Here is a 144,179-nt window from a genome sequence, read left to right as displayed (position 1 = left end):
CTGTATTGTATTGTACTCTACTGTGCTCTTCTCACTGTACTATACTCAGTAGTGGTATTCAAACTTGGTTTGACAACTAGACAACAGAAAGACAAAGAAAACAGTTATGAGCTGAACATAACAGTATGTCAGGGGAAGGGAGGACAGTAGAAGGTGACCCAACTGTGGTTTATGACTATTTGTAATTGTGGTTTCCCATTGTAGCTAACTCAGTTGCAGTAATCCCATTATTGATTTTTTTGGTACCAATTTGGTATCGGAATTATGAGTTTTAATCACATAATATATATATTTTTAAATTATATCAGTAAAATCGCTATAACTAGGACCAAAAGGCAACTCAACAGCTTCTACCCCCAAGCCATAAGACTGCTGAACAATTCATAAAATCGCCACCGGACAATTTACATTGACCCCCCCCTCCCTTTTGTACTGTACACTGCTGCTATTCACTGTTTGTTTGTTACCTATGCATAGTCACGTCGCCCCCACCTACATGTACAGATCACCTCAACTAGCCTGTACCCCCGCGCACTGACTCGGTACCGATGCCCCCTGTATATAGCCTCGTTATTGGTTTTCTTATTGTGTTACTTTTTATTATTACTTTTTATTTTAGTCTACTTGGTAAATATTTTCTTCTTCTTGAACTGCACTGTTGGTTAAGGGCTTATAATGAAGCATTTCACGGTAAAGTCTACACTTGTTGTGTTCGGCGCATGTGACAAATAAAGTTTGATTTGAACTAATTGGTAGGTCTACCAACAATTAGAAAATATCTTAAAGATATGTGGGTTTTTGGTAACGGAATGACAAGGCACAAGGCAATATTTCTTAAACTTACAGAAGGTTAACAATTTCTCCAAAACTAAATATAAGTGTTGATATTAGTTGGCAGGGGTCTTCATGGCAACGTTATTGTATTTTTATGTATTTCTGATTCCTTTTCAGAATTTTTCTGGTATATGTTTTTTAAAGACCCCTTTTCCATCTGTTTATCCAGAAATCAAAGTGTTTCCTTATGCCACATTTTTTTAATGGAAAATGGTTGAAAAATGTATCTATGCCTTAATATCCCCCAAAATATAAACTCTTAGGTTTCATTTGACACACAATTTGATATGCTCCTAAGAACTTCACATGTTGGTGCTCATGGGTTGTTTTCTATGGAAATGCCCATAAGCCAATTTGAGTGATAAACCACCATATGCATGTATTTGCTCTGCAATCTATTATGACAAACACATTTACTCACAACAAACCTACCTTTGCATGTGGTAAACACAATTCATACATGGGTTTGATTAACTAGCCAGCAGTATACCACCCTGCATCGCACTGCTGGCTTTCCTCTGAAGCTAAGCGGAGTTGGTTTTGGATGGGAGTCCAAATGCTGCTGGAAGTGGTGCTGGAGGGCCAGTTGGAGGCACTCTTTCCTCTGTTCTAAAAATAAATATCCCAATCCCCTAGGACAGTGATTGGGGACAGTGCCCTGTGTAGGGTGCCCTCTTTTGGATAGGACATTAAACATGTGTCCTGACACTCTGTGGTCATGAAAGATCCCATGGCACTTATCATAAGAGTAGATAGGGGTGTTAACCCCAGTGTCCTGGCTAAATCCCTATTCTGGCCACCTAATCATCCCCAGCTTCCAATTGGCTCATTCATCCTTCCATTTCTAAATCAACTAATATGCCAGCTTTATCATTTTAAAAAAGTTTTACCATTATGATAAATCAAATCAAATTTATTTATATAGCCCTTCGTATATCAGCTGAAATCTCAAAGTGCTGTACAGAAACCCAGCCTAAAACCCCAAACAGCAAGCAAAGCATGTGAAACATGCCACCAGAAATGTGCCACCAGTTAGGAGTACACCAATGATGGTAACACCAATGAGAACATTTTAGGTTTTTGAGGATTTTCTTAAATGGCCACATATGTTCAGATCTAAGGTCATTAACCCTTTAATATGATTAAGAATTTTTCTCACAATGTTATTTCCCATTCATTTAAATTGAGTAACAATGAGTGACACTTTGGATTAAGCGATACCACATTATCAATAGAATCCTCTGATTAACTAATAATTTTCTTTAATATAGACAGTGGCCCGCCCCCGATAACAGATTGCCACTGCAAGGTGTCACGTATACTTCCTCTCCAGCCTCTAGGTCATCAGGCTGCTGATTATCCCGCACACCTGTCACCATCGTCTCGCGCACCTGCACCTCAGTACACTCACCTGGACTCCATCACCTCCTTGATTATCTTCCCTATATCTGTCACTCCCCTTGGTTCTTTCCTCAGTTGTTATTGACTCTGTTTCATGTCTGTGCATTGTTTGTGTTTTGTGTTTATTGTTTTGTTTATTTATTAAAACACTCACTCCCTGTACTTGCTACCTGACTCAGTGCACTCGTTACAGAATAACACCTCACCTAAGGGAAGCATCAGGGAGTTTTTTTTGTGTCAGTGTAAATGATGTCGGGTCCGGGAGCCGCTACAGGCTCTCATGCCTCAGCCAGATCGCCAGGCTCCCCTGCCTCGGCCGGCTCATCCGGCTCCCCTGCCTCAGCCGGCTCGTCCGGCATTCATGCCTCCATCGGATCGCCAGGCTCCCGCGCCCCAGCCGGGCCGGCTGGGGGTGCGGGAACCTGTCAGACCACCCGGGGGAGCGGGAAGCTGTTGGACCGGCTGGGGCGCGGGAGCCTGGCCTGATCAGGAGCCTGACAGGTTCCCGCGCCCCCAGCCGGCTCGACAGGAATGCTACAAGGTCCTTGTATATCATTGTAATGAGTGATTTTCAAGGTGGTAACACCAGTGACATAAAATGGAGAGAAAAACATACTAGTAATAAAAATTTGTATTTTAATAGCCTTTATCTATACAATATATTAAGTACTTTTGTTCACTTTCTAGCATTCAAAATTATAGATGTCTCTAAATCCACAAAACATGTCACTACAACTCTACACATCCCTACTGGGACCGGCAAATTTGCTTAACCCAAGTACTTTACACCAGGGATTCCCAGGCTGCATTCCCAGCACGTAAAATACACACCCTCTCCCGTCAGCGCTCAAATTAAGTGGACACTTCTCATGACGTATGATAAGTTGACACTTGCAGGGCAAGGGGTGAGGGAAGAATTAATACATTTGAAATGGGCCGCACTTGCCCAGGAAATTCGTCACTCGTTCGTCCCAAAGGTTGTGTTTTCAGTCATCATGAAACCACCGGTAGCTGTTGTGTGTGTGTGCTTTATATGCACTGCAGTCAATTATGATTGCATTTCATATCTTGGCTAGAAGACAACGCATCCACGTGTGCGCCAGCTAATGTTTGAAAAGCTAACCAAACAAAAACATCTTTACTTTTACGATATGTGTTTGTGCCGTCATGTGCATTAGAAGCACAATTTCAAACTTATTTACATTAGTTTTTACTTACATGTTGACTTCTCCATATTGATGTTGTTTATACGTTTTGGCTGACTTTTCTTAGCGGATGTACAATCATCGCAAATGGAATTATGGGTTGTTTTAGGCACCGGAGTGAGCAGTATTACCCACTCGCACACTCGATTACAAACGAGAGCTGAGGGGCTTACGTTGCCAACTTCCCAAAAGGCATAAGGCGAGGGTAAGTGGAGGACGGTGTGTCTTTTACTTGTTTGAAACGAAGACCCAACTCGGTGATGCACCCCCGCTTTAAACAATGCATAAACATAACGTTTTGCAGTATAAAGGACATGTATTATGTTTTGTCATTGATAAACAGTTCAATATAAAAAAAACATGTTTGATGTGTAACTATTTGTAATTTTAAAGTGTTTTTCATGGTTGGAAAGGGACATAAATGCCACTGCAATTCAACAACGACCCTAATTCTATTTCAACACATTTCTGAACAGTTACTTATCAAGGTCAGCAGTTCATTACAGATTGTTGATAGACTTCTGCAAACTGTTTCTGTAACAATCAATACACAATCCCCAATTACTGCTGTGTCACAATCTACGGCTTAACCTTGTCACTCTGTATTGTGTCAACTGATCTTGTAAGTTGAGGTATTTGAAAAGAGAATGCCATCTTCCTAATTAACTAGACAAGGAATTCTGGTTTCCGCCGTCTCTGTTTGATGCTCCATGTTTTCTCAGAAGCAGGTAGCGCCAAATATGGTGGCTGTGAACTTATACCAACTAATTAGATACACAAGGAGCTTGTTAACGTGAGGCCGTTATACCTGACACTGAGTGTCCTCTGTCCTGGGAGATTTCACCCAGACAGATACAGTAGACTGAGTGACATTCTATTATACATTCCATTTTATTGGCTGCAACAGCGAAAAACTGCCGAAAAGCTGTTGTAACTTGCCAAAAAACTCATTACGGAAACTGTCAAATATCCGAGTTCCAGTGACATCAGTCGAACAACAATGCATGGTGTAATAAACTTGTCTGAAAAGGGAGATAGGACATGAGTTCTATTATGGTGAGCTTGTGTCCCACCTAATGCTGGGGCAATGAGGAAGATTGTGTACACACAGACACAGAGTTGTACTGTCTGAGCCTGGGTGTCTGAGCCTGGGTGTGGACTGTGGCAAAGCTGTGTGGCTGAGGAAGATGGAGGTATCTATTATGATTGGTATCAAATAATGTATCTTTCTTATGTGAAAAGAGGGAAAAAATCTATGTGGACAGAATGGGAGATGTCGATAAGCCTAGAGAATTACAATTGCACATCGATATTACATGTGGCAAGTCATAAAGACAATCAGTCATAAAGATAAATAAATATGTATCGCAGTGTCAGCTGTGAATATTTCTCAAACAAGTCAGGCTTACAACACGTTATAATATTCAGACAAAAACTCCTAATTGGACTGATTCACTCCCTAATTGAAAATATGCAATTATCAGAGCTGTGTGAAAAGTGAGTTCACATACATGACTCTAGTTAATAGGCATCTTTCAATTACTAAGGTCCTGCACATTCAGTTTTCACCATTAGGCAATCCGTTCACAAGTTTATACAGTACATGAGCAGTTGCAAAAAATAAAAAGAGATTGGCAAAACAAATATCAGATATTTTAGATATCAATGGTGTCTAGCCATTGGACCTCCCTTTAAGCTTTGACTCCCATGTGTGAGCCTCATGGAGTTTACTCTCAAAGATCATGTGGTTTCATTTGGAGGGTTGATAAAGGCTTGACCACGTAGCAGACCACGTGTAACAACACGTGAACAGGATTGGTACATCCGAACATCACACCTGCGAGACAGGTACAGAATGGCAACAACTGCCCGAGTTACACCAGGAATGCACAATCCCTCCATCAGACTGCCCGCAATAGGCTGAGAGAGGCTGGACTGAGGGCTTGTAGGCCTGTTGTAAGGCAGGTCCTCACCAGACATCACCGGCAACAACGCCGCCTATGGGCACAAACCCACCATCGCTGGACCAGACAGGACTGGCAAAAAGTGCTCTTCACTGACGAGTCGCGGTTTTGTCTCACCAGGGGTGATGGTCGGATTCGTGTTACACCGAGGCCTGTACCCTGGAGTGGGATCGATTTGGAGGCGGTGGGTCCGTCGTGGTCTGGGGCGGTGTGTCACAACATCATTAGACTGAGCTTGTTGTCATTGCAGGCAATCTCAATGCTGTGTGTTACAGGGAAGACATCCTCCTCCCTCAAGTGGTACCCTTCCTGCAGGCTCATCCTGACATGACCCTCCAGCATGACAATGCCACCAGCCATACTGCTCGTTCTGTGCGTGATTTCCTGCAAGACAGGAATGTCAGTGTTCTGCCATGGCCAGCGAAGAGCCCGGATCTCAATCCCTTTGAGCACGCCTGGGACTTGTTGGATCAGAGGGTGAGGGCTAGGGCCATTCCCCCCAGAAATGTCCGGGAACTTGCAGGTGCCTTGGTGGAAGAGTGGGGTAACATCTCACAGCAAGAACTGGCAAATCCAGTGCAGTCCATGAGGAGGAGATGCACTGCAGTACTTAATGTAGCTGGTGGCCCATATTTGCATTTACATTTACGTCATTTAGCAGAAGCTCTTATCCAGAGCGACTTACAAATTGGTGCATTCACCTTATGATATCCAGTGGAACAACCACTTTACAATAGTACATCTATATCTTTTTGGGGGGGAGTGAGAGGGGGAGGGTTTGAAGGATTACTTAATCCTATCCCAGGTATTCCTTAAAGAGGTGGGGTTTCAGGTGTCTCCGGACGGTGGTGATTGACTCCGCTGTCCTGGCGTCATGAGGGAGCTTGTTCCACCATTGGGGTGCCAGAGCAGCGAACAGTTTTGACTGGGCTGAGCAGGAACTGTGCTTCCGCAGAGGTAGGGAGGCGAGCAGGCCAGAGGTGGATGAACGCAGTGCCCTTCTTTGGGTGTAGGGACTGATCAGAGCCTGAAGGTACGGAGGTGCCGTTCCCCTCACAGCTCCGTAGGCAAGCACCATGGTCTTGTAGCAGATGCGAGCTTCAACTGGAAGCCAGTGGAGTGTGCAGAGGAGCGGGGTGACGTGAGAGAACTTGGGAAGGTTGAACACCAGACGGGCTGCGGCGTTCTGGATGAGTTGTAGGGGTTTAATGGCACAGGCAGGGAGCCCTGCCAACAGCGAGTTGTAGTAATCCAGACGGGAAATGACAAGTGCCTGGATTAGGACCTGCGCCGCTTCCTGTGTGAGGCAGGGTCGTACTCTGCGAATGTTGTAGAGCATGTACCTACAGGATCAGGTCACCGCCTTGATGTTAGCGGAGAATGACAGGGTGTTGTCCAGGGTCACGCCAAGGCTCTTAGCACTCTCCACATATAAAGTGTTACCGTTGCTTCTTATTTGGTGCATTAGTGACATCCACCAAACACTTTGCTGTACGGTATGTGATAGCCAAAACCTACACAACTCCCCCATACCCAATTACAGTCAATGATAATATAAGCAAATGTCATATGGTCTCAGAAGTAAATGCCTCATTGACATGTAGAGTTATGAAATAGCAGGTTGAATGCTTTTTGTCTAATTGGTAATTCCATCAAAAGCCTTGCAAATGAATTGCTGTTTTGCATATCTGGAGGGGTGATATTTTATAAAATTCAAAGCCAAGGTTTAATAAACACTAAACGGAGGCCATCAAGACTGCGGAAACAACGAGCTTCCTTAAAAATAACCTATGTTTAACCATGTGTTATGAGAATTATGTTCAGATTTATTTAGCCTGAATGTGTCACTGAACGCTCAATTAAGTATTTATGGTCAATTAAGTTCAATTATCAATGCATATCTCACATTAATTACAGAAAATTTTATGAATTATTGAAGTATCTGATAACCAATAAAAAGTATTTAAATGTATTCCATCTGAAATTCCAGTTATCACTGCTAAGACTCAAATATTTCTAATAAAAGTTTGCTCTATGTCCGGTTTGGATTTCTGGCAACTTTATAGTAAGGTGATATAAAATAAATTACATTTAGATTTGAAATTAGGAATGCAATTACAGCACATAGAATTTTGAAGCACACAAAAAGTTGACAATACATGCCCTTACCATGGTTAGGATTCAACTAATCCTGTAAGAGAGTATTGTGGTTTCTAAGAAAATGGAAGATGTGCAATAAGTAAAAATGTCATTATGGCCTCATTTATATAATTGCATAGAAAAATAAAGGAGGACCATTAAATGAGCTAAATAAGGCCCCATTCCTCAAAATACTATTCATTCATCCAACAATGATCTGGTACATTTGGGGAAACGAGGTGAGGTCATTGTTTCAAATGACCATGGTCACATTTGCGTCACATCAAATATAAATCATGGAGATATGGAGCAAAAGGCATAATAAATACAGACTAATCCCATATTGTATTGCGGGTTTCTGACTTTCTGAGTGTGTACCACAAACTTCCCATATAGATCAGTAAAAACACGTGCCCTGAAAAGTTATCTATTTGTGCATATATTTCACTTTTCCCAGCACTCCATCACACCTCTCTCATACTCATGGCGACATGTGTCAGGAGGAAATTGAAGGCATGGTTGTTATATGGCACTTGTAAGAGTCCCTACACCACACTTCCTGATTTATTTAGCTTTACCTCCCTGGGCTCTTCTCCCTTACCTCTCTTCCTCTCCCACTTCCTCTCTCTCTCTCTCTCTCTCTCTCTCTCTCCCTTTACAATTATCTCTTACAGCATGTGAGGTGATTAATGGCTTTCATTTGATGTCCTCTCCTACCCTCCACCGAGCACCAACAAATAAAACTAGAGCCAACACACAAATTGTCCCTCAGAAGAGCAGTAAAAGGGGAAATTACAGGGGCTGTGAGGGACAATGATGCAGAGAAATCTGGACTTTGGAAAGAAAAACATTTGCCTAGGTATCGAGCCTGGAAGGCTTTCTCCGTGTAGCCCCTCTCCCATGAGAAATCCCCCTATTGCTAATCTACAGTTATTGCTACCGCCGACGGCAGTCTGCAAATTAAAGGAGGGGCAGGAGATAACACTTAAATCTTAACGTTCCTCCTATTCCCATCTCTACTTTGACAGAACTCATTGCTACAAACAATTTACTCTTCATAAAAACAAAGTTGTTCTCTTGGATACGATGCAGGGTCGTCGGTTTTTAATAATATGGAAAGACAATGTGGTGTGGTTGGTCTGACAATTGGGAATGGGCCCAACAATGTAAAGTCGGATTTTGGAACAGCAAGTTATGGAATGATGTGCCTAATCGAAATTACAACAAAAGCTCATCAAAAGCATGACTTCAAGGATGCAAGAACCTGGATAATAATAAGTCCTGGTTGGTCAAGAATAAGGGGCTGGAGGATATCACAAAAAATCTAATCGCCACGTCATCACTAGACGTATAACTCCCGTGGAGACAGCTTGGACTCTTTGATAAGACATGACTCATATTGAAAATTTGACAGGGAATTACCTCCCCACCATATTCAGTAGGGCCTACATTACATAATGAGGAAAATGTACTACTGTACACCAATTCACAGAAAGATTTGATGACTTTCAAAGACGATAAGCATAACATAAACATATGTACAGTGCCTTCAGAAAGTATTCACACACTTCTACTTTTTCCACATTTTGTTGTTTTACAGCCTGAATTGGAAATGTATTAAAACTATATATTTTTTCAATAGCCTTCACACCCCATAATGTCAAGTTGGAAATATGTTGCATGGACAAGTCACAATAACAGTGTTTAAAGGCATACCTCTGGATTTTGACAATGCGTCCCTTCATCTACTTCCCAAGAGTCACATGAACACGTGGATACCATTTTTATGTCTTTGCGTGCAGTTTGAAGGAAGTTGCTACAGTAACTAGCTCTAGCACAATTGTCTACGGGTATATATTAGCATGCTAGCAAATACTTATAGACTTCCAGTCATTGCACTAATACCAGTTAGCATTGGCTTGTGAAACTACCTCTAATTTCCTTCATACTGGACACAGAGACATAATAATGGTATCCACGAGTTCATCTGACTCCGGGGAAGAAGATGATTTTGGCCTCATTGCCAAAAGTATCCCTTTAACATGATTATTGAATGACTACCTCATCTCTGTACACCACACATAAAATTATCTGTAAGGTAGCCTTCACACCCCATAATGTCAAGGTGGAAATATGTTTTCTGACATTTTTCGAAAGCTGAAATGTCTTGAGTCAATAAGTATTCAACCGCTATGGCAAGCCTAAATACTTTCAGGAGTAAAATGTGCTTCACAAGTCATATAATAAGTTGCATGGACAAGTCGCAATAACAGTGTTTAAAGGCATACCTTTGGATTTTGACAATGCGTCCCTTTATCTACTTCCCCAGATTCAGATGAACATGTGAATACCATTTGTATGTATTTGCGTGTAGTTTGAAGGAAGTTGCTACAGTAACTAGCTCTAGCACACAGGTTCAACCACAAAGACCAGGGAGGTATTCTAATGCCTCGCAAAGAAGGGCAACTCTTGGTAGATGGGTAAAAAGCATCTATCACATACCGTACAGCAAAAGTGTTTGGTGTATGTCACTAACGCACTAAATAAGAAGCAACGGTAACACTTTATATGATGTTGCTCTTACATGTAAACTCAGCAAAAAAAGTAACGTCCCTTTTTCAGGACCCTGTCTTTCAAAGATAAATCGTAAAAATCCAAATAGCTTCACAGATCATCATTGTAAGGGTTTAAACACTGTTTCCCATGCCTGTTCAATGAACCATAAACAATTAATGAACATGCACCTGTGGAACGGTCGTTAAGACACTAACAGCTTACAGACGGTAGGCAATTAAGGTCACAGTTATGAAAACTTAGGACACTAAAGAGGCCTTTCTACTGATTCTGAAAAACACCAAAAGAAAGATGCCCATCTGCTCATCTGCATGAATGCGCCTTAGGCATGCTGCAAGGAGGCATGATGACTGCAGATGTGGCCAGGGCAATAAATTACTATGTCGGTACTGTGAGACGGCTAAGACGGTGCTACAGGGAGACAGGATGGACAGCTGATCGTCCCCTACGGAGCTGTGAGGGGAACGGCACCTCCGTACCTTCAGGCTCTGATCAGTCCCTACACCCAAAGAAGGGCACTGCGTTCATCCACCTCTGGCCTGCTGGCCCCCCTACCTCTGCGGAAGCACAGTTCCCGCTCAGCCCAGTCAAAACTGTTCGCTGCTCTGGCACCCCAATGGTGGAACAAGCTCCCTCATGACGCCAGGACAGCGGAGTCAATCACCACCTTCCGGAGACACCTGAAACCCCACCTCTTTAAGGAATACCTGGGATAGGATTATGTAATCCTTCTAACCCCCCCCCCCAAAAAAAGATATAGATGTACTATTGTAAAGTGGTTGTTCCGCTGGATATCATAGGTGAATGCACCAATTTGTAAGTCGCTCTGGATAAGAGCGTCTGCTAAATGACGTAAATGTAATGTAAATGTAACAACACCTGCACAGGATCGGTACATTCGAACATCACACCTGTGGGACAGGTACAGAATGGCAACAACAACTGCCCGAGTTACACCAGTAATGCACAACCCCTCCATCAGTGCTCAGACTGTCCGCAATAGGCTGAGAGAGGCTAGACAGAGGGCTTGTATGCCTGTTGTAAGGCAGGTCCTCATCAGACATCACCGGCAACAACATCGCCTATGGGCACGATCCCACTGTCGCTGGACCAGACAGGATTGGCAAAAAGTGCTCTTCACTGACGAGTTGCGGTTTTGTCTCACCAGGGGTGATGGTCGGATTCGCATTTATCGTCAAAGGAATGAGCGTTACACCGAGGCCTGTACTCTGGAGAGGGATCGATTTGGAGGTGGAGGGTGGTCTGGGGCGTTGTGTCACAGCATCATCGGACTGAGCTTGTTGTCATTGCAGGCAATCTCAACGCTGTGCGTTACAGGGATGACATCTTCCTCCTTCATGTGGTACCCTTCCTGCAGGCTCATCCTGACATGACCCTCCAGCATGACAATGCCACCAGCCATACTGCTCGTTCTGTGCCTGATTTCCTGCAAGACAGGAATGTCAGTGTTCTGCCATGGCCAGCGAAGAGCCCGGATCTCAATCCCATTGAGCACATCTGGGAACTTGTAGGTCCCTTGGTGGAAGAGTGGGGTAACATCTCACAGCAAGAACTGGCAAATGTGGTGCCGTCCATGAGGAGGAGATGCACTGCAGTACTTAATGCATCTGGTGGCCACACCAGATACTGACTGTTACTTTTGATTTTGACCCCCCCTTTGTTCAGGGACACATTATTCCATTTGTGTTAGTCACATGTCTGGGGAACTTGTTCAGTTTGTCTCAGTTGTTGAATCTTATCTTCAAACGAATATTTACACATGTTAAGTTTGCTGAAAATAAACGCAGTTGACAGTGAGAGGACGTTCCTTTTTTTTGCTGAGTTTATAACACTGTCAATACTCAAGAAACATAATTCTAGAAATGTCATTGTAATCACATAGTAGTGCAGGTAAAAAAAAAACCCATTGAATATCCATTTGAGCATGGTGAAATTATTAATTACACTTTGGATGGTGTATCAATACACCAGTCACTATAAAGATGCAGGTGTCCTTCCTAACTCAGTTGCTGGAAATGAAGGAAACCGCTCTGGGATTTCACCATGAGGCCAATGTTGACCTCTTAGATGTAAAGTCGCCGGTTTATGTGACCTGTGTGGTTCTGGTACCGGTTCCGACTGACATTTTCGCTTATAAATCAGTCTGTGGCCACTGTATATCGAAATGGCCATAGCCCTGGTTCTCTCTACCATTTACTTTGCTCTTCTGACTGTCCATCAACTCCTGGCTGAACCCTACATCACAGCCACTGACAAAACACATGCCTGCAATCGTTACATCGTAGCGCAGCAGGAGAGAGTGGTTTCATCATGGTAGCACATTCAGATATTGATTCATTGCCATTCATCTTTCAGAAGGAAAATAACCTAAAATACAAGGTCATATCTACACTGGAGTTGCTTACCAAGTTGAGAACAAGTTCTCATTTACAACTGCGACCTGGCCAATATAAAGCAAAGCAGTGCGACAAAAACAACAACACAGAGTTACACATGGGATAAACAAACATATAGTCAATAACACAATAGAAAAATCTGTATACAGTGTGTGCAAATGAAGTAAGGAGATAAGGCAATAAATAGGCCAATAGTGGCAAAGTAATTACAATTTAGCAATTTACACTAGAGTGATAGATGTGCAGATGAGGATGTGCAAGTAGAAATACTGGTGTGCAAAAGAGCAAAAAACAAAAACAAATATGGGGATGAGGTAGGTAGTTGCTTGGATGGGCTATTTACAGATGGGCTGTGTACAGCTGGAGCGATTGGTAAGCTACTCTGACAGCTGACACTTAAAGTTAGTGAGGGAGAAATAAGTCTCCAACTTCAGTGATTTTTGCAATTCGTTCCAGTCATTGGCAGCAGAGAACTGGAAGGAAAGGTGGCCAAAGGATATGTTGGCTTTGGGGATGACCAGTGAAATATACCTGCAGGAGCGCGTGCTATGGGTGGGTGTTGCTATGGTGACCAGTGAGCTGAGATAAGGCGGAGCTTTACCTAGCAAAGACTTATAGATGACCTGGAGCCAGTGGGTTTGGCGACGAATATGTAGCGAGGACCAGCCAACGAGAGCCTACAGGTCGCAGTGGTGGGTAGTATATGGGGCTTTGGTGACAAAACGGATGGCACTGTGATAGACTGCATCCAATTTGCTGAGTAGAGTGTTGGAGGCTATTTTGTAAATGACATCGCCGAAGTCAAGGATCGGTAGGATAGTCAGTTTTACGAGGGTATGATTGGCAGCATGAGTGAAGGAGGCTTTGTTGCGAAATAGGAAGCCGATTATAGATTTAACTTTGGATTGGAGATGCTTAATGTGAGTCTGGAAGGAAAGTTTACAGTCTAACCAGACACCTAGGTATTAATAGTTGTCCACATATTCTAAGTCAGAACCGTCCAGAGTGATGCTAGTCGGGCAGGCAGGTGCGGGCAGCGATCGGTTGAAGAGTATGCATTTCGTTTTCCTAGCATTTAAGAGCCGTTGGAGGCCACAGAAGGAGTGTTGTATGGCGTTGAAGGTGTTGTCTGTGTAGAGGTGGATCAAAGAATCACCCGCAGCAAGAGCGACATCATTGATATATACAGAGAAAAGAGTCAGCCCGAGAATTGCACCCTGTGGCACCCCCATAGAGACTGCCAGAGGTCCGGACAACAGGCCCTCCAATTTGACACACTGAACTCTATCTGAGAAGTAGTTAGTGAACCAGGCGAGGCAGTCATTAGACAAACTAAGGTTGTTGAGTCTGCCGATAAGAATGTGGTGATTGACAGAGTCGAAAGCCTTGGCCAGGTCGATGAAGAAGGCTGCACAGTAGTGTCTTTTATCGATGGCGGTTATGATATCGTTTAGGACCTTGAGCGTGGCTGAGGTGCACCCGTGACCAGCTCGGAAACCAGATTGCATAGAGGAGAAGGTACGGTGGGATTCAAATGGTCGGTGATCTGTTTGTTCACTTGGCTTGTTCCGAGTTCAGTGAATGTTCCGAGTTCAATTTTGACTTAAATCTACAAGAAAATCTATGGCAAGACTTGAAAATGGTTGTCTAGCAATGATCAACAACCAATTTGACAGAGTTTGGAGAATTTTGAAAATAATAATGGGAAAATGTTGCACAATCCAGGTGTGTAAAGCTCTCACAGCTGTAATTGCTGCCAAAGGTGCTTCTACAAAGTGTTGATCCAGGGGTGTGAATACTTACATAAATGAGATATTTCTGTTTTTCATTTTCAACACAGTTGTTAAAAACATGCTTCACTTTGTCATTATGAGGTATTGTGTTTAGATGGGTGAGACAAAGTCAGACTGTAACACAGCAAAATGTGGGGTAAGAAGAAATGTTAAAATAATACAAAACTAGGAGCAGATTAACAAGGTTTGTATCTGACATTTTTCTTAGATGTTGATGTTTTAGTTAACTACATGGGAAAACTACATGTGGATATTTAAGGGGACCTCTAAGCAATTCAATCATATCTTTTTTAAGTCATTCATTAAGAAAGCCTTTTAGTCAAGGGGTATGAATACTTTCTTGAGTCAACTATTTGGGCCAGATGTGAAATGAGAACTGTTTATTTTCAGACATATTGGAAAATATTGTCTTTGTTCGGAACAAGAGAGATGCAAATACCACTAATGTCTGATGTAACCTATAAGAATCTACAGCAATTGCTCTTTGAAAACCTGATCACAATCTGACCTGCTTTTCTCTTGGCTTTCGAGAGATCCGCTTTCCCAGGCCATTTCTCAGCTGTCTTTCCCTGAGACCTGAAGAAAATGCCAGCGAATGACATTCAGCTCAGTTGAGGGTACATCAGTCCATCTGCTTAATGTAGCAGCTGTCTGACAACTTACCAAACCCTGTCTGAGCATCACTACCACATGCTCACTGCCCTTCCAAAAAGTGTACTCTATGTGAAACAAATACAAACAACCCCCCTAGGTCATTCAGATGTGGGGCTATAGGATGTGAGAAGAAGGAGACAGCTAATGCTGCCTGTAAGCCATGGTTGTCATGACATGCGAGATAAATATAATTTCATAATAATGAGAGTCAAACTATTAAAATGCTCATATCAAAGTGTTTTTAAACCACAAAATACAATTTCACCATCCTGCAAAAGCACCGCAGCCAAGTCACAGTACTTCTCAAGTTCGAGGAGATACTTGGTTTGTAATTAGCAAATGTTAAACTACAAAGGACACTCTTCCACAATATCCCAATGAAGCAAGGTATTTTGCAGAAGTGGATCCACAATCAGCAAAGTGACGGAACACACCGCCACATTTGACTTTAACAAGGAAACTAAACCAATGTATAAGGAGGGGATAAATCATTCAAATCACCTGTCCTAGAGGGAAAGTATCGCAGAGAGGGAAACAGCGGGTCTAAGAGAACTTTACAAGGCTCTCAATAAACATATGACATAATATTGAGAGAGTGTCATTAAGGCTGGCCTGCAATCTGATCCCAAATCGATGCATCGAGAATGAATGAAATGCAGTGGAGAGGGAGCGGAGGACCACAAGGGAACTAACTGTGGTGGGATTAGAAGGTGATTAGAACAATATCTCTGTGAATTACTACGCTGCCTGAGAAAGTGCTGCATTAGGGGAAACAAGGGAGTAGTAAAAGCCAAAGAAGGAGCCTATCTACTGTCCCGAATTTGTCGACGAGGCAAGTTTATGGTCTATCGTCAGCAAATCACAAGGAAATAAGAGTTTCAGTGTATACTGTGTGAAATAACACTAAATGGGCAATTCCACGTTGCTGTGCTATACTGTACTCTACTGAGCTCTTGTGAAGCATCGACGTCTATGATTGGTTCAGATTTGGTCCGATTTAGACCAACCAAATTTGGTATTTTTGTTACTGTACTGAACTCCACTCTACAGTACTGTATTGTACTGTACTGAACTACTCTACTCTACTTTTCTTTACTGTACTGTACTCTACCATACTGAACTATACTTTTCTTTATTGTACTCTACTGTGCTGTGCGGTACTGTACTCTGCTGTCCAAACTTGTGAACCCAACTATTGTTTGTGACTACTGTGATTTTTCATTATAGCCAATTCAATTGCAGAAATTCCATTAAATCCGCTTAGGATTCACCCCTTTTTTTCAATTTTCGCCTAAAATGACATACCCAAATGTAACTGCCTGTAGCTCAGGACCTGAAGCAAGGATATGCATATTCTTGATACCATTTGAAAGGAAACACTTTGAAGTTTGTGTAAATGTGAAATTAATGTAGGAGAATATAACACATTAAATCTGGTAAAAGTGTTGTATCAAGTCTGCACAAATGTGCCTAACTGTTTTATAGATACATTTTCAAGTTCAAAACTGTGCAGTCTCCTTAAACAATAGCATGGTATTATTTCACTGTAATATATACTGTAAATTGGACAGTGCAGTTAGATTAACAATAATTTTTGCTTTCTGCCCATATCAGATATGTCTATGTCCTGGGAAATGCTGCGCACGTCAGCTCAACCGTCCCGTAGGGGGTCACTGATCCCGTAGAGGTTAAAGATTTTTCTGAAATTCCGTTACAGATTTGGTAACGGGATTTTGAATTTTAATCACTTGATAATTCATAAACAAGATGTATATCAGTAAAAACACTATAACAAATTGATAGGTCTACCTTTACTTGTTACTTCTGTGAACTTTCATTATCCTCCCTCCTCATGAGGGAGAAAAATTAGAAAGTATCTTAAAGATATGTGGGTTTTTGGTAACGGAATTTCAAGGCACAAGGCAATGTTTCTTAAACTTACAAGAAGGCATAAAAATGTCTCCAAAATGAAATATAAGTGTTGATATTAGTTAGAAAGTGTCTTCAACATTATTGTGTTTTGATGTATTTCTAATACCTTTTAAGGCACCTTTAAGACCCCTTTTCCATCAAATCGAAGCCTTTGCTTATTCCTAATTTTTAGGATGGAAAATGACTGAAAAATACCATAACAGTCTATGCTCTTGCTTAAACTGACAGATTGTTATGGGGATTTTTATATTATTCTAAGTAGATTTATGCGAGGGTGCGGACATCGACTCTAGAGGGTTAATTTCTAAAAACGATCAACTCTTAGCTTTAATTTGACACCCAATTTGCTATGTTCCTTTGAACTTCACAGGTTGGTTCCTTTTAAATGGAAATTACCATACAGACAATGGGCCTCATTTCATTCACACCTAGAGATGTGCAAACTGCACAAAACAAACAAGCAAGGATATTTATCAAGTATCTCTGAAGAACCAGTGGACACAAAGTCCTCATAACGTCCTAGTCGTCTACAGCCAATTAGGAAAGGGACGTCAATGGGTATGGCAGTCGCCATACCCTAGATCAACAACAAAAATGTAAAATAGGCTAATAAAATCATTCCAATGTCAATTAAAAGGCAAATGCATGAAGACAACCAGGACGGCAGGCAGGACGGCAGGCTGTTTAGCGGTAGTAGAGAGCATGTTTTAGGACATGAAAACCTGGACCCCTCGGAGATGGCTAGGACGCTAGGTAACTGCTGTTTGACTTGACATGAAACTAAACTAGAGTTTTAATCCCTGTGCTGAGCTAGAGCATAGCAGCTAATTGCTGTTTGATGTGAATGAAGCTATAGCAGCTAAGGTAATAATGGATGGAGTCAATTCACCTTGTTTTTGCTGTTCTCCAAATAGCATTTTAGAATTTTTAAATTGTGTAGAATGCAGTTAATGAACTTCAACTTCAACATTCTCGCGACGACATTCCAGCGACATTTCTGATTAATACCAACTTGGAGCATTTCTGTTCTCTCAGCTCAGCTCCATTCTCTTTCTGCTGGACACTTCTGGGCTAGTCGATTTGCGGTTGGGTGCTCCCAGTGCTTGGGGTTTGTCACTGAAACTGAATTAGTGCAAATTTACGGTATTACTCCATGGGCTGTGCCACTGGGATGGTTTAAATCACTCCGGCGCCAAGCAATAAAAAATCTCAATGAGCAAATTTAAGACACTCCGGATATGAACTTTTCTTTTCTCTTCTCAAGCTTCACAAGGTTGACATTTAGAAATAACGAAGCCCCTTCAAGGAATGCTCGTAATCATCTTTGCTTTGTATTTTGGGCCATACTTCGCATTTGTCTGTTCCAGTTAAAGGATAGCATATATTATGAGGTATTCATAGTTTTAAAATGATTTCATGTGCTATTCAAAGGACTTTACGAATGTATTGTATAATTTACACCACAGCTACTACAACACACACTTCTTTTTTCACTGTCTCTTGGGTACATGTGCAATATTGACATAATGGGGATTGTAAGTGCCTTTGAGGTTGGTGTTACTTCGCATGTGAGGTTGGTGTTACTCTTTCGCTCCCTCTTTAGCCAAATATGCACCCCCCCTCCATTCCGCCTCCTATGCACCCAGTGAGGGGATGCCACTGTAGTAAAATGAGGGTCATAAACTCAACCAGATTCTTCACAGGCTAAAACCAGATTAGAGTTTAATCCAATGTACAACGGGCTACAGCTCCCATCACTCGCAGCAGCATCACTACAACATTACCCTAATAAAACAATAGAAGTACACCATCTTGGCCACCGTCTCTTCAATTCATATGTTTATGTTAATGACTGCATACCCAAGTCCTCATTTGTGGAACATCTTACATACAGAAGCCAACATCTTTAAACATCTATTTTATACATAAATAATATATTTTTCTATAGGGGCTACCGATTTCGCCACAGTAGCCTAACCTATAACTAATTATAATATTTTTCCTCCTTAAGGTGCTAACTTCTATAGTTGTCTTTGGATGGTCCCCATCCTGTCCACTCCTGCCGTCTTCCTCTGTAAATATCTCATGGTGCTTAATCCCCTACATACCCAACCATGTGTGATATTGGCCACCCTAGCTTGCTGGTTACCCTGTCCACCCACTGCACTCCAGCTATATTTTGTTCCTCGGCTAGTAGTAGTGGAATTATGGTTATTCTGACATTTCATTGCTCCAATTTCCCAGTGAGAGAAGCAGAATGTCCAGGTGACAGGCAGGCAGACATCTTTCTGCTAGAACTGGATGGAAATAAACAGACTCTAGCTATGGATGAGTATCGGGGAGAAATGTTGAGGAGACCAAGGGGGATCCTGGTGGAAAGAGACGTGTCTACTCTCTGAATTTAGGAGCAGGTTCATACAGGTTCCACAGTTTATAGTGTATACTATACAATTACATATACACTATAAAAATCATATATGAAATTGAGAGAAAAAAACAGTTCAAGCCTTGGTCAGGGTTGTACTCAAGTTCCTGTTATAGTTTAAATAGGCTGCAACAATGTACATTATTCCCAGACATTCACATAATGCCAGGCTATTTAATGGTATCCATAAAATAACTGCACTGCTCATATGTGGAATGGATTTGTGAACAAGTAGTGGGAATAAATACTACAGAGGAACTCCAGGGGCTTTTTCATTGTCTGTATACTGCTGTTGCCATTAGTTACAAAGCGATTGTATGTATTCCATTTCATGTGTGTGCGAGTGTGAGGAGGAACAAAAATGTGATTCTGCTGCATCTGTCTATCGATGTATGACCAAGTAAAATAGTTTACGCCATTCATAGACTTTGTTCAATTTCATCGAATAACCTATTTGGTACAATGTCTTCCTCAGCACAGTTTCTATTTTAAGTTGTGGCCTATGTATGCCTTTTTCCTCGAACGTTGCCCTTGTTTCCATAGCAATGACTTTTTCTGTGCTCCCACGCTTACTCTCCTCCTAGGTAGGCACTCACAGGCTGACTTCATAAACTGGTGGATCTCTGAGCATTAGACTAGAGTTTATGGTGAGACATTTCCATATACATAAGTGGTATACCCTTGAGGGGGTCCAAGGCGCTATTAGTAGACGTTCTTTGAAATGTTTTAATAACAGAATGTTTACTCCTGGCCTTGTCATATTAAGTGCAGAGTGCAGAAAACATTTAGAAATGTGTTAGTAAGAACTCTTGTGTGAGCATGTGCATAAGATTCTCAGACAATAGATAGAACAAACATTTATTTGCTTTGACCAAGGGTCAGAATTCTATGTTATAAGTCTAAAAATTACAGAATAGTGATGTAGCATACTAAGGGTACACATCTTCTGAAGTAACGTTTTCAAAAATGGAAATTCAATAGATTTTTCAAGGTTGGTTCCCTCACACCTCACACAAGCTGCATCCTGCTTTGACCAGTTCTGCTGATGTTGCGCAAACGTTAAGTGAATTATCTTGCCACCTTTGTGAGATTCCCCAAAAATACAAGATTAACTTGTGGGGGAGAGGGGTAGGGGAATATTGCGATGTTAGCACATGTTGTCATCTAGTTATAGTAACAGTAAAAAGTCACTTAAACAAGACGTCTTCGTTTTAACAACAGACAGTACACGATGGATGTTATAACATCACTTCATCTCAATTTTCAGGGCTTCTTCTGTCTTATTTTGTTCAGTTTTCAGGGCTTCTTCTGTGGTATTTCGTTCTGAGTTTTTGTTGCTTGTTCCTGAGAAGTGAAGCCAATTCTGGTTGTGTTTTCGGAAAGAATAGGAGTCTTCCCTCATTAGGCATTGATTCCCTCTGATGCCATGATTCATAAAGCTTAGCCTACTAATTCTTAGCCTGCAAGATGACGCCAACAGACATGGCAGCTCTGCTTCTAGCTCCTAAGCAACTTTACAGTATTTCGTTTTTTTGTGTGTTATTTCTTACACTATTAGCCCAGAATTTTGGGGGGGTCATTACATACAGCCGGAAATAACTTTTGGATATCAGAGCGGCAGTAACGCACCAGCACTGCGACGAGGAAAACGACTTTCCTGAATTGGATCCTTTGTTCGCACCCCCCAGGGCAATTGAACTTATCCCAGAAGCTGCACCAAGACACCGCTGGCGGAGAAGAGGTATTCGGAGTGGACTTCTAGTCTGACTCAGGAGGCATGCACACCATCCACCGCTTCCGAGTATATTACTCGCTAATGTTCAGTTTCTGGACAATAAAGTAGACAAGCTCAGGGCGAGGATCTCCTTCCACAGAGACATCAGGGACTGTAACATACTCTGTTTCACGGAATCATGGCTCTCTCCGGATATACTGTCCACGTCCATACAGCCAGCTGGGTTCTCAGTACATTGCACAAACAAGAATAAAGAACTCTCCAGGAAGAAGAAGGGCGGTGGTGTATGCTTCATGATTAACGTTTCATGGTGTGATTGTGAAAACGTACAGAAACTCAAGTCCTTTTGTTCATCTGACCTAGAATACCTCACAATCAAATGCAGACCGTATTACCTCCCAATAGAATTCTCTTCGGTTATAGTCACATCCATGTATATTTCCCCTCAAGCCGATACCACGACGGCCCACAAAGAACTACACTGGACTTTATGCAAAATGGAAACCACATATCTTGAGGCCGCATTTATTGTAGCTGGGGATTTTAACAAAGCAAATTTGAGGAAAATGCTACTGAGGATCTATAAACACATTGACTGTAGTACGCGTGCTGGGAAAACACTTGACACTGCTATTCTCTCTTCCAGGATGCCTACAAGGCCCTCCCCCGCCCTCCCTTTGGCAAATCAGATCACGACTCCATTTTGCTCCTCCCTTGCTATAGGCAGAAACTGAAAGAGGAAGAAACCGTGCTAAGATCTATTCAACACTGTTCTGACCAATCGGAGTCGATTCTTAAAGATTGTTTTGATCATGCCAACTGGGATATTTTCCAGTTAGCCTCGGATAATAACATTGATGTACAGTGTATAGGAGATATTGTTCCCACTTTGACTATTAAAACCTACCCAATGTCACGTCTACTCCCGTTCCTCCCCTCCGGCATTTGATGTCGCCGGTATACTAACCACCGGACCTGGGATCAATCATTACCCACACACCTGTATGTCATCATGAGGCACACCTGTACTCAAGAAAGCAAAGGTAACTGAACTAAATGACAATCGCACCGTAGCACTCACTTCTGTCATCATGAAGTGCTTTGAGAGGCTAGCTAAGGATCATATTATCACAACCTTACCTGACACCCTAGACCCACTTCAATTTGCTTACCGCCTCAATAGATCCACAAACGATGGAATCGGCATTGTACTGCACACTGCCCTATCCCACCTGGACAAGAGGTATACCTATGTAAGAATGCTGTTCATTGACTATAGCTCAGCATTCAACACCATAGTACCCTCCAAGCTCATAAACAAGTTTGGGACCCTGTGTCTGAACCCCGCCCTGTGCATCTGGGTCCTGGACTTCCTGACAACACCTCCACTTCATTGTTCCTCAACACAGGGGCCTCAAAAGGGTGCTTACTCAGCCCCCTCCTGTACTCCCTCCACACACGTCTCCAGCTCAGTAATCAAGTTTGCAGACGACACAACAATAGTAGGCCTGATTACCAACAGCCTACAGGGAGGAGGTGAGGGAGCTGGTGGAGTGGTGCTAGGAAAATACCTCTCCTTCAGCGTCAACAAAACGAAGGAGCTGATCATGGACCTCAGGAAAAAGCAGAGGGAGCACGCCCCTATCCACATCGACGTGACCGCAGTGGAGCAGGTGAAAAGCTTCAAGTTCCTCGCCATACACATCACTGACGACCTGAAATGGTCCACCCACACAGACAGTATGGTGAAGAAGGTGCAACAGCCTTCGGCAACTGCACCACCCGCAACCGCAGGGCTCTCCAGAGGGTGTTGCAGTCTGCCCAGCGCATCACCGGGGGCACACTGCCTAACCTCTAGGACAACTACAGCACCCGATGTCACAGGAAGGCCAAAAAGATGTTCATCCCGTTATCATCCAGAAGACGAGGTCAGTACAGGTGCATCAAAGCTGGGTCAGAGAGACTGAAAAACAGTCATCAGACTGTTAAATTGCCATCACTAGCCGGCTACCATCCGGTTACTCAACCCTGCACCTTAGAGGCTGCTGCCCTATATATCAAATCAAATGTATTTATATAGCCCTTCTTACATCAGCTGATATCTCAAAGTGCTGTACAGAAACGCATCCTAAAACCCCAAACATCAAGCAATGCAGGTGTAGAAGCACGGTGGCTAGGAAAAACTCCCTAGAAAGGCCAAAACCTAGGAAGAAACCTAGAGAGGAAACAGGCTATGAGGGGTGGCCAGTCCTCTTCTGGCTGTGCCAGGTGGAGATTATAACAGCACATGGCCAAGATGTTCAAATGTTCATAAATGACCAGCATGGTCAAATAATAATAATCATAGTAGTTGTCGAGGGTGCAACAAGTCAGTAACAAGTGTCAGTTGGCTTTTTCATAGCCGATCTTTGAGAGTATCTCTACCGCTCCTGCTATCTCTAGAGAGTTGAAAACAGCAGGTCTGGGACAGGTAGCACGTCCGGTGAACAGGTCAGGGTTCCAGCAGGTCTGGGACAGCAGGTCTGGGACAGGTAGCACGTCCGGTGAACAGGTCAGGGTTCCATAGCCGCAGGCAGAACAGTTGGAACTGGAGCAGCAGCACGGCCAGGTGGACTGGGGACCGCAAGGAGTCATCAAGCCAGGTAGTCCTGAGGCATGGTCCTAGGGCTCAGGTCCTCCGAGAGAGAGAAAGAAAGAGAGAATTAGAGAGCATATTTAAATTCACACAGGACACCGGAAAAGACAAGAGAAATACTCCAGATGTGACAGACTGACACTAGCCCCCCGACACATAAACTACTGCAGCATAAATACTGGAGGCTGAGACAGGAGGGGTCAGGAGAAACTGTGGCCCCATCTGATGAAACCCCCGGACAGGGCCAAACAGGTAGGATATAACACCAACTCACTTTGCCAAAGCACAGCCCCCACACCACTGGAGGGATATCTCCAACCACCAACTTACCATCCCTATATACATACTGTAGATATGGAATCACTGGTCACTTTAATAATGTTTGCATTAGAGGTTGACCAATTCTTATTTTTCAACGCAATACCGATTATTGGAAGAGCAAAAAAAGCCGATGCCTATTAATCGGCCGATTTTTATATATTTATTTGTAATAATGACAATTACAACAATACTGAATGAACAATGAACACTTTTATTTAACTTAATATAATACATCAATAAAATCTATTTAGTCTCAAATAAATAATGAAACATGTTCAATTTGGTTTAAATAATGCAAAAACAAAGTGTTGGAGAAGGAAGTAAAAGTGCAATATCTGCCATGTAAAAAAGCTAACCTTTAAGTTCCTTGCTCAGAACATATGAAAGCTGGTGGTTCCTTTCAACATCAGTCTTCAATATTCCATTTACATTTTACATTTTACATTCCCAGGTAAGAAGTTTTAGGTTGTAGTTATTATAGGACTATTTCTCTCTATACCATTTGTATTTCATATACCTTTGACTATTGGATGTTCTAATAGGTACTTTAGTATTGCCAGCCTAATCTCGGGAGTTGATAGTCTTGAAGTCATAAACAGCGCAATGCTTGAAGCATTGCGAAGAGCTGCTGGCAAACGCAGGAAAGTGCTGTTTGAATGAATGCTTACGAGCCTGCTGCTGTCTACCACCGCTCTGTCAGACTGCTCTATCAAATCATAGACTTAATTATAATATAATAAGACACATAAATATGAGCCTTAGGTCATTAATATGGTCAAATCCAGAAACTATCATTTCGAAAACAAAACGTTTATTCTTTCAGTGAAATACGGAACCGTTACGTATTTTATCTAACGGGTGGCATCCATAAGTTTAAATATTCCTGTTACATTGCACAACCTTCAATGTTATGTCATAATTACGTAAAATTCTGGCAAATTAGTTCGCAACGAGCCAGGCGGCCCAAACTGTTGCATATACCCTGACTCTGCGTGCAATGAACGCAAGAGAAGTGACACAATTTCCCTAGTTTAATTTTGCCTGCTAACAAGAATTTCTTTTAACTAAATATGCAGGTTTAAAAAAATATACTTCTGTGTATTGATTTTGAAAAAGGCATTGATGTTTATGGTTGGGTAAACATTGGTGCAACGACAGTGTTTTTTTCACGAATGCACTTGTTATTAAATAGCTAGCACCTTAGCTTGGCTCCTTGCTGTACTCGCATAACAGGTAGGCAGCCTACCACGCAGTCTCCTCATGGAGTGCAATGTAATCGGCCATGATCGGTGTCCAAAAATGCAGATTACCGATTGTTATGAAAACTTGAAATCGGCCATTCTGGTTTACATACTGCTTTCCTAATTTCATATGTATATACTATATTCTCTTCTACTGTATTTTAGTCAATGCCACTCCGACATTGCTCATCCTAATATTGATATATTTCTTAATTCTATTATTTTACTTTTAGATTTGTGTGTATTGTTGTGAATTGTTAGATAGGATGAGAACTGAGGATCCTGGTCGGAGACCATGTCCACGGCCAGTCCATGGATCTGGAAGATGTGCTGCACCATTAGCTGGGCCGTCTCCTTGGCAGAGGGTAGTTTGGGGAGAGGAATAAAGTGGGCGGCTTTGGAGAACCGATCCACCACTTTCAGGATGGCTGTGTTGCCATCAGACGGGGAAGACCCGTGACAAAGTTCAGGGAGATGTGGGACCAGGGACGATGGGGGACAGGCAGAGGATGGAGGAGACCAGCCGGAGCTTGCCGAGGAGTCTTGTTCTGTGCACAAACTGTGCAAGCTGCGACAAATGCGGATATGTCTGGGACCATGGTATGCCACCAAAAGCCGAAGCATCGGCCTCCACAACGAACTGACGAGATGGGTCCGGATGAACCAGGATGGGAGCTTTGGTGAAGCTATGTTTGAGAACGCCCGGTCAGCAGCTGGGGACCATGTGAACGGAACCTTGGGCGAGGTGAGTGCTGACAGGGGGGAAGCCAGTGCTGTAACCCTGGATAAAGTGGAGACAGAAATTGGTGAAACCCAGGAAACGTTGCAGCTGCACCCTGGACGTAGGCTGAGGCCAATCCATCACAGCTCTCACATTCCCGGTATCCATCTGGAAACTCCCAGCAGAGTTGATGTAACCCAGAAAGGGGATGGTGGAGCAATGGAACTCACACTTCTCCGCCTTCACAAACAGCTGATTCTCCAGAAGGCGTTGAAAGACCTGTCGGACGTGAAGCACGTGTTCTTGAGGGGAGCGGGAGAAGACGAGGATGTCATCAATGTGGACGAAGATGAACCGGTTCAACATGTCGCAGAGAACATCATTCACCAGAGCCTGGAACACAGCAGGGGCATTGGTGAGGCCAAAGGGCATAACCAGATACTCGTAGTGGACACTGGTGTTGTTGAAGGTGGTCTTCCACTCATCCCCCTCTCGTATCCGTACCAGGTGGTAGGCGTTCCGTAGATCCAGCTTGGAAAACACAGTGGCCCCCTGGAGCAGCTCGAAGGCCGAGGAGATGAGTGGTAGCGGGTATTAGTTCTTAACTGTAATGTCGTTAGTCATTGGTAGTCAATGCACAGATGCAGGGTCTTGTCCTTTTTCTCCACGAAGAAGAAGCCTGCGCTGGTGGAAGAGGGATGGATAAATTCAGCAGCTAGGGAGTCCCCAATGTAGGTATCCATAGCATTGGTCTCCGGTCCCGACAGAGAGTACAGACATCCCCGGGGCTGCGTGGTGCTGGGGAGAAGGTCAATCCCGCAGTCATAGGATTGGTGCTGCGGAAGCAACATGACCCAGGACTGCTCAACACCTCCCGGAGGTCCTGGTACTCCGCGGGAATAGCAGAGAGGTCCGGGGCACCGTCCGAGCCCCCAGGAAGACGTCCCTGGACAGGTTGTGCTGACTTCAGGCAATGGGCGTGGCAGAACGGGCTCCAGCCCATGATGGCACCAGTAGACCAGTTAATGAGGGGATTGTGTAGTTGGAGCCAGGAGAATCCCAATAACACGGGAATCAGAGGGGCAGGCAAGAGAAAGGTCACGGCAGGTAGGGGTCAATAATCCAGAGAAGGGGCAAGAATACCGGTCGGCAGGCAGGCTCAGGGGCAGGCAGAGTGGTCAGGCAGGCGGGTACAGAGATGGGACAGCCAAGGGTCAAAACCAGGAGGGCGAGAAAAAGAGAGGCTGGAAAAAACAGGAGCTGACAGGACGAACGCTGGTAAGCTTGACAAACAAGACAAACTGGCAACAGACAAACAGAGAACACAGGTATAAGTACACAGGGGATAATAGGGAAGATGGGCGGAGACAATCACAAAGACAGGTGAAACAGATCAGGGCGTGACAAAATTTCTTGCCTTAATGTAAACAAACTTAACAGTCACATTCGTTTCTGCCCTCGAGACAGAGTTGCCCTCAGACAAGATCCATTAAGGAAAACTCCAATGTGTCCCTCTAACTCTAACCAGCCAAGAATTTTGAGCATGTTTATACGACCATCAAGGTCAAACAATAGTACCAATCCAAGGCAAAATACATTCTAAGTCAACTCTTTCACCTGGAGCGATACTAAAGCTTTTATGGCAATCACTTCCTCTCTTTCTGGCATAACCTTGATAGTTTGTTAAGACATAACATATCCTGTAGTCTGCACCAGCTGCAGGCGCAGCACAATAACAATGACATTCTGTTTTCCCTCTAGGCCAAATATTTATTTTCAAGTTGAAGTTTTATTGGAAAAAGTATAGTGTTTGTCTCTGTATTGACAATATAAGACATTTAACTGAAAATATACTGAATGAAAATATAACCGCAACATGTAAAGTGTTTGTCCCACGTTTCATGAGCTGAAAAAAAAAGATCCCCGAAATGTTTCATACTGTATGCACAAAAAGCGTATTTTTTGCACAAATTTGTTTACATCCCTGTTAGTGAGCATTTCTCCTTTGCCAAGATAATCCATCCACCTTACAGATGTGGCATATTACAAAGCTTATTAACCAGCATGATCATTACACAGGTGCACCTTGCCGTCCTGACTGCAGGAATGTCCACCAGAGCTGTTGCCAGATAATTGAATGTTCATTTCTCTACCATAAGCTGCCTCCAACATTGTTTTAGAGAATATCGCAGTACGTTCAACCACAGTGTAACCACGCCAGCCCAGGACCTCCACATCCAGCTTCTTCACCAGTGGGATCGTTTGAGACCAGACACCCGGACAGCTGATGAATCTGAGGAGGAGTATTTCTGTCTGTAATAAAGCCCTTCATTCATTCTGATTGGCTGGGCCTTGCTTCCCAGTGGGTTGGCCAGTCTCCCAAGTGGGTGAGCCTATGCCCTCTCAGGCCCACCCTTAGCTGTGCCCCTGCCCCGAAATGTGAAATCCATAGATTAGGGCCTAATGCATTTCTTTTCAATTGACAGATTTCCTTAGTATATGAACTATAACTCAGTAAAATCGTTGAAATTGTTGCATGTTGTGTTTCTATTTTTGTTCAGTATAGTTGAGCCCCAGTGGGTGCAGGTCCAGTATGTGCTGACAGGTTGGCTCTCTCGCTGTGGTTGTGTGTGTGTGTTTGGTTTTACTATCCTTGTAGGGACATTTCACCGGTCCTCACAAGGAAAAAGGCTATGTTAGGTTTAGGGGTTGGGTTTAGGGTTAGGGGTTAGGGTTAAGGTTAGGGGTTAGGGAAAATAGGATTTTGAATGTGAATCAATTGTTTGGTCCCCACAAGGATAGTGTGTGTGTGAGTGCGGGTGTGAGAGAGGGTGGGAGTTCAAGAATATACCTCTCATGGGAAAGAGAGAGAGAAAGAGAGTTGGTACAGTAGATGTAGCTATTTGCCAGGCCCTCAGTGGGGAGTGTCTAGTATCACAGAGATGTACAGATTAGGATGGCAGGAGATCAATGGGGGCGGTTCATCCTCACAATCTTTAAAAGACCCCCTGCCCAGGCACACACACACATGCTGGAGAAGTAGCATTTTATATAGTGCCTTTATACAGCCACTGTTACTGACTAGCAGCTGTGTGATGGCTCAGCTGGCTCAGTAGTGTCAATGTGAGCCGAGATGATTAGTCATAGGATAATAATAATAATACATGGGAATTATATAGCGCTTTTCAAGGACCCAAAGTCGCTTTACAATTATAGAAATAAAAAAAATGAAAAACAATACATCAGACTAAACAAAACATGAATAAAGAGAGGGGTGGGCTCAAAGAAGGGAAAGAGTGATGTATCAGTGTATGGGGAGGGGAGGGTTGGACACAAACCCGGTTTAGGGTAAGGGGCGGGGATTGGGATTTGGATACACACACGGTACAGATCTGAATCCCATCGAAAACATATGGTGAGATCTGAACAGCAGTTGGTGGAAGGCACCCCCTCAAACACTGAAGAATTTGAGCAGTTTGCAGCTGAAGAGTGGGCCAAATGGCCAGTAGAAAGGTGAAGCAAGCTCATTGATGGCAGGCAGTTATCTTGGCCAAAATCTGCAAAAATAAGTAATAGATATGAGGTGCCAATAAGTTTGTCAATGCCATTTGTAATTTTGATATCATGGATGGTCAGTCCTTGCATTCATAGCTCTGTCTATGAATTTGAGAGTGATTTTGTTTCTCCAGCCCCATCCCTCAGCTTTTTACCGAAACAATGGAGGGCTACACACAGATACAGTGCCATCAGAAAGTATTCAGAACCCTTGACCTTTTCCAAATGGCCTACACACAGTACCCCATAATGTCAAAGTGGAATTATGTTTTTCGAAATGCTTACCAATTAATAAAACATTTAAAGCTGAAATGTCTTGAGTCAATAAGTATTCATCCCATTTGTTATGGCAAGCCTTAATAAGTCCAAGAGTAAAAATGTGCTTAACAAGTCACATAATAGTGTTTAACATGATTTTAGAATGACTACCTAATTTCTGTACCCCACACATACTGTACAATTATCTGTAAGGTCCTTCAGTCGAGCAGTGAATTTTAAACACAGATTCATCCACAAAGACCAGGGAGGTTTTACAACACCTCGCAAAGAAGGGCACCTATTGGTAAATGGGTAAAAAAAAGCAGACATTGAATATCCCTTTGAGCATGGTGAAGTTATTAATTACACTTTGGATGGTGTATCGTTACACCTAGTCACTTCCTAACTCAGTTGCCGGAGAGGCAGGAAACCGCTCAGGGATTTCACCATGAGGCCAATGGTGACTTTACAACAGTTACAGAGTTTAATGGCTGTGATAGGAGAAAATTGAGGATGGATCAACAACATTGTAGTTACTCCACAATACTAACCTAATTGACAGAGTGAAAAGACGTAAGCCTGTACAGAATAAAAAAATATTCCAAAACATGCATCCTGCAAAAAGGCACCAAAGCAATACTGCAAAAAATGTAGCACAACAATTCAATTTTTGTCCTGAGGACCAAGTGGGTCCCACTTTAAATGATGTGCAGCATATAAAGGCTTCATAAAGCCTCCAGAAACACTACATACATGAATTACAAATCATCTATAGCTGTATTTCATGCTTTATAAAGAGTTCATAAATGTGGCATAACTGTGAGACGTAACCACCCATGTTAAATGTGATATAACCCACTATGTCAAATATGAGATAAATCTGTGCTTTATAAAGGGTGGCATAAGCACCGCTTAATAAAGTCTTTATAAATCATATTAAATTGAGGCTTCACAAAGCATTTATAACCCTGTTTATGCATCTTCGTAGAGCATTGAAATGCCAGGATAGTGGGTTCGATTCCCGGGACCACCCATACATAAAAATGTATTCACGCATGAATGTAAGTCGCTTTGGACAAAAACATCTGCAAAATTGTATATATTATATTATTTTACTCTAAAACATTTTTAGAATGGCCCAACTTTTTTCCCTCTTGGGTGCATAGTCGATATTGGACCTGACCTCAATTTTCCCAAAAATGCTGTGCTGCAGGACGACACACCCTAAAGTGCACTTATGCACAGCAAAAAAACGTTGTCAGGGCCTTGTAAAATCAGTTTGAAAAAAAACAAAATGAGGCAAAAATTACAAAGTCAATTATTATTATTTTTTTTCCAGGTTATGAATGTCCCCCATTTTTTGGCGTTTCCCCCCATTTCTTTTACACTTTTTTTATAGAAAAGCAACAAAATTGGATTTTCGCTGTTCACAACAGTACTTAAACCACATTACGGGATGACTTTTCAGGTCTGGGAAAAATCAAAGAAACTAGTGGCCCTTTAATTCAGTGCACATGCCCTGCACTGTTGTTTGGTTAGCTGTGTTTCTGTTGTGCAATAAACGCACATTTGACGGGTTTGCAAATCAAATGCCCATTTGTGGTGCCACTTGACAGCAAAAAAGATCAAGTTAACCTTTATTTATTGTAATCTAAATTAGTTTGTAGTAGTTAAGTGTTGAGTTAGATTACATACAGTAGCTACCTCAATCATTATTTCAAATAATTTTGGTAACTTCACAGCAATTGAGATTCAGCTAGCTAATGTAGTAGGCTCAAGCTTAATAAAAATCCCCCTAGATACAGCCACGTCTCATAGTCACGTCATGAGATTTGTATATGAAAGAGGAATATAATAATACGAATTGAATGGAGTTTCCCATCTCCCCATTTAGAGTATTTCTGGCACAGGACAGAAATGCTCTTATCCAGTTGGTGAGATAAAGGCATTTCCTAACAGACGTGCTAACTTTATTTGTTGTTACTTTTACGGTTGGAACCAACATGCCGTACCTCCAGCAGGCAGAAAGGCAAGAACCATTCATCCGCTAGCTCAGAAACAAGCTACACTGTTCACAGCCCTGTGTAATGTTCAATTTAATTGCATTGCTGGACTTTTTTAAACTGTATTTGTCTTGTTTTAAAATGTACAAATAAAAGGAAATGTATGGTTTAAACATGTCTTTAATGTTAATTTGTTTTAGCTGTTAGTGATAATTCCCTAAGTGTTAATACATTTGTGTTTACATAATTAAGACTTTATGTATGTGTTATGAATGACCAAAGGTGTCTGACTTTATTGTAAGCATAGCATCATATGATATAAGGCATTTACAGTATGTGTTATAAATGACCAAAGGGGTCTAACTTTAAAGTAAGTTCAGCATGATGCGAAACAGAATCTTTATGGATGTGTCATGAGTGACCGAAGGTGCTTCACTTCAAACTAAGTATTACTGACGATTTATGAAGGTTCTCCCATGATCCACAAGTTACTGTAGGGTGTGAGAGGTATTTAAATAGTTTCAGGAACCTGCAAAGCTTGCATTTGTGTGTGTGTCAGAGCCAAGATTATTTGGAATAGTCCAACATGACACTACTGCTGGAGACCAGGGCTTAAATAGAACCTGTTACAATGGTGGCAACATTTTGTGGCTGATCTTTCAGCGAGGGAGTGGATGAATGTGTCAAAGACCTGACTGGGCCCAGCACCGCACGATATTGCTTGTTATATTGTTGTGTGCGTGTTTGTGTACTGAGGAACATGTAACTTGGTTCCAGAAGAAAGCCACTTTCAATTTTCTTATGTTGGAGGCTTTCATCAAGGGAAGTGCTTCTTGGTGTAAAGTCGTGCCCAGGCTATTGCACACATAGCACAAATAATCCTGGGATATCAACCATTCAAAGTTGGCCTTAGTGGGAGTGACCATAGAATTCTAAGGGAGAGTCCTTCCTGAGTAGAGTATTTATCATCAGGCTATGTCCTTTGCTAGCAAAAACATTCCCCCTGGTTGTCAACTAGTTAACACATCCACAAAGTGATAATTATGGCTAAATCCTGCTGATTTTCATAATTTCTCTTAACTCTAACTAACTCTAACTAATGAAGGCCAAGTTTGATGCGTTGGTCCACCAGACATTCCGTGCATTTGGGTGGAAATGTCTGGGAACGAGATTAGGTGTAATGTGACTAACATGACATCACTTTAGAGCATATCCTATCCTTCAGCACAACATGTCACCCTTTTTAAAGCACATGTTTATATAATATTCGACATAGTGGGTTATGCCACATTTGACAATGTTGATTATGTCACACAGTTATGAATACTTTATAAAGCATGACATACGGTTATAGATACTTTGTAAGACATCATTTAAAGTGGGACCATAGAGGGTCATGTTTGGGACAAATCCAATACAACACAATGAGATATTTCTGTATATATTTTTCAATTAATGTGCAAATATTTCTAACACGTTTTCAATTTGTCATTATGGATTGTTGTGTGTAGATGGCTGAGAAAACACATATATTTAATCTATTTTAAATTCAGGCTGTAACACAACAAAATGTCAAATAGGCAGGGTTGCACATTTTGGGGAATATTCAGAGGTGGAAACTTTCCGTGGGAATTAACAAGACATAATTGCAAATGATTAAATCCTTCTAATAGAAAAAAAACAAAAAAACAACTTAGTTATGAATTGAACTTTAATTAAATGAGTTGACTCTTCACATGGGATTTTTCAACTCTTGTATTGGTCAGCCTGTTGCGTGCTTTGGTGTGTAGGTTCCCAAACAAGGACCAGTTGCGCTCTGAGGCAGCTGATGTTGGTGGGATTTGGAGGATGATGGAGGCAACAAGGGACAGAGCCTTAGATCCACAAAGTGTCTTCCACCAGGTGGCGGCTGATATGTTTGCACGACTGCCATATTGCATCTCCATCCCAAAGCCCTTGCTTGGAAGTGTACTTCTCCAGACTGCCAAGAACCTTGCCCTCATCCAGGCCAAGGTGGCGAGACACGATAGTGATGACACAATATGCCTTGTTGATCTCTGCACCAAACAGGATGCTCTTGCCAGCATACTTGGGGTCCAACATGTACGCTGTGGCTATAAGGGGTGCGTACTGGCGACAGAGAAGTCAGGCGCAGGAGAGCAAAACTGATTTACAACGGCGCAGTTTAATAAATAAAACCACCGTTAACAGTACAATAAATCAATGGGTAAAACCTGCCACACACCAGCATAACGTGCACAAGCACTACAATAAACAATTCCGGACAAAGACATGGGGGGAACAGAGGTTTAAATACACAACATGTAATGATGGAATTGAAACCAGGTGTGTGGGAAGTCAAGACAAAACGAATGGAAAATTAAAGGTGGATCGGCGATGGCTAGAAGACCGGTGACGTCGACCGCCGAACGAACAAGGAGAGGGACCAACTTTGGCGGGCATCTTCCCTGTGGCTGAGCGTCTTCCCTGTGGCTCAGTTGGTAGAGCATGGTGTTTGCAACGCCAGCATGGTGTGTGCAACGCCAAGGTTGTGGGTTCGATTCCCACGGGGGGCCAGTACAAAAAAAAATGCATGAAATGAAATGTATGCATTCACTACTGTAAGTCGCTCTGGATAAGAGCGTCTGCTAAATGACTAAAATGTAAAAAATGTGACCAAAAGCCCTGTCTGCCTCAGCCAACCACTGCAAACGTACTGGGCCCCCGTTCAGCAGTGAGGAAATGGGAGCCGCTACCTGACCAAAACCCCGGATAAACCTCCGGTAGTAGTTGGCAAACCCTAAGAACCGCTGCACCTCCTTTACCGTGGTGGGAGTCGGCCAATTACACATGGCTGAAATATGGTCACTCTCCATCTCCACCCCTGATGTGGAAATGCGGTACCCAAGGAAGGAGATGGACTGTTGGAAGAACAGGCACTTCTCAGCCTTGACGTACAGGTCATACTCCAACAGGCGACCAAGCACCCTGCGCACCAGGGACACATGCTCGGCGCGTGTAGCGGAGTATATCAGAATGTCATCAATATACACCACTACACCCTGCCTGTGCAGGTCCCTGAAAATCCAAGCCTACAAAGGCTTGGAAGACTGATGGCACATTCATCAACCCGTACGGCATGACTAGGTACTCATAGTACCCTGAGGTGGTACTGAAAGCCGTCTCCACTCGTCTCCCTCTCGGATACGCACCAGGTTGTAAGCGCTCCTAAGATCTAGTTTAGTGAAGAAGCGCGCCCCGTGCATTGACTCAATCGCTGTGGCTATGAGCGGTAGCGGGTAACTATACCTCACAGTGATCTGTTTCAGACCTCGATAGTCAATACATTGGCGCAGACCTCCCTCTTTCTTCACAAAAAACAAACTCGAGGAGGGGGGTGAAGTGGGGGACCGAATGTACCCCTGACGCAGGGATTCAGAGACATATGTTTCCATAGCCTCCGTCTCTGCCTGTGAGAGGGGATACACGTGACTCCTGGGAAGTGCAGCGTCTACCAGGAAATGTATTGCACAATCTCCCCATCGATGAAAGCCAAATCGGCATATTCAGGGGAAATGGTCTGGACCTGGTCTGGACTTTCCACCATAGTAGCACCAACGGAAACCCCTAAACACCTCCCCGAGCACTCTCGCGACCACCCTGTGAGAGCCCTCTGTTGCCAAGAAACAGTGGGGTCATGCCAAGCTAACCAGGGTAGGCCTAACACCACGGGAAATGCAGGAGAGTCAATAAGGAAGTCAATAAGGAAGAGACTATTTCTCTCCTTGTGACCCTGCATCACCATGCCCAGAGGAGCGGTGGCCTCCCTAATCAACCCTGACCCTAACGGTCAACTATCTAAGGCGTGAACGGGGAAGGGCACAGCCACGGGAACAAAGGGGATCCCTAAACTATGGGCGAACAATCTATAAAATTCCCAGCCGCGCCTGAATCGACGAGCGCCTTATGCTGGGAATGCGGGGAAAACTCAGGAAAAGTGACATACAAAAACATATGTGCAACAGAAGGCTCTGGGTGAGAATGGTGCCGGCTCACCTGGGATGATGCCAGAGCGTCCTGCCTGCTGCCTCGATACCCAGAGGAACCAACCCGGCACCGACCGGCAGTGTGACCTATGCGGCCACAGAGCTGGAACCGTCCGTCGGGAGCTGGAACCCCGTCCGGTCTCCCTGTGCACCGCCCCTCCCAGCTCCATGGGTATCAGAGAGGGGGTGCGGGGGGATGGAACCAACAGACCCCGATCTGAATGTCCGCGGGTAGCCAGCAGGTTATCCAGCCAGATGGACAGGTCCACCAGATAATGGTCAATCAGGGCCCTGTCGTTCCATCCCGCGCCAGCAGCCAGGGTCCGAAACTCCAGGGCTACCTCCTGGGCGCTCCTTGTTCCCTGCCTCAGATGGAAGAGGCATTCACCTGCCGCTCTACCCTCGGACGGGTGGTCAAAGACTGCCCGGAAGTGGCGGGTGAACTCCTCAAACTGGTCCAACGCCGCATCTCCCTCTCTCCACACGGCGTTAACCCACTCCAGGGCTTTCCCAGTGAGGCACGAGATGAGGGCGGACACCCTCTCACGGCCTGAAGAAGCCGGGTGGACGGTTGCCAGGTATAAGTCTAGCTGCAACAGGAATCCCTGGCAGTTTGCAGCTGTCCCATCGTAATCCTGGGGAAGGGAGAGACGAATCCCACTGGGACCAGGAGAAGGAGGGGCGCGTAGTGGAGACCCCGGTTGTGCTGGTGGAGGCGCTGGTAGAACTCCCTGTCTCTCCCAGCGGTCCATTGTCTGGACAACGCGGTCCATGGCGTTGCCAAGATGGCGGAGCATTGCTGCGTGCTCCCGGACGCGCTCCTCCACCCCTATACCCGGGGTACCTGCTCCTGCTGACTCCATAAGTTTGGTCCGGAATTCTGTAAGGGGTGCGTACTGGCGGCAGAGAAGTCAGGAGCAGGAGAGCAAAAACTGATTTACAATGGCGCAGTTTAATAAATAAAACCACCGTTAACAGTACAATAAATCAATGGGTAAAACCCGTCACACACCAGCACAACATGCACATGCACAAGCACTACAATAAACAATTCCGGACAAGGACATGGGGGGAACAGAGGGTTAAATACACAACATGTAATGATGGAATTGAAACCAGGTGTGTGGGAAGACAAGACAAATGGAAAATGAAAGGTGGATCGGCGATAGCTAGAAGACCGGTGACGTCGATCGCCAAACGCCGCCCGAACAAGGAGAGGGGCCGACTTCGGCGGAAGTCGTGACAGTGGCGTGTATGGGCTTCAGGCAGAAGTCTCAACGCTTTTTTATGTATTTCAGAACTGCAGTTTCCTCTGCTTGGAGCAACAGGGAAGTGGGAAGGGCAGTACAGATTTCTTCTCTTACATCTGCAAGCAGAGTCTGAACATCAGACAGGATGGCATTGTCTCCCTCAATCCATGCAATGGCTACTGCTATAGGTTTCAGGAGTTTCAGGCTGCTTACCACTCTCTGCCAAAATACATCGTCCAGGAGGAACCTCTTGAAGGGACTGTCCATATCGGCAGACTGATATGGCCATATGTTGGAGAAACTCCTTCCCCTCCAGGAGACTGTCAAACATGACGATAACACCACCCCGACGGGTGTTGATGGGCAGCTTCAATGTGGTGCTCTTATTCTTCTCACTTTGCTTGGTGAGGTAGATTGCTGCTATAACTTGATGACCCTTCACATACTGAACCCTTTCCTTGGCTCTCTTGTAGAGTGTATCCCTTGTTTTCAGTGCCATGATGTCCTTGAGGAACAGATTCAATGCATGAGCAGCACAGCCAATGGGTGAAATGTGAGGGTAGGACTCCTCCACTTTAGACCAAGCAGCCTTCATGTTTGCAGCATTGTCACCAGTGCAAATACCTTCTGTGGTCCATATGGGAAGTTGATGACTGCCTTCAGCTCATCTGCAATGTAGAGACCGGTGTGTCTGTTGTCCCTTGTGTCTGTGCCCTTGTAGAATATTGGTTGAGGGGTGGAGATGATGTAGTTAATTATTCCTTGCCCACGAACATTCAACCACCCATCAGAGATGATTGCAATACAGTATGCTTTCTCTATGATTTGCTTGACCTTCACTTGAGCTCTGTTGAACTTCGCATCCAGCAAATTAGTAGTTAACCTCTCTGGGGTATGTGGGACGGTAGCGTCCCACTCGCCAACAGCCAGTGAAATAGCAGAGCGCCAAATTCAAAACAACAAGAATCTCATAATTCAGATTTCTCACACATACAAGTATTATACACCATTTTAAAGATAAACTTCTCGTTAATCCAACCACAGTGTCCGATTTAAAAAAGGCTTTACGGCGAAAGCATGCCATTAGATTATGTAAGGCAACAAAATCGGAAAAATTCCAAGGGGGTGAATACTTCCGCTAGCCACTGTAGGTCAAGGTGTATTTATACTTTCTGAAGGTACTGTAGACACAAATCCCTCACAGATATTACAGGTCCATAGGGGTTTTCTGTATCCAATCATTTCACTGTTGAAATACTGTAAATCATGTGAATTTTTGTTGCCAAGTATAAAGAAAAAAATATTATTCAGTTCCACTGAAAGTGAGCTTGACTGAAGTTGGGAGTTCTGATGTATGAAATGTGTTAATAATTCAACATTGCCAATTGAAAGATTTGCTGATGTTAATCATTGGGGTATATCATTATTTTTATCCTAAACTTTCTTCAATCAACATAGATTACCTTTGGGTTGAATGTACAGTCCATGTTGGTCATGTGTGGTCAATAATTAAAAAGGAAAATAACTTGTTGCCAAGTGAGAGTTTCAAAATTGTATTTAAAAAAAAATACATATAATAATCTACATGTCCCATTCACTCATTAGCATAGTTAAATGGTAACTATTTCTAGTCCTGAATGTAAGAAATAAATACTAAAAAATATGCAATAGTTGCAGAGAAATACCCGTTCTTAACTGTCAATTTTGTTACATATAGTTATGACTACCTCAAGTCTGCAATAACCTGATATGAAACTGGCAATACTATAGCATACCTTTTTTTACAATGAACACACAATCTTAGCTGAACATCGTTTGTTGCTATAAGCACAAACTTGGCAAGTTGTGCTAAGAGAATGAATGGAGATGCATTGTATTCCACATTCCCAGCAATTATCACACATAAAACATACAAGGTATCTGATGTCATTATTTGCTGTTGTGCAAAGTGGATTTCCCCACAGTATAAACAAGTGCAATTTAAACCATTCATCATAGCAGGGTAAAGTTGCTGCTTCTCTCTGTCCTTGTCACGACTTCCGCCGAAGTTGGTCCCTCTCCTTGTTCAGGCGGCGTTCGGCGGTCGAAGTCGCCGACCTTCTAGCCATCGCTGATCCTCTTTTCATTTTCCTTTGGTTTTGTCTTGTCTTCCATCACACCTGGTTCCAATCCCATCAATTACATGTTGTGTATTTAACCCTCTGTTCCCCCTCATGTCCTTGTCGGTGATTGTTTGTTGTAAGTGCTTGTGCATGTCTGTCCTGGTGTGCGTCGGGTTATGTACCCATTATTTGATTGTTCTGTTTTCCGGTGTTTTTTTTTGTTATTTAACTGCACCGTTTGGAAACACAGTTTTTGCTCTCCTGCGTCTGACTTCTCTGCCGCCAGTACGCACCCCTTACAGTCCTCCCCTTCTAATGAGAAAGCTGTGAAATATAACACCAATGCATACGTGGTCATTATTCAGGAAAATGTCCCATATTAAAGAAAAGAAAAAAGCATATATGAGTAGATACATCAAAAAGGTCATCATTGTGACTCTGAGGAAAAAAACTCCCTCTGAATAACTCCTTAGATTTACTCAATTTTAAAGGAATTTACTCTGAGTTTTAGATTTACATCGCAGCATACAGTAAGGAAATCCATTTTCATCCACACTGGTCCTGTTTGAGAAAGCTCTAATATGGTTATTACTTGCAACAGATGCCCCAGAGAAGTTATGGAACATTTAACACAATGCATAAAGCTTTACAACTAAATCCCCTAGCTCCAAAGGCAATGATGGAATATCATATTGCTCAGGTGTTGCAATTCAGAGTCGATATTCTGTATTTCATGAAATACCATTCTCTTCCAGGGACATGGCCAATGATAGCAAATTTTATTAAGCACAAACGGAACACAGAAATTCCATTCTGAGGCACTGAAGAGCTACGCAGACAGGCTGCACTGCCCAAATCCCACTCCCTTTAATTCTAGTCCTCATTGCGGGGCGTTAATGACTTACACAACAGCTGTTTCACCAGGAGCGTTTGGGTTTATGATTCTTCCATGTGAACCATAACCACCCACAGTCTGACTGATGCACAGCAACCAGTGACTATCTCTGAGGTAAAACAACAGCGTTCTCCTCACGAACGCTCTCTCTCTATCTCCCACTCTCTCTCTGTCAGACACTTTCTCTTTCTGACATACTCAAACACACACACACAAACAGACACACACATAATGCAAACACACTGTGTGTGTGTAATACATGTATGTGTTAGGGTGGACTAGAGAGAAAGAGAGGGGGAGAGAGAAATCAAAATAAATGAAATCACAGAGATAAAGAGAGAGAAATAAAGGCAGAAATGTGATGGCCCAGTCAATCATAGGATTAGAGTTACGAGTTAGGACTCAGAGCTCCAATTTTTAGAGTAGCATTTTTAGAGGAGAGAGAGAGAGAGAGAGAGAGAGAGAGAGAGAGAGAGAGAGAGAGAAATATGACAACCATCTGCTAGGGAGCCACTGGCGTTTACTCAGACAAATCCACTCGTTCAGTGGATCTGTACCCGCTAACGTAATAATAAGGGTATTGTACCAAGTCTATTTTATACAATTAAAGGTGATGCTGGTGTCCTCATCTTGCAACTTTTCAATTACATCTGCAATACATTTGATGCACTGTTGATTAGAGAGAGGTTTGGTTTTCTGCCAACTATGATAGTCCATAGAGAGAGAGAGAGCAACTTCTCATGCACTAAACCTGGCTTTCTAGACAGCCATTGGTATTCGCAGTGCTCTCTCACTCTTGAAAATCTTCATGCATTTATATTCATGCCTGCAAATGTTCAGACTCATGATACAAATATGACTCATAGCTCACCTTCAAACAATACAAATTGTTTGCTGTGTCCAAATCACATACATGTAGGCTATAGCAGGTGTGATTTCAACAGCTGACTGCACCTGTTTGACACATTCACCCCAAGGTGCAAAATAAGCGCACCACACTCATTCTCTCTGTGTCGCGCAAGAGCTGAGCTTGTCATATGTAATGTTTTCACTTATATGTCTGTGGTCATAATACTCAGTATGTTGAGTCTAGTGTGATGGGAGGTTGCCTACCTCCAACATCTTGCAATACAGGTGTGCAGATAGCCGAGGGCCAGACCAGAGCAGCGGGTTGTTTGTAGTGTGGTCTCCAATATCACATATTTTACTTTAAAATGACGTCAGAGGGGTGTCAGCCGAAGCAGGACTGGCAGATTGTTAGTCTGTGAAAGGCACGGAGAGGCAGGGAGATATAGCACCGGGTGATAACACTGCACTCTCTCTTCAAATGACAAGTGCTAATTTTCCCCTATACCGCTCACCGCGCGCAGCATCTCGCGCTCATAGACTTACTCTTCCAAAAGAACTCGTCTTCTCACTTGGTCTCCTGCTTCTTTTTTCTTTTTTAACCTATTACTTACATTAATTTGTTCAAACATGTACGAAATGTGGAATTTTGGCCAAAGGTGACCTGTCTGCATGTCGAAATTCTTCGGTGCATCTTTTCGGGGTTGATTGTTATAGCCTACCCAGTTTGAACTGTTATCTTTCCCGATGTTTTGCGATGCTCTGCCTCTCAGCAATTTAGAAAAGTGCGTGGTCATTTTCAGCGCCGAATCCACAGATGCCGCCGACGAATCACCTTGCCTTTCCGGTGTTCTTTTTCACAGCCTTTTGACTGTCCAGTGGAGTAAATTCGATGATTTATATAAAGACAAAGTTTGACCGACACAAGTGGTCAGCGGGCACCTTTTGGTAATCGGACAGTGGACGGACCACCTGTCCACGGGCTCGGTGCGTCCTTATCAACCTTATCAAATTGAAGGAAAGATAATTGCCAAGTAAGAATAAACAAGCGAAGTCCAATATATTTGCATCATCTCGCCTTTGGTGGTGTAATAGCAGGATTTACATCATATCTGGAGTAATTTTATGTGCGCAATATTGAAGGATATAGCCTTAGAATGTTTGCATTAATGACATTTGGAGTAAGGTTCATCACTTGAGTGTATTAGACACTATAGACTTTTGTGGAAACCATCTAAATGTGAGGAAACCTGGAAAACGGACTTGTTGTTGAGAAAATGTGGATAAAACGGTCTATTGCACGCAGGTAAGAATAATTTAGTCTCTACCTTATGTAATTAGCTTTATATAAGTTTCAAGGGTGTTATTTAATCTACAAAATATTATTATTTCAAATTTGCATACGCCCGTATCGAACGCTCTCTCTTCATAATCTATGCCATGGCAAGAGTTATGAGCGTCTGCTGGAATTGAATATTAGCCTACTGTATCGATTGTAGGGTTCACGGGAAATATAAATATTGTGTCTATAGTTCTATGGTGTGTTTATTGGCACAATGGTTTTGACATTGTGCATTCAATATGTTTAATGTGTGAGTTGATTTTGTGAGCTTCAACAGAAGACTGTTTCCAGCGTTATGACGAGAAATTGAGCAAAACTTTCACTTACCGTACGCTGGGGGTCGCCAAAGGTACATGCTGCTGCGCTACATGACTGCAAGCCCATGTTGGCAAATAGGTTGACACACCAGGGGCGTAATCACAGGTGGGCCCAGGGCGGCGTAAGCACGGGTGGGCCCAAGCACACCCACTGGGGAGCCAGGACTATCCAATCAAATTGAGAAAAAAATAAGCTCTTTACATGTCGTTGTTCCAAAAGGGGAATTATTTGTCTTTTTACCTAAACATGCAAACAGATAGAATTCATAGCAAGCAGTGCACTGGGTCAGTCAGATTTGATTGAATATAACAGAACAGATGAACTGGAATGCCCAAAATAACTAACTGAAAGCCACACCCGTAATAAGACACAAATATGACCGCATTGAGGCATATGTCACTGTGCTTCTATGGCTATATGCACCAAAATGAGAGCTTGGGACTATAAGGTTCTATCTGCAAAAATATGATTCTGAGGTAGTTGGCTTTACATTCATGAACCTTTATTGGTTTGAATGGTGTCAGGAATTTTTAACTTGCATTCTTTTGAATTTAACAACATGAATTGGGGTATTTAGAGGACTATATAGTACTATATCCCCCTATTTTCTTTTACACAAATGCAGATAGAACCTTATAGTCCCAAGCTCTTGCCATGCCACTGCCTATTTAATTTGTTAATTTAGCAAACTAAACACATCTGTATTATAGCTTTAAAAATGCTATATTTTTTCTCAGCCTCATGGCAAAATGTGTGGAATAGCATGAGATGAGCTATAAAGCTGCATATTTTCCTCTCTGCCCCATGGCAAAATGTGTAGAATTGCAGGAAATTTACCTTAAAACAGCAACATTTTCTCTCAGCTTCATGGCAAAATGTGTAGAATAGCATGAGATTAGCTATACAATTGCTAAATGTTATTTTTGCCCCAATGGCAAAATGTGAACATTTCAGAAACTCATCAGCTTTTTTTGGCCCACCCAAATTTCTGCAGGCCTACCCACCAACGAATGTCTGGCTACGCCACTGACACACTCACACCCACACACTTTCTCATTGCCTAACACAAGTCAAATATGTATGAATTACAAGCCATTAGTTGTACCAGAACTGTCAACCCTGTTTCAAAGAGACTATGCTATAGTAACCCTTGCAATGGGTGATTTTACTTGTATATGACCATTATGTGGCCATAGGCCTACAGTACATGCTTGGTCTTATTCATTGCATGAATGAATTGGCTAATATGTCTATGAGATAGCACCATTCATCACCACTAGATTCTTTGAAGTTTGTTCCTGTGGCTGCCCACATTAGAGCAGAGCTAATGTAAGCACATCCCTCTTGCCAAGTATGTTAATGTATACTGTTAATGTTTACGACAGCGGATACAAGAGCAGCGGAAAGTATCAAAAGCCAAGTGACATCCACCGTGGCACAGTGCCCCACCTTGTTACTCAGAGCACACAGCTGGTTAAATGCCTCTAACGAACTAGCTACTCCCTCTCACAAACTCAACTGAACATCAACTAACATCACTTCATTAAAGCCTCACAGCCAGTGATTCATACTGAATTCTGCAGTGTTCAGATAGAATGAGGCTGGTTGTTTAGTTGAGACAGGTCCCCCTCTGTGAGAGGCAGAAGAGGTGCGTTTTATTCCGAATAATCTTTAATTAGAAAAATAATAGTATGGGAGTGAACAAGCCTTTCAGGTGATTCAATGAACACAGAGTGGGAGGGATCCTACTAATTAGAATACAATTTCATGCTGAATTGTGTTTCTAATCACTAAACAGTTATTTATTTCCCACTGAAACAATGTTAATTAGGCATTAAGGATAATGTTGAGGGTTGACTTCCCAGTTGAACGATAATACGTTTGAACAGAGCATTGCTTTTGAAGATGCAGAAATTAGAAGCCTTTAGAATGATTGATCAGGTCAATGATATCACAGCTACTGTAGAGAGCTAGAGATCTCTGCCCCGCTTTAAAATGCCATTCATTATCTTTATATAAAAACTGGTTTAATCAGGCTGAAATATCATGGAAACAATTCGGAGAATTTTGAGATGCAGCGTTACATAGAGATTCAATTATCGTGTTATTACTATTCAGTGTTTTCAATCTGGTTATGTTTTGAAACATGATACTAGAGGATAGCCACAACAATTTAGCCTCCCTAATTCTAACATTGGATTGTATCACTATGCGTGTTACAGTGTGTGTATGTGTGTCTGTGTTTAGGAGAGTATATTGTGCATGAGGTGCAGTTCATTTGAACATCTGAAGGTGTAATAATACCACCATGTGTTGCTGTATGATAAATGCAACAGGAAACATACATAGTGTAGTAGCTACAGTAATCTGCTCATCTATGTTTGTAGATTGCAAATGAGCCATTTTGGACCTTGTTCAAACGTCAGCTGATAGTTTTCTTTTAGTTTTACACAGTGACATTTTGATTTTTATTGATTAAATTAATAAAGAGGCACAGGATTTTATTGAAGAGGACTTTCTGTGTTTACAAATGTAACAGCGAATTCCTACACCTTCTGCTGCAGAAATTCCTCCATTGGGCTGGAAATATGGCTGGCTAGAAACGCCTGAGCGCTAAACACAGTATTGACCAACCAAGCACGAAAGCATTGCTCATTATGCTAATCTAATATGTTGCCTACAGGGAGATGTGCCTACATGTTGTCTATACTGCAAGAATGTGGTAGGAAAGCATGTCACCTATTTGTGCCTTTTTATATGACCAAAGTTACTACTACTAAAGATGAATGAAAATGATTTATCTACGGAATAGGCTATTGACTCTTCGTGAACAGTTTCAAATTCTATAAACTCAAAGTAGACATTGTTCCCTTGAATCCCATCACCCCCAGGGTTCTCTCCTGGGATCTAAAAGCATAGTATGTGGGAGTGCCCCAAGATATTGATAGTTTTAAAAGTGAAAAATAAAAAGGAAAATGCTGCACACTGCTCTTCATGCTTCCAGGTGATTTTATAGTCTTAAAAGTGGCCTCAAATGGTTTGTTCTATTTAAAGATACTCCTCCTTATATTTCTCCTCACTGTGATGGTATAGGATAATAGAGTAAGTATGTGTGCTTGGCTCGTCTTAACCAATAGGGATTCCTCCCACTCTCTTCCTTCTTGGCATCAATGGGCCCTAGCTTGAGCTCTTTCCATGGACGTCACACATAGGGCTGCAAAAGGAGGGTATATGACTGGAAACTTTTGAAGTTTACCAGTAAACTACCAGAATTTTGGTATCTTTCAAGGATTTTATGTAATCTATCACAAGACATATTGGCCCTTTTGGGTACTTCAGATTATCAAATGTGTGTGTAATAATTATTATCACATGTAAGAAATATGAAATTATTGAATAAGGTGATTTTAAAATAAAAATTAGAATGACAAAGCTGTAAAAATGTATCCTAAATATGAACCTTCAGCTTAGTGAATACCATTGGTGTTTAATATAAGGGCTTCAACATGAAATAATCTTAATATATACACTACATGACAAAGGTATGTGGACACCTGCTCATCGAACATCTCAATCCAAAATCATGGGCATTAATATGGAGTTGGTCACCCCTTTGCTGCTATAATAGCCTCCACTCTTCTGGGAAGGCTTTCCACTAGATGTTTGAACATTACTGTGGGGACTTTCTCCCATTCAGCCACAAGAGCATTAGTGAGGTCGGGCACTGATGTTGGGCGATTAGGCCTGGCTCGCAGTCGGCGTTCCAATTCATCCCAAAGGTGGTTGATGAGGTTGAGGTCAGGGCTCTGTGCAGGCCAGTCAAGTTCTTCCACTCCGATCTCGAAAAACCATTTCTGTATGTACCTCGCTTTGTGCATGGGGGCATTGTCATGCTGAAACAGAAAATATAATTCCCCAAACTGTTTCCACAAAGTTGAAAGCACAGAATTATCTAGAATGTCATTGTGTGCTGTAGCGTTAAGCTTTTTCTTCACTGGAACTAAGGGGCTTAGCCCGAACCATGAGACCATTATTCCTCCCACACCAAACTTTACAGTTGGCACTATGTAGCGTTCTCCAGGCATCCTCCAAACCCAGATTCGTCCGTCGGACTCCCAGATGGTGAAGCGTGATTCATCACTCCAAAGAACGCGTTTCCCCTGCTCCAGATTCCAATGGCGGCGGGCTTTACATCACTCCAGCCAACACTTAACATTGCACATTGTGATCTTAGGCTTAAATATTAGTTCTTAGTTTGGAACTCAGTAGTGAGTGTTGCAACCGAGGACAGACAATTTTTACACGCTATGTGCTTCAGCACTCGGCAGTCCTGTTCTGTGAGCTTGTGTAGCCTACCACTTCATGGCTGAGCCGTTGTTGCTCCAAGACGTTTCCACTTCACAATAACAGCACTTACAGTTGACCGGGGCACTTCTAGCAGGGCAGACATTTGACGAACTGACTTGTTGGAAAGGTGGCATCCTATGACGGTGCCAAGTTGAAAGTCAATGAGCTCTTCAGTAAGGCCATTCTACTGCCAATGGTTGTCTATGGAGATTGCATGGCGGTGTGCTTGATTTTATACACCTGTCAGCAACGGGTGTGGCTGAAATAGCCAAATCCACTAATTTGAAGGAGTGTCCACATACTTTTGTCTTTATAGTGTATATTTTTTTACAAACTTGTATTTATGTTACCATGTCAATATGTATTTGTTGTCAATGTTTTGCCATCCAACTTGTGAAAAGAGTTATGAAAATAATCAATAGTTGGAAGAGTTGCAGAGTCAATAAAAAATAATGCCATTGTTGATAAGATGCTTTTTTCATTAATTTGGCTATTTTCTCTTGAACCATATGGTCTATCTACTAGAAATACATGGACAATATGAACACAGATATAATACATTTATACTAGATATGAAGGTATTCAACTATAAATAACCTAAGTTACGATAGATTGCCGTAGATTTTTTGTTAATTATCAAAATGACTGAAGATTCCGGAAACTTTAGTAAATTAACGGAATCTTTGCAAACCTAGTCACACATGTGACACTCCCTACGGTGAGCCCTGGCAATGGTCAGGTAGATCAGACAGCTACTGATGCTGGAGGGGAGGACTTGGCAGGGCTGCCCAGATCCTTTGGGAGGGGGTGAAGGGTTGGTTGGTTTTTTAGTGCGTCTTCAATGGATCCTACACATTGTAAATATATGGCTATGATTTTGACAACTTTCTATGAGCCAAGGGATGTAACTGGTTGTTTGATAGATGCCTTGCGTAGAAGGATGGTTTCTATGGACCTGAATTTAAATATTTTTTCCTAACCATTTCCTGACAACTCTTATTTTTGAGTGTGCAAAATAGCCCAGTGCACATAGTTTCACATATATAATGGCTTATGCAATATATCAATATATGGTTCATAAGCAATCTTACTTTTCAATATGCCCCCAATGAAAATGATGAAACAACATATTATTAGGGTTAGGCCTCGTGATACACTGCAAAGAATGTAAATGTTATTGTATTGAGATAATTAAGTTAAACTGACTTGTGAGTTGATCCCGCTCACCAAGAAAATGCATTTACTTGTTTTGATTTATTTAGCTTACCCAGAAATGCATCAAGATAATTTGTATTGTTTTAAGATATTCTGACTTGTTTCAAGCCTTTTTTTAGGTTAAAGTAAGAACAATTATCTGCCAGTGCACTAAGATAATTTGTCTTATTAAGATATAAGATCATTTATCTTACCCCGCTTGTATCAAGCTTTTTTGGAGGTTAAAATAAGCAAAATTATCTGGCAGTGCACTAAGAAAATGTACCTTGGTAAGACATCAAGTCAATGCATTCTAATGGTAGGAGATATATAGGTAAGATTTAAAAGAAACTGCAGTCTAGACTAGCGTCATGTCCAGAGGGTGGACATCAAGCTGCCTTACGCTACAGAAACAGATGGGCTTCAGGCCTATGGGGCATTCTAGCTCAGACAAGGCTATTTACTTACTATGTGTGATTTTACCAAGTAGCCTACCTCCCTTTACTTATGTATCAACTGCTGTAGTGCATTATGAAGTAAACCTCAATCTGATATTCAGATTCTTAATAGCCTTTATGGGGGTTATTAACTGGAGCCTCTGGAGCGTGATTATCCTCATTTGCTGTAAAAAAGGCTGTGTTGCATCTCTGAGCTTCCCTTCTGTGGAGGATTATGTGTGTGTGTGGTGTGTGTGTGTGTGTGTGTGTGTGTGTGTGTGTGTGTGTGTGTGTGTGTGATTACTAACACCCTGCACTCAGCAGTCTGATAAACCCACGAGGAGGGGGGAGCAGAACTGGTCCATGTGACACACAGCAGTGACAGTAAATAAAATCAAATCAAATGTTATTTGTCACATGCTTTGTAAACAACAGTGAAATGCTTACGTTTCATCACACACTGCCTGGCACCAACAGCTCGGACCACGCTATTAACACCTGATGTAACAGTATACATCTCAGTTTGACAAAAGGTGTGATGGGTCTGCACTCAAAAATATGTTTCAAAAAGCTTACTTCATTTTTTATTTAAATAAAAAAAAAAAAAATTCACTGCATCAGGGATAGCGTGCACAGACATTTAGGTTTTGCAGTCTTCTTCAGTGTGTAGGTACAAATCTTTTTAATTAAAAACAGCATTTGTGGGAAACGCAGGTGAGCACGAAGGGCAATTGAGGGAATCAGGCGTGAACCATTCATGAATCAGTTGCCTTACAGTAGGTGTCTGCTCACCTGGATACATTATATCAATTCATGAGATAGCTTACCACAAAGGACATTAGGCTCAGACGTTCATAAATATGTGGGGCTAACTCATAAATGATATGCAACATGTTATATGGACAGTGTTCTCGTCTAACAGTCTAAACTTATCCAAAAGGAATGAGCTGAAATCTAGTTCTTTGTTTAATCCGTGTGGGGATACAGAATTACATTTATACACAGTTCCTTCAGAAATTAGTCAGACCCCTTGACTTTTTCCACATTTTGTTATGTTACAGCATTAAACTGATTAAATATACTTTTTTTCTCAACAATCTGCACACAATACCCCATAATGTCAAAGTGAAAACAGGTTTTTAGAAGTGTTTGCAAATGTATTACAAATAAAAAAACGAAATACCTTCTTTACATAACTATTCAGACCCTTTGCTATGAGAATTGAAATTGAGCTCAGGTGCATCCTATTTCCATTGATCTTCCTTAAGATGTTTCTACAACTTGATTGGAGTCTACCTGTGGTAAATTCAATTGATTGGACATGATTTGGAAAGGCACACACCTGTCTAAATAAGGTCCCACAGTTGACAGCGCATGTCAGAGCAAAAACCAAGCCATGAGGTAGAAGTAATTGTCCGTAGAGCTCCAAGACAGGATTGTGTCGAGGCACAGAGGTTTTCTAATGATCAATTAGCCTTTTAAAATGATAAACTTGGATTAGCTAAAACAACGTGCCATTGGACACAGGAGTGATGGATGCTGATAATGGGCCTCTGTACGCCTACCATATGTAGATATTCCATAAAAAAATCTGCCGTTTCCAGCTACAATAGTCATTTACAACATTAACAATGTCTACACTGTATTTCTGATCAATTTGATGTTATTTTAATGGACAAAAATTTGCTTTTCTTTCAAAAACAAGGACATTTCTAAGTGACCCCAAACTTTTGAATGGTAGTGTAAATTAGCCAAAAAAATCTAAAAACCTGTTTTTGCTTTATGTGGTATTGTGTGTAGATTGACGAGGAAACATTTTAGAATAAGGCTGTAACATAACAAAATGTGGAAAAAGTCAAGGTGTCTGAATACTTTCTGAAGGCACTGTATCCTTGGGCGGCAGGTAGCCAGCCTAGTGGTTAGAGCGATGGGCCAGTAGCCAAAAGGTTGCTGGATAAAATCACCAAGGTAAAAATCTATCGTTCTGCCCCTGAACAAGGCAGTTAACCCACTGTTCCTAGGCCGTCATTGCAAATAAGAATTTGTTCTTAATTGCGTGGTGGATGAACTTTTTCAATCCTGACGCAACGCAATTCATTAACAAACTTCCGGTTTGGAGCGAGGAGTCGCACTACGCTTCACTCCACAGGTAATATTACACTTCACTACATGACCTTCACTACATGACCTACATGACCTCATCTTTACTAGATGCTGTTCTTCCACTAATCTCATTGCAACTCCTCTCCAAGTCTCCGACCACTACCTTGTATCCTTTTCCCTCTCGCTCTCATCAAAAACTTCTCACTCTGCCCCTACTCGGATGGTATTGCGCCGTCCCAACCTTCGCTCTCTCTCTCCTGCTACTCTCTCCTCTTCCATCCTATCATCTCTTCCCTCTGCTCAAACCTTCTCCAACCTATCTCCTGATTTTGCCTCCTCAACCCTCCTCTCCTCCCTCTCTGCATCCTTTGATTTTCTCTGTCCCCTATCCTCCAGGCCGGCTCGGTCCTCCCCTCCTGCTCCGTGGCTCGACGACTCACTGCGAGCTCACAGAACAGGGCTCCGGGCAGCCGAGCGGAAATGGAGGAAAACTCGCCTCCCTGCGGACCTCGCATCCTTTCACTCCCTCCTCTCTACATTTTCCTCTTCTGTCTCTGCTGCTAAAGCCACTTTCTACCACTCTAAATTCCAAGCATCTGCCTCTAACCCTAGGAAGCTTTTTGCTACCTTCTCCTCCCTCCTGAATCCTCCTCCCCCTCCCCCCCCTCCTCCCTCACTGCGGATGACTTCGTCAACCATTTTGAAAAGAAGGTTGACGACATCCGATCCTCGTTTGCTAAGTCAAGCGACACCGCTGGTCCTGCTCACACTGCCCTACCCTGTGCTTTGACCTCTTTCTCCCCTCTCTCTCCAGATGAAATCTCGCGTCTTGTGACGGCCGGCCGCCCAACAACCTGCCCACTTGACCCTATCCCCTCCTCTCTTCTCCAGACCATTTCCGGAGACCTTCTCCCCTACCTCACCTCGCTCATCAACTCATCCTTGACCGCTGGCTACGTCCCTTCCGTCTTCAAGAGAGCGAGAGTTGCACCCCTTCTGAAAAAACCTACACTCGATCCCTCCGATGTCAACAACTACAGACCAGTATCCCTTCTTTCTTTTCTCTCCAAAACTCTTGAACGTGCCGTCCTTGGCCAGCTCTCCTGCTATCTCTCAGAACGACCTTCTTGATCCTAATCAGTCAGGTTTCAAGACTGGGCATTCAACTGAGACTGCTCTTCTCTGTGTCACGGAGGCTCTCCGCACTGCTAAAGCTAACTCTCTCTCCTCTGCTCTCATCCTTCTAGACCTATCTGCTGCCTTTGATACTGTGAACCATCAGATCCTCCTCTCCACCCTCTCCGAGCTGGGCATCTCCGGCGCGGCCCACGCTTGGATTGCGTCCTACCTGACAGGTCGCTCCTACCAGGTGGCGTGGCGAGAATCTGTCTCCGCACCACGTGCTCTCACCACTGGTGTCCCCCAGGGCTCTGTTCTAGGCCCTCTCCTATTCTCGCTATACACCAAGTCACTTGGCTCTGTCATATCCTCACACGGTCTCTCCTATCATTGCTATGCAGACGACACACAATTAATCTTCTCCTTTCCCCCTTCTGACAACCAGGTGGCGAATCGCATCTCTGCATGTCTGGCAGACATATCAGTGTGGATGACGGATCACCACCTCAAGCTGAACCTCGGCAAGACGGAGCTGCTCTTCCTCCCGGGGAAGGACTGCCCGTTCCATGATCTCGCCATCACGGTTGACAACTCCCTTGTGTCCTCCTCCCAGAGTGCTAAGAACCTTGGCGTGATCCTGGACAACACCCTGTCGTTCTCCACTAACATCAAGGCGGTGACCCGATCCTGTAGGTTCATGCTCTACAACATTCGCAGAGTACGACCCTGCCTCACACAGGAAGCGGCGCAGGTCCTAATCCAGGCACTTGTCATCTCCCGTCTGGATTACTGCAACTCGCTGTTGGCTGGGCTCCCTGCCTGTGCCATCAAACCCCTACAACTCATCCAGAACGCCGCAGCCCGTCTGGTGTTCAACCTTCCCAAGTTCTCTCACGTCACCCCGCTCCTCCGCTCTCTCCACTGGCTTCCAGTTGAAGCTCGCATCCGCTACAAGACCATGGTGCTTGCCTACGGAGCTGTGAGGGGAACGGCACCTCCGTACCTTCAGGCTCTGATCAGGCCCCACACCCAAACAAGGGCACTGCGTTCATCCACCTCTGGCCTGCTCACCTCCCTACCTCTGAGGAAGCACAGTTCCCGCTCAGCCCAGTCAAAACTGTTCGCCGCTCTGGCACCCCAATGGTGGAACAAGCTCCCTCACGATGCCAGGACAGCGGAGTCAATCACCACCTTCCGGAGACACCTGAAACCCCACCTCTTTAAGGAATACCTGGGATAGGATAAAGTAATCCTTCTAACCCCCCCCCCCTTTAAAAGATTTAGATGCACTATTGTAAAGTGGTTGTTCTACTGGATATTATAGGTGAATGCACCAATTTGTAAGTCGCTCTGGATAAGAGCGTCTGCTAAATGACTTAAATGTAAATGTAATATAATTATTTTGTTCTCTAAAGTGTCTCGCAGCTGGCGAGGTGATATCTTAATGTCGGAAAGTGGATTTATGTTCTCAAAGGCACATTCAAGCCGCAGGATGTTTTTCCAAATAAATCTTATTGCAAGAACACCAACATAGAATTAAGTTATTTTGTAGAGCAAGTTATACATTACTTTATCACATAGGTTCTAGAAGTCTGAGGGCATACAAAGTTATAACATTTCCTTATTTTGCTACATGAGGTATATGATCTACATCCTTTTATGAATGCATATTTTCTCTCTCTGACCACATCAGATTTAACCAATATGTTTGATAGATTTCTTGATCATTTATAGGTGAATAAAGGTGGATTCTGGAAGGCAGAATTTATAGAGGAGTCAGATGATAGTACACTGCTCCAAAAAATAAAGGGAACACTAAAATAACACATCCTAGATCTGAATGAATGAAATAATCTTATTAAATACTTTTTTGTTTACATAGTTTAATGTGCTGACAACAAAATCACACCAAAATAATCAATGGAAATCCAATTTATCAATCCATGGAGGTCTGGATTTGGAGTCACACTCAAAATTAAGTGGAAAACCACACTACAGGCTGATCCAACTTTGATGTAATGTCCTTAAAACAAGTCAAAATGAGGCTCAGTAGTGTGTGTGGCCTCCACGTACCTGTATGACCTCCCTAAAATGCCTGGGCATGCTCCTGATGAGGTGGCGGATGGTTTCCTGAGGGATCTCCTCCCAGACCTGGACTAAAGCATCCGCCAACTCCTGGACAGTCTGTGGTGCAACGTGGCGTTGGTGGATGGAGCGAGACATGATGTCCCAGATGTGCTCAATTGGATTCAGGTCTGGGGAACGGGCGGGCCAGTCCATAGCATCAATGCCTTCCTCTTGTAGGAACTGCTGACACACTCCAGCCACATGAGGTCTAGCATTGTCTTGCATTAGGAGGAACCCAGGGCCAACCGCACCAGCATATGGTCTTGCAAGGGGTCTGAGGATCTCATCTCAGTACCTAATGGCAGTCAGGCTACCTCTGGCGAGCACATGGAGGGCTGTGCGGCCCCCCAAAGAAATGCCATGACTGACCCACCGCCATGACTGACCCACCACCAAACCGGTCATGCTGGAGGATGTTGCAGGCAGCAGAACGTTCTCCACGGCGTCTCCAGACTCTGTCACGTCTGTCACGTGCTCAGTGTGAACCTGCTTTCATCTGTGAAGAGCACAGGGCGCCAGTGGCGAATTTGCCAATCTTGGTGTTCTCTGGCAAATGCTAAACGTCCTGCACGGTGTTGGGCTGTAAGCACAACCCCCACCTGTGGACGTCGGGCCCTCATACCACCCTCATGGAGTCTGTTTCTGACCGTTTGAGCAGACACATGCACATTTGTGGCCTGCTGGAGGTCATTTTGCAGGGCTCTGGCAGTGCTCTTCCTGCTCCTCCTTGCACAAAGGCGGAGGTAGCGGTCCTGCTGCTGGGTTGTTGCCCTCCTACGGCCTCCTCCACGTCTCCTGATGTACTGGCCTGTCTCCTGGTAGCGCCTCCATGCTCTGGACACTACGCTGACAGACACAGCAAACCTTCTTGCCACAGCTCGCATTGATGTGCCATCCTGGATGAGCTGCACTACCTGAGCCACTTGTGTGGGTTGTAGAGTCCGTCTCATGCTACCACTAGAGTGAAAGCACCGCCAGCATTCAAAAGTGACCAAAGCATCAGCCAGGAAGCATAGGAACTGAGAAGTGGTCTGTGGTCACCACCTGCAGAACCACTCCTTTATTGGGGGTCTTGCTAATTGCCTATAATTTCCACCTGTTGTCTATTCCATTTGCACAACAACATGTGAAATTTATTGTCAATCAGTGTTGCTTCCTAAGTGGACAGTTGACTTGGAGTTACATTGTGTTGTTTAAGTGTTCCCTTTATTTTTTTGAGCAGTGTATATGCCAGTGTTTATTGGCAATAGACTTGATGCCATTACAGCTTGCTCATCAGTTACTCACCTGTGTTCCCTACAAATGCTGTTTTGAATTCAAAATATTTGTACCTACACACTGAAGAAGGCTGCAAAGCCGAAACGTCTATATACGCTATCCCTGATGCAATGAAAATAATAAAAAACACAAAATTAAGAAATCTTTATGAAATATATTTTTGAGTACGGACCCATCACACCTTTGGTTTGTCTGAATCACGGGTTTTACACACCAGCCAAGCTTCTGGGAGAGCGCAATGGTCCCCTTTTAAATACATCTGTTTGTCCAAGCTGCACAGCCTGATCTTATACATTTGATTAGCGAGTTATAGACTGGCCACAGTATGTGTTGGAGTTGATCAGACCTCGTACTGTAGCACAGCACTGTCAATGTCAGTCAGAATCAGTGGCGGTCAGTGCTGTTAATTTCTATTGATTTTATTTATATTACAGCATATTGGATGACTGCTATTCATATGCCAATCACCCAGTTCAATGTAACAGCGATATGTTTAGGTTACTACATGATACTCAAATTTTCCCTATACCCATCATGAGGTTGCTACAACCTAGCCTGTGAATGAAAGTTTACAACGTTGGTGCACACTGGTCGAGAGAAAAATTTGAGGTGGCAGTGACACATAGACAGACAGTGATTAATTCAATACCGCCTTGCATACTCCTGCCTGTGTAATTATTAGTCCAACAGTTGAAAAAAAGGGAGTTTCGATTGGACAAATTCTGGTATTTATTACCGTTTTGTTCCGTTTGCTTCCGTTTAAGAAATGTTTTTTCAAAGAATCGGGAGAATGAATACAACCCTGATCACGCGTAAACACAATTAACTTTCATAGCAGCCACAGTGTATTCCTTCTCGCATCTATGCATCTCCTCCTCTCACCTTTTCCCTTCACTTATGGACTTCAATGCACAACACAACAGCTGTATGTGACCAGGGAAAAAAAATGTACACGCCAAACCATATCATAACCGCTACACACAGCCTACATCGTTGTCACCATATTAGCTAAAGTAACGTCATAGTCCGCATAGATAATAGAACTAACGAGTTAGTAAACCTACTACAATCATGCCGTAATATTACAGTGTGCAGTCAGTAAGCAGTTTAACACTTAGTGTCCGGCCCCGGTGGCAATACATTTGTAAAGAGAAAGCTTACCTTGGAAGAGTTCCAGTGTTGTATTGAATAGTCATAGCCAGCTAGCTAACATAGCATCTCTCTGTTTAAGCAGGGTGTTTGAGTAGGCTAAACTAGTTAGCTGCATTTGCTAGCCAAGTAAGTGAAACTGAAAGTGGAAAAAATGTAAACATCTCTCTCTTGCATCTGCTTCATTTAGGAAGAAATTCATTTGTTCAAAACTGTTCAACTATTGTCTTTCTCTCTCTTTGAGTCAACTACTCACCACATTGTATGCACTGTAGTGCTAGCTAGCTGTAGCTTATGCTTTCAGTACTAGATTCATTCTCTGATCCTTTCATTGGGTGAACAACAATCAGTTCATGCTGCAAGAGCTCTGATTGGTTGGAGGAAGTCCTCCAGAAGTTGTCATAATTTTTGTGTAAGTAAGTAAGTCTATGGAAGGAGGTGAGAACCATGAGTCTCCTAGGTTTTGTATTGAAGTCAATGTTCCCAGAGGAGGACGGAAGCTGTCCACCGGCTACACCATGGTGCTACCATACAGATTGCTGTTGAGGCTACTGTAGACCTTCATTGCAAAATAGTGTTTTAATCAATTATTTGGTGACATGATTATATTTAGTTTTATCTAAAACGGATAACTTTAATGTTTTACAATTTAAATTTTAATTAAATTCACTGAGAGGATGGTCCTCTCTCTCCTCTGAAGAGCCTCCACTGGTCAGAATTGTGATTCACTGAACGGTGTTAAAGGTAGACTCAGCATTATTACATCAGCATACACAGCGAGGTGACTTCCTGCTTACAGAAACAGCAACAGCAGGATTCAAGACTGATACTAATTTGCGACCTCCCTTGAGGCATGCCCACGTTGGGAAGAGCCAATAGTGGCAGTATTGGCAGATTTTAATTTTGTTGTTGATGATATTTCTAAGCAGGAATTTGCCTCGCTGTGTATGAATTGAGGTACCAAATACAGTGCCTTCAGAAGGTATTCACACCTCTCAACTTTTTCAACATTTTGTTGTCTAACATCCTGAATGTAAAATTGATTAAATTTAGTTTTTGTGTCACTGGCTTACACACAATACCCCATAATGTCAAAGTGGAATTTATATAATTAAAAATGAAAAGCTGAAATCTTGAGTCTAAGTATTCAACCTCTTTGTTATGGCAAGCCTAAATAAGTTCAAGAGTAAAAATGTGACCCGATTCAGGAAACTAGGCGCATGTGGCAAGTCACGACTTCACAGGAGAGTCGTTTGAACGCAAAAAATGTGTTTTATCAAAATGCGTTTTGTTTTGAAGAAATGCCTTCTCAAATATGTGAACTTTCATGTGCCTTAATAACAAACTTGTATGCCATCTGTAAATACGAATAAAATTGTTTAATTACGAGCCTTGTTGGTTAAGCCACAGAAAAAGGCATCAACCTTCCCACTAGTCATGAGTGGGCTGGAAATGCTGAGAGATGAGTTCGGAGGCTTCTATTTATTTGAGCTTGTCAGTCTGTGTTGGTAATCCTGTCGAACGCGGCTTTACATTTTTTTTTATTGTGTAGTGGAGATGCATAAGTGTTGCTCTCCACTTTCTGGAAGATCAAGTTTTGAAATCAGTGGAATTAGAGCAGCTATTCCCAAACTGGGGTATGTGCAATGTCGTCGGGGGTACGCCAAATAAAAATGTAATTCACATTTTCAAACAGTCCATTTTGATTTTTTAACAGGGCTATACATTTGGGTGATTTTTTTTCTCGCCTCAGTAGCCTCGTTTCACTGCCAAAAATAAAATGAAGCCATCTAGTGTTCAGTGTCAAATACAGGTAGCCTAGTCAAATACAGGTAGCCTAGTCAAATAATTAACATCCAATCGCGGGAAACGTTCACTCTTGCGCAGACATTTAGAAACTAAACATGACAATTTGAAAAATAAGCCACGGGAGTTTTTTTGGGGCGAGAATTAAGACGACTTTTGAGTAGTAAGACATGTATAAAAGCAATAGATACCATTAATAAGAAGGGTCTAGAAGCGTCTTATATGGTGAGCTACCGAGTGGCTAGGACAGTCAAGTCCCATACTATTGTGGAGGACTTAATTCTTCCTGCTGCCATGGATAATGCTGTGACAATGCTGGGGGAAAAGGCCAGAAAAACTACACAGAAAATGCCTTCATCAAACAGCACTGTTTCCGACGCATCATTGACATGGCAGGAGATATTTTGAAACAATTACTGCTTTGCATACAAGCCAGTGAATTCTATGCGTTACAGCTGGATGAGTCAACATACGTGGCGGGCCTGGCACAGCTCCTAGTATGTTTGTTATGTTTATACTGAGTCAATTAAGGAAGACATCCTCTTCTGCGAACCACTGAAAGCCAGGAAACAGGAGAGGATATTTTTAAAGTACTGGACATCTTTGTGACATCAAATGGACTTTGGTAGTCAAGATGTGTTGGTATCTGTACTGATGACACAAAGTGGTAATGCCCGTGCAAGCAGTTGCTCCCGACGCCACTTAGGTACACTGCAGCATCCACCGAGAGGCTCTTGCTGCCAAGGGAATGCCTGACAGGTTGAAGACGTTTTGGACACTACAGTGAAAATGGTTAACTTTGTTAAAGTAAGGCCCCTGAACTCTCGTGTATTTTCTGCATTATGCAATGATATGGGCAGCGACCATGAAACGATGTTACAACATTCAGAAGTTGGCTGGTTGTCAAGGCAAAGTATTGACATTTTTTTTTTGAATTGAGAGACGAGCTTAAAGTTTTCTTTAATGACCATAATTTTCACTTGTCTGACCACTAGCGTGATGATGAGTTTCTCACACGACTGGCCTATCTGGGTGATGTTTTTTCTTGCCTGAATTATCTGAATCTAGGATTACAAGGACTCTCCTCAACTATATTCAATGTGCTGGACAGAATTGAGGCTATGATTAAGAAGTTGGATCTCTTCTCTGTCTGCATTAACATGGACAGCACACAGATCTTTCCATCATTGTATGATTTTTTGTGTGCAAATGAACTCAAGCTTACAGACAATGTCAAATGTGATATAGCGAGCACCTGAGTGAGCTGGGTGCGCAATTACGCAGGTATTTTCCTGAAACGGATGACACAAACAACTGGATTCATTATCCCTCCAGTCCAGTTGTCACGACTACTGCCGAAGTCGATGCCTCTCCTTGTCCGGGCAGTGTTTCGGCGGTCGACGTCGCCGGTCTTCTGGCCATCGCTGATCCAATTTTCATTTTCCATTTGTTTTGTCTTGTTTTCTAACACACCTGGTTCTCATTTCCCTCATTATGTGTTGTGTATTTAACCCTCTGTTCCCCCCATGTCTTTGTGTGGTATTGTTTATTGTAAGTGCATGTGCACATATGTTTGACTGGTGCGCATCGGGTTATTGTACCCATATTTTGTATTTTCTTATGCCGTTGGTTTTACTATTAAACTGCTCCGGCTATTTACCAAGTTCTGCTCACCTGCGTCTGACTTCCCTGCCACCAGTTATGCACCCTTTACACCAGTTACCAATATCTGAACCAGAGAGCCTCATCGAAATTGCAACAAGCGGTTCTGTGAAAATGTAATTTAATTAGAAGCCACTGCCAAATCGGATAGGGCTGCGCTCAGAGTATACTGCCTTGCCAAGTCGTGCTGTTAAGACATTGATGCCCTTTGCAACCACATACCTATTTGAGAGTGGATTCTCAGCCCTCACCAGCATGAAAACTAAATACAGGGGCAGACTGTGTGTGGAAAATTATTTAAGACTGAGATTCTCTCCAATACAACCCAACATAAGCACACCCTTCTCATTAACCTGTGGTGAGTTATTCACAATTTTTGATGAACAAAATATGTAATATATTAATATATATTTATATTATTATTTGTGCCCTGGTCCTATAAGAGATTTTTGTCACTTCCCACGAGCCAGGTTGTGACAAACTCACTCATTCTTATGTTCAATAAATGTTTTGTATAGTGTGTGTGTGGCAGGCTTACAATGATTGCAAAAAACAACATTTGAGGGTGCGCTGACCCTGGTGCTAGAGGGGGTACGCAGCTGGAATGTTTGAAGAGGTACGGGACTGTAAAAAAGTTTGGGAACCACTGAATTAGAGAATGATAGCTGAAAAGATGGAGAAAACGCCTGTCTCCGTATTACATCTTCAAACTAAGGACAATCGTGGTATGGCATTCCTGACAGGGAGACACGTCCATCATGCATGATGATGTATACAGGTAAGATAGCCTAGCGTTAGCTAGCTACATTTTCAGATATTACAAGTTTCTAATTTGACAGTGGTTTCATTTCAAGCTAAAGTATACTGTTAGCTAGGTAGTTAACATTATCTGGCTAGCTCCCTAGATGACATTATTATTTGTATCCCAGAGCTGTATTCATGGAGGGTAGCAACAACATGATTTGGTGTTGTGTTCATTGTTGTTTAACTAGCTAACATTACCTGGCTGGCTCGTTAGCTAACGTTACATGACGTGTGTGATCTTAAACATTTTTTACCTAGCTAGGTTCATTGTTTACCTAGCTAGCTAGCTACCTGTCTTAAGCTAAAGTGTACTAATAGCTAGCTAATGTTAGCTGGTTGGCTCCCTAGCTGACATTATTATTCGTAACCCAGAGCCGTTTGCTTTTCTAGTTAGAGCCTAATATTAGCTAGCTAACATTGAACCTGGTTGGTTAGCTCTCAGCACTGTGGCATTGTTGGCACTGTGTTCATTGTTGTTTAACTAGCTAATATTAGCTGGCTGGCTCATTAGCTAACGTGACGTGTGTACAACACCCGTTGAATATGGCCGGTGTCAGTAAACGTCTGCAAAAAAGCGTAATGAAATTGTTGCCAGCAGAGCTGGATAGGCTGTTTCCATGTTATCCATAGGTAAACAAATCCTCGACCAGAGCATCAAGTATGTGCTCCGAGAGCGAAACGAGATGGGTGGGGCTAATGAGGGTGTGAACAATGGTGAATGGGTGTAGACAAAGAGGAGCTCTTCACTAGATACCAAAACATTCAAAGGCCATTTTCTCAAAGTTGATCAACTTTCAAAGTAGAATTACTTTCCCATTGTTCCTCAAATGCAGTGTATGATATACCATTTTGTAGCTCTGTCTCTACTTATATCGAAAATAAAAAACACAATTTCAAATTTTGCTACATAAGACCGAATCCAGGTGGTAAGTCACAAATGTGCTTACCAAGTTACATAAGAAGTTGCATGGACTCACTCTGTGTGCAATAACAGTGTTTAACATGATTGTTGAATGACTGAGTGAAAAGAAGGAAGCCTGTACAGAGTAAAAATATTCCAAAACATGCAGCCTGTTTGCAATAAGGCACTAAAGTAAAATTGCAAGAAATGTGGCAAAGAAATTAACTTTATGTCCTGAATACAAAGTGTTATGTTTAGGGAAAATCCACCACAACACATCACTGAGTACCACTCTTCATATTTCCTAGCATGGTGGTGGTTGCATCATGTTATGGGTATGCTTCTAATCGGCAAGGACTATAACATTTTTTGGGGATAAAAATAAACGGAATAGGCAAAATCCTAGAAGAAAACCTGGTTCAGTCTGCTTTCCAACAGACACTGGGAGACAAATTCACCTTTCAGCAGGACAGTAACCTAAAACACAAGGCCAAATATACAATGGAGTTTCTTACCAAGACGACCATTAAATGTTCCCGAGTGGCCTAGTCTTGACTTGAAAAAGACTTGAAAATGGCTGTCTAACCAATTTGACAGAGCTTGAAATCTTTTTTAATAAAAATGTGCAAATAATGTACAATACAGGTGTGCAAAGCTCTTAGAGACTTACACAGAAAGACTCACAGTTGTAATCGCTGCCAAAGGTGCTTCTAACATGTATTAACTCAGGGGTTTGAATACTTATGCAAATTACATTTTTCTGTATTTCATTTTCACTTATGGGGTATTGTGTGTAGATGGGTAAACTTTTTTTTTTATTTCATCCATTTTGAATTCAGGCTGTGGAATAAGTCAAGGGGTATGAATACTTTCTGAAGACACTGTACAGTATGTGCGGACCCATCACAACAGAACAAGCCTTGAGAATATTCAGATTATGTTGTACAGGACTAACATTCTTGTGTTATGGTCAAATATGCCTAATATCTGCAGAAATTATACTTGTTATGTACATGACAAAGTTCTACTAAAAAGGGTTTGAATCAAAATTAATCTTTCAGACTCAACACCATACATGCATTTGGGATGTCAACTTCAAATATTCTCAATCTTGTCCAAAATATAGCACCATTCCACACCATCCATGCAATTGAAACATTCTATTCCAACTGCAGAGAACAGCTTGATTGAGTGGTGTGCTGGAGCCGAGCCTTGCCACAGTTGCCAGTGTGTGAGCACGTGATGGAGGATGTGCTACTATTTCACTGAAGCACATCCATCGCACTGAGTCGAGCCTGGGAGAGGGAGCGGCTGACCTCATACTTGATTCATGTAGTGAGCTTTTGTTGGATCAATACGGCCTCTACAAAGGATCAGATTTATCCGTCACGGCCCCTCCACTAACTAGCCTACTCCAGGCATGGAGGTCACCTCTCAGTGGCCCGCTATTCCGAAAACACTTCATAAATGAACAACAGGGATTTTCTGGGAATGGTTTCCCTTTTTCCCATTCCATCCACTTAGACAGTTATAGAGATGGCTGGATGGGAGTCGAAAACCTTGACTATGAGGGCTGAGTTGAATCGAACATTGTCCCGTTAGTCCTATCAGGAAGCTTGCAGCCTCTTTTTCAGCATGTGGGCCATGTACACAGTAGTGGAAGGCGTTGTGCTGAGGGATTAATTAGTTGAACGCTAAAGCGCTCATGGCTGTTGCATCTTGGATCTTCCACACTTTTGGTTTTGCCAGGCGTAGATTCCCTCAGCTAGTGGTGACACAACATTGCTTCATCCGCCCATAGTAGCAGCTGCTGCCTGCTCGGCCTTACAGGCATTGTGTGTGATATGGTTGACTTTTTACAGCTTTTCATGTGAGCACCTTAAGCACGTTATTGAAACACTTGAAAGATTAAGTACAATATTTACCACCCAGAGGCCTGTACTGAGGCAATCCATAAAGCTGCAGAACCTTAGCTAGAGCTGGCTGTGGTAATTTACTCTGAAATAGTGGATTTCTGCTGAGAAACCATGAGGCTGTGCTAGTTCCCTCAGTAACTGCTACATCTGTCTGCTTTTCAAAGCCATTCAACCATGCACTGACCAGAAACTGGAAACTGCACACTCCAAGTAATGTTCCAGTCTGTACAAATATCCAAAATAACACTGTTTGATTAATTATTTGAAAATGTCTGGAGATATGATTTTCTTGTGAAACACTAGGAGATACATGGAGGTACTTCATATTGTGGTGCCCCTCCTTGTCCCTAAGGTAAAAGGTTGAAGGTGATATATAATCATTATTAGGATCCCCATTAGCTGTTGCGAAAGTAGCAGCTACTCTTCCTGGGGTCCACACAAAACATGAAACATGACCCAGTACAGAAAATTAATAGACAAGAACAGCTCAAGGACAGAATTACATAACATTTTTAAAGGCACACGTAGCCTACATATCAATACATACACACAAACTGTCTAGGTCAAATAGAGGAGAGGCGTTGTGACGTGAGGTGTTGCTTTATCTGTTTTTTGAAACCAGGTTTGCTGTTTATTTGAGCAACATGAGATGGAACGGAGTTCTATGCAATAATGGCTCTACATAATATTGTAGACTTTCTTGAATTTGTTCTAGATTTGGGGACTGTGAAAAGACCTCTGGTGGCATGTCTGGTAGGGTAATTGTGTGTGTCAGAGCTGGGTGTAAGTTGACTATGCAAACAATTTGGGATTTTCAACGCGTTAATGTTTCTTAGAAAAATAAGAAGTGATGCAGTCAGTCTCTCCTCAACTCTTAGCCAAGAGAGAATGGCATGCATAGTATTTATATCAGCCCTCTGATTACAATGAAGAGCAAGACGTTCCGCTCTGTTATGGGCCAGCTGCAGCTTAACTAGGTCTTTCCTTGCAGCACTCGACATCACGACTGGACAATAATCAAGATAAGACAAAACTATAGCCTGCAGAACGTTTTGGAGTGTGGTGTCAAAAACGTTGAGCATTTACCAAGAGAGAAACTTGAAGTTAATGCTTATATTACTGTCCTCTTAAACATTTCCTACTTTCATCATTCCTGCCTCTGGAAAAGCTAGAAAAGCTAGAAAATACTGTATGGATACTTGGATGAGATAGTCCTTGTAAACCAGGAGTGTAGTATGTGTATCCTCTGTGCCTCCTATCTCCTGGCAGGTGGCGTTTCCACAGAGCTACAGTATGTGTGAGGACATGCTGGGCTGTGTTTGTCCTATCGCTTAATCTAAGAGCTTAAGCACACAGGCCTCTCCCACCCCAACAAAGGCAACCTCACAAATTCAACAGGCTCCAAATGGAGGCTCAATGGGCTCTCAGCCTTTTAAACTTTCCTAAGACGAGTGGCTTTAAACTGACTTACCAAAACCACACAGACAGCTAACAATATTCACAAAATGGGATCTCTTGAGCAAGCACAAGCCACCAGACCTTACAGTTGTATGAAAGCATTACTACCTTTTGCAGACTTAAATTGACAATATCACCAGCATGCTCAATATAGTCTCCATAAATATAGGGTTTAGGTTTTGCATATAAACTCTTAAATGTTAAAACAGAAGCTTAGATAATATAATCAATTATCAAATTAAATCAGTTCTATCCACACTTCCAAAATTCATGTCATCAATTAGCCTATGTGGGCTGATTTTCCAAACATTTAGCCACTGTTATCCAAAGCCTGCCAGAGGATGATGCTTTTCTCTTCTCCAGACCGTCCCTAGTCACCCACCTTTCCCCCTGTATGCCCCCTCCACGACACTGATACTCTTTAGGAGGCCAAGGCTTAGCCCTTTCTATCTTCAATTAACTTAATGAAACGACAGAGCATATTAAGACCGTTATTGGAAAAAGGGAAAAAACATGGGCAATAAAGGATTAAAATAACTAGACAAAATTGCTAATGGCCCTAGTTTGAAGCACTGCCACAATGTGACATTTACTCACGGGATTATGTGAGATAAGTAATGCATTGATGTCTCAAAAGAACACTTAATATTTTCCAGGCTTTGATAATAAGGCTGCAGATTCAGTGCCAACGGTAGTTTTGGATAGAATGCAAGCTACAGTAATATGGAATGAGGCACTTTATATCTTGTATTTCCTAATTCTGTATCCCGAGACTACCGGCACCACATTTACTTATTGTCTGTGACTGTGCATGTCTTAAAGTGAGATAGAATAGGCCTAGCTTTTTTTCCATGATGACTTGACTGTATGAAAGAATAACGAGCTTGAAAATAGATGGCACTTTTTCTCTTCTACTCATGTCAGAATATAGCACATTCAATGACAGAAGATATTTGGTTCTTCCCAAAGTCTGAAGGACTGCCGGGCTGGAGCTGGATACGTAAAATGTAAATTAAAATGTAATAATGGAAGCAGCCATGTATCCTCATCATTCATACATTTCTAATGTGGCTGCATTCATCAGTCCCTCCGAATCCCTCTCAGTATTTGGTATACATTCTGACATTCAATTTACCTTATCGTTAGTAATTCATTGAGTTTATTGGACTGGAAAGCAGGGCTGCCATATTTTTCATTTGAATAACACAATTTTCGGTGAAGTCCGGCCATTGTAAATGTCTATATACCTCCAGCAAATGGTAGCTGGTGTTTTTCCGAAATCACGGATTGATTAGCTCAATTGTACGCGGTTCATGCTAAGTAACGTTAGAGATGAACATCATTTCAGACATTAGCTCTTTTGAGGCACTTGCATTACAGTGCATTAAGCTTAATTCAGAGAAAGAGGATGCCATTGTCAATGAACGTTCTCCCCTTTCTCTCCAGTGGACTAAGTGTTAGTCTCACTCAAACTATCTGTAGAATAACAATTGGTCAGTGATTCATCCATCATCTGCAGAATCAGAATTTCCCTTGATAGCTATGTTAACCATTCCTGACCAGGGTGATTGAGAATAAGATCATTAAGAGAGATCGGTGCTGTAGATCTTCATAAGTACATCTCTAATAATTCCAGCCCAACCATTTACAAGTGCCAGTCTAAAGCACTGTAATATATCTCTCCTTTTCCTAATGATATCTGTATTGTAATGTGAGGCTGGTGATGGAGGTATTGGGAAAGAATTCTGTGGAGATTGTGTCTCCTCTGTTGACGTGAGTGCTTCACCTAATTGGCAAGGAAGGACCACATCATCTGCCCCCCATTCCAACCCTCAAACCTACCTAGCCATAAAAGTGCTTTTTGAGCAAGCAAACCCACCAGCCCTTCAAAAAAAACCAAAACAGTATGAAACTACAGGCTTCTTGAGGCCTTATTTGTTTTAATGTCTTGGCTGTTTCAAGGTTCTGATGTAGAGAGAAATCAGCCTTGGAGACACAGCTCATTTAACACAGCTCATTCACTTCACTACATTGAAGCGGGGGTTCATGTCTGTGCAATGTGAAAAGTTGTCATGGGGGACAGAAATTGGGCTTTTTGAATCCTCGTTTAAAAAAATAATATTGATAGGGGCCAGTTCAGTCGTTTAGTTCAGTCGTTTGGAGCAAGGCTGCTTAGCTATCCAGGCTTTAAAGTCCATTTCCACTGACCTCGACTTGAAAACAGTGATTATTCTGGGTCAGTCTCCCTTAAAGCTGCAACGTTCGTATTAATGGAAGTGGGAAGGGCAGTGAAAGACTGTTCTTATACCCTTCAATAGAGGTACAAAGAAACTGCATGACCCGCTTTCTTCCTTATCTACTTCTTCCTTATCTACTTAGGGTCAAGCTAATCTCCCAGTGATGTCTAAAGCAATATAGAAAGCAAAATACTAATATGTAAAAAAAATATATATATATATGTAAAAATATATATGTAAAAATATATATATATAAAAATAAAATATATATATATATATCAAAATAAAATATATATATATATATATATATATATATATATATATATATATATATATATATATATGCTGCATATGAATCATCGAGACACAACCACTTACAATTTTGGTAATTTACACTTCTAATGTAATTAATTATGGGGTAATGGCCATCCTATGGTGCTTGTGTGTGTTTTGTGTGCCAATCTAGACTTCGGGGTATTTACTTTCCCTCTCCTTCTGATGTTAATCATGATGCTATGAAATGCTCAACGTAGTCTTCCAATATGAAAAACATGTTTTCCAATTCCCATCAAGGTGAACTTCATTGTTCTGAAACAACAATGAATTGTTGCATGGAAGCATGTTCATTAGTTTCTGTCGATGAAACCTTTTATGACGTAGCTATAGCAGCATTCATTGGAACAAGACCAGCATGCTTTTTCCCATCCAGAATCACTGTTGAGGTTCACTGACACATTGTTGTTTGGGTTATGCACCAACATGATGTCAGCCTGTAATACCACATTCTGCTGCTGCACCAAAAACAATAGCAGAGCCCCGGTCCCCTCATCCTTCTCCATGCATGCTTGAAGCTATTCATAAAACCATGGGCCTCGGCTCTTCTCCGCTTTCCTCTTAACTGCATTCATGGGACCATTGTTGTAGTTTAATGAAGCAGTCAAATTTGCCCTGCTGACAGTGGGCTCCCAATCTCTGATTCTGTCTGCACTGCCCCTGTGAGTCAAATGAAAGGGATGGGTCCTTGTTCCAATGCCTGTATACGATCACATAGTTTCCCCCCAGAGGGGCAGGACTACCACACCACTGTGCAACTGTTCAAGAGCTCCTCTCAAGGTAATGCAACCCCCCCCACTCTTAAATTTGAAGTATCATAACCCCTATGGGGAAGGTGCTCTGGGCTGCCAGTTTCAGGAGAGGGGAGGTAGAATGACATTGTATGAGCTCCTGCTGATATTCAGCATAAGTGTCAGATGACTTTCAATGCTCTTCATGCAGAGATGGACCTGGTTCTTAGTGTCATTACTCAAACTGTGTGGTTTAAGTATCTCGTACCCCACTCCCGCATCCCCTCAAGGTGTTGGAAAGCCATGACAATGCTGTGTCTTTGCAGTGAGAAATAAGGAATAAAAAGCAGCCTTTTTAGACAACTTGACTAAAAATAACAGTCTTATGTCAGAATACACATACAGTGGGGGAAAAAAGTATTTGATCCCCTGCTGATTTTGTACGTTTGCCCACTTACAAAGAAATGATCAGTCTATAATTTTAATGGTAGGTTTATATGAACAGTGAGAGACAGAATAACAACAAAAAAATCCAAAAAAACGCATGTCAAAAAATGATTTACATTTTAATGAGGAAAATAAGTATTTGACCCCTCTGCAAAACATGACTTAGTACTTGGTGGCAAAACCCTTGTTGGCAATCACAGAGGTCAGACGTTTCTTGAAGTTGGCCACCAGGTTTGCACACATCTCAGGAGGGATTTTGTCCCACTCCTCTTTGCAGATCTTCTCCAAGTCATTAAGGTTTCGAGGCTGACGTTTGGCAACTTGAACCTTCAGCTCCCTCCACAGATTTTCTATGGGATTAAGGTCTGGAGACTGGCTAGGCCACTCCAGGACTTTAATGTGATTCTTCTTGAGCTACTCCTTTGTTGCCTTGGCCGTGCGTTTTGGGTCATTGTCATGCTGGAATACCCATCCACGACCCATTTTCAATGCCCTGGCTGAGGGAAGGAGGTTCTCACCCAAGATTTGACAGTACATGGCCCTGTCAAATGATGCGGTGAAGTTGTCCTGTCCCCTTAGCAGAAAAACACCCACAAAGCATAATGTTTCCACCTCCATGTTTGACGGTGGAGATGGTGTTCTTGGGGTCATAGGCAGCATTCCTCCTCCTCCAAACACGGCGAGTTGAGTTGATGCCAAAGAGCTCCATTTTGGTCTCATCTGACCACATCACTTTCACCAGTTGTCCTCTGAATCATTCAGATGTTCATTGGCAAACTTCAGATTGGCATGTATATGTATTCTTGAGCAGGGGGACCTTGCGGGCGCTGCAGGATTTCAGTCCTTCACGGCGTAGTGTGTTACCAATTGTTTTCTTGGTGACAATGGTCCCAGCTGCCTTGAGATCATTGACAAGATCCTCCCGTGTAGTTCTGGGCTGATTCCTCACCGTTCTCATGATCATTGCAACCCCACGAGGTGAGATCTTGCATGGAGCCCCAGGCCGAGGGATATTGACAGTTCTTTTGTGTTTCTTCCATTTGCAAATAATCGCACCAAATGTTGTCACCTTCTCACCACGCTGCTTGGCGATGGTCTTGTAGCCCATTCCAGCCTTGTGTAGGTCTACAATCTTGTCCCTGACATCCTTGGAGAGCTCTTTGGTCTTGGCCATGGTGGAGAGTTTGGAATCTGATTGATTGATTGCTTCTGTGGACATGTCTTTTTTACAGGTAACAAGCTGTGGTTAGGAGCACTCCCTTTAAGAGTGTGCTCCTAATCTCAGCTCGTTACCTGTATAAAAGACACCTGGGAGCCAGAAATCTTTGATTGAGAGGGGGTCAAATACTTATTTCCCTCATTAAAATGCAAATCAATTTATAACATTTTTGACATGCGTTTGTATTTTTTTGTTGTTATTCTGTCGCTCACTGTTCAAATAAACCTACCATTAATATTATAGACTGATCCTTTCTTTATCAGTGGGCAAACATACAAAATCAGCAGGGGATCAAATACTTTTTTCCCCACTGTAGGCATAAAATGAAAGAGGTCATAGAATTCCCATTCCCTTTCAGTCAACTGGAAATGGATCCTGTTATGTAAATCACTATACTCTTCCTGAGTTGTGAAATATGTAATTATTTATTAAATAAGGCACCCATTATGACACGCTTTGTAATAGATTATACCATTGTTCATAATGTTACATTTACATTTTGGTCATTTTAATAGCAGATGCTCTTATCCAGAATGTATGACTTGTGTTATAAAGGCTTTATAAATGCATACAGTACATCAGGAGGACTACAGTAAAGTGTTACCAATAAGGCATATCTGAAGATGGTGAACAATTTACCAGCACACCTAAGGTTAACCTTGTTAACACTGCTGTAAGTGTAAGGTCTCCACTAAACATGTCACCAGTTAAATGTTGTGCTGACTTTGCACATCCATTTTGGAGTAGGCCTACTGTAGCTGCTGAGAACATTATTTTTACTGTGGATGTTTTCCTATCTTATAGCTAATGGCCAGTTAGGGATGTGTATTGGAAATTGACCCTTTGCTAAGCCCCGCTGCAGAATGTTGGGAAACCAATCGCAGCACGCTGGTGAAAAGCAACTGTAGCTAACCATCTTGACTCTGATGCCTCAGGCAAGCTCAAGTTTTAACTGCATGGAAGCCAATAAGGGCAATGGCAAAAAACAGAGTTTTCATCAAAAATAAATAGTCTAAATGGCTAAATAATTGAATAGTGCACCAGTGGTACTGACTTTCAAATCCAAAATTAGATTGTTACTGTCACGGCTGTCTAGGACCAATGGAGATGTGGAATCAGGAGCAGGAGACAGAGGGCCGGAGCAACAGTGTTTTAATAATAATTGCAAATGCAATAGCCGTAGGGCACAGGGCGCGTGGCGAAGTCCGCCAGGGGAAAAACACATTCCCAAAATAAACGCACTGGAAAAAAGTGCACGGGGCGCAGCCCGTCAATATAATGGACAATAACAGCGAAAAAACAGCTTACACTCGCAACTGTCCTAAGTGGACATTAAACAATCCCGCACGAGAACCCCAACTGAAAATACACACTAAATAACCAACCAATAATGACAAACACAAAACAGGTGCGGGATAGACAGACAAAACCAAAAGACACAGAAACAACGATCGGTGGGAGCTAATAGGCCGGCGACAACGACCGCCGAGCGCCGCCCGACCGAGGAGGGGCGCCACCTTCGTTAGATACTGTGACAGTACGCCGCTCGCCGACGACGGCCTCGGGGACGGCCCGGAGGGCGAGGCGCCGGCCGATCCGGACGGCGACGGTGGAATTCTTGTAGCATAGGTGGATCTAGAATGTCTGCCGCCGGAACCCAGCACCTTTCCTCCGGACCGTACCCCTCCCAGTCCACGAGGTACTGCAGGCCCCCTACCCGACGTCGGGAGTCCAGGATGGCTCGGACTGTGTACGCCGGGGCCCCCCTGATGTCCAGGGGGGGCAGGGGGACCTCCAGCACCTCATCGTCCTGCAGCGGACCAGCTACCACCGGGCTGAGGAGAGACACATGAAACGAGGGGTTAATGCGGTAATATGAAGGGAGTTGTAACCTGTAACACACCTCGTTTATCCTCCTCAGGACTTTGAACGGCCCCACAAACCGCGGACCCAGCTTCCGGCAGGGCAGGCGGAGAGGCAGGTTCCGGGTCGAGAACCAGACTCTGTCCCCCGGATTATACACGGGGGCGTCACTGCGGTGGCGGTCAGCGCTCTCCTTGTGTCGGTCACCAGCCCTCCTTAGGCACTCCTGGACACCATTCCAGGTCTCCTGAGAGCGCTTCACCCATGCCTCCACCGCAGGAGCCTCCGTCTGGCTCTGTTGCCATGGCACCAGGACCGGCTGATACCCCAATACCACCTGGAAGGGTGACAGGTTGGTAGAGGAGTGGCGCTGAGAGTTCTGGGCCATCTCGGCCCATGGCACGAACTGTGCCGACTCCCCTGGCCGGTCCCGGCAATACGACCGCAGGAACCTGCCCACATCCTGGTTAATGCGCTCTACCTGCCCATTACTCTCGGGGTGGAACCCCAAGGTCAAGCTGACCGAGACCCCCAGCCTCTCCATAAACGATCTCCACACCCTGGACGTGAACTGGGGACCCCGATCAGATACGATGTCCTCGGGCACCCCGTAGTGCCGGAAGACATGGGTGAACAGGGCCTCCGCGGTCTGCAGGGCCGTAGGAAGACCGGGCAAAGGGAGCAGACGGCAGGACTTAGAGAACCTGTCCACAACGACCAGGATCGCCGTATTCCCCTGGGACGGCGGGAGATCCGTGAGGAAATCCACCGAGAGGTGAGACCAAGGCCGTTGTGGAACGGGGAGCGGCTGTAATTTCCCTCGAGGCAGGTGCCTAGGAGCCTTGCACTGAGTGCATACCGAACAGGAAGAGACATAACGCCGAACATCCTCAGCCAAAGTGGGCCACCAGTACCTTCCCTTCAGGCCCCGCACTGTCCGTTCCACCCCAGGATGACCCGAGGAGGGTAGAGTGTGGGACCATCGGATCAGGCGATCGCGAACACCAAGCGGAACGTATTTCAGGCCCACGGGACACTGCGGTGGAGTGGGTTCTGACCGACCCGCCCGCTCGATGTCCGCATCCACCTCCCATACCACCGGTGCCACCAGACAGGAGGCGGGAAGTATGGGAGTAGGATCGATGGTCCGCTCCTCAGTGTCGTAGAGACGCGACAGTGCGTCAGCCTTCCGGTTCCGGGAACCTGGAATGTACGAGAGGGTAAAGTGAAACCTCGTAAAAAACATGGCCCACCTTGCCTGACGGGGATTAAGCCTCCTCGCTGCCCGAATATACTCCAGGTTACGGTGGTCGGTCCAGATGAGAAAAGGCTGACGTGCCCCCTCAAGCCAATGTCTCCACACCGTCAAAGCCCTGACCACGGCTAACAGGTCCCGGTCCCCCACATCATAGTTGCGCTCCGCCGGGCTCAGCTTCTTAGAAAAGAAGGCACATGGGCGGAGCTTTGGAGGAACGCCCGAGCGCTGCGATAGCACAGCTCCTACCCCAGCCTCGGACGCATCCACCTCCACTATGAATGGCAAAGAGGGGTCCGGATGCGCCAGGACGGGTGCGTTGGTAAACAGAACCTTCAGACGATGGAAGGCTCTGTCCGCCTCTGCTGACCATCGTAGCCGCACCGGCCCCCCCTTCATCAGTGAGGTAATGGGAGCCGCCACCTGGCCAAAACCCTGGATAAACCTCCGATAATAATTAGCGAACCCCAAGAAGCGCTGCACCTCCTTCACAGTGGTTGGGGTTGGCCAATTACGCACAGCCGTCACGCGGTCACACTCCACCTCCACCCCCGAGGTGGAAATGCGATATCCTAGAAATGAGACGGCTCGTTTGGAGAACTCACATTTCTCAGCCTTGACGTATAGGTTATGCTCCAGCAGCCGCCCAAGCACTCTACGCACCAGGGACACATGCTCGGCGCGTGTGGCGGAGCAAATCAGGATGTCATCGATGTACACCACCACACCCTGCCCGAGCATGTCCCGAAGGACCTCGTCCACAAAGGATTGGAAGACAGCGGGAGCGTTCTTTAACCCATACGGCATGACGAGGTACTCATAATGGCCCGATGTGGTACTAAATGCGGTTTTCCACTCGTCTCCATCTCGGATACGCACCAGGTTATAGGCGCTCCTGAGATCTAATTTCGTGAAGAAGCGCGCCCCGTGAAATGACTCCACTGCCGTAGCAATGAGAGGTAGCGGGTAACTGAAACCCACTGTGATAGCATTTAGACCTCTATAGTCAATGCATGGGCGCAGACCTCCCTCCTTCTTCTTCACGAAAAAAAGCTTGAGGAGACGGGGGACTTAGATGGCCGAATGTATCCCAGTCTCAAGGACTCAGTGACGTATGTATCCATAGCCACTGTCTCCTCCTGAGACAGAGGATACACGTGACTCCTAGGAAGAACCGCGTCGGCCTGGAGGTTTATCGCACAATCCCCTCGTCGATGGGGGGGTAATAGAGTCGCCTTCGTCTTACTGAAGGCGATAGCCAAATCGGCATACTCTGAGGGAATGTGCACGGTGGAGACTTGGTCTGGACTCTCCACCGTAGTCGCACCGATGGAAACTCCTATGCACCTACCTGAGCACTCCCTCGACCACCCCGTAAGAGCCCTCTGCCTCCACGAAATCTGAGGGTTGTGCGTGGCTAGCCAGGGGATTCCCAGTACCACCGGAAACGCTGGGGAGTCAATGAGGAACAGGCTGATACGCTCCTCATGACCCCCCCACGTCTGCATAACCAGTGACACTGTGACCTCCCCTACTTGGCCTGACCCTAGCGGTCGACTATCTAGGGCGTGCACGGGGAAGGGGTGGTCCAGCTGAACCAGGGGAATCCCTAACCTCTTCGCTAAGCAAGGGTGCAAGAACCCCTTGCACCCAGCGGCCGTCCCATCGAACTCCCGGGGAGGAGTAATCCGGATACCGCCGGCGCCCGCTTCAGGGGGTGTGTGTAGGGGCGCAGGGTGAGGGACCGGAGCTGGTCCAGCTGGGGAAGCACCTCTCTCCCAGTTCTCCAACCGGGCCAACACCTGGTCCATGGCCTAGGCGGTGGAGGAGGCTGGCGTGTTGAGAGACCTGCTCAGCCATGGACGGCGCTTCTGCTCCTGCTGACTCCATAGATGGTGCGGGATTCTGTCACGGCTGTCTAGGACCAGTGGAGATGTGGAATCAGGAGCAGGAGACAGAGGGCCGGAGCAACAGTGTTTTAATAATAATTGCAAACGCAATAGCCGTAGGGCACAGGGCGCGTGGCGAAGTCCGCCAGGGGAAAAACACATTCCCAAAATAAACGCACTGGAAAAAAGTGCGTTTAGTGCAGCCCGGCAATATAATGGACAATAACAGCGAAAAAACAGCTTACACTCGCAACTGTCCTGAGTGGACAATAAACAATCCCGCACGAGAACCCCAACTGAAAATACACACTAAATAACCCCCCACTAATGACAAACACAAAACAGGTGCGGGATAGACAGACAAAACCAAAAGACACAGAAACAACGATCGGTGGGAGCTAATAGGCCGGCGACGACGACCGCCGAGCGCCGCCAGACCGAGGAGGGGCGCCACCTTCGTTAGATACTGTGACAGTTACATTGTTTGCTAGCTGTTTAACTAGCTCTCATTGACAGTCATTGAAGATGTTGCTAACAGTAGCATGCTAGCTAGCCAGTTAATAAAACATGTTTTTTTTCCTAATGTATGTTTGCAACAGTAGCTAAGTTAGCTATATTATGAATATACTGTAACTCATGTGCTGTAGACATCAGGATACGATTTGAGAGCACTAGTAACTCCAAAAGTGGTTAGTAGCTTTACTGCATGCTGACAGAAAATTCAGAGCCATCCAGTGGCTAGCAACAATACAAACTTAATTTTACCAGGTTTCCAGGTTACCAGGTTTCCCACCACAACATACCCCAAAGTCTCCAGAGTCCTATACTATGAATCAAGTTTGAGGAGTTAGACGTAACTTTGGTCAACACCTTTTAGCCAGGTACATTTCTATAGCAACAAATCGATCAGAAGTAACCCGCTCCGGGCAGGCTAACTCAGGGCTAACTCCATTTATCCTGAATTAAATGTCTGAGCCGCGAGTTCAGGACCAATAAAATCAGATTGCCCCTAACAAAGATTGCATCATCATCCCCCTTCATTTGAGGAAGATGATTGATTAAATATTTTATTAATACATTTTTATTTGTGTGTTAAAAAATAGCAATGTTAAAATACCTATCAGAATACACATTTAGTAATGACAGAATGCATTTGATGATTTAATACAATTATTTTATTGATACAATTGGGATAAAAGGTTATTGTGCATTGATAAGCACACCAAAGATGACATTAACGATAAGTAATAAAATAAAGACTGCATTTCTAAAAGCCTATTTCACACCATAGCCTGCTGAATTTTCTAGATAACTTTTATTAAATTTTGATTTCAGCACAAATGAAAATGTGGCACTGACTCGCCCATGGATTAATGTTTCGGCATTGTGCCAATGAAGAGTTCCGTGGTCGATTAGCCATGTGCGACATGCACACGCAGTTACAAGCCTGCTAGAGTTAGCGGCAGGTAGACAAGCAATATCCACCGTTGTAGTACAGATGAAGCGCTGGAATGTTTGGCAGCTGCCCTGAAGGACTACATGAAAGATGAAAGTCCTTTGGTCTTGTCAAACAATCTCACGATAATTGAAATATTATTAACAATGAGTTGCCCCAATGCCTCTACTCCTGTTACATGGAAACAAAGGTGAGATTAGGGACTGCAACAGGGCACCACCAACTTAGGGTGGGAAAACGGAATGCATTGCTGTTGAAAATAACAGGAAAACTGATTTCAGGATAGTTTCATCCCCTAAAAATGCTCATTTAACCCCTCAGATGTATACACGGACCATCCAAACTGTACCACCTACTGTAGAAATGAATCGCATGCTGTCTGAAGCTTGCAAATTTTTCACCATTGATTTGACCTCGGGGCCATTTTTAGATACTTTGTGTGGGAGAGAGCGGGATACAACAATAGCTGGCATAAACGCACCATCAATTGCTAGACACATCCCAACAGAATGCGTCACTCACTGTAAAGCCTCCGAAAATTTTAACATAAGCTTAAACCACGAGACTTGTCTCGGGGGCTATAAATCACATAAAAAGAGGGGAGCTGAGTGGAGGGGCCGGGGGGTGAACTAGATTATATAAAGGCCTGCCTTTCTCACCTCCCTCTGGTGAAGGACCTGGATCTGCCAAAGGCCTTGTTTCTGCTGCTAACTGACTCCCAGGAAGAGTTCTAATTACAACCTATATTAAACATAGGATTACTATACTGTGACCATGGCAGATCTTTGCTAGCCAAGCCAGAAGACAAACATTATAGAGATGATAACTGATTCGCTTCATAGGCAATGTTTTTCTTTAGCACTTTAACAAATATATTGTGGTTATACTGTTGGCATATTGTGTATTTTTATGGCCACTGGGTACACAACTGCCGACTGCATATTTTTCTATGTTACTGGGTACGTGACTGCATTTAGAGTATGCTGGAGATACAATGACTATAGAACAAACCTACAGTACTGCATTATTATTTTCTAGACCACATTCAATCAATTGATACAAACTGACAGGAGTGCACTATAGTCAGACCTTGTTTGTATGCAGCAAGGAACAGCCATTTATCCTTAGTGTTGTCTGTAGCTTGCATGACTTAAATGGTGTTTTCCCTAAACCTTTCTCGCTGGAGTGGTGTGCATAACCAGTTTCAGGTATCTGCCAAAATAAAAGAAGCACCGACATAAAGTGTCTTAATAGGGTGTTGGGCCACCACGAGCCAGAACAGCTTCAAAGCACCTTGGCATAGATTCTAGTGCAACACCATTCTTCCACAAGAAATTCCATCATTTGGTGTTTTGTTGATGGTGGTGGACAACGCTGTCCAAGGTGCCTCTCCAGAATCTCCCATAAGTGTTCAATTGGGTTTAGATCTGGTGACTGAGACGGCCATGACATATGGTTTACATCTTTTTCATGCTCATCAAAACATTCAGTAACCACTCGTGGATGGGGGCCCTAAGCATGATGGAATGTTAATTACTTAATTAACCCAGGAACAACACCTGTGTGGAAGCAACTGCTTTTCGATATACTAATTTACTGGTGTTTCCATTATTTTGGCAGTTACTTGTACATGGCGTTATTCTCCTTGAAACAAATACTTCACAGCTGTGCTGAAACTGCACATTCCTGTGTGCCTTGTCCTGGATGGTATTGTTAATCTCTATCGCTACCAGCATAACCACAACTGCATAGTGACACTACCCTCCTGTGTGAGATGAGGCTTTGCACTCAGTCCTCCTTGCCCTTTGTTTTCTCATAACCACTGAATGTTTTCCAGCCTGGCCTCATTACACACCTGAGATCTGAACACCAGGCACAAGCGCTCATAAATCCGTTCCCAAACAGGGAATTACAACTAACCATCCATTCAATTACTCTCTGATTACAGAGATGGATATCTCTCCCGGTCTTCCAGGTTTGTGCCTCTCGACCTTTCAGGAAACATTAGCCAACCATGTTCGATGACAAAAGCCCCCAGGGCTGACTCTGAACTGAAGTGGCCCATTGTGCGTTCGTCAGTGGCCCCTGAGTAGAGACCTGAAGGCCGTGTCTGAGACTGGGACAGTCTATGAACTGCCAACAGTGGGCAGGGGAGAGTCAAATGTCACTGGTTCTCTGTTACAAGTGTCTTAGTCATCCTGCCATTGAGCGTGAGGACCATTGAACCGTTGTTTCCCTCTCTCAGAATGCATAGATCACAGAGAGCCCAGTGCTATAGACTTAAAGCACAGCAAACATGCAGCACAGTTCACTATATCACTATGTCAATGAGCTGAAAAGGCATATAGGCCACATCCTTTATCCACAGCACGATCCGAGCTGTAATTCCATAAATACATTGAATGAATGATTTTTTTTCTTTCCTCCAAACATTTGAATCAGGATGATTTCCCAAATCCTTTGTTGAACTGACATCAAAAGAAGGTAATTCTATTCTATGCTCATTTAGCTTTTGGATGGCTTTTTGTTGCAAGTAATGGCTTTAAGTAGTTCTGCAGGATGGATTTCTGATGAATATGCATTTCCTTTTTTTAATGGATCACAGTTTCTTGTTTTCTGTATGTTTGTATTGAAAGTTTGTTAACACTTTACATGAAGCTTGCATGTATAATGCTACACAAGCCTTTATATACATTCTTACAATCAGGCTTATAAAATGCAGTTTCTCTAAGTATTAACATTTCAACTGACTTGAAATGTCTGTTATTTAGGCAGGATCATTAGGAGATTATTATAATATATTATAAGGGGGTCATTCTTGCTCATACCATGTCTTAGAATGTATTATAATACCTTTAGGCTTTATCTGTTACTAAAAGTTCCTACATAATTTATTATAATTTTTTTTGTGGAATGCATTTTCAGAATATACTTTAATTTCATTTGTGAAATCTCTACTGTGCCAGTTTGTAAACACAGCCTGATTTTCAAGAGTCAATTCACGAGAAAAAATGCTCTTTTAGGAAAGTGCTTTTTAGGCCATGGGCCTGCTTTAAACATAATCACAGAATAAAAAAATGTCATGACTTACCCTAAAATGCAATTTAACTATATAAATCAAGTCTTGAGTCATATGCCAATGATATTTTTATTAAAAGCGAAAACCTATGAATGTGTCACAGACTGACATTCCTCAAGCATGAGTGAGGCTCATGTGCTTAATTTAGAATGCCTGTCTAGGCCTAATCCTAACCCCCCTGACACTGGAATTTATATAGAGCTGCAAAATAATGTTACAGTAGATTTACTTTTTATTGGCACGCTAAGGTTGGCTCTATGTGGAATATCAACTGAAAACCTTCCTTCAGTAGATTCAAGTGTTAAGAGTGTTTTATCCAAAATTCTACTACAAAACACTCAAATGACCAATCTTACCTATACTGTAGGTAATTGAAACGGTTGAGTTCAAAAGCCTGGAATTTCACGGATCCCTCCTGCACTTTCATTACGCACACCTGGCCCCTATTCCCAGTGATTAGTAATTGTATAAGTGTGCCCTTGGTTTACCATTGTCCTGTCGATTATTGTTACAATGTCCGTTGGTCGTGTGAGTACCTGTGCTGTGTGTTTTGGCTTTCGTGCCATTGTGGAGGGCGCAGATGATTACGGGTCTCGTCCCATGTGATAATCATTGTGAGTGTGTGTTATTTATTCAAGGTACTCCTCGCTCTTTTGTTTGGGTTTCAACCCTGTGTGTTGTATACATGTTTGTTTGGTCTTCGTCCCCGTGCCTTTACATGGCACGCTGTAATTTGGGGTAATAAAACCCCCTATTACGCATTCCTGCGCCTGTCTCCCAAATCATTCATACCAACGTGACATGGAATTCAAAGAAAACCTCACTGCTTTAGAGAGGAAACACACCAGAGCAACGCATGCCAGTGGATAGGGTGGCCGTCCTATCGTCGCTGACCAAAATATCGGATGCCAATTTCAATTAGTTTCCAGACGATTCTAGATGTTGAATCGCGACTCTTTGTCTCCACCCAGCAGATGATCGCTAACACACTGCTGCTTCCCACTGCCATTCAACTCTGCTGTTTTTATTCTCTTACACCCACACAAATAATATTGTTACTGCCTCATACAAAAGCACATTTGAAATTCAACCCGTTAATTAACTATTAATAGGCAATATTTATGGGTTTTGTTGTTGATGAAAATGTAGATTTTTCCATGGATGAAGAATGGGATTCTTCCAGAGTGGAGAATATCTGCAGTGTGGGTTTGATTGAAGTCATGCCTTAAGCCACTCCCTGTTCTGGGAGCCCCCACAGTGACTAATGACTCATAACAGAAACATGACCCCATACCGCGTCTCTGCTCTGAGCATAATACTTGGAAGATCAATAGGTACAAGGAGAGAGATAACATTCACTGAGTAAACATACACTGAATGCATACATTATATTTCAGCAAGGTGTATGTGTGTGTGTACGTGCTCTCTCTCTAGTTGCCTGTTTTCTCCATTCAGGGAAGTCTTTACCTGACCTTCAAGCCCATGTCTCCAGGCGAACGGACACACTAATTAATGGGTCGCTCTACAGCTTCACAAAGTAATTCCCTTCCCTGTATGACTTCAGCTGCAGAATGGACCTGGCATATTGAGATCCAGGCACAGATAGCTGAGCCTGTCGGATGTCTAAAGAGAGCCTGAAAGATGCATATTGTTTACAATCAACTTATCCTTTGCCAGTCTCTCAGCACTAAGACGTGCATATGCATGTGGATATGTGGGCTCCCTCTCTGAGTAATTGTGTCCTTCCTCCTGTTTTACTGGGCATGAAGATCAATGAAGCTGCACCAACCATGATGACTCCCCCTCCCATGATCGCACAGTACCATCAGAATGTATTATGGTAATATTTATTATGGGGGTAGCAGTGGGGGGAAATTGCCAGAAGAATCAGAGGTACCAAAAATATTTTCCACTCTCGCTAGTTCTTTCTGCCAATAGCCTTTCTCCCTTTCCTTGCCAGCAGCGAATCAGACGCTAATGCTTGTGATGCAGAGATATTTATCATGCTACCTGTGTCATCACGTTTACGATCCCCTCATACAATTACCTTACTGCTTTCACAGAGCAACACGTTCATGATTACGGCATCGTAGGTGGCATATATGAACCACTGTACCATGGGATCTGGCAACCATTAGACCTACAACAACACTTTCCTTTACCCATGATAATTCACACTCACATAGGGCTGCAACAGAACAGTATGGCACTCTGCCACTCTTCTATGTGGCTGTAATGGAACCTAGTAGAGCAGTCGGATAGATGCTGAACCAAGGTGGTCATTAAACATCCCCTGGCACTTTTTGACAGGGCAGAGGTGTTATCCCCCATCACCTGCTAGAATCAATATTATTCAGGACGGGTAACGTCCCCTTATCAGAGACTACATTAATTTCGGAACCCTCAGATATAGCAGTCTTAGGTGAGTATGTAGTCATTTAAAAGTGTGCTTTTTAGAAAGTACACAGCTTGGTTTGAGAGCAGGACCAATCCAAGTCACCAGACATAACTATATACAGTAGACAATATTTTATATTTTAAGCTGTGGTCATGTGAACTTTCACCCTCTGTCAAAAATGTGAGAAACGTTTGGTGTATTTTCTCAGAACCTTGCACACATCAACAACCCACCAAAAAAGTCAACACTGAAATAACTAATAATTGTATTAAATGTATTAAAGTTCATTTTTTTCCTGCACTGTGCTTTTGAACACCAGCATTTTTCATAATATGGCGGTTGGGTTTTTCATGCCCCTCGGCAGTGTGCAAGTTTTTGCCCTTTTGATGTTTTATGATGACTGTGATTCCCATGCATGGAAAACAACTGCTGTTTAGTATGCACAGTCCCATCCTACTTTTACTATGTTTACTGTCTCCAAAAACCTTTCCAATGTCCAAATTCAATTCAATCATTTAGTGGATACAGTAGTTTAAACAAAATGGTTTAAGTCCTTGTTGAGTTTTGCTATTCAATTGTTAACTTGCTCAATAAAAAAGTTTTGGGCCCATGAAAAAATTCAAGTAATTGAAATTAAGGTACTACTAAAAAGTCATAGTCGACATGAGCTGGTAACTTGTCTGAAAATGTTTGTTTTTTATGGATTAGGTGTGTATTGTTTTTTGTTTACTGCTAGGTATTACTGCTCTGTTGGTGCAAGAAACACAAGCATTTTGCTGCACCCACGAAAACAAAATCGAGGGACGTGACCAATAAAATGTGATTGTGTTTATGAAATTGTTATCATTCAGTTGTTTTTCATAGCTAAAATTTGTATTGCTACTGATTTTGAGACACGGTAGTTTACGGGTGGGACTGCAAGTTTGTGTCCTGGATTCCTTTTAAATAGTAGTTAGCTGCTAGCCATCATGAAAATGGAGCACGGCTGGACACAAATGCTTCAGGTGTGAGATGATTTCCACACAATCACAAGATGCAGATAAGGTGGAACTGGAAAATGGACAATCTGCCCTAAATGCACCACCATCAAGCATCTTAGGGAAGAGATCTGGCTGTTATCTCGGCTGCGAGAAGAGGAAAACCTGTTTTCTAACTACACCAACCTTGCTGTAACCCAGACAAACCGAATCTCAGTTTTAAATGCCTCATATAGCAAAGCTGTTGATGAGTCGGGCAGCGTTGATCTGTCCCAATCTAACGGACAGATGTTAAGCTCAACTCTGCGGCCCATGGGAGCCTGGACACTCACAAGGCACAGGAGATCGGGGAGGCAGTCTGGACCCCCATTTATCCGAGAAGATCCAATCCAGCTAGCAAACAGCTTTGCCCTGCTTGAGACGGATTTACCAGTCCCGGGAGTGAGCGAGGATTCTGGGTGTATACCAACAGCCGGCGGCTGCCCAGTGGCACACTCCCCCATGGCCACCACAGTTCAGCAGGTCATTTCCTCATCGGATTCCATCACTACCACCATCATTGTGGGCAGCTCAATGTTGAGAGATCTTGGCCTGCCTACGGTCTGTGGACTGACCAAGATCCCATGTCACCCAGGAGCCTGTGTCCATGACATCAACTCCCTCCTGCACACAGTTCTGGCCAACTACTCCAATATTGACACCATCATCACTCACGTAGGTTTTAACAGACTTCGTTTTAGGTGATCTGAGGAACTGAGGGAGGACTACAAACACTGACTTGCTGTGGGAGCAACCAGCACTTTTTAAATGAGACGGGATTCACTCTAACCTCTGGGGTTCCAAGATTATTTCCTGCAACATCGCAAACTGTTTTAGAGACTGACAGACAGGGTCTGGTAGTGCTCCAAGCAACAGAGGACTTGGAAACCATATCAACTCCTATATATATGGCACTATGGTTATTGTGAGTAACCTAATTTATGTTCCTTTAACTCTGCCTTCTAGTGAGTTTATACAAACTATCATCTCCTACTATTCTGATAGACTGGAGAAAATGTGGTTGTAACATTAATAATTTGGTTGTTATTCCATTGGTTACCTCTAGGCAGATGCCCCAGGGACAGAGTGGCCCACACTCATTGAATAGCACTTTAAATGTTAGAGCAATCACTAGTAAAACCTCTCATCAATGACCTCATTACTGAGCTCAAAGTTGATTGCATATTTCTCACTGAAACATGGCTGTCTTCAGACTGTAGTGCCGCTCTTATTGAAGCCTCCCTCCCGGACTACAGCTTTTCATACTTTATCTGAAAGGGGAAAAAGGGTGGGGCGATAGCTTCTATATTTACTAATGCTCTCAGCTGTAAGGACATTTCATTTGGCGACTTTGGGTGTTTTGAACATCATGCTATACTGTTTCAATGTCAGCCACCAGTGCTGGCCATAACCCTGTGTAGGCCACCACCAAAGCCTCACTTTTTTACAGATTTCTCTGAACTATTGTCCTTGAAAACTATGATAAAATCATTGTGTTGGGTGATTTTAATATTCATGTTGAGAGACAGACTCAAAGGCCATTGAATTTCTGAATCTTTTAAACTCTGTGTTCTTTATCCAACATGTTACTGGGCCCACCCATAACCGCGACCATACTCTGGACCTGATTATTACCAAGGGGCTTTCTATTGACATATCCTCTATTGTTGATGTTGCTTTATCTCCTCACCACTGTGTATGTTTTACTACCTTGTTGCCCATAGCACAGGTTAATACTGAATGCATTATTAAGAAATGCTATCTTACCTCTGAAGTTGCTACAGATTTTATTGAGTTTAATAGCAAATTAAGGGCAACCATTGATGCCATAGCTCCAGTAAAGTTGAAAAAGGCCACATCCAAATGGAGAGCCCCTTGGATGAGTGAGGAAACAAATACATTAAAGAGAAATTGCAGGTCCCTTATGGTATTCTGAGAGTGCAACTTGGAATATACTGTTTAACAAGGCAATTAGAAAAGCCAGATGGGCTAATTTTTATAACTTGATCACTAACAAACCCGAAAAAGTTGAGAGTGCTCTTCTCAACCATTGATGGCCTGATAAATCCTACCACCGCAAACCTATGTGAACTTTCCTCCACATCTAAATGTGATGATTTTGCAGCATATTTCAGAGATAAGATAACAAACATTAGGCTGGGTATCACTCAAGGAAGACCTGATGAGAAGTTTGATATGTGCCCTATCCTACCACGCCAAGGCACTATGGATTTATTTTCCCAGGTTGACACAGACATGCTCAGGAGAAAGTGATATCACAATTTAAGCCTTCTACCTGCTTTCTCAATCCTATCCCCACCACCTTTTTCAAAACAGTTTTTAATTGTATATCTGTAGAAGTGCAAGCTATTGTTAATCCCTTCCTGTTCACAGGCACTTTCCCACTGCACTAAAAACTGGTGAAACCCCTTCTGAAGAAAAGTAATCTAGATTATTCAGCTCTTAGCAAACCTTCCATTCTTAAGCAAAATTCTGTATACTTTATTTTCAAACAGCTAAATTATTTTATTTTACATATCACATGTGACGTTCCACAAGTTTCGGTTTTGGGTGCGGTACTGTTCAGTTTATATTTGTTACCCCTTGGCAGCGTTATCAGAAAGCACAGCATTGATTTTCACTGCTACACAGATGATAAACAACTTTACATTTCTGTGTCACCAGAGGATTTTTGCTCCACAGATACATTATCAAATAAAATGAAATGTTATTTGTCACATGCGCCGAATACAACAGTGCTTACTTACAAGTAATGCTTACTTACAAGCCCTTAACCAACAATGTAGTTAAGAAAATAAAAATAAAAAATAAATAAAAGTAACAAATTATTAAAGATCAGCAGTAAAATAACAATAGTGATGCTCAATACAGGGGTACCGGTACAGAGTCAATGTGTGGGGGCACCGGTTAGTCGAGGTAATTGAGGTAATATGTACACTAACGTTCAAAGGTTTAGGGTCACTTAAAAATGTCCTTGTTTTTTAAAGAAAAACACATTTTTTGTACATTAAAATAACATCAAATTGATCAGAAATAAAGTGTAGACATTGTTAATGTTGTAAATTACTATTGTCTAGTTTGAGAAACAGATGCCTCACAAGTCCTCAACTGGCAGCTTCATTAAATAGTACCCGCAAAACACCAGTCTCAACGTCAACAGTGAAGAGGCGACTCCGTGATGCTGGCCTTCTAGGCAGAGTTGCAAAGAAAAAGCCATATCTCAAACAAACCAATAAAAATAAAAGATTAAGATGGGCAAAAGAAAACAGACACTGGACAGAGGAACTCTGCCTAAAAGGCCAGCATCCCGGAGTCGCCTCTTCACTGTTGACATTGAGACTGGTGTTTTGCTGGTACTATTTAATGAAGCTGCCAGTTGAGGACTTGTGAGGCGTCTGTTTCTCAAACCAGACACTCTAATGTACTTGTCCTCTTGCTCAGTTGTGCACCGGTGTCTCCCACTCCTCTTTCTATTCTGGTTATAGCCAGTTTGCGTTGTTCTGTGAAGGGAGTAGTAAACAGCTTTGTACGAGATCAGCAGTTTCTTGGAAATTTCTCGCATGGAATAGCTTACATTTCTCAGAACAAGAATAGACTGACAAGTTTCAGAAGAAAGGTCTTTGTTTCTAGCCATTTTGAAACTGTAATCGAACCCACAAATGCTGATGCTCCAGATACTCAACTAGTCTAAAGAAGGCCAGTTTTATTGCTTCTTTAATCAGGACGACAGTTTTCAGCTGTGCTAACATAATTGCAAAAGGGTTTTCTAATGATCAATTAGCCTTTTAAAATGATAAACTTGGATTAGTTAACACAACGTGCCATTGGAACGCAGGAGTGATGGATGCTGATAATGGGCCTCTGTATGCCTATGTAGATATTCCATTAAAAATCTGCCATTTCCAGCTAGAATAGTCAATTACAACATTAACAATGTCTACACTGTATTTCTGATTTGTTATTTTAATGGACAAAAATTTTTGCTTTTCTTTCAAAAACAAGGACATTTCTAAGTGACCCCAAACTTTTGAACAGTAGTGTAGGTACACTTATTAAAGTGACTATGCATAGATAATAGCCAATTGATTAGATGTTCAGGATTCTTGGTGGTAGAAGCTATTTAGAAGCCTCTTGGACCTAGCTAGACTTGGCGCTCTGGTACCGCTTGCCGTGCAGTAGCAGAGAGAACAGTCTATGACTAAGGTGGCTGGAGTCTTTGACCAATTTTTAGGGCCTTCATCTGACACCACCTGGTATAGAGGTCCTGGATGGCAAGAAGCTTGGCCCCAGTGATGTACTGGGCCGTGCGCACTACCCCCTGTAGTGCCTTGCGGTCGGAGGCTCAGAAGTTGCCATACCAGGTAGTGATTCAACCAGTCAGGATGCTCTTGATGGTGCAGCTGTAGAACCTTTTGAGGATCTGAGGACCCATGCCAAATATTTTCAGTCTCCTGAGGGGGAATAGGTTTTGTCGTGCCCTCTTCAGGACTATCTTGGTTTGCTTGGACCATGTTAGTTTGTTGGTGATGTGGACACTTTAAGCTCTCAACCTGCTCCACTACGGCCCCGTCGATGAGAATGGGGGCGTGCTCGGGCCTCCTTTTCCTGTAGTCCACAATCACCTCCTTTGTCTTGATCACGTTGAGGGAGAGGTTGTTGTCCTGGCCCCACATGGCCAGGTCTCTGACCTCCTCCCTCTGGTCGTTGTCAGTGATCAGGCTACCACTGTTGTGTCATCGGCAAACTTAATGATGGCCATGCAGTCAGGAGGGGACTGAGCATGCACCCCAGAGGGGCCCCCGTGTTGAGGATCAGTGTGGCAGATGTGTTGTTACCTACCCTTACCACCTGGGGGGCGGCCCGTCAGGAAGTCCAGGATCCAGTTGCAGAGGGAGGTGTTTAGCCCCTGGATCCTTAGCTTAGTGATGAGCTTTGAGGGCACCATGGTGTTGAACGCTGAGCTGTAGTCAATAAATAGCATTCTCACATAGGTGTTCATTTTGTCCAGGTGTGAAAGGGCAGTGTGGAGTGCAATAGAGATTGCATCATCTGTGGAGCTGTTGGGGCAGTATGCAATTTGGAGTGGGTCTAGGGTTTCTGGGATAATGGTGTCGATGTGAGCCATGATCAGCCTTTCAAAGCACTTTATGGTTACAGACCTGAGTGCTACGGGTCAGTAGTCATTTAGGGAGGTTACCTTAGTGTTCTTGAGCACGGGGACTATTGTGGTCTGCATGAAGCATGTTGATATTACAGACTCAGACAGGGAGAGGCTGAAAATGTCAGTGAATACACTTGCTAGTTTGTCAGCGCATGCTCGCAGTACACGTCCTGGTAATCCATCTGGCCCTGCAGCCTTGTGAATGTGTTTAAAGGTCTTACTCACATCGGCTACGGAGAGCGTGATCACACAGTCGTCTGGAACAGCTGATGCTCTCGTGCATGCTTTCGTGTTACTTGCCTCGAAGCGAGCATAGAAGTAATTTATGCTCGTGTCACTGAGCAGCTCGCGGCTGTGCTTCCCTTTGTAGTCTGTAATAGTTTGCAAGCCCTGCCACATCCAACGAGCATCGGAGCCGGTGTAGTACAATTCAATCTTAGTCTTGTATGGACGCTTTGCCTGTTTGATGGTTTGTTGGAGGGCATAGCGGGATTTCTTATAAGCTTCCGGGTTAGAGTCCCCCTCTATGAAAACGGCAACTCTAACCTTTAGCTCAGTGCGGATGTTGCCTGTAATCCATGGCTTCTGGTTGGGGAATGTACTGTACGTTCAGTCACTGTGGGGACGACGTCATCGATGCACTTATTGATGAAGCCAGTGACTGATGTGGTGTACTCCTCAATGCCATCGGAAGAATCCCGGAACATATTCCAGTCTGTGCTAGCAAAACAGTCCAGTAGCTTAGCATCTGCTTCATCTGACCACTTTCTTATTGACCGAGTCACTGGTGCTTTCTGCTTTAGTTTTTGTTTGTGCACAGGAATCAGGAGGATAGAATTATGGTCAGATTTGCCAAATGGAGGGCGAGGAGAGCTTTGTCCGAGTCTCTGTGTGTGGAGTAAAGGTGGTCTAGAGTTTTTTTTCCCCCTGTGGTTGCACATTTAACATGCTGCTATAAATTAGGTAAAAGGGATTTGAGTTTTTGATTATTAAACTGTATTAGTGATTTAAATACTCGGATGGCTCACAACTTCCTCCAGCTAAATCAAGACAATACCGAGGTACTTACTGTATTGTTGGAGCCAAAGCACAGAGAGAGAATCTGTCCGCACATTTTAATTCACGGGCAAAGAAGATAAAACACCAGGTAAAAAAACATGTCTTATTTTATATTCTGAACTGAATTTTGAATCACAGATTAGGAATGGGACCAAAATCTATTTTAAAAGCATGTCTGACATGTATTGGGGTGCACAATTGTGGATTGATTTAATTAAGGATCTGCCTTTTTTTTCACCTAAAATTACATACCCAAATCTAACTGCCTGTAGCTCAGGACCTGAAGCAAGGATATGCATATTCTTGATACCATTTGAAAAGAAACTCTTTGAAGGTTGTGGAAATGTGAAATGAATGTAAGAGAATATAAAACATTAGATCTGGTAAAAGATAATACAAAGAAAAGAACATGTTTTTTTGTAGTGTTTTTGTACCATCATCTTTGAAATGCAAGAGAAAGGCCATCATTTATTATTCCAGCCCAGGTGCAATTTAAATTTGCACACTAGATGGCAGCAGTGTATTTGAAATGTCTTAGACTGATCCAATGAATCATTGCATTTCTGTTCAAAATGTTGTATCAAGACTGCCCAAATGTCCCAAATGTTTATTAATACATTGTCAAGTTCATAACTGTGCACTCTAATCAAACAATAGCATGGTATTACTTCACTGTACTAGCTACTGTAAATTGGACAGCGCAGTTAGATTAACAAGAATTTAAGCTTTCTGCCAATATCAGATATGACTATGTCCTGGGAAATTGTCTTGTTACTTACAACCTCATGCTAATCACATTAGCCTATGTTAGCTCAAACGTCCCGAGGGGGACCCATCGATCCTGTAGAGGATATTATTAAGTTATGTACCCAGTAGGTCCCTCAGGTCCTCTGGCACAGGCCTTATAACTATCCCAAAGCCTTGGACCGAGAGGCAGCCTTTAGTTCAGGGATCAACTAGATTCAGGCATTGGCCGATTTCTTTTTTCTGGAGCGGATGGTCGGGGGGCCGGAACACAAATAGAAATAATCTGTCAACTGCAACTTGACCGCAAGAAGCCTAACAGATATGTTTGACTAACACATAATCATTTCGAACCCTGCTTACATTTGTGTACAATCACGTGTCTCTATATTATGCGTGGGAATACTTGGTAACAGATTTTTTTTTTAAATCACTTGGAGCTGATTGTGGTGTTTTTACAGTCTTTTATGTCTAACAATGAAAGTTCCACATAAACAAAATTGTTTTTTTTTTGCTCAGAAAACTTGGGGGGCCGAATAAAACCAACGGCGGGCCGCCAGTTGGGGAACCCTGCTTAAGTTACTATGCCTCTCGAATAGCCTGCCATATAACCTGAATGGGGGCAAAACTGTTGACAATTTTAAAAGATCTTAAAATACACCTTTTTAGCTTTGCTTTTTCTTAGGGTGCTTTTTAGTCATTCAGTTATTGTTATTAAGTTTATTCTCTAATGTTTGTGTAGACATTTTTTTTATTTAATCATTTTTTCCCTGTAAAGCACATTGTGTTGCATTCCATGTCTGAAATGTGCTGTATAAAAAAGCTTGATTTGATATGTAATGTCCTCTTACGACAGCACAACTGTTCACTCCAACAGCTCCTTTTTTCAGCAACGCCTCCAAATGACTTGCTGGCTTAAATTGACCAAGGACAATAAAGATTAGAGATACCCCATTTCAAGACACAAGGTGAGACCCAGATGCAGACACAGGAGGCAGGTGGTTGGAGTCTTACAATATTTATTAATCCAATAGGGTAAGGCAGAGAATGGTCGTGGACAGGCAAAAAGTCAAAACCAGTTCAGAGTTCAAAAGGTACCGAAGGGCAGGCAGGATGATCGGGCAGGCAGGATGATCAGGCAGGCAGGATGATCAGGCAGGCAGGATGATCAGGCAGGCAGGATGATCAGGCAGGCAGGATGATCAGGCAGGCAGGATGATCAGGCAGGCAGGAAAGTAGTCCAGAGTCAAGCAGGGGTCAAAACCGGGAAGACTATCAAAAAGAGAATAGCAAAAGGAGTACGGTAAAAACACACTGGTTGACTTGACTAACATACAAGACAAACTGGCACAGAGAGACCGGAAACACAGGGATAAATACACTGGGGAAAATAAGCGACACCTGGAGGGGGTGGAGACAATCACAGGAACAGGTGAAACAGATCAAGGCATAACACCCCATGATGAGGTTGTTCCCTCTGAAATCAATCGTTTTGCTTTGTCACATAGTAGCCATAGAAGGTTGCACTCGGCAGATCAATTCTTCTCTATAGAGGATCGTGAAAGGGCAATTCCACGGAAACAAAATGACGCTGAGACTCCGATTGTTCACATTAAAAGTATGACAAAGGAAAAACCATTGATTGCAAAGTTAAACAACCCATACAACTCTATGCACAAGGACTACTTTTAATAATTTCCAGATTTTGTTTGACAAAAACACATTTATTCGAAGAACATTGCAGATGTAAAGTTGGGTAACAGAATGACAGTACAATCTCTCTCAGTTTTTTATGTGACCACGTTTTCCAAAAACTCTGTTAAATGTTTACTCCGAATTAAGATTGAAGATGCAGAAATAATGGGGTGTCAGCTATGATATGACACCTTGAGTTTGAAAGTGAAATGGATTAAACACCCGGGAACAGAATGACATCATCGGTCCCAGATCTGTACTATACAGAAATGCATAATTATGAATGGCATTCTCATTATGGTGATGTATCCTGAATAGGTACACAAAGGTAGAAAAATGTTATATCCTTGTTTGCATGTTTGGGTATTATTCTACACACTGGCTATTATTCTAATGAGGACCAAATCTTTACCAATCATAGTTTATGCTTCACAAGTTTGGACATCACAGTAGAGCACAATAGAGCTCAGTAGAGTAGAGTACAGTACAGCACAGCACTGCACAGTACGTTACAGTATTTTACAGTACAGTAAATTATACTCTACTCTAGTGTGCTCTACTGTGCTGTACTAAACTCTACTCTACTGTACTGTATTGTACTGATATTTACTCTCCTATACTCTACTTTTCTTTACTGCACTGTACTGTGCTCTACTGTACTGTGCTGTCCAAACGTGTGAAACAGATTGGTTCAAATTTGTAGTGACCAAATTTGAAGTACCGGGAGAGGTTATATTAGAGAGAGACAGAGACAGAGAGAAAGAGGTTGTCCATATTGTTTTCACACTCTTGCTTTGACCACTATGCGACAGAAAGACAGAGAAAACATTGAGCTAAACATAACAGTATACCAGTGGAAGGGAGGGGTGACCCAACTGGGATTTGTGACCACTATGAACTCCCATTGTAGATATTAACCAATTCAGTTGCAGTCATTCTGATACAGATTTTTTGCTCATTCTGTTACCAATTTGGTAACAGAATGACATGTTTTAATTAATAAACCAAACTGTTATCAGTAGAGTAAAAACCCTGTAACTAATTGGTAGGTCTACCTCTATGAACTCCTCTCTGTGCAACTGGGTCCTGGACTTCCTGACAGGCCGACCCCAGTTGGTGAGGGTTGGTAACAATACCTCTGCCATGCTGACCGTCAACACCGGGGCCCCCAAGGGACGTGTGCTTAACCCCTCCAGTACTCCCTATTCACCCACGACTGTACGGCCATGCACGACTCCCACTCAATCATCAAGTTTGCTGACGACACAACAGTGCCTGATCAGCAACAACGACGAGACAGCCTACATGGAGGAGGTTAGAGCCCTGGTGGAGTGGTGTCAGGACAATAACCTCTCCCTCAACATCAACAAAACCAAGGAGCTGATCGTGGACTACAAAAGACCGATCATAGTGCAAGCTCCCATCCACATCGACTGGGCCATAATCTGGAGGGTCAAAAGCTTCAAGTCCCTCGGTGTCCAATCACTGAGGACCTGAAATGGTCCCATCACATCGACAATGCGGTGAAGAAGGCACAACAGCTCCTCTTTAACATCAGTCGGCTGAAGAAATTCGGCATGGCCCCTAAGAAGCTCATGAACTTCTACAGATATACCATTGAGCGCATTCTGTCGGGCTGCATCACCGTATGATACGGCAACTACACCGTCCTCAACCGCATGGCTCTTCAGAGGGTGGTGTGGTCAGCCCAACACACCATCAGTGTCACGGTGCCCGCCCTCCAGGTCATTTACAGCACTTGGTGTCGAAGGAAGGCTAAGAAGAAGATCATTAAGGACCTAAGCCACCGGGGCCAGACTGTTCACTCTGCAACCGTCTGGCAGACGGTACGGGTTCATCGGAGCATTGACCAAGAGGCTTGGAAACCGCTTTCATCACTAGGCCATCAGACCATTGAACAGCTATCACTAGCCGTCTTCCTGCCCGGTACTCAGTCCTGCAGCTTAGAGACTTTTGCGCACACATACTCCCACACACTCACACAAAACATATACACGCAGACTCGTGCACTCACGTATACACTCACACACGTGCATACGCCCATAATCATAAACACACACACTCACACACACACAGCCAATGCTGCTGTCCCATGTATAGAGAGACATGAAACACTGAACACTTCCTGTTTCTTTTATACCGTTTTTCACACTTTATTTGTATACTGTATTCTCAACATAGCTAATTCTAATATATCTACTACTGTACATCACATTTTAAGACGCTGTTTATACACACCGCATATTTATATACTGGATGCTTGTCATCGAAAATATGCCTGGTGCTGAACATACCTATCATTCTTAGTATATATTTTCGGTGTTTATATGCATAGATTGCATTTAGATTACTGATACAGTCTTATTTGGGTTGTTAATTGGATTCATTCTGACATTTCTTTATTTAATTCTTTATTCGTTTTTGATTATTGTGCACTTGTTTGATATTTTACTGCACTTAGGCCCTAGTAATATAAACATTTCGCTTCACCCGCTATAACATCTGCTTAAACTGTGTACGCAACCAATAAACTTTGATTCTCCCTCATGAATTATAAAATATAAAGTGTCTTAAAGATGTGAGTTTTTGGCAATAACAACTAGGTAGTATGGGGTGGCAGGTAGCCTAGTGGGTAGTGTTGTGCCAGTAACCGGAAGGTTGCTAGATCGAATCCCCAAGCTGACAAGTTAAAAATCTGCCGTTCTGCCCTTGAACAAGGCAGTTAACACACTGTTCCTAGGCCGTCATTGTAAATAAGAATTGGTTCTTATCTGACTTGCCTAGTTAAATATAAAAATATGTGACCGACTGCCTCATTTTGGTCTTATGTAGCAAAATTTGAAATTGTGTTTTTTACATTGGATAAAAGTAGAGACTCAGACCGAGAAAATTGTATATCACACACTGCAGTTGAGGAACAATGGGAAAGTAATTCTGCTTTGAAAGTAAACCCACTTTTGAGAAAATGGCACTTGAATGTTTTGATACACCTACAGTGCCTTGCAAAAGTATTCATCCCCCTTGCCATTTTTCCTATTTTGTTGCATTAGAACCTGTAATTTAAATGGATTTTTATTTGGATTTTATGTAATGGACATACACAAAACAGTCCAAATTGGTGAAGTGAAATGAAAAAATTATAAAAACTAAAAACCGGAAAGGTGGTGCTTGCATATGTATTCACATCCTTTGCTATGAAGCCACTAAATAAGATCTGGTGCAACCAATTACCTTCAGAAGTGACATAATGTGTTAAATAAAGTCCACCTGTGTGCAATCTAAGTGTCACATGATCTCAGTATATATACACCTGTTCTGAACGGCCCCAGAGTCTGCAACACCACCAAGCAAGGGGCACCACCAAGCAAGCGGCACTATGAAGACCAAGGAGCTATCCAAACAGGTCAGGGACAAAGTTGTGGAGAAGTACAGATCAGGGTTGGGTTATAAAAAAATATCCGAAACTTTTAAATCCATTATTAAAAATGGAAAGAATATGGCACCACAACAAACCTGCCAAGAGAGGGCCACCCACCAAAACTCACAGACAAGGCAAGGAGGGCATTAATCAGAGAGGCAACAAAGAGACCAAAGATAACCCTGAAGGAGCTGCAAAGCTCCACAGCGGCGATTAGAGTATCTGTCCATAGGACCACTTTAAGCCGTACACTCCACAGAACTGGGCTTTACAGAAGAGTGGCCGGGAAAAAATAAGCAAACATGTTTGGTGTTCGCCAAAAGGCATGTGGGAGACTCCCCAAACATTTTGAAGAAGGTACTCTGGTCAGATGAGACTAAAATTGAGCTTTTTGGCCATCAAGGAAAACGCTATGTCTGGCGCAAACCCAACACCTCTCATCACCCCGAGAACACCATCCCCACAGTGAATCATGGTGGTGCCGGGAATGGAGGACCAAAACGCAGCAGGAATGTGGATGCTCATCTTGATATTTATTTGAAAATAAAGTGAACACCAAAATAACGAAGAACTCACGAACAACCAAACAGTCTTGTCAGGCTCACACACGCAAAACACAGGTGGGTAGGAAAAACTCCCTAGAAAGGCCAAAAGCTAGGAAGAAACCTAGAGAGGAACCAGGCTATGAGGGGTGGCCAGTCCTCTTCTGGCTGTGCCGGGTGGAGATTATAACAGCACATGGCCTAGATGTTCAAATGTTCATAAATGACCAGCATTGTCAAATAATAATAATCATAGTAGTTGTCGAGGGCGCAACAAGTCAGTAACACAAGAGTAAGTGTCAGTTGGCTTTTTCATAGCCGATCTTTGAGAGTATCTCTACCGCTCCTGCTGTCTCTAGAGAGTTGAAAACAGCAGGTCTGGGACAGGTAGCACGTCCGGTGAATAGGTCAGGGTTCCAGCAGGTCTGGGACAGCAGGTCTGGGACAGGTAGCACGTCCGGTGAACAGGTCAGGGTTCCATAGCTGCAGGCAGAACAGTTGGAACTGGAGCAGCAGCACGGCCAGGAGAGCTGGGGACAGCAAGGAGTCATCAAGCCAGATAGTCCTGAGGCATGGTCCTAGGGCTCAGGTCCTCTGAGAGAGAGAAAGAAAGAAAGAGAAAGAGAGAATTAGAGAGAGCATATTTAAATTCACACAGGACACCGGAAAAGACAAGAGAAATACTCCAGATGTGACAGACTGACCCTAGCCCCCCGACACATAAACTACTGCAGCATAAATACTGGAGGCTGAGACAGGAGTGGTCAGGAGACACTGTGGCCCCATCCGATGAAACCCCCGGACAGGGCCAAACAGGTAGGATATAACCCTTTATAACACTTTGCCAAAGCACAGCCTCCACACCACTGTAGGGATATCTCCAACCACCAACATACCATCCCGGGACAAGGCCGAGTATAGCCCACAAAGATCTTCGCCACGGCACAGCCCAAGGGGGGGGGGGGGGCACCAACCCAGACAGGAAGACCACGTCAGTGACTCAACCCACTCAAGTGACGCACCCCTCCCAGGGACGGCATGGAAGAACACCAGTAAGCCAGTGACTCAGCCCCCGTAATAGGGGTAGAGGCAGAGAATCCCAGTGGAAAGAGTTATTATTTCTTGTTTGTTTCACAATGTAAAATATTTAGCATCTTCAAAGTGGTAGGCATGTTGTGTAAATCAAATGATACAAACCCCCCAAGAAATGTATTTTAATTCCAGGTTGTAAGGCAACAAAATAGGGAAAATGCCAATGGGGTATGAATACTTTCGCAAGCCACTGTACTGGAGATATCTTCTTTGTTTACACTCATTCAGCACCGTTCACACCCAGTTAAACCTTAGTCCCACCCATCTCTTTAAGGATTCACATATGAGACCATGTGGTAAACACACGCTATAGTAAAACAAATCTAAGTTTATTTGTCACATGCACAGGATACAGAAGGTATAAACTGTACAGTGATAGTACTTGCATACTTGCATAGTAGCAATATCAAAAATAGAAAGTGTCCAGATAAAAATATTTTATAAATATTTTATCGTTATTAGATGACGCTTACCCGACACACTTGTCTAAATTGATGGGTCATGTGAAGGAAATGCTATAACCACCCCTCATCCACATCTAGCTAAGTGGATGGGTCACTATTGTCTAGACATGTACACATGCTCATGAAATACAATCAATGGCCGTAACCACCCCCAGACACACCTGCTAATTTGATGGGTCATGTAATATTACGGCTGAAGTGGAGTCTTTTGTTTAGACATGTAGCTAGCTATGTAGCTAGCTAGCTAAACAATGAACTGGCATAACCCCAACTCATACTACTACAAATACAAACATTGTCATAGCTGTAGTATGAATCTGCAGGTAGCTAAATCTAAGAAACTCGGTTCAATGTTAACTAGCTAACATTAGGCTATAACTAGCAATGCAAATGGATTTCTGATTCGAATAACATTACTACACAGATCACACACGTAACCTTAGCTAGCAAGCCAGAAAGCTAAAGTTTGCTAGCTAACTAACAGTATGCTTTAACTTGCAATAAAAATTACTTTCTGACAAAATTTAAAAACATATCTGGAAAATGTAGCTAGACTCTTACCCGTGTAAATGGATGAACGCTTCATGGCAGACTGGAACCATTGAACTCCATTTTGTTTGTAGCTACATCTTGTTTGGCCAGCTTTGTGTCAAGTCACTTTGGTTCACACTGACCATGGCGTGTGCAGAAAGCAGCCCATCCCTTTTTCCTACTGATCTGTTGATAGCGCTTGCTAAATTCAGGGTATTAATGTTGTTGAGAAAAGTAGCAACACTTTTGTAGTTCTTGATGGCTATCGTTATATCTTTTCAAAAACGGCACAGTAGAAAGAACTGTCAACACATACTGAACAGCTCACGTTAAAGACAGAAGCGTGCTACATGGCAGACCAATCTCATCTCCTGGCATGTCCAGCTCATACATTAGTTCAGCCAATCATGGCTAGTGGGAAGGTTCCTGGCTTTTTCCATGGCTAAACCAAATAGGCTCAATTGTATTCATGGAATACAAGTTTGTTATTAAAGCACATGAAAATTCCCATGTTCTAGAAAGCATTTCTGCCCAAAACAATTTTCTTCAAAAATAAATGTATACTTTCAAATGCTGCTCCTGTGAAGTAGTGAGTTGCGACATACGCCTAGTTTCCTGAAATGAGTCACATATTTCCTAAACTTACAGAAGGCATGTAAAATGTGGTGTACCGCACGACAGCTCTATAGGTCAGCTACTCTTTCTATGTTTACCAATGTCCTGCCACTGGCATTAACCAAGCATGTGTGTCCATGTATGCTGATTATTCAACCATATACACATCCGCAACCACAGCTAATGAAGTAACTGAAACCCTTAACAAAGAGTTGCAGTCTGTTTTGGATTGGGTGGCCAGTAATACACTGGTCCTGAACATCTCTAAAACTAAGAGCATTGTATTTGGTACAAATTATTCCGTAAGTTCTAGACCTGAATCTGGTAATGAATGGTGCGGCTGTTGAACATATCGAGGAGACTAAATTACTTGGTGTTACCTTAGATTGTAAATTGTCATGGTAAAAACATATGGATTCAATGGTTGTAAAGATGGGGAGTAGTCTGTCCGTAATAATAGATGCTCTGCTTTTTTGACACCACACTCCACAAAGCAAGTCCTGGCTCTAGTTTTATCTTATCTTGATATATTGTACAGTCATATGGTCAAGTGCTGCAAAGAAAGCTGCTGCTGGCCCAGAACAGAGCGACACGTCTTGCTCTTCATTGTAATCAGTGGGCTAATAATATGCATACCAGTCTCTCTTTTGGTTTAAGTTGAGGAAAGACTGACTGTGCCACTTCTTGTTTTTATAAGAAACATTAATGTGTTAGAAATTCCAAATTGTTTGCATAGTCAATTTACACACAGAACCATCAGACATGCCACCAAGGGTCTTTTCACAGTCCCCAGGTCCAGAACCAATTCAAGGAAACCTACAGTATTATACAGAGCCACGAGTGCATGGAACTCCCTTCCATCTTATAAAGCGCAAGTGAACAGCAAACCTGGTTTAAAAAAACAAATAAAGCAACACCTCACGGCACAACACCTCTCCCCCATGTGACCTACTTGTTGTATGGATAAGAGCGTCTGCTAAATGACTTAAATGTAAAATGTAAATGTATGTACTGACATGTATGTGTAACTGATAGATGCGCACACACACATACTACATGTTAATGTTGTTAAGTATATGTAAATTATAAAGTATTTTGTCAGTAATGTCTTTTTCGTTATGTGACGGACCCCGGTAAGACTAGCTGTTGCCATTGGCGTCGGCTAATGGGGATTTACAAGCATTTCGCTACACCCACAATAGCATCTGCTAAACACGTGTATGTGACCAATAAAATTTGATTTGATCCTAATAAATCAAATCAAAATCGAATAATAACTACAAAACGAAATATAAGTGTTGATATTAGTTGGCAGGGGTCTTTACATCAACATGATTGTGTTTTGAGGTATTTGTAATACCTTTTAAGACTAAGACCCCTTCTCCATATGTTTGATCAGAAATCAAAGCATTTGCTTATTAAATTGTTTAGGATGAAAAATGGTTGAAAATATATGCCTTTTCTTAAGTATAGACTCTTAGCTTTCATTTGGCACCAAATTTGATGTGCTCTTATGAACTTCACTTGTTAGTGCTTATGGGAAAGTGTCCTGTTTACAGATATCAATCAGTGGAGGATTTGGAAACAGGGTAACATTTCACAGGTGTTTAAATGTTTGTTTGAGAGTTTTAATGATGATGATAATGATGACTAAAGTGATAAAGAATGTATTCCTTCCAATGTTAAATGTAGTATTGGTGCGATATCCTGTTTATAGATATCAATAACAGCAAAAACATTTAATCTGCCAATACTACCACTGAGCCCTCTTTTGAGACATGCCAATGGTGGCAGGTTTGAAGTCTGTTGTTGTTGATCTTTTATAAACAGGAAGTGGCCCCGCTGTGCATGCTGATGTCGTGTCTCTGAGTCTACCTTTAAGTTTTCATATTCAATATCGTACTCACATCAAGCCATGTCTAATTCTGACTTTATATTATATGACACCCTTCAATGCTATCTCGCAGCATAATCTAATTGCCCCTCGGGAATCAAGATGACATTCTATGCTGAATATTATGATCAGCTAAACTAGGCCTGACCTTTTTTTTTTTTTTTTTTACAGTTAATCATGACTGAATTGAAGAAGTAAACCTGTAAAATCAAGGATAAATCCTTGCTGCATTTGACAGCAGAAAGCAATATTTTAAAGCCTTAATCTTTGAAAATGTATTACACTATTTATTTAGTGTCTGACCTTTGTCATTTCAGGTGCTCAACTTGCCAGAGTTTAGTTAGTCAGAGAGCAGAACTTTGCCTGAGAGGAGAATCAGATCTTTCTGGAATACAGATGCGGACCGTACACAATGTTACATCAATATATGTTTCATTGTGTAGGTAACTAGACCTTCATCAATGTTCTTCTGTGATGCCAATCTCACAGTTAGAAAACACTTTTGGATGGCTTTCTGATGTAGATCAGTCCTAGATTAGGCCTAAAGTGCTTTTTAGTCTAATGCATGTCTGGGAAACCAACCCTTCATCTACAACTACTACTATCCCTTTTGGTTTAAAATGTGCACCGCCAAATCTAAAATGGCCTCTCTCCTTTTCTCTCCAGTCCGATGTCTGCTCTACGGCCGGGGAGCTGTCTAGGGCGTCAGGTGTGGATCCTCCTGGCCATGACCCACCTCACCCTGGATTTCTCCCTGTGTAGCCCCCTCAGTCAGGGCCTGGGGATCAAGCTCATCCCCAAACCTGTGCCTCGCCCCCGGCCCCACTCGGCGCCCCTCTGGGATACTCCCAACATTCTCCATTGGAGGACTGTGAGCACTCTGGCGCACCGGCTCCTCAACCCCGTTCCACTGCCAGACAGCAGGGGAGGGCCAGTGCCAAAGGTCAGGGGTCAAAAGTACAGGAGACTGGTACACAAAGGACAGCCATGTAAGGAGTGCCGGTTGAAATACACATCCACTGAGGCGGGGGATTCGGCAGCAGCGGTAGGTCTTCCCAGGGGGAGCAAAACAGACGTGGTGAGATTGTTACGGAGGGCTCGGAGACAGCTGAAATGGGATGCCGACGACAAATCTCAGGATGGCAGGACCACGACGGTGGCCGGATATATCGACTGGGGACCCACAGGGACGGAGGACAACTTTGACGATGGTGAGGGGAAAACGGTGGCCAACTCCACGCTGTCCACCAAGGCCTTGACTACTACCATGGCCACCACCACCACTACCACCACCACCAAGAGCCCCCAGAGGACATTCGCGGTAGTGACCACCCCACACCCTAGGAGGCTGAGCACCACCAAGGCCAGCGTCAGTTTAGGGGAAACTGTCAAACCACCAAAGCCATATGGAGACACACCAGGTAAAACTCCTTTCCTATGTTTTCTATCATGCAATTTCGAAAGTCATTCATCTGTATTTCTATCCTGTTTTAATAAGTGCAGCTGGATTTGGCGTGTCAAGGCTAGTCAGGAAGACAGCAGGATTGCATCACGTTATCATACACACATTGCTAACTGTTTGAAGCAATATTTTGGCACGAAGTGCCGTTGTCTGGGACAGATAATTGAAGAATGTTTTGAATATTTGTGTAAAAGAAGTGAAATATCATTCAGTGATGTAAGTGTTCTCCTTTTGACATATCTAGGGTATTGAGAGGGATGGGCCCCTCAAAATTGTTCAACTATTCAAAACACATTTTCCCTAACCATCGGCCAATTAATATTTTAGGACACTTAATCTTTCCCCTGAATTTAGAGGAGCTGTGACTCAGAGCGAACTGTTTTGTTTTATTCAGCAGTTTTTGGTTTCAGAATAGGCATATGCCATGTTTATACCTCTGTAGTTACATTGCCTATCGTAAGTATTCACCCCCCTTAGATTTCTTAACTTTTTATTGTGGGATTAAAATGGATTTAATTGTAATTTTTTTGTCAACGATCTACACAAAATACTTTAATGTCAAAGTGCTAGAAAAATTCAAAATGTAAAAAAAAAAAAAAAGAATATATCTTGAGTATTCACCCCCATTAGTCAATACATGCTAGAAACATTTTGGCAGCGATTACAGCTGTGAGTCTATTTGGGTAAGTCTCTGAGCTTTGCACACCTGGATTCTGCAATATTTGCACGTTATTATTATTTTTAATTCTTCAAGCTTTGTCAACTTGGTTGTTGATGGTTGGTAGACAGCCATTTTCAAGTCTTGTCATTAGATCATCTCCCATTCTCTGGTGGAAAGCAGACTGAACCAGGCTTTCCTTTACGGTTTTGCATGTGCTTAGCTCCATTCCATTAATTTTTTTATCCTGAAAAACTCCTCAGTCCTTGATGATGACAAGCATACCCATACCAGGATGCAGCCACCCCCATGCTTGAAAATATGGAGAATTGTACTGAGTGATGTGGTGTTGGATTTGCCCCAAACATAACAATTTGTATTCAGGACAAAAAGTTCAAACCTTTGTTACATTTTTTTGCTGTATTACTTAAGTGCCTTGTTGCAAACAGGATGCATGTTATGAATTACTTTTATTTTGTGCAGGCTTAGATTAGTATTGTAGAGTAACTACAATATTGTTGATCCATTCTCAGTTTTCTCCTATCACAGTCATTAAACTCATACTTTTTAAAAATCACCATTTGCCTCATGCAACTCAGTTTGGAAGGATGCCAGTATCTTTGTAGTGTCTGGGTGTATTGATACACCCCCCAAAGCCTAATTAATAACTTCACCATGCACAAAGGGATATTCAGATTCAGCTTCTTTTTTTTTACCAATCTACCAATTGGTGCCCTTCTTTTTGAGGCACTGGAAAGCCTCCCTGGTCTTTTATTTCATAGTTTTGATGTCTTCATTATTATTCTACAGTGTAGAAAATATAAAAAAAGAAGAAAAACCGAGGGCCTTAAATAAAATGACTGCCATAAAGATTTGCACATAGGAGAGATATGCACAAACATGACAGATATGGCAAACCTGAAAATCCATATTTTGGAAGTTATTACACCTGACTTTGGCAGGGAGTTGACGACAAGAAAAAGACAAGAAGTTCTCACACGTTGACAAGAAGTTCTCACACATAGAAAAAAAGTTATTAAGGTAGAAAGCGATTTGTAGTGGTAAAATCCCTGCCAAAAGTCAGGTGACCGAAGCGCTTCCAAATATGGAGTTGCAGGTTTGCCATATCTGTCATGTTTGTGCATATCTCTCCTATTTGCAAATCTTTATGGCAGTAATTTTACTTAAGGCCCTCGATTTACAAATACAAATCAAATGGTGTTTGTTTGCTGATAGTGAATTGCATTTGTGGATAGTGATTTACATTTGTGGAAAGTGATTTATATTTGTGGATTGGTGGTTTACATTTGGCGTGATATTGATCCCGTATTAAATGTTGTTACCGAAAATTACTGTCCATTTGATGTACAAAAGCAATGTGTGATTTTATGGCGAAGTCTTCATGCCGCGAACACATGAAGTTGACTGGCTATGCACATTACATTTACAGTGCCTTGCGAAAGTATTCGGCCCCCTTTAACTTTTCGACCTTTTGCCACATTTCAGGCTTCAAACATAAAGATATAAAACTGTAATTTTTTTGTGAAGAATCAACAACAAGTGGGACACAATTATGAAGTGGAACGAAATTTATTGTATATTTCAAACTTTTTTAACAAAACGCTCTCCATCCAACCTCACTGAGCTCGAGCTGTTTTGCAAGGAGGAATGGGCAAAAATGTCAGTCTCTCGATGTGCAAAACTGATAGAGACATACCCCACGCGACTTACAGCTGTAATCGCAGCAAAAGGTGGCGCTACAAAATATTAACTTAAGGGGGCTGAATAATTTTGCACGCCCAATTTTTCCGTTTTTTATTTGTTAAAAAAGTTAGAAATATCCAATAAATTTCGTTCCACTTCATGATTGTGTCCCACTTGTTGTTGATTCTTCACAAAAAAATACAGTTTTATATCTTTATGTTTGAAGCCTGAAATGTGGCAAAAGGTCGAAAAGTTCAAGGGGGCGAATACTTTCGCAAGGCACTGTACCATTTAATGAAATCAACGAAGAGGCTTGGCTTCATAAATGGACTATGCAGGTGGCAGTAAAACCAGAGTCATGTTTAATGATATATGACCTAGCACTATGTTAACTGACTTTTCCCATTGGGTAGATTTACATGAATGTCATACAATCACGTTCCCACTGCAGAGGGCAACCAAAGGGTCCACTGGAATATATTGACCACTAAACTGTACAAGTGTTAAAACTTCAAGACATTGTGGTTTATGGACATTTGGCCAGATGTGGTAAATGTCAATACATAACTATACAGTAGGATGATGTCATTGAACATATAGTGCCTTCAGAAAGTATTCATACCCCTTGACTTGTTCCACATTTTGTTGTGTTACAGACTGAATTCAGAATGGATTAAATATATAATGTTAAACACTATTATTGCACTCAGACGGAGTGCATGCAACTTAATAGTGTATGTGACCTGTTAAGCACATTTTTACTCCTTAACTTATCTAGGCTTGCCATAACATAAGGGTTGAATACTTATTGACTCAAGACATTTTAGCTTTTCATTTTTAACAAAAATAAATACATCTCAAAAGACAATTCCACTTCGACATTATGGGGTATTGTGTGTAGACCAGTAACACAAAATGTCAATTTAATAAATTTTACATTCAGGCTGTTACACAACAAAATGTTGAAAACGTTAATTGGTGTGAATACTTTCTGAAGGCACTGTATGGCATAGTGAAATGGGAAACTGCCATACTTCTACAGTAGACTATATCTTAACTTTTAGCGTTGACCCAGTGGTACAGATGTTTCACTTCATATGAACCCAGCCCCATCCAGACCTACTCAGCTGGATTTTCTCAGACTTTGCGGAACACGCACTCATGACTCTATTCTATGTGCACCAAAGTTACAATCTGTTTGTCTGAAGTGCCTTTTGAAAGCCTAACACTGTATTTTATACCTTAGCTAGCCATGTAGGCAATAGAATAAGCTTTGAAATGATTCCCACCTGACCCATATTGCAATGTATAATGGAATGTTTTTGGATTACGTAAACAACAACAGTAATTGTGTGTTGGTGGGGACGCAGGGCTGTGTTCGAAACAAAAAACTACCAGCATGCTTATGTTCCTCAATGGCAAATCTAGGAGAGCTCAAAAAAGTAGCCTATAGTTGAAGAGTGTAAGTTCTAAGTTTAGGTTTAAAACAAATAACAACTGCCCATTTTTCCTTGTGGATCAGAAAAAGTGTGTCCTTGATTTGGTTAACACCACATAGTACAGTGGTTTGTCCTTTAAAAGTTGCAGCTTACTGCAGCACAGCTTGCATGGTGCCGCAGAATTACATGGCACGTTATTTAAGTATCAGCTATTGTAACCACTAAAGCTAGTTAGAGCTAGTTTGACCACCAGAGGGGATCTTTGAGAAGCATTTGATTGCCTTCAATAGTGGCTGTACTAGAGAATTTAAAACCTTTTTTGTAAGACCATAGTATATGGAACTGATTTTAAGAAATGTTGCTTAATTAGTATGATTAATATTATGTTGTATCTATTCCAAGAAAAATGAAAAACCCTGAAAATATGGCACTGTACAACGTGACAGTCGGGAGTAGGCTACAATACAAAGAGCATAACATTTTCACACCCTAATTGTATAATTGTAGTCTAACCAATACCCAAACGGAGATTCAGTGAAAAATAAAAATCTCATTGATTTATCAAGACCAGTCCCCATGCTTGTCTCAGAGCAGCGCGAAAAGGTGCTAAAATAGTTGACCACAGCGAGTAGGCAATTGCTTCCATCCTATTACTTCAATATGCTCTTTAAATAAATAAGACCTACACCACTTTTAACAGCACATTACTGAACACTAGTGAGACACTGAACACTAGTGAGACTCATGTCGCCTATGGTAGGCCAACAGTATATCAGCTTTTTTTTTCAATGACGTGACCGCCAATAATTACATATGGGTCTCGCCATGGCGGCCAGCACGGGTATCAAACCTGCATCTGTAGCAACGCATCTTGCACTGCGATGCAGTGTCTTAGACCATTGCGCCGATCGGGAGGGCTATTATAATACTGTACATGGTGTCCAGGTCAAGTTAACCAAAACATGTATTTATTAAAGACTATCATAAAGAATGTTGGTACTTAATTATTTTGATCCAAGCCATGAATGAGCGAGTCACTCAGCTTTATGTAGGTGCAGGGCTATATGACTGTGCCATCAACTTGATAATATATAACAACATTTTTGAGGTGATTTTGTTTAAAAAAAACGAAAGTGAGAGATTGTAATCTGAATAAAGGCCAAAACGTTTATTTCTGTTTTTAGAGAGAGAGAAACACTGGGCCAATTGTGCGCCGTCCTATGGGACTCCCAATCACGGTTGGATGTGATACATAATAATAATACTTTTTGTTGTATTATTTGTTTTGTCTTTTCTGGTGGATTAAACTGAAATTCATGGCCGGTTGTGATACAGCCAACCTAATTAAGAAATAAACTCAGAAAAAAACGTCCTCTCACTGTCAAATGCGTTTATTTTCAGCAAACTTAACATGTGTAAATATTTGTATGAACATAACAAGATTCAACAACTGAGACAAAAACTGAACAAGTTCCACAGACATGTGACTAACAGAAATGGAATAATGTGTCTGTCATAAGCGTCGTAATGATCGGACCAAACTGCAGCGGGTATGTGAAACATCTTCTTGATATATTAAAGAAATGAACACTGAACAAAAGAATGACGGAAAACAGTCCTGTAAGGTACTCTGACTATACATGGAACAACCACCCACAAAACACAAGACAAAAACCCCTGCTTAAATATGGCATCTAATCAGAGGCAACGAGATACAGCTGCCTCCAATTGGAGACCAATCCCAAAAAATACCACATAGAAATACTAGAAAATCAAACATAGAAATACATAACATAGAACTAACCAAAAGAAACAACAACACAAAACAAACACACCCCTGCCACGTCCTTACCAACTACAATAACAAAATGACCCCTTTACTGGTCAGGATGTGACAGTACCCCCCCCCCCCCCAAAGGTGCAGACACCGAATGCACCTTAACCATAAGACACCAACAACAACCCACAACAAAAAACCCAAAACTAAAGGGAGGGAAGGGAGGGTGGCCACCATCACCGACAGTTCCTGTGCAAACACCCCCCCTTCCCCAATACTCCCTCCTGGCTCTGGTTCCGGCCTTAGTCCCCACTCTAACCTGTCCACCCCTGCTGAAGGCTCAGGGCTGTAGCCCACCGCTGAACGCTCTGGGCTGAGGGGTGACTCTGGCTGCGCCGGAGGGGCGGGCGACTCTGGCTGCGCCGGAGGGGCGGGCGACTCTGGCTGCGCCGGACTGGCCGGCGACTCTGGCTGCGCCGGACTCTGCGGGCGACTCTGGCTGCGCCGGACTCTGCGGGCGACTCTGGCTGCGCCGGACTCTGCGGGCGACTCTGGCTGCGCCGGACTCTGCGGGCGACTCTGGCTGCGCCGGACTCTGCGGGCGACTCTGGCTGCGCCGGACTCTGCGGGCGACTCTGGCTGCGCCGGACTCTGCGGGCGACTGGCTGCGCCGGACTCTGCGGGCGACTCTGGCTGCGCCGGACTCTGCGGGCGACTCTGGCTGCGCCGGACTCTGCGGGCGACTCTGGCTGCGCCGGACTCTGCGGGCGACTCTGGCTGCGCCGGACTCTGCGGGCGACTCTGGCTGCGCCGGACTCTGCGGGCGACTCTGGCTGCGCCGGACTCTGCGGGCGACTCTGGCTGCGCCGGACTCTGCGGGCGACTTTGGCTGCGCCGGACTGGCGGCCGATTCTGGCTGCGCCGGACTGGCGGCCGACTCTGTCGGTTCCGGACTGTGGGCCGTCTCTGTCGGTTCCGGACTGTGGGCCGTCTCTGTCGGTTCCGGACTGTGGGACGTCGCCGGAAGCACTAGACGGGGACTGCGCACTGAAGGCCTGATGCGTGGGACTGGCTTTTGAGGCGCCAGACTAGTGACACGCAGCACAGGGCTAGTGCGAGGAGCAGGACGTACTGGACTGGGCAGGCGCACTAAAGGCCTGGTGCGTGGGGCTGGCTTTGGAAGCGCCAGACTAGGGACGAGGAACAGGACGGACTGGGCAGGCGCACTGGAGGCCTGGAGGCCTGGTGCGTGGGGCTGGCTTTGGAGGCACCAGACTGGAGACACACACCACAGGGCTACTGCAAGGAGCAGGAACAGGGTAAACTGGACCCTGGAGATGCACTGGAGGTCTGGAGCATACGGCCTGCACAACCCTTCCTGGCTGAGTGCTCACCATAGCCTGGCCGTACTGAGAAGCTTTCACTGATTGCACCGACCTTTGAATGCGTCTGGGCAATACAGTGCCCATTTCCGCATAGCTCGGTGCTTTCTTGATCCGTCACTCCCCATAATAAGCACGAGGAGTTGGTTCAGGGCTATGGGGCCACTCCGCCTTAGCTGCCTCCAGCTCCTCCTTAGGGCGCCGGTACTCCCCAGCCTGGTGCCATGGTCCTGCCCCATCCAGGATCTCCTCCCAGGTCCATGACTCTTTATAGTCCTCCTGCTGCTCCTTCCTCCGCTGTTTGGTCCTCTTATGGTGGGTGGTTCTGTCATAAGCGTCGTAATGATCGGACCAAACTGGAGCGGGTATGTGAAACATCTTCTTGATATATTAAAGAAATGAACACTGAACAAAAGAACAACAGAAAACAGTCCTGTAAGGTACTCTGACTATACATGGAACAACCACCCACAAAACACAAGACAAAAACCCCTGCTTAAATATGGCCTCTAATCAGAGGCAACGAGACACAGCTGCCTCCAATTAGAGACCAATCCCAAACAATATCACATAGAAATACTAGAAAATCAAACATAGAATTACATAACATAGAACTAACCCAAAAAGTCCCAACACAAAACAAACACACCCCTGCCACGTCCTGACCAACTACAATAACAAAATGACCCCTTTACTGGTCAGGACGTGACAGTGTCCCTGAACAAAGGGGGGGGGGGGGGGGTCAATATTAAAAGTAAAAGTCAGTATCTGGTGTGGCCACCAGCTGCATTAAGTACTGCAGTGCATCTCCTCCTCATGGACTGTACCAGATTTGCCAGTTCTAGCTGTGAGATGTTACCCCACTCTTCCACCAAGGCATCTGCAAGTTCCCAGACATTTCTGGGGGGAATGGCCCTAGCACTCACCCTCCGATCCAACAGGTCCCAGACGTGCTCAATGGGATTGAGATCCGGGCTCTTCGCTGGCCATGGCAGAGCACTGACAGGAAATCCCGCACAGAACGAGCATTATGGCTGGTGGCATTGTCAAGCTAGAGGGTCATGTCAGGATGAGCCTGCAGGAAGGGTACCACGTGAGGGAGGAGGATGTCTTCCCTGTAACGCACAGCGTTGAGATTGCCTGCAATGACAACAAGCTCAGTCCGATGATGCTGTGACACAACACCCCAGACCATGACGGTTCCTCCAATTCCTAATCAATCCCGCTCCAGAGTACAGGCCTCGGTGTAATGCTCATTCCTTCGACGATAAACGCGAATCCAACCATCACCCCTGGTGAGACAAAATCGCGACTCGTCAGTGAAGAGCACTTTTTGCCAGTCCTGTCTGGTCTAGCAACAGTGGGTTTGTGCCCATAGGCAACGTTGTTGCCGGTGATGTGTGGTGAGGACCTGCCTTACAACAGGCCTACAAGCCCTGGTGTGATGTTCGGCTGTACCGATCCTGTGCAGGTGTTACACGTGGTCTGCCACTGCGAAGACGATCAGCTGTCCGTCCTCTCTCCCTGTAGCGCTGTCTTAGGTGTCTCACAGTACGGACATTGCAATTTATTGCCCTGGCCACATCTGCAGTCCTCATGCCTCCTTGCAGCATGCCTAAGGCACGTTCACGCAGATGAGCAGGGACCCTGGGCATCTTTCTTTTGGTGTTTATCAGAGTCAGTAGAAAGGCCTGTTTAGTGTCCTAAGTTTTCATAACTGTGACCTTAATTGCCTACCGTCTGTAAGCTGTTAGTGTCTTAACAACCTTTCCACAGGTGCATGTTCATTAATTGTTTCTGGTTCATTGAACAAGCATGGGAAACCATGTTTAAAGATCTGTGAAGTTATTTTGATTTTTACGAATTATCTTTGAAAGACAGGGTCCTGAAAAAGGGATGTTTCTTTTTTTTGATGAGTTTATAATTCTAAATTAATCATCATAATAATAATAATCGCTTTGTTTAAGAAATAACAGTATTTTGGAGATTATTTTGTTTTCAAATAATGTAAAATGAGCAAGAAAAAGGCCAATCCTTAACATGTGGTGAGACAGTGCTACTAATTTCTAAATAAAGCCAGTTTGTTATTTAGAATGATTCTGTTTTTAGAGGGAGAGAAACCAAAAACCTACAGTCATCTCATGGGTCTCCCAGTTGAGGCCGGCACAGGTATTGAACCAGCATCTGTAGCAACACAGCTTGCACTGCGATACAGTGTCTTAGACCTGCACTCATGCGCTGTACAACATGACTGGTCGGGAGTAGGCTACAGAACTACAGTAAGAGCAAAATAATCCTAACATTTCCACATCCTAATTGTAGTCTAAGTTTCTCTTAGAATAAAAACCTTAGTGTAACAACAGTTTTAGTAAGTAATACTGAAGTCGTGCACAATTATCAGTTTCTATTTAGGTTTATGTCACCCATTCATTGTCAGTTAGAGACACAGTTGCGCCTTGGGACCCAAAAGCATAATCAGTGCTCTAACTCCCCCTTGCGCTGGTCTGGAGCAATGAAGTAGTGACGCAGGGTACCGTACTAAACCACAAGTCCCGCAGCATAATCACAAAACTTTTAGTGGAGCAACCACTGTAATTTGTTCCTGAATATATACTGCAAATCAGTTTCACAAAAAATGTATAACAATTTTCTGGCCCATGAATAGCTATGAATGACTAAGGTCACTTTTTTTGTGATTCTGTGTTCTGGCATATTTATCAGTATGTTCCACCTTTTTGCCTAATCACACATGGTTCCCAACCCATATCTCCACAGGTGGCCGGGGTTTGGAGTCAGTTTGTGCACACCAAGAAGGCAGCAGATTGCTCGGTTTCAAACATTGTTACAATTAGTACGCACTTTGGACCCTCCTACCCCAGCAGCGTAGTCCATCACCGGACACACAGGATTTAAATAGCTGAGAATAAGCACATTAACCAAGATCCTTACATAGGTAGACCTAAAGGTAGACCCCAAGGCTCTACCTGCAGAATCTACCAGTGATCTAATGCCATCTTCAAAGGTCATGTGTTCATCCAGAGTGAAACCAAGGTATTTATAGAGCACAGTGTAGAATAATGGGGTTGTACCAAAACAAAAGTTGTGTGCACTTCTCTGCACTCCCTTCTTTATGAAATGATCAATGTGGGTCTTCTCTTGATTTAACGCTAGTCTCCATTTATTACACCATCAATTAACATTATTCAACATATTCTGGAGGTCATCTTCGGTTTCTGCAAGGAGATGTCCAGGAATATATCCGCAATTTCAACACCAAGTTTAGCATGTTTGATTTGTATGGCTAAATTATTAACATGTAGTGGAAATAAAGTGGGCGAGGGTGCGTCTCTCTGCTTTACACAGTGAGAAGTTGGAAACCAGCCAGTCCTTAGGTCATTGGCACTGGTCACTTTAATAATGTTTACATATTGTTTTACCCACTTCATATGTATATACTGTAGTCTGGCTCTGTAACTACTTCTGTAGACACCTTTTCTGTTCATATACTGTCCATGTCTATACACACAATCATATACATGCACTGTGTATATATTCCAGACTCTGACATTGCTCATTCTAATAGTTATATATTTCGTATTATTTTTGGGATTTGCGTGTATTGTTTTGTATTATTAGGTATTACTGCATTATTGGAGCTAGGAAAATAAGCATTTTGCTACACCCGCAAAAACATCTGCAAAATACAGTTGAAGTCGGAAGTTTACATACACCTTAGCCAAATACATTTAAACTCAGTTTTTCACAATTCCTGACATTTAATCCTAGTTAAAATTCCCTGTCTTAGATCAGTTAGGATCACCACTTTTATTTTAAGAATGTGAAATGTCAGAATAATATTAGAGAGAATGATTTATTTCAGCTTTTATTTCTTTCATCGCATTCCCAGTCGGTCAGAAGTTTACATACACTCAATTAGTATTTGGTAGCATTGCCTTTAAATTGTTAAACTTGTGTCAAACAATTTGGGTAGCCTTCCACAAGCTTCCCACAATAAGTTGGGTGAATTTTGACCCATTCCTCCTGACAGAGCTGGAGTAACTGAGTCAGGTTTGTAGGACTCCTTGCTCACACACGCTTTTTCAGTTCTGCCCACAAATTTTCCATAGGATTGAGGTCAGGGCTTTGTGATGGCTACTCCAATACCTTGACTTTGTTGTCCTTAAGCATTTTGCCACAACTTTGGAAGTATGCTTGGGGTCATTGTCCATTTGGAAGACCCATTTGCGACCAAGCTTTAACTTCCTGACTGATGTCTTGAGATATTGATTCAATATATCCACATAATTTCCCTCCTCATGATGCCATCTATTTTGTGAAGTGCACCAGTCCCTCCTGCAGCAAAGCACCCCCACAACATGATACTGCCACCCCCATGCTTCACGGTTGGGATGATGTTCTTCGGCTTGCAAGCTTCCCCCTTTTTCCTCCAAACATAACGATGGTCATTATGGCCAAACAGTTCTATTTTTGTTTCATCAGACCAGAGGACATTACTCCAAAAAGTACGATCTTTGTCCCCATGTGCAGTTGCAAACCGTAGTCTGGCTTTTTTACGGCGGTTTCGGAGCAGTGGCTTCTTCTGAGCGGCCATTCAGGTTATGTCGATATAGGACTCATTTTACTGTGGATATAGATTCTTTTGTACATGTTTTCTCCAGCATCTTCACCAGGTCCTTTGCTGTTGTTCTGGGATTGATTTGCACATTTCGCACCAAAGTACGTTCATCTCTAGGAGACAGAACGCATCTCCTACCTGAGCGGTATGACGGCTGTGTGGTCCCATGGTGTTTATACTTGCGTACTATTGTTTGTACAGATGAATGTGGTACCTTCAGACATTTGGAATTTGCTCCCAAGGATGAACCAGACTTGTGGAGGTCTACAATTTTTTTTCTGAGGTCTTGGCTGATTTCTTTAGATTTTCCCATGATGTCAAGCAAAGAGGGACTGAGTTTAAAGGTAAGCCTTGAAATACATCCACAGGTACACCTCCAATTGACTCAAATGATGTCAATTAGCCTATCAGAAGCTTCTAAAGCCATGACATCATGTTCTGGAATTTTCCAAGCTGTTTAAAGGCACAGTCAACTTAGTGTATGTAAACTTCTGACCCACTGGAGTTGTGATACAGGGATTTATAAGTGAAATAATCTGTCTGTAAACAATTGTTGGAAAAGTTACTTGTGTCATGCACAAAGTAGATGTCCTAACCGACTTGCCAAAACTATAGTTTGTTAACAAGAAATTGGTGGAGTGATTGAAAAATGAGTTTTAATGACTCCAACATAAGTGTATGTAAACTTCCGACTTCAACTGTAAGTGTACGTAACCAATATCATTTGAATAGATTAAATGTAATAGCAATGAAGCACCTAGGTGCCCAGTAACAGGCTCTGGCAATATTTGTGTATGTGCCTTTTTCTGATCATTATTCTTTAGTGATCCTGTGGCCCACTGTGTGAAGTAGATTTAAGCCTCCAGATGCTGGCTGATTGTTCCCGGTGATGTTTTGCTAGCTCCGCTCAGCTCTCTCAAAGCCACGCAGATGGAGCTGTCAGCTTCATTATGGATATGAGATGATTAAAACTGCCGTCCATCCTGCTGGCTGATCGCTCCAGTCTTGTTATCGCGTTCTGAAGTCGAGAGGTTAAACGAGGCAGTGGAGTCAATAAGTAAAAAATGAAATCCCACCAAAAATGTGATGAATTCATCGAAAATGTATAGAACCTGCTGCAGCTGCTAATTCAGGTCTTGTTATCACACTCTGAAGAGGTGAGGTTAAACGAACAGTCAGTTAAAATAAGTAAGGCCAGAATCCACCCAAAGCACATATAAAATGTAAGTTAAGTACAGTGCTCGAGTGCTTCAGTTAGGTATCTATATTTAAAGAGGTGTGCAAATTTGGCAAACGCCACGCCACCAATGCTACATTGTGACCTCTAAGAGCCTTGTAGAGGTGTAGGCTACAATAGAGTGAGAGGCTCTTCAGGCACAGAGAGAGAAACCTTACCCACTGGTTACCATGGCAATCTAATAATCTCGCCATTACTCTATATTGACTCTCGATAAGCTGGATAAAAATGAATTTTCTTCCCGAGCGTTAAATCTGGACTTAAATGCTGATGCCTGGTGACAGCCATGCAGAGTCGAGCCTTCTGACTTATAGAAACTCGGCCAAGAGGAGATGAAGAGTAGCCAGAATGAACAGATGCTATTTTACTTCATGTTTCCAATGCTCAGCTCTTTCATGGCTGACATCTCCTCTGAGAGGAAAAGGTGCACTACTGGCAAGCGACCATTTTAAAAACATGTTGTTGTTTCTGTATTAGCTAGACTCCAACACCTTATTCATCCAAACAGGTCAGGAGATAGCACATTGTTCCTTTACCCAATGTCAACTAGAAATATGAGGTGTAGATGTACATATTTTAGAATGCAATCTCTAACAGCAAATGTTCACAGTGCACGTCATTTGTTTGTTTTACACAAATTCAGACAGCATGAAGAAACATCAATATCATGTCAGATAATTGAGTGGGGAGGATATGCGAGGGATTATGGTTGAATACATCACACATACAACTTTCACTCTGTTATGTAGTCCCACTTGTTGGTGGCAATCCCCTTTCTGTACTTAAACATTGACTGCCTATACAAAGCATCAATTTGAAGAAATAGTTCTGTCAAAATTGACTACAAAGTGTAAGTAGGATAATTTTGGTCATAAAGTCAGCCTCATCTAAAAGTTTGAAACATCCGTGCATCACAACAGGTAAATGAAGTTTAGGTGTTAATTTGTCGATGTTAATTTGCCCACTAACATGGGGTGAACAGCTGCAGTGATTGCTCTCTATCCAATCGCATAGAGAGTGAGACAGACCTGCCCAGCAGCTCCGACTTTGTTTAGATAAGACAAAACGTTGCAAATTCTTTTACTTGAGAAATACTGCACCAACACCTTAATTAGATGTAAATTTGCGCAACTAAAACATCCTTGGCAAAATCATAAAAACAAATCACAGATTTCTTGAGTTATCTTAGATTCATTCTGGGGATTTTGAGGAAGTGAAATAGGACACACAGCGCAGAATCGGTCAGGAAACACACCTCCAAGACTTAAATCTTGTTTTTCTAATGAGCAACTGAAAGACACACGTGCCAATCGTTGCGTTCAGTGGCTCTTTAACACTAGAATAAGTATTTCATAGCCAGCTGTCCCCAAATGAAGTACAGGCATGCATGACAACTGCATTTACTGGTAAGTAACAACATCAGCGGAACTTGAACAAGAGTCTGACAAAATCTCCTCGACTGTCAAAGTTTGCTATCTAGAGTGATAAAATTATGCAGTGATACCTTTGACATTGGAAGAAAAGGTGTGTGGAATAATTGGCTCTGATCTCGCACTCTCTCTTTCTGTCTCTCTCTAAGTCTCTCTCTACTCTCTCTCTTAAGAAGCACCCTCTCTTCTTCTGTAAGTGTTTTAGATTGCTCGGTGACTCAGTGGAAATCAGGTCAGATTGACACTTTGACATCAGCGTTAATTGGCAATTGTGAGCCATCAGCAGGCTTTTCGACAGAAGGTTTCCCCTGCCCCATCTCTCCCTTCCCTCCCCGCTCAGGTACCACGTTTGGGAGGATGGATTGGAGAGGGGCCACTGGGAAGAGCGGAGGGGATAGGGGGGTTAAGTTTCACTGCATGTCAACCGTCACACTCTCCAGGAAGTTTAATGCATTATAAATGAGGGACAGATTCTGTACATTTGCAATGGTTGGGAGGAAGGGAGGGCTGGCTTGCTCTCGACAACGTCTCCATTCACAAATGAGGGCTATTCCCACATTTTTCATGAGCTTTAATGCTGCTAGCGGACGTGGGCTGTACGGCGGCATTAGGCCATAATGCTCAATGGCCATTTAGAATGATTGCCTTATAGCGTCAAATAACTCCTTGCTTAGAAACTGAGTTCCACATATTTTTCCTTTGCTCGGCAATGGCTGGTTATGCTTTTGTTATTGAGGCAATTTTGGGAGGACAAACCTGCTCAAAGGCAGTTCCCGCACAAATGGTCTGATAACAATTTAAAATCGATGCCCACAAGCAATTCAAATAGCCAGGCTATGAAATTGAGCAAGGGTCAAGGGTCCCCTGTGATGGGAAGCTAAGCCAATGTCCATTTATAGGGGAGGACACCGTTTCTGTTTCAAAAGTGGATGACTTCATTACTAAATGCACTGTTTGCTTCTGGTACCATTGACTTAACAGGTGAGCGTTTTCCGCTTGATGTCAGTGTTCCGTCTCGTTATCGAGGTTGGCAGTATGTTTTTTGTTGTTGTTGCCAATTAAGAGCTATAGTGCTGCTAGATTTTTATCAACTGGCTGTGGAGTTTTGCCACAGGCTTTTATCCACTACTTTTTAATTAACTGGATGTGCATACACATAGGTACTGTACAGTATATATGTATGTTAAGGTCAATGTGTTTGATAAACTATTTACATCTGTTGCTGATATTATATTCTATTGTTCCCCTACTGGGCTGGGCTAGGTAGTCTTTAATAAAAACAGATAGTGAGATTTTCTTAAAACGCCATGCTTTTTAATGGCATGTTCATCAAACTGTCAAGACCATGAAGGTGAAAACCTAATTTATTTCTTTCCGGGAGCCTTGGTGTGGCCCAAACTCTGCTGACACAGGGGTTAGTAGCTCTTTCTATCCCTCTCTTATTCTCTCTCTTTCCCCTTCTCACTCCCCCTCTCTTTGTCTGGCAGTGATTCTATCAAACAAAACCTAACCCAGCACCTCTAAAGCAAGGTGACTGCTAAAGGTGATTTTTCAGCCTCACTGCTAGAGCACAATGAGTTTGAGCTAGCAGGACCAACATTTCTCCCTTAAACTGGCAGTTCTGGACAGGGATAGAGAATCATCTGGACCGTCTCCCGGTTGTGTCAGTGGAATCATTATCTGACATTATCTTGTCTTGTTAATGTACTGCCCTAAAAGTAGGTTATAATGAGACGTAAGACTGTATTTGTATGGCCAGGGCTTCAGCCTGATATGAATTTGGTATAAGCTGGAAACCTCTGCCAGAGAAGCCTTTCATGCCGACATGAATGTAAAACAAAACAATTCTCCATGGAGACGTGGACTATTGATCCATGATCTATTATCCATGAACTTGGACAGGTGTTCATTTATTACTCCACACTTTCAACTTATGCCTTGATGTCAGCCAGGCTGGGAGGCAGGGGAGTGCGCAAGAGTGAAAGATGCAAATGACTGCCAGATAAGTTAATGTGTTTGCTGCAGAGGGACTGATTGCAGCTAAGGAAGGGAGGCATTCCTGAGACAGCCAGAGAAATCATTAATCCAAGGTTGACCTGGCTGCTTTGTGCCCTGCCCACAGAAGTTTGTTATCCAAGGGAATGTATATGCACAATGAGGGAGCTAGCATTTTACAATGACTGAGTGGCCGCTCCTTTTGAGCTATCCCGAAGACTAACTGGACTGGATCAGCAGACAATCACCTGGCTGATGAGGGTTTGGATGTATGGGCCCACAAGGACGTTTTCATCATGAAGAACTTGGCGTTCTGCTGCATGTGGCCCACTCATTGCTGGTGAATTGCCCCCCCCCCCCCCTCCCAACCCCACACCACCTCATCATACTGTATGTCGGCCATAGAGAGAAATCTGTGATGCTGACATGCACTGCTGTGTCTGTAGATTACCTTATTCCTTCAAAACTGAGGGATCAGCACCTTGCAGGGTTCTCCAGGGTTTAAGTAAAACAATACAGTGTTTTGTAGTTCAGTCATACGGAATGATTCGAACCAGCGAAACATCTGGAAGTCCGCATCTGTTTTTCGGCGTTGTGCAAAAGCAAGGCTGCGATTGGTGGATGGAGACTCATGGTTGGAGGTTTGTGTCACAATAAGCAGAGAGGGGGCACCACTGTGAACCATGTTATATGCCCTGTAGAAATGTGCAAATGTTTTTGTTTGTTCTTATTAGCGCCTTGGTACACATGAATTGATACCATGGCGGATGTTTTTTCAAAATTCTAAATATGTTACAGGATCCTAGTCTTATTATTTTTTACAAAAACTTCTGTAATTGGAGAAAGTAACGGGAAAGTAATGCTCCTTTAAAGTTGATAACCCCAATTTTGAGTTGGAACATAGCTAATACAAAATATGAACTTAAAAACTGTCTGGGTCATTCAAAAACAGCTTAGGCATGGATAACATGTACATTTGTATTTGAACTGAACTATCGGTTATTTTGAAGTAAAGACTTTGATATTAAGTTTTGACAAGTGAAAAATATTAGTGCTTTGAATTCACTTATATGGAATCAGGGAAGAGTTAAGAAACTCAAAGTGAGTTTTAAGGTTCCCACCAGTTCAGGAGAAGTTGTAAAAATGTTGTACAAAAAAAAGATAACTAATCTAATATGTAGGTGGTTGGCTTTGATTGAATACTTTATAGATCTGTTAAATAATGAAGAGAATATGATCAATACCTTCACAGATATCTTCCTCTGACCTTGAGTAGATTGCCCTTTGTGTTATGTGGAACGCATATGGTTATTACTACCGGCCTTTAAAACCATTCCATTCGTAACTAAGCGCTTCTTTGTGTTTTGTGTCCTTCTTTCTTTGCAGGTCTGGCAGTTCACCAGATTATTACAATCACTGTGTCTCTCATTATGGTCATCGCAGCCTTGATAACTACACTTGTCCTTAAAAACTGGTAGGAAAGATTCTTTTATTTTGCAATTACTTCCTGACACACAAACAACACATCGCTTTTGAAAGTTTCAATTAAGCTTTTACCAGAGCCACTCATCCACAGTGGTACAAGGTATGATTTTATGTTTGTTTCTTGTCTTTGGTACGTGTTTTTGTAGCTGTGTACAGTCGGGGAATGGCCGTCACAGTAGCCATCAGCGGAAGATCCACCAGCAGGAGGAGAGCTGTCAGAACCTGACCGACTTCACCCCTGCCCGCGTGCCCAATAAAGTGGACATCTTCACCGCCTACAACGACAGCCTGCAGTGCTCGCACGAGTGTGTGCGCACCGCTGTGCCCGTCTACACGGATGAGATGATCCAGCAGACCCCTATATACAAGACCACCTACAACGGAAATAGGTACGCCAGCTTGAAATCGCTCTCAGCGCTAGGTTTCTGGGTCAGTTTGATCACTGTTTGTGTAAGTGCTTCCCTCTCACTTTTGGGTTGGTTATTATGAGCAGTGTTGGGGTCATTACTCAAAAAAGCGAATATATTACCTGTACCTCGTTACTTCTTTCAACAATAACAAATTACTTTACTTATTACTCCCTGGGAAAAGTAAAAAGTTACCCCCCAAAACGTTGCGCATCCTCACACAATGTAAATGTTACGTGGGCCTATACACCAACACAAGTAGCCTAATAATGAGCAACACAAAAAAGAGGGGTATTCTACCGTGGATAAGGGCAACGTTTCCTCTGCTACATACCCAGCTACAAGCTTGTTTAGCTCTCACAGCCTGTCCTCCTCAAAACAAGCCTTGATTGTTTGGATGAGGTAGGCCTACAGTCATCTTCAGCAGGAGGGGTCAGGCCTTGGGGTTTTTTCGCTACGAGTTTTGTCTTGGCGTGTTGCTTTTGAAGGTGCTTCAAGAGATTGGAGGTTGTGTTTCTAGCAGTGGATAAGTGTTTCTCTCCTGGGCACAGTTTACATTTTACAGTTATATTCTTGTCATTTTGTCATCCTACCAAATCAAAGTAATTGGGAGTACTTCCATGCTGAGAAACAATGTTTTAAATGCTTCTGCCATTTTTCAACTAAAACGGTCAGTACTGTAATAGGGCATGCGTGTGTAAACAGGAACTTGGTGAGAGGACGACAGAATAATCATCACAAATAATAACTATAATAGGAATAGGATACCTACAGTATCTTTGATCAATAACTGTAATATTGTTTCTCAAATTGGTACAGTACTCCGTTATATTACTCGTTACCCCAAAAAGTAATAGTATTAGTGTAATGCGTTACCCCCAACACTAATTATGAGTCGGGACAGAAGTTTCTCCTGGTATAATCACATATTTCGGAAAAAAGTCCTTGCCCTAAATGGTGTAAATCCTCTTTTTGTAAGTGGTATTGTTTTCCTTGCAAAGTACCTCTATATAGTGACTCCTGGACTCAGGTTCTCATTATCTTTGTGTCTCAATCCTTTGTCCTATAGACCTTCTCCCACTGAAAGGCAGCTGATTCCTGTGGCCTTTGTGTCAGAGAAGTGGTTCGAGATCTCCTGCTGACTATCTGAAGCCTTTTTTACATCACGTGGATGGAACAAACTTCCTGAATTTATGCTCTGGTGAGTACTATGTCACTTTTCCCTCCGCAAATCCTTTTCTGAGCCTTCTCAACCTTGATCACTGTGGTGTTAGTGTCCCAGTTTGGGAATAGAAGGGAAATGGCATATGGTTGTTATTTCGGCAAGGATTTTTCATAAACTGCACTGGAAAATTGTATTTAACGGCAAGATCACCGAAGGTCATTCATTAGCAATTATAATCCAATTATGTTTGATTCATGCCCTTCAACAACCTAGCCTTTATGAAAAATATTACGCATTTATGGGGTTGCGGCCCTCATTCAGGCGGCAAGTGTAATATTGTTTCAATGTTTTGTTATGGGAAAGGGGAACTTTCCCTTGACTTTCCTGTATTTTTTATGCATCACCGATAAGCTGGACTGCCTCCATTTGAAATTTCAAGCGTGAAAGTTAAACACATGCGCTGGGCTAGTGTGTGGCTAAAAGCCCAGGGGGCCACACGTCTGTTATTGACCCAGCTTTGAAAAGGAATAGAACGCCTGCAGGAACAGTAGCAGGAGGAAGAGGGCCAAGACCATCGTCTGTACAGACATTGGTCTCAGTCAGAGAAAGAACTAAAATGCCCCAGTTCTTCCTTCCAGCACTGCAGTCTTAAAGACCATGGAGAGCCATTGTAGTTAGATGGGCATAAACAATGTTATTGCAATGTAGATGCACATTGTGACATGGTACTTACAACTGGCAGTTACGCAACATACTGTAGGTTATTTACTGTGTTCAATGTTGAGTTTGACACATGCTTATTTTGCTTTAACTGCTGCTATTGGTTTTCTACAGCTCTTCTGACAATTTTATTTGCTAATGTCAAGATTTTTCTCCACAGGATCCTTTGGTAAACTTTTCCAACCAAGAGAAAGAAGCGACTCAAACGACACAGATGAAGATATTTATTTTTCTATAAATGATGACAAACCGAGCAGCCATACCGCTGCCACTCTATACTATTTTCCAGAGACCTGTGTTCATTTAGATATCTAGTTAGAGTTAATATAAACTATATTACTGGATGTGCCAGAGAAGACCATCTACGTCAGCGTCACCTTGAAGGGGACTAGGTTTCTTGGAGAGCTAGGAGACTTGGAGGATCTGCTCTCAGTGGAAAAAGCTGAGCTGTATTACTGAACAATGTGCCAATTACGCCACTATGTGCCATAATCTGTACAGAACAATTCATGGACAACTAAAGACAGTGCTATATTAACCCTGTATCAAACATATTCTTTTTAAAGAAAAATGAAGAAAAAAATATGTTTAAAAGTATTTGAATATGTTTTCTGAAATAGTCCAAAAAATATATATTATATGAAGCACTATTCATTGAGGGCAAGGGGAGAAAGAAGAAAACGGTAAATGCTTTAGTCAACACCTACATTTAATGCATTGTTACTATGTCCCATTTTAAAACCAGAGTAGTCTGTCTATTTTTATATACGAAAAGAGGTCAGTCAGTCACAACCTAAACAGTGCAGTTCCATGCCACATGATGTTTGGACAGCGGAACGCCATTAACAGTCCAATCAGAGATCGAATCCAAGCCCAGATTATTTTCCCTTTCGCTATGTCCTTTTTGTCAGAGGTTTTGGATTGTGCTTACTACATAAAAAAAGGGCTCTATGGCTGTCGAACATTGCATACCCTATGTCTTGTTGTGTTCAGTTCTATCTGAATTTGGATAGCTAAAGCAAACAGAGAGGATTAGCAGTATGTTTACATATATACTGACTCAGGTCAGTGTCCAATACACAAGTCTTCATTCCATTTTCCATCCCAAGCATTATTCACAAGGGATAAGACATGATGAGTTACTTTGAGTGGTGGTAGGATATGAGTGGTACCGCACAAGGGTGGAATTTAGAATTAACTTGTAAGAATACAATTATTCTAACTCTACAATTACAGTAAGTGAGAAATATTGAATATATCCTCTCAACTATATGAATAGTCAGTGTTTACCACTGTTTCCCAGTGTCTAATTGCAAATATTTGTCTTATTAGTCTTAAAACAAGGGTCATATTTATCAAGCAATGCTTCGAAGGCCACTAATAAGTGTGATTTGTGTGTATTATTGGGGGAATCATAATACCTTTTTGTGTTGCATTTATCAAGCACATGCTAATTGGAATTATAATTTGAATGATCATATTATCATCAAACACCTTTACAAATGGTGCCCTGTGCGAGAAGTATTTACATTCAGACGTAGTATTTTCAATACCATAATCTCTGAAATGCATGCAAATCAAGAAATGGAAAATAACAGGACATCTGAATAAAAATGGTAAAGTATTCCTTCAAATTAGGTCCACATTAGCTGTATATCTTGTGCTGTGAATGCAGACACAACCATTTTTAATAATGTTCCTCCTTAAAGCTCACTTATATGAAGGAATACACTATCCCTCTTTCATGTCTAGTGCAGTACAGTGAAAAACAACCATGTTCTTTCCTGGTTCCTGTGGGTTGCTCATAGATGCGATTTTGTTGAATATCAGCCTCATCTTAACCTCCAGCATCATCAATGAGATGTGGAACTAGCGGGATTAGGAGCAGCCAATCAGAGTCTAGAAGACTGGGCCACATGTAATGCATTAATTAATTGATTAGTTAATGCAATTCTACTATTAGTGAGTCAGGACACTTGAACATAACACAAAACATTTCATTACGCTAGTGGGTAGGTAGAAAGCACAGAAAATAACAACCCGTGACTGCAATTATTCGGTGTCGACAGCAACATGTACAGATTTAAAGATGGACTGGATTCTTGTCCGGATGTGGGATGATATCTGCACTTACTCAATGGGATGGACAAGATTCAGGCTTCAGCTATTCTGTTCCCAGATCTCAAGGTAGAGGTGGACCCATAGTACAGATCCTAAATCACTAAATCATAAGCTTATGTAACTGGAGGGGTAAAGAACTGACCTTGGATCTGTGGCTGGGGTGCAACTGTGACTCCTAGTACACCACTCTCCACTCACACACCAAAACACCATGAACGACCATGCCAATTCATCCAAACATGTACGCTGAGACCAAGTTGCGTCAACATAACATATATTTTTTGAACAAAAAGTGTTATCTTGATAGTCAGAGGGTTACTAAACTGTATATTATACATGTGTAAATGTATTTTCTATATATTTACTTCTATTTGTGTACAGGTATGTTCTATTTTTAAAGACCTGTCTCTTTTTGGGAAAGGTTTGGCTAGGTCGGGATAGTGTCTTTGTTTACATGTGAACTACCGTATTTCTTTGACAACACAAAATAACCTTGTGCCAAGCTTCCTACCTGCACTTTCAAGCAGTACCTGTATTATATATTTGGCTAATCAATACAATACTTAAATAGACACTGCAATATTTCACATACTGAAAAAGTTGTTAGAAGTAACAAAGCTATGGTCCAGGAAGAGAAGGTCTTTTGATTGTATACTATGATGAGATCGGCGTGCTGATGCTTGGGGTTTGGTTGGTAGAAGATGCACAATTATCAAATGCTGACAAACCATTTTCATATGAAATCTATTTGCTTCTGGAAATATGATTAGTCGTGGTGGAAAGGGAAAGTAATGTAAACCCAAGAATAATTGTTATGAGAGAAAGTTAGACTGAGTTAATTTTTTGTTAATTTTTGTTGTAATATTTAAAACTACATGTAACCACTCTAGAGACCAAGACATATGTGTTAGTTTTCTCTTTAAAGGCAGGGAAAACTATTAGGCCTATGACCTCGTACTATTTAGCATGAGTTGAAACCACAGATAAATTATCAGAAAGAAGTACAGTAGTAAAGAGAACAAAGAATAAGGGTTGAGGGTTTTTAGGGTAAATATTTCACTCCCCTTTGCATTTGCAGAGAACAAGTACATGAACAAGGATTTTTATGTTTTAGTTTCTTTTGGTTATGCTGGTACTGAAATGTATCGGGTATGTACTTATTGTCTTTCTTTCATATGATGATGACAAACACCACCAATGTTTTGCAACAAAATTCTCCACTTTCATGAACATCTTCATGATCAGATTTTTAGATAGCATGATTGTTTAAAGCCAGCTAAATACTACACTGTTTTTACCTCAATATTCTAAAGGAAGTTTGGGACATCATAGGAATATCAAGGGCACAATTTCTTTAATGTGAAAGGTTTCCTCAAGTGCTGTCTTACAAGCCTCAGATGTTCGAATATCCTCCCAAGCATTGTCCCCAATGCGCATTTCTTAAATTCCTAACATACTTTCAAATTGTTACATATGAAAGTGTTGTCTTGAAATACACTACATGGCCAAAAGCATGTGGACACCTGCTCATTGAACATCTCATTCCAAAATCATTGGCATTAATATGGAGTTGGTCCCCCCTTTGCTGCTATATCAGCCTCCACTCTTCTGGGAATGGTTTCCACTAGATGTTGGAACATTGCTGCGGGGACTTGCTTCCATTCAGCCACAAGAGCATTAGTGAGGTCGGGCACTGATGTTGGGCGATTAGGCCTGGCTCACAGTCGGCGTTCCAATTCATCCCAAAGGTGGTTGATGGGGTTGAGGTCGGGGCTCTGCAGGCCAGTCAAGTTATTCCACACCGATCTTGACAAACCATTTCTGTATGGACCTCGATTTGTGCATGGGGGCATTGTCATGCTGAAACAGGAAAGGGCCTTCCCCAAACTGTTGTCACAAAGTTGTAAGCACAGAATCATCTAGAATGTCATTGTATGCTGTAGCATTACTCCTCCTCCACCAAAATGTACAGTTGGCACTATGCTTTGGAGCAGGTAGCAATCTCCTGGCATCCGCCAAACCAAGATTAGTCTGTCGGACTGCCAGATGGTGAAGCATGATTCACCACCCCAGAGAATGCGTTTCTACTGCTGCACAGTCCAATGGCGGCGAGCATTACACCACTCCAGCCGACACTTGGCATTGCGCATGGTGATCTTAGGCTTGTGTGCGGCTGCTCGGCCATGGAAACCCAGTTCATGAAGCTCCCGACAAACAGTTATTGTGCTGATGTTGCTTCTAGAGGCAGTTTGGAACTCCGTAGTGAGTGTTACAACCGAGGACAGATGATTTTTACACCCTACGCGCTTCAGCACTCAGCAGTCCTATTCTGTGAGTTTGTCTGGCCTATCACTTACCACTTCACAGATGAGCCGTTGTTGCTCCTAGATGTTTCCACTTCACAAGAACAGCACTTACAGTTGACCGGGGCAGCTCTAGCAGGGCAGAAATTTGACAAACTGACTTGTTGGAAAGGTGGCATCCTATGACGGTGCCACGTTGAAAGTCACTGAGGTCTTCAGTACGGGCTATTCTGCTGCCAATGTTTGTGGAGACTGCATGGATGTGGGCTCCATTTTATACACCTGTCAACAACGAGTGTGGCTGAAATAGCCGAAGCCACTAATTTGAACGAATGGCAAAGTAAATGGCAAAGTAAATGTAACTTGACATAAGCAACTCACAGTTGCTTCTCTCAATTCCCTCAGTTCAGTTCATCCCTCAGTGTGAAATATCAGTGCCAACAACAGCACCCATGCTTCTCTGTGGGTAATACGAACATAACAGAGCTATTCTTTATCATATCTGCTGATTTTACAGTTAGCCCATAGTGGTTGAGGCAGTTCAATTGACTGTGAAGATGATTAATGACTAAAGGAGTTGCAGTAAGATCAGAGAAATATGAGACTGAACACCTTTTGTGAGCAAACAAATATCTACATAAGAGACAGACTGTATGTCCTCTAGCTGTCTCTTCAGTGATCCTTGACACTTATAGTACAGCATGTCACCTATGAGACAAACAAACTGTCAAATAATGAAAGGATGCAGTCAGTGCCATCAGCAAGAGGAAAGGTGTCACACATATTGTGCTGTATTTTGCTTCATGTTAATACTACAGTTAATAATCAGTCGTATTGATTGCGACCTTTTGACATATTCAGAACGTCAATTCCATGTTTGCCTGACGTCTTACTGGCCCAATCTTTTTTTTTTGTATCTATGAGATAGGATCCAGAACTTGAGTCTTAGTCTAATCACAGACCAGGGGGTTCAGGCTTAAGGTATTTCAATATGGCACTATACTGTTGGGGAACATATTATTATAATGAACATTGTGAGGAGCCTAGCAACGACTGATTGATAGCACTAGAATTCTTCTGGCCACAGGCTAATTACGGTACAGGGGGGATAGTGATACTCCTTGTTGTTCTGAAATAGTTAAAGAAAGGGGATAAATGCGTGGTGTTTGGATTGTTTTTGGGTGCATATTTTTGCTTTACACAGGGTCATTCATTCTCAAACTGCTTCCCTCATCATGTTTTTATGACTTTACGTATTGTGCGCTTAAACTGTATCTAAAGAGGAGGACTCCAATTCTCCTTGCGGATCATGTTTTTATTTTTCTATTCATAAGAGCTATTGTACTGATATAATCACCAGTGTTTGTCAATTGTGTTAATGACTTGAACTATGATTTAATCACGTCACCATTTCCTATTTGGCCATTTTGGGTCAAGCAGAGTCTGGTTGCATGAAACACATCTGCCTATGAGCATAGCTATATGCCACTGCACAAAAGAGGGCCTCAGACTGACACTCAGTATGATGCCTTGAAAATGGAGTGTATATTGATCTGGACTGGTTTAACATTGATATTTGAGATAGCACAGCTCAATCGATATATGGTTATCACTGGACAGGTCGTCAGATTGGAACAGAGTCAGCCGTGACAGTGAGGCATTGCCTCAGCATTGCCTTGTCACTCTCTCAGAGCAGATGAAGCCAAACCGATATATGTCTGAGAGATATTGGTAAGATGTTTGTTCAAGTATTGAAATAATTCGCAAAGGTAAATGGTAGACAAAAAAATATCTCTGACTGAGATGACATCTTTTTCTTTCTGGTGTTTCACACAGGTGCACACAACAACAGTTTGTTCAGCGAAACAATCACAAGAATCCATACTACTACTACACAAAACCTGACTGAAGTCTTGTTGTTGCCATAGAAAGGAAACATTTGTACTTTGTGACTCTTAAACTTTTTATATTTGTGTTTAATATATCAATGAGTAAATCTGTTACTTTTATATATGATCTATCTATGACTGTAGTACACACAAACGCACACAGAAGGACTGTATAAACAGTCAATTTCTGTGTCAGCTAAATGTTGTATAATTTTATTTTGTGTCTTATGGATCACATCTCTTTTTGTAGGTATTGGTAATGTTTAAATTTACAGGTGATTTTGATTTGGTTACTCTTGTACTTCTAAGCTCTGTATTTGCAAGCACTGTAAATGCGATTCTCATCGGATTCGTCCTCTGTACATTTAGTACTCTGATGTTCCTATAAATAAAATGTAAAACAACACAGACTGTCTGTCTAAATTCATGCTGGGGAGTTTGTCTAATAACACAAGTAAACTATTTGAATATGAGGAGTACCCACATACATTTGAGCTCCTTTCCTCCCATATCGCTCTCAAACAAAACGTCTAAGCAAAGCACCCAGGGGGGGTTGTCTCTCCCCCAAGTTACCCTGAAGTTTGCTGTGCCTGCTTGCCTGACTACCTGACTGCCTGCCTGATTAACAGTAAAATGCAACAAAAAAATAAGAGAATGAAATAAAATCATACATACATATAACTCATCTAATTATTTATATAACTCATTGTTAATAAACTCAGCAAAAAAAGAAACGGCCCTTTTTCAGGACCCTGTCTTTCAAAGATAATTCGTAAAAATCCAAATAACTTCACAGATCTTCATTGTAAAAGGTTTTTCACAATGTTTCCTATGCTTGCTCAATGAAACATAAACAGTTAATGAACATGCACCTGGTCATTAAGACACTAACAGCTTACAGACGGTAAGCAATTAAGGTCACAGTTATGAAAACTTAGGACACTAAACAGGCCTTTCTACTGACTCTGAAAAACACCAAAAGAAAGATGCCCAGGGTCCCTGCTCATCTGTGTGAACGTGCCTTAGGCATGCTGCAAGGAGGCATGAGGACTGCAGATGTGGCCAGGGTAATAAATTGCAATGTCTGTACTGTGAGACGCCTAAGACAGAGCTATAGGGAGACAGGACGGACAGCTGATCTTCCTCGCAGTGGCAGACCACATGTAACAACACCTGCACAGGATCGGTACATCCAAACATCACACCTGCGGGACAGGCACAGGATGGCAACAACAACTGCCCAAGTTACACCAGGAACGCACAATCCCTCCATCAGTGCTCAGACTGTCCACAATAGGCTGAGAGAGGCTGGACTGAGGGTTTGTAGGCCTGTTGTAAGGCAGATCCTCACCACACATCACCGGCAACAACATCGCCTATGGGCACAAACCCACCGTCACTGGACCAGACAAGACTTGTAAAAAGTGCTCTTCACTGACGAGACATAGTTTGTCTCACCAGGGGTGATGGTTGGATTCGTGTTTATCGTCAAAGGAATGAGCGTTACACAGAGGCCTGTACTCTGCAGCGGGATCGATTTGGAGGTGGAGGGTTCGTCATGGTCTGGGGCTGAGCTTGTTGTCATTGCAGGCAATCTCAACACTGTGCGTTACAGGGAAGACATCCTCCTCCCTCATGTGGTACCCTTCCCGCAGGCTCATCCTAACATGACCCTCCAGCATGACAATGCCACCAGCCATACTGCTCGTTCTGTGCGTGATTTCCTGCAGGACAGGAATGTCAGTGTTCTGCCATGGCCAGCAAAGAGCCCGGATCTCAATCCCATTGAGCACGTCTGGGACCTGTTGGATCGGAGGGTGAGGACTAGGGCCATTCCCCCCAGAAATGTCCGTGAACTTGCAGGTGCCTTGGTGGAAGAGTTGGAGAACATCTCACAGCAAGAACTGGCAAATGTGGTGCAGTCCATGAGGAGGAGATGCACTGCAGTACTTAATGCAGCTGGTGGCCACACCAGATACTGACTGTTACTTTTGATTTTGATGCCCCCCTTTGTTCAGGGACACATTATTCAATTTCTGTCAGTCACATGTCTGTGGAACTTGTTCAGTTCATGTCTCAGTTGTTGAATCATGTTATGTTAATACAAATATTTACACATATTAAGTTTGCTGAAAATAAACACAGTTGAAAGTGAGAGGACCTTTGCAGAGTTTATATTCAACATTTGTTATGTAAAATTGCCTTATTGGATAATATCGTTCCCATTATTCTGGGTTTTATTACGGGTTTTTGTCTGTATTATCAGTTTGTTTACAGTATCTTTACATTTGATTAATGTATTGCCTAAGTACGGAATGGCTCAATAATCAACAAACAGTAGTTTATGAGTTAAGAGGGCTGTAAGGGAGACAGGATGTAAGGCACGCAAATGTAATGAACTTTTTCTATAATGTCTAACTTTGTTTTTGATAGCTAAATCAGTCAAGCTGTTAATAATACAGTTAATTATAGCTTGGCAGGCACTATCCATATTTTTTATCATCTTTATTTCAATATCAATTTATTAAAAGAAAACTGTCCGTCGATTGGATTTCAACATTTGTCACTAGATGCTGTCCTGAAGAGAAAAAAACACTCCAGTTTTTTTTGCCTGCCTCGTGTGGCCAACTTTGCCAACATATTCTGTAACTTGTACGGTTATCACCTTGTACCTGAATTTCATATAATTTCCACAAGAGAAAGTTAGGTGTATTCCTGTTTGTGCAAACCACATTTCCATTTCAGTCATTATTTTAACAAAATGTTATTCTGGATTATGGATTGAACAACGGTCTTCCACTTCAACTACCACCTGACACAATGGTCTGACTTTATTTTTGTTTTTAAAAGGCTTTTGTAAATTGGGTTTCACATGGAGACGTGGTCTACCACCACCAGGGCGTAAGCCTCCTCTCCAGACACTCTTTGATGAATGTGCATGGGCAGAGTGAGTCCTCCTGCTGCCTGCCCTGGTCTCCTCTCCCTCTGTTCCCCTCAGGGAGGGCTGCCAGGCGGCATTAGTATGAGACAGGGCAGATCAGTCTCTACTCCCTCTGACAGTCTCTGAGCCCCTCAGTCCTCATACATTAAACAGAATTATGCAGCCCTACACAGACGCCTGGATCAATGAGGTCGACAGCACATGCCAACTGCTGCCAGAGAGACACTTTAGTGTGGTGAGAAAAAGTACCCACTGCAACCTGTGCCCATCAAAGGAGGTTCCATTGCCAGCTCAGACACTCCAGTCAGAGTTGATTAGCTTGTGGCTGTCTCGGTGTAGACACTTTGCACTTTTGACTGTCGGCTATGATGTAGTGCATGGCGAGAAGCCAGTGTTGCACAATGCTGATACCCCAGACGGGAAAATGTGTAGGGATGACTGTGACTGGCTTAGGCTTAGTCTGTGAATATTAAAGAGTATGTGGTCATGGACATGTATAAATAAAGGTAAGGCTGGGTTTAAAAAAATTGGTTTCTGGGATAGTTCAAGAATAACATTTGTATTGTCCCAACAAGAGTACAACACAATTTGAATCATGTAAATATGCAAAATAAGATTTAAAGTGTCGAACGAAGTAAGACTCAATTCAAAGCAGAGGAAACAGTTTAGATTGAATAGAAACCAGTCTTAACTACAATTCATATATTTATTAGCCTGACGTTTGCACATGATTGAGTGCAGAGCCATTTTGTTTCTAATATAGGATTTATGGATCAAACAGCCCCAAACAGCCAATCCACAAAGGACTGGCACAAGTGAATATTGTTTATTGTTTCTATCAAGTCATTTAAGTCAAGTCTGATGCATTAAGACAGATTGCAGTCTTCAATTATTCACAGTCCAATCTGCAAGTGACCAAACATTTTGGAGCGATCAACTAACGGATGTCTGTCACCGGGGAGAGAGTCCAAATGGGAACGAGGGAGAAGACGAGGTGCTAGCATTATAGTAGAAACCAAACACTCCAGTCATTGCGCTAAAGCTAGTTAGCATAGGCTCGTGAAATTACCTTTAACTTCCTTCATACTAGATGAATAAAAATGGTGTCCATGAGTTCATCTGATGCTGGGGAATTAGATAAACGGCTTCATTGCCAAAATCCTGAAGTATCCCTTAAAGCAATACATTTTTGAAATTACAAACCTGATTCATAGCTGCTGGAACCATCGGGTACAACTGAGTACTGTATCAAGGTTAAAGGATAACTCTGACCAAAAATAAACAAATGTGTAAATTGTACATTACCTTTTGAAAAAGTTTCCTTTTCACACCTTAACTTTAAGATTCATTGTTGAGGATTATAATATTCAGGAGTGAACAAATGACAATATTTACATACATACAGTCAGGTCCAAAATTATTGTCACCCTTGATAAAGATGAGCAAAAAAAACATTATAAAATAAATAATACAAATACTGAGCTACAGTTGAAGTCGGAAGTTTACATACACTTAGGTTAGAGTCATTAACCTGTTGGGGATAGGGGGCAGTATTTACACGGCCGGATAAAAAACGTACCCGATTTAATCTGGTTACTACTCCTGCCCAGTAACAAGAATATGCATATAATTATTGGCTTTGGATAGAAAACACCCTAAAGTTTCTAAAACTGTTTGAATGGTGTCTGTGAGTATAACAGAACTCATATGGCAGGCAAAAACCTGAGAAGATTCTGACCAGGAAGTGGCCTGTCTGACAAGTTGTTGTTCTTCTTGCCTCTGTTTATTGAAGACTGAGGATCTTTGCTGTAACGTGACACTTCCTACGGCTCCCATAGGCTCTCAGAACCCGGGAAAAAGCTGAATGACGTAATTCAAGGCCCAGGCTGAAACACACTAGCGCGTTTGGCAAGTGCTCTATCAGAGGGCCTTTAGACGAGGCTCGTGCATGAGGGGATAGCATGCTTTTACTTTTTCTCTCGTTGAATGTAAACAGGCTTTGCCGGTCGGAATATTATCGCTTTTTTACGAGAAAAGTGGCATAAAAATTGATTTTAAACACCGGTTGACATGCTTCGAAGTACGGTAATGGAATATTTCGATTTTTTTTGTCACGAAATGCGCAATGCTCGTAACCCTTATTTACCCTTCGGATAGTGTCTTGAACGCACGAACAAAACGCCGCTGTTTGAACATAACTATGGATTATTTGGGACCAAACCAACATTTGTTATTGAAGTAGAAGTCCTGGGAGTGCATTCTGACGAAGACAGCAAAGGTAATAACATTTTTCTTATAGTAAATCTGACTTTGGTGAATGATAAACTTGCTGGGTGTCTAAATAGCTAGCCCTGTGATGCCGGGCTATCTACTTAGAATATTGCAAAATGTGCTTTCACCGAAAAGCTATTTTAAAATCGGACATATCGAGTGCATAGAGGAGTTCTGTATCTATAATTCTTAAAATAATTGTTATGTTTTTTGTGAACGTTTATCGTGAGTAATTTAGTAAATTCACCGGAAGTGTTCGGTGGGAATGCTAGTCACATGCTAGTCACCTGCTAATGTAAAAAGCTGGTTTTTGATATAAATATGAACTTGATTGAACAGACATGCATGTATTGTATAACATAATGTCCTAAGATTGTCATCTGATGAAGATCATCAAAGGTTAGTGCTGCATTTAGCTGTGGTTTGGGTTTATGTGACATTATATGCTAGCTTGAAAAATGTGTGTCTGATTATTTCTGGCTGGGTACTCTGCTGACATAATATAATGTTTTGCTTTCGTTGTAAAGCCTTTTTGAAATCGGACAGTGTGGTTAGATTAAGACATGAAGGTCAGTCAATACAGAAAAGTGCAGTCGCAAAAACCATCAAGTGCTATGATGAAACTGGCTCTCATGAGGACCACCACAGGAGAGAAAGACCCAGAGTTACCTTTGCTGCAGAGTATAAATTCCTTAGAGTTAACTGCACCTTAGATTGCAGCCCAAATAAATGCTTCACAGTGTTCAATTGACAGACACATCTCAACATCAACTGTTCAGAGGAGACTGCGTGAATCAGGCCTTCATGGTCGAATTGCTGCAAAGAAACCACTACTAAAGAACACCAATAATAAGAAGAGACTTGCTTGGGCCAAGAAAAATGAGCAATGGACATTAGGCTGGTGGAAATCTGTCTTTTGGTCTGATGAATCCAAATTTGTGATTTTTGGTTCCGAAGTGTATTTTTGAGATGCAAAGTAGGTGAACTGATGATCACCGCATGTGTGGTTCCCACCATGAAGCATGGAGGAGGAGGTGTGATGGTGTGGGGGATCTTTGCTGGTGACCATGTCTGTGATTTATTTAAAATTCAAGGCACACTTAACCAGTATGTCTACCACAACATTCTGCAGCGATACGCCATCCCTTCTGGTTTATGCTTAGTGGGACTATCATTTATTTTTCAACAGGACAATGACCCAAAACACACCTCCAGGCTGTGTAAGGGCTATTTGACCAAGAAGGAGAGTGATGGAGTGCTGCATCAGCTGACGTGGCCTCAACATTCACCCGACCTCAACCCAATTGAGATGGTTTGGGATGAGTTGGACCTCAGAGTGAAGGAAAAGCAGCCAACAAGTGCTCAGCGTATGTGGGAACTTCTTGAAGAATGTTGGAAAAGTATTCCTCATGAAGCTGGTTGAGAGAATGCCAAGAGTGTACAAAGCTGTCATCAAGGGTGACTACTTTGAAGAATCTGAAATATAAAATAGATTTTGATTTGTTTAACACTTTTTTCATTACTACATGATTCCATATGTGTTATTTCATAGTTCTGATGTCTTCACTATTATTCTAGAATAGTAAAAATAAAGAAAAACCCTTGAATGAGAAGGTGTGTCCAAACTTTTGACTGGTACTGTACGTGTTTGTGAGAATCTCACCTTTTCACAGAGGGTTCATATTAGTGTGTAGCCCAAACTATTCGGATGCTACAGACAGAACTTGGCATATTGGTTGTACTGACTTCAGACGAGTCTCAAGACGCTTATGGGGGTTATAGAGCAAAACAGAGTCCCCAATTGTGTTCGTGAGAGGGATCCTAATAGTTTGTAGGCCAAACCTTTCGGATGCTACAGACAATTTTGTGAGAAGACTGATTTTTGGGATGTCTCATGGTCTGACAAACACTGCTTTAGCTCTGTCACCTTTCACTGCAGATGTGGAAGTGCGATGATGAGACGCATCCAAGGCAAAAAAACAGATATCTCTAGCTTAAACTGTCAGATTTCTATGGGTATTTTTTATTATGCTAATTGGGTTTCTGTGGGGTCGTGGACATTTACTCTAGGAGGTTAACAAAAGTGACGTGTGACTTTACAATATTACTTTGTGTGGAAAATAATGCATTATATTACTAGTAATATTATTTGCATTACTTTCATGAAAAAAATCACAATCTCACTGTTAGACTGTCGGAGCTACTGAGAGGCTACTTACTATTGGCTCTATTCAATCTGTAAAGCAGAAGCATTACAGATTCTGCGATATAAATGTAAAGGTAATTTCCTATTGAGCCGACATATGCAGCGTTTATTCTGAATGCTGTCTCCGCTAAAGCGGGAACATTGCCTTTACATTTCAATCATGCTGCAAAGCTGAAATCTGCGTTGCGGATTGAATAGAGATTTCCTGTAACTCAGGTTTGATCACAAGTTAATCCTTTCATCTGTGGCACTGCTTTCCTGTGCTAGTCTACAAGTGCTGCACTAGCATATGGCCTGCTTAATTAGCCATATACTGTAAGCCAAACATCTGTATAGATTTGCGATCCTTTCATTTAAAGTCTTTCTCTCAAGCCGACCAGTTCTGGTTATAGACGACACGTACATGGACACATAGAGATGTATTGAGGGCACACTGGCCACTAGACGGGTAACAGAATTTCTATATTTAATCACGTAATAATTCATGAATCAAATAGATATCAGTAAAAACATGAACTAATTGGTAGGTATACCTACAGTAGCTACTTCTGTGAACTTTTATTATCCTCCCTCCTCATGAGGGAGAGAAATTAGAAACTATCTTAAAGATATGTGGGATTTTGGTAACGGAATTACAAGACACATGTGACAATGTGTCTTAAACTTACACATGGCAAATAATTTCTAAAACTAAATATGTGTTGATATATGTTGACAGGGGTCTTTACTTCAACTTAGTGTTTAGAAGTAGCTTTAATACCTTTTTTAGATGCCTTTTCTATCTGTTTGACCAGAAATCAAAGCCTTTTCTTATTCCTAATTTTTAGGATGGAAAAATATAGACTCAGCTTTTTTGACACCAAATTTTACATGCTCCTATGAATTTCACATGTTGGTGCTTATGGAAATATCATTTTACATGGAAATGCCCTGTACTTTTCTACTGGATGTTGATCTCATCGGGACTATCATTGCTTGCATCCACAGCTCCATCTATACATTTGAGTGTGGTTTAATCAAATCAAATTTATTTATATAGCCCTTCGTACATCAGCTGAAATCTCAAAGTGCTGTACAGAAACCCAGCCTAAAACCCCAAACAGCAAGCAATGCATGTGAAAGAAGCACGGTGGCTAGGAAAAACTCCCTAGGAAAAACTCCCTAGGAAGGCCAAAAACCTAGGAAGAAACCTAGAGAGGAACCAGGCTATGAGGGGTGGCCAGTCCTCTTCTGGCTGTGCCGGGTGGATATTATAACAGAACATGGTCAAGATGTTAAAATGTTCATAAATGACCAGCATGGTCAAATAATAATAATCATAGTAGTTGTCGAGGGTGCAACAAGCACGTCCGGTGAACAGGTCAGGGTTCCATAGCCGCAGGCAGAACAGTTGAAACTGGAGCAGCAGCATGGCCAGGTGGACTGGGGACAGCAAGGAGTCATCATGCCAGGTAGTCCTGAGGCATGGTCCTAGGGCTCAGGTCCTCCGAGAGAACGAAAGAAAGAGAGAAAGAGAGAATTAGAGAGAGCATATTTAAATTCACACAGGACACCGGATAAGACAAGAGAAATACTCCAGATGTAACAGACTGACCCTAGCCCCCCGACACATAAACTACTGCAGCATAAATACTGGAGGCTGAGACAGGAGGGATCAGAAGACACTGTGGCCCCATCCGATGATACCCCCGGACAGGGCCAAACAGGCCGGATATAACCCCACCCACTTTGCCAAAGCACAGCCCCCACACCACTAATTCCCCCAGCCCCATCCCTCAGCTTACAAACAAAGTCCTGCTGTTGACATTACAGATTGTGCCTTCAAGTAATTGTGTGGTGCAGCTATCTGGTTGTATAAGCGCAACAGAGAGTAACAATATGATGCACTATGCAATAAAATATAGGCTAAAGAGGAATGGTCAATAAAAGGCCTCTATTCAAAAAATCCTGCTAATGCTGCTGTTGTGTTTCAGTAGGCTCTGAGACACAGGTCCAACCTGCTCTGTATTCTGTAGCCAACTGTGGAGGTGCCAGCGATTGATGGCCAGGTTCTGTAGCACGTTAAGGATGGATGGATGGCCATGCTGTTGGAGATGGTGAGGATGAATGGATGGTTAGTCTATGGTACAGAGAGGATGGACGGATGCTCATATGATGTGCCACAGCACTGAGGTAGGTGCTGAGGATGGATGATGCCAATATACAGTAAGTCAGTGACTGATGGGCTTATAATTGGGCAGGGGAAACATGTATAGATACCATACCATCTACTACTGTGTAGCATATTAACCTAGGTAACGCAACCTGCTCTCACAAAACCAGACACAAAGCAAAATAAGTGGTACACTTCCTCAGAGTTAGATACAGTACAACACTTGTTGTGTTCAACAACAATCCCAACATCTTGGTTTCAGGCTATGCATCCCCCATAACATGAAGTCACTACTAAATTAACAACTCAATAAATGCATTCATAATCAAGATGCACAGTAGCTGCCCTGTGATGACGACAACTGCTAAACTGAATAATAACAACTCCAAAAAGTACTCCAAAAATGATAAACAGAATCCATAAAACCCCAAATATTACAGCAGAGACCGGAGGTGAAAACAAAAGATGGAACATGTAAAGGAGAGAGAAATCGAGAAAAAGGAGAATAGGAGGAGATTTTTGTGATTTATGGAAAGATATCTGCCACCGGGAGTTTGCATCGGAGGACCACTTGTGGTCACGTACTGTAAGAGTGGCAGGAAAGTGATGTATTGCCTTTCCAGGTTATTAGATGGGGACCCTGATAGGCAGTAAAATGAGTCTTTAGTGAGAAGAGAGCAGACTTTAGCCATCCTGTGTATTGGAACCCGCAGCTCTCATGTGGCGTTGACTTACCAGGCTTGCTTTTTAGCGAGGAGTTAATAATCCACAGCTTTCAATTTCCCACTTAAATCAACAGAAACCGAAGGCGGGCCAGCACAAAATGGAGGACGTGAGTCTTGTTGACACGACGAAGCCCAGTGGGGCCACAGCATTAATCTCATCACCAATCCATAAAAACCTCTAAGAGCGTCATTAATGTAGTGATATGGTTCCATTGGGAATAGAGTCAGGCACAGAAAAGTTTACTAGGCCTCAAGTATTTATTCATAAGGGCTCTGGGGAGAGTAAAGGACCAAGAAAGAATAAACATCATTAGAAGTGTTTTTGTTAACTCAATAAAGACCTACATGAACATATACAGTGCATTCAGAAAGTATTCAGACTTATTCTAAAATGGATTAATCTACAATCATCAATCTACACAAAATATCCCATAATGACAAAGTAAAAACAGGTTTTTAGAAATGTTTGTCTTCAGACCCTTTACTCAATACTTTGTTGAAGCACCTTTGGCAGAGATTACAGCCTCAAGTCTTCTTGGGTATGACCCTGCAAGCTTGGCACACCTGTATTTGGGGAGTTTCTCCCATTCTTCTCTACATATCCTCTCAAGCATTGTCAGGTTGGATGGGGAGCGTCGCTGCACAGCTATTTTTCAGGTCTCTCCAGAGATGTTCGATCTGGTTCAAGTCCGGTCTCTGGCTGGGTCACTCAAGGACAATCAGAGACTTGTCCCGAAGCCACTCCAGCATTGTCTTAGCTGTGTGCTTAGGGTGGTTGTCCTGTTGGAAGGTGAACCTTTGCCCCAGTCTGAGGTCGTGAGCGCTCTGGAGCAGGACCGTGGAGCAGACCGCGTCAGGCACAAGCATCCTGTTATCTGGACCCCCCCGGGGTTCGGCTGGGAATGCTACGCCTCCCGAACCTGCTTCCCTATTCCCCAGCTGAGTGCTGTCGCCAGGCATGAGGTGGGAAGGATGGTCTCAGGTTTTGGTGTAGTAGTCATGGGGCTATAGCGGCATGACAGCACATCTGGCTTGACATTCTTGGATCCCGGCCAGTAAGAGAGGGAGAAGTTGAACCGGGTATACAGTAAGGCCCAACTAGCCTGCCTGCAATTGAGGTGCTTGGCGGTGCAGAGATATTCTAGGTTCTTGTGGTTGGTCCACACAATGAATGGATGTTCCGCCCCCTCCAGCCAGTGCCTCGACTCCAACGCCATCTTCACTGCGAGAAGCTCACGATCCCCCACATCATAGTTCCTCTCCGTGGAGTTGAGGCGGTGGGAGAAGAAGGTGCAGGGATACAACTTGAGGTCCAGGGCAGACTGCTGGGACAGGACAGCCCCCACTCCAACATCCGAAGCATCGGCCTCCACCACGAACTGGTGGGACGGGTCAGGATGAACCAAGATGGGAGCTGTGGTGAAGTGATGTTTGAGATCCTGGAACGCCTGTTCAGCAGCTGGGGACCACGTGAACTGAACCTTGGGAGAGGTGAGTGTAGACAGGAGGAATCCGGTGTGCTGTAGCCCAGGATATAGCGGCGATAGAAGTTGGCGAAACCCAGGAACCAGCCTACGTCCAGAAGCTGTACTCTGGACGTAGGCTGGGGCCAATCCACCACCACTCTCACCTTCCCGGGATCCATCTGTACGCTCCCTGCAGCGACGATGTAACCCAAAGGGGATGGTGGAGCGAAGGAATTCGCACTTCTCTGCTTTTACAAAAAGCTGGTTCTCCAGGAGGCGTTGGAGAACCTGTCGGACGTGGAGCACGTGTTCTTGGGTGGAGCGGAGAAGACGAGGATGTCATTGAGGTAGACGAAGACAACGTGTCACAGAGAACATCATTAACCAGAGCCTGGAACACAGCAAGGACGTTTGGTAAGGCCAAAGGGCATGACCAGGTACTCGTAGTGGCTGCTGGCCGTATTGAAGGCAGCCTTCCACTCGTCCCCTTCCTGTAATCGTCCCAGGTGGTACGTGTTCTGTAGGTCCAGCTTGGAGAACACGGTAGCCCCCTGGAGCGGTTCGAAGGCCAAGGAGATGAGAGGTAGTGGGTAGGGGTTCTTCGCCGTGATGTCGTTGAGACCTCGGTAGTCGATGCACGGGCACAGGGTTTTGGCCGTCTTTTCCACAAAGATGAACCCTGCACCGGCAGGAGAGGCAGAAGGACAGATGAACCCAGCAGCTAGGGAGTCCTCAATGTAGGTCTCCATAGCCTTGGTTTCCGGACCCGACAGAGAGTACAGTCATCCCTGGGGCGGAGTGGTGCCTGGGAGAAGATCAATCCCGCAGTCATATGGTCGGTGCGGTGGCAGCAAAGTAGCCCGGGCCTTAATGAACACCTCCTGGAGGTCCTGGTACTCCGCGGGAATGGCAGAGAGGTCTGGGGCAATTTCCGAGGCCCCAGGAAGACATCCTAGGGTAGACTGTGCTGACTTCAGGCAATGGGCGTGGCAGAACGGGTTCCAGCCCATGATGGCACCGGCAGACCATTTAATGAGGGGATTGTGTCACTGGAGCCAGGAGAATCCCAATACCACGGGAACCTGAGGAGACTTAATGAGCAGGAACTGGATGGTTCCCTGAGACACGTAGTTTGATGGGGGTGGTATTGTGGGTGACCCGGCCTATAGAGCGCTCGTCCAGTGCTCTAACGTCCATAGCAATGGAGAGTGGCAGAGTGAGGATATCGAGCTCGGAAGCCAGGGTAGCGTCCATCAAGCTTTCATCGTCCACAGAGTCAATGAGGACCCGCCGTATGGCCCACCAGAGTACTTGCTCCTACCGGTGAGCCTGGTCTTTTAGGGGTCAGGTGGAGATGAAATGACCAGTAGTCCCGCAATACAGGCAGCTCTTAGTGTGAAGCCTGTATAGCCGTTCAGCTGGAGACGGCCTAGCTCTGCCTAGTTGCATGGGCTCGGTAAGAGGTGAATCGGCAGCCTTCGGAGACTCTCGGGGGAACTTGGGTATGCTCGGGTTCTCTCGCCAATAGAGCCGTCGGGTTCTTCCGGGATACCTCGGAGGCGAGTTAGAATCCTTGGATGGCGAGTGAAATCGAATCTCCTCTTCTTCCTTCATTCCCGTAGTCACCCATCAATCCGAATGGTCAAGGCGATGAGCGAATCGAGATCCATCAGTAGTTCCCAGGCAGCAAGCTCGTCCTTTACTTCCTCCGAAACTCAGTGCGGGAACATATCGAACAGTGCTTCCGGGTTCCAGTCACTCTCAGTTACCAACGTGCGGAAATCCACTGCATAGTCTGCCACACCGCGGGAGTCTTGCTGAAGTAACTTCCACACAGCCTCTCCCGGAAATTGGAGCATCGAAAACCTTCTTTACCTCTGCCACGAACTCCTCCAGACTGAAGCATATGGCCGACTGTTGTTCCCATACTGCCGTAGCCCAGGCTAGAGCCCTCCTGGACATCAGCGTGGTGAGGTATGCTATCTTAGAGCGGTCCGAGGGAAAGGAGGAGGACTGCAGCTCGATTATGAATGAACTCTGAGCAAGAAATGCCCGGCAGGTGCCCGACTCTCAATTAAAGTGCTCCGGGATAGGTAAGCAGGGTTCCCGGGAAACCGGGGTGACAGCGCTGCTAACAGCCAAGTTACTGAGGGGCTGGGAGGTTACCGTCGTGGTAGGCTTCATAGTAGACAACCCACGGAATTACTCCAGCAATTTGTTCAATGCTTGGTTGTGACGTTCGGCCAAGGTCTGGAACCCTTCAGTAAGACCACGAAGCAACTCCTCGTGCCTTCCAATGGTGGCTCCTTGGGAGGAGAGGGTGTTGAAGAGCTGGTCCGAGTCTGCAGATGCAGACAGTGTCGAAGAAACCTAAGTTTATTTCTAAAACAGGGGCAGGCAAATGACAGGTCAAAGGCAGGCAGGGGTCAATAATCCAGAGAGGGTGCAAAGGGTCCAGAATAGTAGTCTCAGGGTCGGGGCAGGCAGGGGTCAATAATCCAGTAAGGTGGGGTAAGGTACAGGAACGGCAGGCAGGCTCATGGTCAGGCAAACCGGTCAAAATTGGGAAGTACTAGAAAACAGGAGCAAGAAACAGGCAGGAGCAAGGGAACAAACGCTGGTAGGTTTCACAAACAAAATGAACTGGCAACAGACAAACAGAGAACAAAGGTATAAATACACAGGGAATAATGGGGAAGGAAGATGGGCGACACCTGGAGGGGGGTAGAGACAAGCACAAAGACAGGTGAAACAGATCAGTGTGTGACACTTATGTAAATAAGGTATTTCTGTTTTTTATGTTGTATAAATTTGCAAAAATTTCCAAAAACCTGTTTTTTGCATGTGTCATTATGGGGTACTGTGTGTAGTTTGATGAGGATTTTTTTTTAAAAATCCATTTTAGAATAAGGCTGTAATGTAACAAAATGTTAAAACATTCAAGGGGTCAGAATACTTTCCGCATGCACTGTAGATGGCTAATGCTTTCCCCATGAAAACAGAGATTAAATATTTTTGTCATATAATTTTTTTGCACAATCATATAAAAATAACTCAATTCAATGCAACCATTAGCGAACACTACAGACATGAGATTGCATAAGAATTATAGATTTGCCTGAAGTGGCTGGTAGTACATTATGCATAGTCAAATATTCAGTTCCTTAGACTTTGACCTCAAGGGGGAAGTGGAAAATCATTAAGTTATTCAGTGTTTAAGTCTATGTGTGATTTGTAATTAAACAACATTAGATCGATGTAAGGGGAGTACAGCACTGACAAAGAATTAGATGTGTTAGCCATAACCTCTGCAAACCGATGGGGAGGACCACATTTGTAATTAATACTTTCACTGCGTTGACATGAAATACATTTCAGATTCAGAGTTATAAATATTATTTATAAATTGAAAGGCTCAACTCTCAAACAAAAACACAAACCAATGTATGGTTTGTAAATGATTCAAATTAATTTATAAGATTCGATAAATTTAAAAAACGAACCGTTCTGTCATACAAAACTCTTAAAAGCGCCATAGTCATACAACTGACAGATGGTTTTGCTTTCTTTGTAGAGATGACTGAAACAGTCACAGAAATAGATATAATGAATTCAGACCGTGGTTCTCAATCTCCTTTAGGTGCTTCAGTATGTTGGTCATAAACGGGAAAGTCCCCTGAAAACAGCCAAAAGGTCAACCCAGCAGAGAAATGTCTGGAAAATATGAAAATCTTCAATCTGTGATTACAATCACAATGCTGCCTGTGGGCAATTATTAGCTGTAGATGTAGGAAGGCCTATGTGAGGAAAGCTTTTGTAATGCCTTCATTACAAAACATGATCCAAGGTTGAAATTCAACGCATTTTGCAATGTTTATTGCAGAAATGTTTGTGTTGTTGCATGTGGCTAAATATGTTGTAAGATTTGTGATGGTAGGAAATGACTTACATTTATTCTATTAGCATAGCGTGTTATTTTGGTTTGGTAGTTTGTTTTGAATCTCAAAAATCCCTATCATATGCTAATACATGTCTTTACCAAAAAACTAAAATACTGAAATCAGTTATTTGGCAATCGTCATCACTCTTGTCTATATCACTGTGTGTTTTCTGCAGTGAACATGCTCACCAACACTTAAACATCACTAATACAATAATGTCAAAGATATGACCACATGAAACCAAAATAACTAGCTCCCTTCCATGCATCCACCTGTGATCTGCAAACTTTCATTATTTTAACCCTACTTGACTCTTTTGTTTTGCGAAAAGGAAAAGTTACAAAGAGCAAAACTGACAGGAAAGCCTTTAGCTAAAAGCAACCCGAATCTGCCATCCCTTGGTAGATAGAGGCTGTGACTTAAATATTAAACTCTAAACTAGCTTTGCTCTCACTTAGCCCTCTGGTGTGATAGGGGGCGGTTAAGTAGTTTATACTGCTGGCTGACCTGAGTTGCCCTGGAAATTCAAAGTTCAAAAACAGAATTACCATTAGCAGCACTGCTACGTTTTGTTTGTGTT

The 144,179-nt window shown here is 42.8% G+C and overlaps 1 protein-coding gene across 1 annotated transcript; it reads left to right on the top strand.

Annotated features, from left to right (window-relative positions):
• The first annotated feature begins 41,325 nt into the window (after positions 1-41,325).
• Positions 41,326-125,249, top strand: LOC115165849 (adherens junction-associated protein 1). The gene is made up of 6 exons (XM_029719278.1): positions 41,326-42,252; positions 100,754-101,508; positions 119,194-119,281; positions 119,439-119,681; positions 120,769-120,900; positions 121,745-125,249. The coding sequence occupies exons 1-5, from the start codon at positions 42,224-42,226 to the stop codon at positions 120,839-120,841; spliced, it is 1,188 nt and encodes a 395-aa protein (XP_029575138.1). The 5' UTR covers positions 41,326-42,223; the 3' UTR covers positions 120,842-120,900; positions 121,745-125,249.
• Positions 125,250-144,179: the final 18,930 nt, after the last annotated feature.

The sequence above is a fragment of the Salmo trutta genome, chromosome 28 (genome assembly GCF_901001165.1).
Source record: "Salmo trutta chromosome 28, fSalTru1.1, whole genome shotgun sequence".
Lineage (NCBI taxonomy): Eukaryota > Metazoa > Chordata > Actinopteri > Salmoniformes > Salmonidae > Salmo > Salmo trutta.
This window is presented reverse-complemented; position numbering and strand designations above follow the sequence as displayed.

Excerpts from the sequence above, each read along its gene's own strand:
- LOC115165849 (XM_029719278.1), top strand. The coding sequence starts at position 42,224 with ATGTGGATAAAACGGTCTATTGCACGCAG. Across the intron at positions 119,282-119,438 it reads ACACTTGTCCTTAAAAACTG|CTGTGTACAGTCGGGGAATG; the intron begins GTAGGAAAGATT and ends GTGTTTTTGTAG. Across the intron at positions 119,682-120,768 it reads ACCACCTACAACGGAAATAG|ACCTTCTCCCACTGAAAGGC; the intron begins GTACGCCAGCTT and ends TTTGTCCTATAG.